Here is a 115,310-nt window from a genome sequence, read left to right as displayed (position 1 = left end):
TCTCTACACACACCCCAACCAGCAAATTTGACCTTGTTTGAAAGTAGTGTTGAAGATCCTGAGAGGCGGCTCGGTGAGTAAAGGCACTTGCCAAGCAGCCTAATGGTCTGGGTTTGATCTCTGGAACTCACAGTTAGAGAGCCAACTTCTCAGAAGTTGCCTTCTGACTTCTACATGTGTGGACAGCATGTGTGCGCACACAGAGACACTAAAACTAAATACAAATAATTTTTAAAGCAGTGTTGGAGGGCTCAGAGAATACCTATAACCCCCAAACTGGGAGGCACAAACAGGGAGATCTCTGGGGCTTGCTGGCTGGCCAAACTGGCAAGCTCCAGGGTCAATGAGAGACTCTCTCCCCAAAAATATAGTACAGAGTAATTGACCTGTGGCCCCCCCATGCATGTGTACATACCCACACATGTGCTAGCACTAATGTACATGTACAGGCACACCCATACACACGTATATACACATCTCACTAGTGGCTAAGAAGTCCTGTTGACCATAAGAGAACTTCGGCCTCCTTGTACTCCAATGACTCCCAGCGAGGTAGGAAGATGCTGAAACACTAGCGGTCGAAGAGGAAAAGTGCTAACATTCAGGAAGTGTGGTGGGCAAGAAGAAGACATCCTTTTCTGAAGCAGTCTGGAAAGATTCCCCCCCCCCTTTAGTGCTGTATGAAAGAGGCCAGATATCAGCACTCCTAGGCAGTCTCACCTGGTCCTGCTTCTCTCTACGTACAGCTGGCACTTGAACAGAAGAAAACAAGTGTAAGGAAGAGGGTAGTCAGAATGTCCCCGAGAGGCCTGAGCCACTATCCCCATCCCTGGATCTGTGCTGTGTGTGGTGAGACCCTTCTGACCTTTGGTTTTCCATCACAGCAGAGTGAACTCTCATCTATGAATCCCAGGGGGCTGCAGCCAGAAGAAGCTTCGTGATCACCTGTAGAGTGTCCTCAGCTTGAAGGAGGCAGAAGGCTCTCTTGGCTGCGTAGTGGCCACTTGGCTCCATAGTAGCCACAATAGCAGGAATCAGGAGGCCGAGCCCTGTGGGGGTCACCACTCCCTCCTAGCAGGGAGCCTCCTGCATCAAACCAGGGCTGGTCCGGCTTGTCCTGTTCACCCAGGACAGATCACAAGCAAAACTGACAGACAGGCAGACAGACAGAGAAATAATTCCTGTGTGTCCTCTAGCAACTTGGTTAAATTTGATCAAGTTTCTAATCCCTCTGTTCTGGCCTTAAGTAGGGAAACGGGGGGGGGGGGGAGCAGAAAACATAGCTAATTTTTAGAGGCTCACTGGGTTTACTCACCATGGACATCATGAAAACCAGCTCCCCTCCTAGAGGAACGGGAGTGCAGTGGCTATTCAAACTCCTTCAGATAGGCTTTCTTAGACAGCCTATAAAGGAAATGGCTTTTGCTGTCCTGTACTGGACAGGGTCTAGTTTCCTTGGTTCTTTGTTTAACAGCATCCTAGATGGAAGGGAAGGGAAAGACAGATGCCCTTGAGTGTCTGTGTTGGTTTCCTCTGCTTATCATAATAACTTAGTGGCTTAAATAGCAAAAATTCACTTTTTTTTTTTTTTTTTGAGACAAGGTTTTTCTGTGTGGCCTTGGCCTTCCTGGAAATCTATCTGTAGACCAGCTGGCCTCGAACTCAGAAAGGTCTGCCTGCCTCTGCTGGGATTAAAGGTGTGGGTCACTACCACCAGGCCAGAAGCTTATATAAGCCGAGAGATCTGAAATGGAGGTAGCCTGCAGGGCTCTCCTCAGCCTCCCAGGGAGGATGTCTCTTTGCCTACAGCAGCTCCTGTAGCTCCGGAAACTTGCAGCAGCATCTCTGTCCCCTCAATTCTGTCTTTCCCACAGGCCATTGCTCTTCTTTTTATCATAAGGGCACTTGCCATTGGATTTAGGATTCTTTCTGTTAATCCAGAGCTATTATGTCTGAACCCCGTCTGTCTGTCTGTCTGTCTGTCTCCATGTACCTCCAGCAGCTCTACAACTGGGTGCATTAGGGTCTTAGCTACCTTGCTAACTACCCTTAATCTGTCCCTGGCTATCTGTATCAGCTCTCTGCTGCTGCATCCAATAAGGCATCTTTGAGCTCTATGGCCTTTAAATACTCTCTTGGAGCAGTTCTGCAACACACATGTGCATGCAATTACACATGTGCACACACATACAAACACACAAGTACACAGGCACACATGCGCACTCGCATGCACACACACACACACACACACACACCACTTCTGCCCACTTCCAGACATCTCTGTGCTATAGAAGAGCAGCCTGCCACTGGCCCAGCCTACGAGTTCAGAAAGTAAATCCCTCCTTACCAGAGAGAACCACCACAGAGGAAAAAAAAATGCAGCAACCTGCAAAGTTTCTGACCTCGTCTCCTGAGGATCCAGAAAGAACCCACCCCCAACATCATGGGTCCGTTAAGTGGCAGGGGGACAAAGATAACTTAAAGAAAAAAAGCTGACAAGTTTTCTAAGGACCTTCAACTTGGTTCTAACAGCACCTGTGGGCCCCTAGCAAAAGCAATGATGATGCCTAGATCTCCAGGCACCAGGGACTGGGCTACTGAGCATCGCCTCGAACTAAGGATAATGAGGACAGTAAGAAAGAAGTCAGAAAGGCGTTGTCTCCTATCACTTCACTCGGCCCAACCTGGAGACCACTAACAGAGTGGAGTGGGGGCGGGGCAGAGCTCTCCAAGCAGGTGTGCTTTCTGGTGTGGGAACAGCAAGTATGTGGCTAGGCTTAGGACAGTCTTCCTGTCCTTGGTGTCTGAGTGCAGACAGCACAGATGTGGGGCACAGAAGCTGTCTTCTTATCAAGTACACTCCACCAGGCCAGAAGAGAAAGCGCCAGACATCCAGGTGATGAGACATCTACCCTTCTCTTCGGTTTCTGCTGGCTGACCTGTAAGTAAAATTCCATCACAACATCTCAGAATCTCATAGGAAAGTGGGCCTTCTATTGAAATGAAAGTTACCAGGAATGCAGAAACTAAATGGATATAAAATAAATATTTAAAGAAGTCTAGAGATATGGCCAACAGGAGGCAAACAGCTGGACAAACTGCAGAGACAAAAATCTAACTTCCTGCTCCTAGTAGCTAGTACTTCCTCACCAGAGAGAATGTGTAACACACACACACACACACACACACACACACACACACACACACACTGACCTGGCAGGCTCAGCTTTCTGACAGCTAGCCCAATTTCCAGTCTCTGTCGACAAGAGCTTCATCTCAGCTGGAGCCTCGATAATCATGATGCCCAGAAATTGTTCCAGGTTGACTTCAGGAAGCCAGGAGACACTTCAGAGTTGAAATTATTCATATCTACATTCAAGAAGCACATACCAGTCGGGTGAGGTAGTGCACACCTGTAAGCCCAGCACTCAGAGAGGCAGAGGCAGGTGGATCTCTATGAGTTTGAGGCCAGCCTGGTCTACAAAGAAAATTCAAGGCTACACAAAAAAAACACTGTCTTGAACAACAACAACAACAAAAACCCAACCAAACAAACAAAAAAAAATGAGCACCTATCTTGTATTATCTCATATAATCTTCTCAATAACCTCCATCAAATAGGCAGCCTTGTGGAAAGCAGGGTTCAGGGTGGCAGAAAGAACACCAGCTTCAAAATCAGCATTTGGATACAATTCCTGGTCCCCTCACTCTACTCGGCTCAGGGAGGTGCACCGGTCACCAGATTCCTGTCTGGTCAATATGTTTATTGCAGAAGCCTCAAATCCCATGGTGAACGAAAGAAAAATTTCATGGAAGAAGGCGACTCGAATGAAAGGATTAGTGGAGATGACTCAGCACGCCCAGGAGAAGTCTCAGCCTGAATAAAGGTGTTTATAATTGTGGGGCACAAGCAGAGCTCAGGGTGCGTTGGGGACAGGGAGGCAGCAGATTGGAAGCAAAGAACGTGCAAGTAAGGCTGGAGGCCTGTCCACCACACTGGAGGCCTGTCCACCACGCTGATCATAGGTTGTGGGTGATGGGGAAACATTCAGAGCAATTGGTGTATTAAGAGATCGGGCATGGAGAAATGGCCCAACAGGTAAAAGTGCTTGCTGCCAGACCTGATGACTTGGATCCCAGGAACTCATAAGACAGAAAGAGGGACACGATTCCCACAAGTTGTCCTCTGACCTCCACATGTTCACCCTTGCATCTGCACACGTACACACAGAGATAAATGACTACAGAAAAAAAATTAATCAAAAAAATACATCAAGAGACTTTCATCCAAGAGAAGATAGGAGGATAGGGTCCAGCCTGGAGATTCCCACACAGCTGGCAGCTCTTTCGACAACTGGAGTGGAAATGGGGAGAGCCCAGACACAACAGAGCAGAATGACACACTAATGGATGGGTGTTGATGGCGTTGGGGTCCTAGAATAAGTGAAAAAGAATAGAGGATGATTAAAGTAGGTGCAGATGTGGGTGCTATTTGCCAACATGACATACACAGGAAAAGAAAATGCATCACTGGGTCCCAGCAGAAAACAGAGAGCCCAGCTGAATTACTCTCCTTAATGCCATGACAAAATGCCTTGGAAACCAACCTAAGGAAGGCTTTATTTTTGGCTCCCATTTTGAGGACACGGTCCATGGAGTGGCAGCTGGAGAGGGAGCTGCTTACATCAAATCTACAGAGAAAAAGCAGAGAAAAAACACGGCTGCCCATGGCTTTCTCCTCCCCTCCCCACCGTTTCTATTCCACCCACAACCCCCATCCATGGGGAGCTGATGCCCACATCCAGGGTAGGCCTTTTCCCTTTTGTCAAATCTCTCCAGAAATGCCCTCACAGACACACACACCCTGTCTCCTAGGAAAATCTAAATCCAGTCAAACTTTGACGATAAAATTAACCATTACATGCATCAAATGAGGGTTGTCCCTGAAGGTGCGGTGTTGCACAGGCTAAATACAAGTCATCATACAGGACCCTGGAGCCAGGGAACAGCAGAGTGGAAGAGCTACTGCCGTCACTCACGGGAAAGCAACCTGGGACAGGAGAGAGACAGTCTTCCATGAAATCCCCCTTGAGCAGACCTGTAACCCTTCCACCAACGACACCCACGTCAGGGATCTCGCAAAGGAGCAAGGCAGCTGTACTCTTGCCACATGTCCCTCCTGTGAGGAATCCAGGGAAAAGGCCACACTGGAACCAAAGCTGCTGAGCTCCAAAGTCAGGTGAGAGCAGAGGTAGAGAGGCAGAAGCAACGTGGCACTGGAGCAAGTCCGTCTCCACCGACGCTGCAGCAGCTGAGCGTTCTTTGGGGCTCTGTTTGGATGACATCATGGATAGGCTAGAAGCAGTAGGTGGCCCAGAACACCAGAGGGCCATGGCCGGATTTCCAAACCCAGAGGCTTGTAGTTCTAGGCCTTGAGAATCAGGCTTGCAACTCTAGACTTCTAAAGGCAGATACAGATCCTTACAGCCCTAGTGCCCTGTACCCAGAAACTAACATTACAACTCCAAGCTTCAAGTGTTGGGGTCCTCAGCTCTTGGACACCAGTGACTCTGCGGAACTCTTTGGCTCTGCAGTCTAGTATTTCCACTTGGCTTTTGCAATCTCTTGCTTTCTGCTGACTCAGCTTGTCACAACCTCTTGCCTGGTGTCATCTCAGGTCTCCACCAAGTTGTATCTATTCTGCACTTTGCCATCTTTTGGAATCTCCGCCCTTAGCAGTTTCTCTGGAACTCTTCGGCTATGTTCCATTGCTAAGGGTGCTAATGGCTTACGTTAAAGCCATGGGAACCCTGGCCATCCCTACAGGAATCTTTTTCCAGTTGCTCCTCTAACTGCTGCTTCTTCTAAGTGTCTAGGGGGGAAAAAACCCAGAAAAATAGGATTTTACCTGCAGTTCTTACAACCAGCTCAGCACAATCAACCCATGATAGAGACAAAAGTCCATTCAAGAGAGGTTTGTATTGGGGCCTAATGTTGCACTCCAACATTAGCTCCAGGAATAACGTCTAGGAAGAAAGCCTTTCCAGCTCATCAAGAGAAACTAAGGAATCAGGCTGCTTCCTTAGAAAAGGGGCATGATACACTTATTCCAGTTTTCCATGTCATCAGCCACAGGCTTCATGTGTATGTAGCCTCCAGTCCATCATTCCTGGGCATTTTGTTGAATCTCAGCCTGGGTGAGGAAGGAAGCAAGTATAGGCAAGATCACTTGGAGGTCACTGAGGTTCCTCATGATCTAAGTGGAATTTCCAGGAGCTGGTGCAAACGACCAGAGCAAGGCCTTCCAAAACAGAAGCTGTGACTCCAGTAGCAGCCTCGATCACAGTGGTCTGATCACATCTGGAGCGGAGTGCTTGGCGGTGTCCAGTAAGTGTCTGAAGCAGCGGGTCTGCGATCATGACAGTCTAGCTGCTGACCAAAGAAAAACTACCCGATTGACAGTCCCAGGGCAGCCAGGCACAAGAGGATGGTCTGACAGTCAACTGAGAATCAAGAAGCTTAGCCTATGAAGGAAAAAAAGAGTGATGGGCGTTTACAAAAGAGACCTACCGTGACACTGACATGCTTGACGGTACTAACAGTGCCGACCTCCTGTTTAAACACTTTTGGGAGGACTGTCTGTCTCCCTCCTAGTTGTGTGACCTTGGTCAACTTCTGTAACCTCTCTGGTCCTCAGAGGGATGTTGAGAACTGAAGACTCACCAGTGGAAGTAGATGTCATGCTCAGGTGTGGATGCAGTTCCCTACAGAGGGTATCACAGAGCAGAGGGAAGCCTTGGGGGAGCCTGAGAAGAGAGAGCTGGTGATGGGGCTGAGACAAAGGCTTCATGAGCAGCTACAGCCTTCTTCCTCTGGCGCTAAAGCATTTCCCCTTCAACTTTCATCTGTTAAGACTCTCTTTCCTCTCTGCTACACCCATCTCTCTGTTGAGAAAGAGAAGGCTCATGTAGCCCAGGTTAGCCTCAAACTCACTATGTAATGGAGGCTGGCTTTGAATCACTGACCCTCCTGCCTCATCTCCTGAGTATTGGGGTTATGCGTGTCCCACCTCACTCAGCATTAAGCATCTTATCGGTCTTGTTTCCCACATTCCTTACATGAAAATGCAAGCACCTTTGTACGCTAGCCTCTGTGGGCTGACGTGTTTCTGCCCCTACTGGTGGAGAGAATGAACCAATGGCATTGGGACTCTGCCTCTGAGAACCAGGACAGCCACTAACAGGTGACAGAAGGCAGAAGACAACCTGCAGGAGGAGGTTCCAGAAGAGATGGAATACAGAGGTGAGAGGCAGCTGGAAGACTCTGAGTCAAGTTGCTGGCATTCAGCAGCGGTCCCCATGTGAGAGGCTGTCCTCTGGACTAGCAGCCAGAGGATGGGCTAAGGCTCAGCCTTCCTACATAAGGACAGTCACCTAACAGAAACGCAGGGTTCCTCCTCAATAGTGCTGCCCGGGAGCCTATGTAAGAACACCCTCTGTAAGTATGACATGCTCAGGCGTGTTGGAAGTTGTCCTGGCAGTTAGCAAAGACTCACTTAGCAGGAAGGGGAGGGAGAGTACACTGGTAAACCCAGTGGTCAAGGCAAACTTTTATCACAGGGAGCAGTGAGACAAAGTTACATGTAAGGAGACAGGAGCTTGAGCAGGTCTGTGTGTCTGAACTTTTGGCTGCTGGGCACAGGTTCCTAAGGAATCATTTGAGAAGAGCATGGTGAAGAAACTCCCGAGGTAAACACTGCGGAGGGCTATTCTATATGTGGCACTTGGATGGTGTCATTATAACAATTGTGACAAAATTTCTTCCAGGGTCCCAAACCACTAAGCAAAGTGCCCAGGTTCCCAAGAGGGCATGAGCCTCTCCTTGACAAGCAAAGCCTCTGAAGGTTAGGTAACCCAGCCCCTTAGCTCCTATACAGCAGCAGACAGCAGCCTTCCTCCGCCTCATAGACCTGTGAACATAAGAAAGCTAAGAGGGACACGGAGGCCTGACACAGCCAGTTCCCGTGCTCAGCAGCAACAAATCCAAACCATCACGTGGGAGTTGCGGGATGACAGCTGCCATGTGGGAGCAAATGGTCACTTGCTAGACCCTGGGAAAGTGCCCCAGAGCTGCAGAACTTCATAATCACCCTGGCCGAGCCACAGGAACACTGAGGGGGAGGGCGTTAAAACCCAAGATGGTCTCAGTGTGATGCGGATGGAGTATCTGGCAGACAGAGCCCGTTCACAGCCCATCAGAACTCACGCTAGGGTCTTACCCTGGAGAGGACATTACCTCCATCCAGTCTGATTGAATGCAGTAATAAACAAAGCTGCCCAGGGACTGCTGAAGTTCAGTGCTTTAGACTGATGATAAATCTGTGCTAGCCAATATCCCACTACAATTAGTCAGCCACACGCCCCTGCAGAGTACCCTGGGGAGAGGGGAGCTGGCCCAGTTCGGGAGCTTGAGCACGTCTCGTTAAAGAATAATCCTTCAATTTCACAGACTGCATAGAGAGTCCATGGGTTATTGTTAAAGATATTGTTATATAATACAACCTTATATGGGCTTTCATGTATTTGAAATGTTTCACCAAAAGAAACAAGAGCAATCAAAAACAATTCCCTTGGCGTCAGATCAGAAACCCTCCTCAGCGCATTTGCTACTTTCCTTGTTTTTCTTCCCCAACACAGTTTTGCAACCGAATGTGTATTTCTTTTTAATGAGCGAGATCGGGGGTGTCGGGGTGTGTTCAAATGCTGATTTCAGTGCCTTGAGGTCTGGTCACCGCCCCGCCATGGGCATCGTTATGAAGGTCGAACTATCTCCTGTACCCACGTAATAAGAAGGAATGTTTCCCAATTATTTCTGATTGGCTGATTAAAAGGCCTACACTTGGGCAGGGAAGAAGGTGGCAGGTTTGGCTAAGGTTCGTGGGCTCTGGGGACAAAAGGATCCTGGAAAGGACAGGTACTGAAAGAAAGAAAGAAAGAAAGAAAGAAAGAAAGAAAGAAAGAAAGAAAGAAAGAAAGGAGGCCACTGCTGCCAGAGGTTAGCATGGCTGATCAGCATGGATGGAGGAAAATGGTCCAAATGAACATTAGCAAGTATTTTGGGATCATGGATGGGATGTAGCCTTGATAGAAATGATTAAAGCAGATAACCTGGGATGGGGATGGGAGTTAAAGGTAGTTTAGAGCGTTAATATCTGTCATGCCCCAGGTGAAATAACGCTATTCTAAACTCTTTTAGGTATCTGTGTCTTTTATTGGTTGTGATAGCGGGTTAGGTATTTCTACCATAATAATTATCGGGCAAACAATAAACATTATGAACCCAATACCATTGATTTTCTGTTACAGGGCAGCCTTACATACAGTCTGCATTCACTGTGTGGCCTGAAGACCTGAGCCACACACATGGAACCAGGGACAGGTCTCTGTCACTTGCTGTCTGTGAAGGAGAGGATGCTCAGGTCCAGTGTTGGGCTGCCCTGTAGAGGAGGAAAGAATCTCATGAAAGGAAGGACTGGGAATGAGGAGAAGGGGAGCATGGCTGTGGCAATCCCTCAGATCGGCACTGTGTCTTAAATCAGAAAAAAAAAAAATCCTCGCCTTTCTTTACCACAGCTTCCTCCTTTCATTCTATGAGAAAACAAGTGCACAACAAACTTAAAGCCTTCTGGGTATTTTATTCAACAAGAACGCAATGTACAGTCTATCCTGCAATTGTAGTTAATTCGGAAATAGCAAAGAGTTTCAGTCCTGAGGGCAGTGCTGGTTGATTCACAACAGCTGCTAGAGAAGTGCCTTGAGACTAAGTCTGAAGCCATCTCTAGGCTCAGTGAGAAGGAGGCCAACGTTAACTGTTGATGTCTGCCTGAGGGAGAGTGGGGAAATGTTGGCATTTGTTAGTATATTTTCTAACCAAGGAACTCTACAAAGAAACTATCCATTTATGCTGGAAAAAAAAAAAAAGCTATAGGTAGGTCCAGAATCAAAGGAATTACAACTCCTAGTGGGACCCCCAAGCTTATATATACTTTTCCTATGATCACAGAAATCAATTCAAGTGAAACAATTAGCCTCCAAGTTCAGGTTTCCCCGTTGAAATCACTCTTCTTCCACAGGGAGCAGCCTGTGGACTGGTGGTGTAAATGATGATTGTCAATGCTCTCCTCTTCATCCTGAACGGTTCAGAATAAACTAACTTCTGCCTGAGTGTGGTGGTACATACTTGTAATCTCTCAACAGTTGGAGCTCTGAGGCAAGTAGAGGGTTTGAATCCAATCTGGGCTACATAGCAGAGCCCTACTATGGGTACCTTTAAATACCAGCACTCAGGAAGCAGGCACGGGCAGATCACTGTGAGTTCCAGGTCAGCCACAGTTACACGGTGAGACCCTGTATCAAACAAACAAGCAAAGTGGAACTCTGTCTCAAAACAAACAGAAACAACAAAATCAACTGCTTGAAAAAAAAAAAGTCTATTGGCAAAGAGGCAAGGTTAGCCCAGGAAAAATGATGCTTAGGGGACATCAAGACGATTCAGAGAGTAAAAATGTTTGCTGTACAATCCTGATAAGGTGATTCTGAGCCAGGAACCCCTTTGTAAACAAAACAAAATAAAACACAGATGCACTGACATGCATCTGTGATCCCAGCACTCTGGTATTGAAATGGGAGAGAGGAACACGAGAACTGACGAAGAGGTAAATGGCCAGCTAGCCTAGCCTGGTATACACAGTGCAGTGAAAGAAACAAGAAAGACTTTGTCTCACAAGGTGGATTTCCAAATTTTCTGACCTCCACACATGTACATGGCACATACATGCCGGCAGTCACACATCATGACAAATGAGAGATGGAGATGGGGAGAATTTTTTTTAAGACTGCCTTTCAGAAGACTAGTTCCTTCTAGAAACATCACCATACTCTAGCCATCTTGGACAGAGGTCATATGACCCAGATGCATGGGCCAACATGACTCCTGTAGGATCGGAGGATTTTCCCCAATGTTGAAATAGTCTTCATTCTTTCCTGAGTCAATGGTTATTCTCTCAATGTGGTTCTTTTCAGCTCTGAGCAAAATATGATGTAGTGGCTTCAGGTCAAGGTCAATGGTTCCCATCAAGCCCACAGAAGTTCACTTTTGAGAATTGTTTCTCATGGGTCACTAACAGATTCCTTTCAGGAACGGAACTCGAGTGGCTGCAAGGAGTCAGCTAGCCTGCACACCTCTCATCTGGTCCTAAGTCAACTGTGGACATGACAGGAGGGGACACCCTGACTGTGGTGTATCCTTCCGGGAAGACCACTCACAGTGGGGATCCATTCTCCTCTTTCTCTCTCTGATAGACCTTGTACAACATAACAAACCCAAGCTAAGTAAACTTGGAAGGATCATGGAAGACAAGAGCCACTGAAAGAATGTCGGCGTCTGTGGGGATACAGTCCAGAAACCAGGTGTGGTTCCATTTCTGCCTGGGTGAGCACACACACCTGCACAGGTCTGAACACAGAGGGGGAGAAAAAGGAAAAGAAAATACTGGTCTTTTATGTTGACGTGGTGAGGTTGCCCATGCTGGGTTGTTTTGATTTTCTCAGTTTTCTGTTGGAGCACATTAAAACTAATTAAGTCTTATTTTTTAAATAATTGTAAAAGGAAGGGAAAATGAGACCTAAAACAGAATGTGAATATTCAAGTCATGTAGAGTAGAGCTCAAATTCTCATCTTTTGTGTCTTGATTAGCTGATGTCCATAGACAAGTTATTTAACTCTTCCAAGCCTTTGCTTTAGTCTTCCCTTTAATCATTTTAAGTAATGTGTGCTTAAAACAAAAGGCCATAGCAGAAGTACTTAGCAGCCAACAAAAGATGGATGGTGCTAAGAGGAGATTCTTGGTCTCCTTTGTGGTGACTGAAGGTCTAGAGAAGAACGAAGCTATTCCCAAGGAACCAGTGACTGAATCGAGGTGGCACTCCCTCACCATCAGGACGGCCGGGTGAGACAGAAGACAAAAGCCAGTGGTCCTGGAGTCCAACAGAGAGACGGCAGCTCCTTCTGTGGCTATAATGTAACCTGACACACAGGAATCTGGAACTTGTCTCCACATGCAGACTGCAGACATGTTCAGAGGCTTCCGAGAGTACTTGTGAGTGGGGGATCCAAGCTGTGCTGGGAGTGATGGGTAGGCCTGCAGACCCATCACCATGGCCAGGTAAAGTAGCTAGACTTCCAAGGCACTGGGATAAAAGGGGATGGGAGATATGCAGCAGTGTGTGGCTCCAAAGGCCTTTAAGGACACTGCACAGCATAGGAAAAGAGGTGGCAACATCAACAGGGCCCCAGAGGCGCCTGCCGGAGGAGTGGTTCCAGCCGGCTCCACTCTGCAGTGTAAATCTCGCTCCAAAGCACTCAAATTAATTTCAGTAAGAGCTCCCTAGAGCTCCCAACTGTGTCACCGAGACTCCTCCTGTCCTGAAGAAAAACAAGAAAAGGAACAGGCAGAATTTGTCAAGAAATTAATTGAAAACAGCAATGAGAGGCTCATGAATTTGTAATAAGACGGTAATTTGCTTTCTCAAGGGCAGACTTGAAGGCTTGCTTCTTCCCATGTGGGGCCTGCTGCACCAGGGCCCCCAGGCTTCTGGGAAGAGCCTTCCTGCCACCAACACAGAACTGTTCCCTGGCTAACAAAGCAGCAGAAATGCACAGCCTCACCCCTACCACACCCCTTCCCCAGCTCAGGAGCCGGGGTACCAGGCTTCAAGTGGTATCCAGGGAGTCTCTTTCAAGAAAAGCTAGAAAAATGCCTCTCGGTGTTGTGTGAGTCTGAAGCATCCATTGGTTATGTTTGGTTTACATGTTTGCATTGAATAATGCCCCTTTTGTGCAGGTGGCTAAACCAAACCAGAATCTAAGCACTGTATATCTGGAAAGAAACACAGAGATTGCGCCCCAGACCCCAGGGCATAGCAGGGCACACAGGACTTAGGTGTAAACTTGTCACTGAGAAAAGTGGGGCACTGGGAGCGCACAGGACTGGTCAAAGTCATGCAAACAATGAGAACACAGGCCTGCTGCTTCTGACTATGCCCTGTTGATCCTCCTTCTATTTAACAGCACGGTTAAGGGACAAAGATGAACATAAGACAAAGTCCCCAGCCCCAAGAGACTAGCAGGGGAAATGGAACATAAATGACCACGATGTTAAAAAATAATACTCATAATCCAAGCCCTAGCAATGAGGCCGCGAGAGAACTGCAAGTGCTGCCAACCTCATTGGAAGGCATTGTTTTACAAGCTTGCCCAAGAACTGCTTAATAACCTTGGGGAATGTGTCTCCCTGTGAGGCTATAAAGCCTCTTCTTTATGAAGCTGGATGTTACCTTGTAGATCTTCTCCAGTAAAAATGTAGTTTATTCTGGACTGGAATTACAGAGCTGATAACACCAAAGACTATACATTTTTTAGTTCTTCATTTTTGCTTCACTTTTTAATTTAACTGTGCTAAAAACGCACACAGCATAAAAGCTCCCATTGTACAGTACTTTTCGGTGTGCAGTTCGGTGGCACGAAGGACACACTGTGCAACCATCATCACCAGTCCTCACGGAGCTTTTTCATCTTGCAGAACCGGGACTCGATCCATTGCATAATAACTCTCCATTCCATTCCTCCCTCCCACAGCCAGCCTTTGGAAACGTCCTTTGGCATTCTGTCTCTAGCAATTTGATTACTGACTATTTCTAGGTACCTCGTATTAAAGGAAGCTAGGCAGTATTTGTTCTGTATTACTGGTTTATTCCTCATAGCTCAAAGTGCTACCATGTTTTAGTATATGAGAGAATTTTCTTCCATTTTATAGACTAATACATTCCACTGTAGGTTATGTGATAATTCTGCTTTTTCTTTCATCCACTGATAGACACATGGGGTGCTTCTTTTACCTGTTCTTCTGATTAGTTTTTTAGTTTGCTTTGTTTTGTTAACTTGACATAATTAGGGTCCTCCTGGAAGAGGAGACCTTGGTTAAGAAAATGGCTCCATAATATTAGCAATAGGCAAATCTAGGTAGCAAAATCTTAAATTCATAATTAATGCAAGAGCACTCATCCTACATGGATTCAATCTGAATCCATGTGATCCCTGGGCAGGTGGTCCTGAATGTATAAGAAAGCAGAATGAGGAAGCCAGTGAGGGTGAGGTGGAGCAAGCTAGCAAGCAGAGTTCCTCCATGACCTCTACTTCAGTTCCTGCCTTCAGGTTCCTGCCTTGAGTTCTTGCCCTGACTTCCTTGAATGATAGACTATCTGTAAATTGAAATAAACCTTCTCCTCCCCATCTGTTCATGATGCTTATCACAGCAAACAGAAGGCAAACCAGGACAGCTATTATGAATACTGGCTTGATGTACATGGGTATACACAAATATTTGTGCAAGACTACTTTCAAATCCCTTGTATATGTGCCCAAAATGGAATTACAGAGTCATTAAGTAATCTGTGTTAGATTTTTTTAAAGAAGCATTACATTATTCTCCATGGTGACTTGTCATTATACATCCTCACCAACAATTTTTCCACCTCTTTGCCAACACTTAATTATTTATGATTGTTTAATAGTACTGTAATGATTCTGATGATTGTGGTCTTGATACAATTCCCTAATGATTTATGATGTTGAACATCTGCCCATAGTTGTTGGCTATCTTATAACTTCTTGGGAGAAATGCCTATTCAAGTTCTCTGTCCATTTTTCAAATTGAGTACTTTATTGTTGAATTGTAGGAGTTTTATATATTCTGGACATTAACCTGTTATTAGATATATGACTTGCAAATAACTTTCCCCTACTATTGGGTTGCCTTTTCACTCTGTTGACAGTGTCTTTGATGCTTTAAAGTTCTTAATTTTGATGTGGTTCAGCTCACTCATTTTTCCTTTTGTTGTTTACACATTGGGTCTCACAAGTTGGATCTGTGAGAAACAATGTTATGAAGTTTTCATCTTATGGTCTTTTTCAAGAGTTTCATAGTTTTAACACATATGCTAATCTTAGATTCATTTTGAGTTTGGTTTTATACATGGTAAATGGGTCCAACTTGATTCTTTGGATATCCAATTTCCTAACCCTATGGAGAAAAGACTGTAGTTTCCACTGAATCATCTTGGCATTCCTGTCAAAAATAATCTAGTATATATGTGAGGGCAACTGGTTTTTTTTATTTAAGCTGGAAATTAGTTTCTAACATTTCCTTTCAAATGCCTATAAAAACCCAGTTTCCTCAAATGCACTTTGAACTATCTTTGCTATCTTACTGGTGCCTTCATCTGTTCCTAAGTCCTTGGCATGTATCCTTTTTATATTTGTAGGAGAATAGTGTTTTAAATTCTCCAATCCTGTGCTTTAGCAGTAATGTACACAGTGTTGTGGGAGTCAGGGTGAAGACCCCTTCTTATTGGCAATTTTCAAAGCTTTCTCTTTTGAGAACAGCCTTGTGAATGCGTATACTCTGGTGAGGAGAAATGGGCTTTGGGCAAATATTTCAGATGCTGGGAATGGTAGGAAACTAATTTTTCATCCTATTCCTTCCATGACTATTCCCAACGGAAGCTAACAGCCAACACAGATCCTGTAAAATGGGCTTGCTAGACATTTCCCAAGCTCCTATGATGCATTCCCCCTCTCTCACAAGCTTAAAAATGGCCCAGGCCTTACCATTACAACTCCCTCTAACTGCAATTCATCTTTAGGTAGGGAATAACATTTCCTGGCTGTTCCTACCCACCACGGGGAGCACCCGTGAAATATTTCCTGACAGACTCTAAATGTTACGAGCATCAATCACAGGACAAGCAGCAAACAAGCATGAGACAGAGCAGCCATCTCTGTCAGATCCAAAGCAGTATTGATTACGAAAACAAGATGAGACCTGCAGTCCTGGAGCGACCTTGGCTTTGGCCCCAGCCAGGCTTTTTCCTCTGGAGGATGTTTCTCCACATAGTTGGTATGAAAAATCTCAGGTATTGCTTGGTTTTTTGGATTCACAATGTTGTAGTCCCCTAAGCTTTTTAATCCCAGAGCCGCAGCACCACCTGAGGTTCTCAGAGGCCATGTGGTCAGATACCCCCCGTAACTGTACATGTTGGAGGCACAGCTCCCCACTGCCCATGGTTTCTTTTCTTCCCCTAGAAACGTATTACATAGGCAACCAGGAAGACATTCAACTCAGTGAGCCCTAAAAGCTGCTGAAATCCTTGGTCTGCGGCGTATCTACCCCTACTAGAGCTTCAGCCTTACCTGTGGCTCAGCCATGACAACTAAGAAAGGGCACCTCCTCCTCGAGCTCAGTGAGGCTGGCTACACCTGGCCAAAGACAAATGAGTGGGGTGGAAGGAAGGCACAAGGCTTTCCACTTTGGGAGATGCATCATTTGCATGTCCTGGGTGTGGGGAGTGGCAGGTTGGCTGTTTGCCATCTATATCTGATTTTACTGTTTACCAGCTGAGTAACCTTGGGCAAGGCAGCCTTTTAAAATCTGTTTCTCATGTCTTAAAATGGTGCAAACAACACAATACACAAGGCTTCTGAAATAAATCCTGTCCCCTGCCACTTGACAGGTGAACTATAAAGTGGTCCCACAATAATGGAGCTGAAGATTTCCTGTTACCTAGTGCCATCATGGCCATCTTAACATCAGCACAGAACATCACTCACAGGCTTGTTGTGATGCTGGTGTGACAGATGGAGTACATATTAGTAGTCCCATGATACTATAACAAGAGCTGAACGTTTCCTGTCTCCTAGTAACATCATAGTCATCTCAGTATTTTAGTACAACATACTACGTCCTTGTGGTAATGCTGGTGAACACAGCCTACTGTATTGCCAATCATAGAAGAACACCTATAGTTTATATAGCATTTTCTATTTGATGAAAGTGATAAAGAAGTATGTTAACTTACCTAATACACGTTCCCTTATTTACTTGACTTGTGAAGTTATGTCATTAGCGGGTGTCTCTCCTTTTCTGCCTGTGCAGCTTCATGCACCTGGTCTTCACCTCACCTTTGGTCAGATCACTTTCTCTCTTGTTGATTTAATCCCACCTTGTTTTGTTCGTCATGCCACTAAGTAAACAAAGAACGCTATGAATGTGGCCAGTAAGAGGTCATACTATGACAAAATTAAAACTGACTTAGGACAACAAAAATGAAAAGGTCAATAGAAATTATTCACTAGGGCACCTTAGCTATGACCCTGAAGAACAAGAGAGTATCACAAGCTGGGAGGAGCCTGTTTCACTGAACAATGACACAAACACAACTTAAAAAGGGCCCATTATCAGTGCTGGCAAGATGGATCAATGGGTAAAGACCTTTGCCACCAAGACTGACAACCTATGAGTCCCTGAGCCCCACATGATGGAAGGAGTAAACTGATTTTTGCAAGCTGTCTTCTGACCTCTACACATGTGCAATGGCATCTTGTGTTTATGTGCATGTGTGTGCGTGTGTGTGCGTGTGTGTGCGTGTGTGTGTGTGTGTGTGTGTGTGTGTGTGTGTGTGTGTGTGTATGAACAGTGCTGGGCAATAACCAACAGTTAAAATTGTTAGCTATTCTTGTAGTGCCACAGAATAGTTTTTCTTCTCTCTCTGTACATACATACATACATACATACATACATACATACATAGCAATGTCAGGAAGGCATAGTGGCTCCTACCTATAATCCCAGCACTCAGAAGGCTGAGACAAAACACACAGAGAGAGAGAGATGCAGAGAGACAGAGACAAAGAGACAGACACATAGAGAGAGACAAAAGGCTAGAAGGAAGGAGGATGGGAGTAAGGGAGGGATTGAAGGAAAGAAAGAAAGAAAAACTAGCATAATGCTCATCTTGAGACAAGCCAGTGGAGAAAGGGCCAGAGAACTTGCTGTTTCATCTGACTGGACTCATAAAAGAGGTCCCACCTTGCTGTTGGAACAGTCAGGCATGTTCATAACAAAGGTGTGCTTGCAGTGTGAGCACACAAACCGAGATAAGCACAACCCTGAAAGGACTTCTGTATTCCATATGCTCTTGTCCAGAGAATGAAAACCTTCCCCCAAAGTGATCTACACTGTTTCAGATCAGCCCTCTCCACCTTGACAGATGGGATTATACTCATCTCATTTCTTCTCTGGCAACTGAAATACCAAGGATCTATCTCCTCGCTTCTGACTTTCTCCTCAAATAAAATGCTAATGGCTCAGAAGTAATATGGCAGTTGATTTACTGTGTGGACTCTAAAGGCACCTGCTTACATCCTCGGGTTCCTGGGAGGGGAAATGAGAAGGCAGCTCTTGACCGCTTTGACTCAGTGGCCTGTGATATCTAAGCTGGCTGAGTAGATAGTTGCAGAGAGGCTGACTCACCTGGGTTCAGCAATCCTACACATAGATGCCCCAGCCTGGGAGTCCCAAGGCCAGGGGCACTTTCACATCCTACACCCTTGAGGAGCCAGTTAACCTTTCCACACCTCAGTTACTTTATCAGTTACAACACGAAGGTGGATCTCTATGGAGATGACTATGCGCTTAAAATGAGATAAGAGGTATGAACAAATATGCTGTGCAAGAGTTGACTTTTCTCTTTAAATACAAGAGTGAACACCAAGTTCACAGATACTAAGACTGAAATCTAATAGAGGAAATCTGAGGCACTAAGTATTTTAGAAAGAGCATCTGCCTTGCTGGCCATGGTGGCATTGGTTTGTAATCCCAACACTTGGGGCACAGAAGTAGGAGGATGGCCAAAAGTCTGAGTTCAGCCAGGTCAGACAGGGTAAGATCCTGCCGTAAAAATAAAATGAAACAAAGGAAAGAACATTTGCTGCCTTCTCCATGGTTGACCCTGCTGGTGGCTGCCCTGTTTCTCCCAGTCCCTGAAAGCTTAGAGATTAGACCAGAAATGTGCTGAGTACAAGAAGTAGGAGTTTGTCTAAGTAGCATGCAGGGCATATTGGCTATTTTTCTCATTGCTGGGACAAAATCTCAGAGAAAGATGACTTTAAAAAGCAAGAAAGGAAAAAAAAAAAACAAGGAAGGAGGGTGAGCATGAGGGAAAGGGGACGTATGGAGAGTGTCTGGGGGAGGGGAAACTGGAATCAGGATGTAATATATGAGATAATTTTTTTTTTTTAAGAATCAAAGAAGGGCTTATTTGGGCTCACAGTTTGAAGATACAGTCTGTGATAGAGAAGGCATAACAGCAGAAGCATGAAGCACCAGCTCACACTACATCTTCAGCAGGGATGGAGAGAGACAAATGTGGGTGCCTGGACCTTCCCCCTTTCTATGCAGTCTGAGACCTTAACTCAGCATTTCTCAACCTGTGAGTCGCAACCTCACTGGGGGGGGGGGGCGCATATCAGATATCCTCCATGTCAGATATTTACACTGTGAATCATAACAAAATTAGTGAAATTACAGTAATGAAGTAGAAATGAGATAATTCTGTGGAACCGTATTATCATGAGGAACTGTAGTAATGGGTCACGGCATTAGGAAGGTTAAAAACCTCCGCCACAGCTCATGGAATGGTGCTACCATGGTCCTCCTGCTAAGCACTTGGGTGACTGAGCCATCTCCCAAACCCATCTCCTACATACTTACTATATAGAACACTGGCTCCTCAGGGAAGAGGGTCTCACCTGCTTTTCTATTACCCAGTAAGATCTTGGCAAGGAAGGGGACAAAAATCCATAAAGTCATTGAATCTGCAGTGAGGCCACAGCATGAAGCTTGCTCAAAATGACTGATTTAGGGCTACAGAGATGGCTCAGAGGTTAAAAGCAATAGCTGCTCTTCCAGAGGTCCTGAGTTTAATTCCAAGCAACCACATGGTAGCTAACAACCATCCATAACGAGATCTGGTGCCCTCTTCTGGCATGCAGATGTACATGCAGACAGACCATTGTATACATAATAAATAAATAAATAAATCTTTATTTTAAAAAAGACCAGGTACATTGAAATTTCTGGCTTTACCCAGCAGAGAGGGAGGCAGTATTCTCCTTTTGGCCAGCTGTGTGATGCTACCCTCAATAAAGTTGCTCGCCAAGTAGTGGACAGGCTATGGACATCCAAACTTAGCTCTCTCCTTATCAACTCAAAAATCCCTCTAGAGGTGACCCTTGAAGATTTCTTGCTGTTTTAGCCACTGTTCTGTTGCTGTGAAAAGACATCATGCCCAACGCAACTCTAATACAGGAAAGCATTTAATTGGGGGCTTGCTTCCAGTTTCAGATGGTGAGTTCATGATCATCATGGTGGGAAGCGGACAGGCATGGTGCTGGAGCAGTGGGTGAGCTTTACATCCTGATCCACAGTCAGCAAGCAGAGAGAGAGAGAGAGACACTGAGCCTGTCATGAGCTTTTGAAACCTCAGAGCCCACTCCTAGTGACACACTACCCCCAACCAGGACACACCTCCCAACCCTTCCCAAATAGCTCCACCCTCTGATGACCATTTAAAAAAATATGAACCTGTGGGGGAGGGGGGCCATTCACATTCAAACCACCACACTTGCTGACCAGGACCATGTAAACAGCCTAGTCTATATCCAGGGCCCTTTTAAGACATTAATGGAAAGGAGGACACCTCCTTCGCCACTTCCTTTGCAGTTAAAGCTCAAGTTTACCTACACAGGACCTCAGCTCAGAGGCTCTGGGAGCATTCTGCTTTGCTGGCAGGGGCAGCAACGGTGGGCATGGGGTGGGTTATGTCCTGGCTGCAGAGGTACTTCCAGTTCTGTGGGTAGATGTAAGCACTGCCAGGCCTGTGGACAGGGTATATGTTCTTCATGTGTGGTTTGTAGTTTTGTGGATAGGAGCTCCAACTGAGCTCTTTAGTGCTTCCAATATTGCCTGGGCTACCAACGTCGTTTTAGTAATCCCACTCTGTAGGTCAGGGCTCTTAACTGCTTGCAACCTAGCCTGATTCAGTTTGCCTCTGCTAGGATTTCTTGAGATCCTAACAACAAAAAACAGCTTTCACCTACTCTCAATTTGTAAATGTCCTAAAACTGTGTTTCCGTATGTATTCTCTCCTGGAATCCAGGGTACCACAAGTTAGCATCATTCCTTCTTTCACTAGAGTAGAAACACATCTGAGCCACCAGGGCTCTGCAGCACTTGCCCAAGGTCTCACGAGAGGATAATGAGATGCTGTGATCATAGATAACCCCTTGACGCGAAAGGTGGGCTGCAGGGTAGACTGTGGCCGCCAGGAAGAAAACCTACTCTGTACCATGGTGGAGTGGGCAGTGAGTGGGTCATCTGTCTCTCCAGCAGTGGCTCCCAACCTGCCTAATGCTGCACCCTTTAATGCAGTTCCTCATGCTGTGGTGACCCCCAACCTTAAATTTATTTTCATTGCTACTTCATAGCTATAGTTTTACTGCTGTTGTGAATCGTAACGTAAATTTTTTGGAGGTAGAAGTTTGCCAAATAGGTTGTGACCCAACAGTTGAAACCATTGTTCTAGCCCATCCTCTCCTGAGGATGCAGGCAGTGAAATAAAGACATGGGGATATTTCCCTGCCCAACAGGGACTCTGACAGGGTAATAGCAGGGCTAGATGGCAATTATATCCATTGCTCCCCACAGATAGGGTCTCTGGAACCCACCTTGGGCTCAGAAGAGGCTAAGTAGAGTGACACACAGCCAATACAAACATAAGCCTGCTTTTGGCTAAAAGCCTCACTGCACAGGCCTGCCCTGAAAATAAATTTAATACTGGTAATTTCTTTTCCATTTATTTTCAAGAACTCATTTCACTTACCCAATTCCAAGCCAATAAATCTTAACATTAAGTCTGATTTGATGTGTGATGCAGACAGTCTAATTAAAGCCAGGGTATTCTATCAACTCCTCTTAGCTGTCTTTTCTCTGGTTTGCAATTTTTTTATGCTGGTGTTGATCATCTTTTTATTCATAAGGGCTTCATTCCAATTTGTCATGGTTGCATTAACTGGGCATCTAATGAAGGCTTGGATATAGAAGTCTGTGTCTCATTTATCCTTGGTTGCAAAATTAATAAAGCAAAGGGAAAAATAGCTTCCTGTTCTGAAACGTTTTTAGCCTACCTTGACTCACGGAAAACGTTTCACTGTCTTCTAGAATCAGGGTCCAGCTCAGCTGTAGGATACAGTGTCAAACCTTGACCTTCAAATGAAGGCACATACTCGATTCCCCTGCCCACTCAATAGCTGGATAAGAGTGACCATCAGCTTATTTTCCCACCTATTTCCTCAATACACATTTATTGAGTACCTTGTATAGCGGAGGCTCATATATAAAATAGGTTCAATGAGATGGAGAAATGGCTCATTGGTGAAGCCTTGAAAGCATGAGGACCTGAGTCCAATCCCCAGATCCAGTGAAAATACTGGGCATGGTGGTACATGGCTGTCTTAAGAGACAAAAACAGGAGGGATCCCTGGAACGGTGGCCAGCCAGTCTAGCCTAGTTGGTGAGTTCCAAGCCAATGAGAAGAGGCCTCAAAGGAGGTAGAGAAGGTTCTGGAGCATGATACCCCCACACACACACATACATAACAAGCACATGGCACACATGTCTATAAAAATATTAAAAAGATTCAAAGTCCAAGTTAATTAGGTCATGAGCCACTGCTGGCCAAAGTCCAATGGAAGAAAACTATCTTAGCCAAAAACAAACAAACAATAACAACAAAACCCATACTGTGAGCAAGCTGGAACACTCCTCTGTCCTCTTTCTGATCCTGCTTTGACTTGTGGGCTTTCTGGATACATGAACATACTCACTCCCCAGGGATGCCATAATAATGAACCACAAGCTGGGTGGTTTACCCATGAGTCTGGAGGACAAAAGCCCCAAATCAAGGTTTGGTTTTTTTTTTTTGTTTTGTTTTTGTTTTTGTTTTTGTTTTTTTTTGGGGGGGGGGTTGTTTGTTTTTTTGCAGAGTAGTTTCCTCTAGGCTTTTCTCCTTAGCTGATAGTCAGGTGTTTACAGCCAGAGCCTGTCTCCTCTAGATATGTCTTTCTTTATGACGAGGCCAATTGTCATACAGGGTGAAGACCCACCCTAGTGTCTTCATTTTAATGTGATTGCCCTCTGTAAAGGCCCTATCCCCAAAGTAGCCCTTTACACATTCCAAGGCACTTGGGGTTAGAATCCTCACATGTAAATTTGGAGGAGGTAAAAATTCAACTCATAACAGTGAATCTCTCTGAAGCAGGTTTAAACTACAGCTCAATAGCATCTGGCAGCATGACAGGCGTGGATAGAGTTCCATGTCAAAAATTGTAAATTAAACACCTCTTCTCTATGAACCTCACACTTGTCTAGAGTAAGAGATGTGGATTGGGCTTCCACCACCTCTGGCCCTGAGTTCTAGGACTGTGTTCCCGGCAGAGTGGGGCAATATAGGAAGGGGGTAAGTTTATCACTCTCAAGGAAGATGATCTGGCCAAAGTTTTGTTTCAGTTTTGACAAGTTTCTCTGTGTGGCCCTGGCTGGCTTGGAATTCTCTATGTAGAACTGAGTAGCCTCAAACGTGTGGCTTCTGCCTTCAGAATCCTGAAACTACAGCTGTATGACACCATACCCAGCTCACATACTGCAGTGTCTTCTGAGCATTGCAATTTTTACTGTAAGGAGAGAGTAATATTAGCTTCAAAAAGAAATTTTAAAAGTGTGGCGATTAAGGGTGAGTTACTTGTCACACAGCTGACAGCTCTTACACACAAACCACGAATGGCATTAATACCACACGCAGGAGCCAAGTTTATATCTAGGCTCAGGTCTCAGTGGTATCCATGGCTAACTGGAAGGACACCCCTGATCCCAGCCCCTGGTCCTCACGAGGGTCCTGTGCTGCGGCTTAGAGATGGTTGAGCTGGCAAGACTTCGGTGATCCTCTCTCATGCCTTCCCCATCACCCTACCTACCTCCTTGTTCTACTTCACTTCTTAGAAGCATTAGAGTTAGGTCTGGAACTTCAGCTGGCTTTTTTTCTCACTGTACTTTATAATTTTATAGAAAATTTATAGCTTTTCTAAAAAAAAAAAAACCCTAATAATAATAAAATCGATGTAACTCCATCATTTGGCCCAGCTTTACAATGAAGTTGTGCAGAGTTAGCAGCTCTCATGGATATGACACTGATAATTTGTGCTGTTTTTTTGTTTTTTTGTTTGTTTGTTTGTTTGTTTTTTCATGTGCATCATCTGGATCACAATCAACCTGAGGAAATAAACAGATTTTCTTACTCAAATGGACTCTGATAATGCACCTGCCTCTCTTACATAAAGTAACCCATGGAATCCTCCCTATACCTTGGTGAGGCAGAGTGCTCCCCATGCCAAACGCCCCCCAGAGACTCAGAGATCCTATGGGTGGTGAGCGCCCTGGCCAGGATTCAAATGTATCCCTTTGACTCAAAGGCTACCCACCACATTTGATACTTGACACTCTCTTTACCACTTTCTACCAACTCTGGAGGCTTATACATCCTCCTTGCACCCCTCATCCTCCAACACACCCCTATACTCTCTCTCTCTCTCTCTCTCTCTCTCTCTCTCTCTCTCTCTCTCCCCCTTTATTGTGCAGTTTTCTGTGGCCTTGGTGCCCCCTAGTGGCTCATTAGGGTTCATTACACAGAAGGCCTGTGACTAAGCATTTGAGTGATCCACTGGACAGTGTGGGTGGCTGTGGGATAACACATCTCTCTGCACCCAGAGGACAGCTGGGCCCACCATTACAGATCTTTCTTTTTAAACAGGGTCTTTCTCTGTATTTCAGGCTGTCTTCAAACTTACTAGGTAGTCCAGGTAGGTTTAAAGTCATAGAAACCCTGTGTGCTGGGATTAGCGGTCCACCAATACTGTACTTGAGTTCCTCAGAAAGGGGAGTCATGGCAGAGGAAACAGCACCAAGACAGCATGTAAGATCTGGGGTTCTGACCCATACCTCCTTCCCATTCCTGGTTGGGTATGTGGACTTTGTCATTCTCTGCTGTGCCTATCAGGGACATTTCTTAGAGCTTATTTGCAGGGAGGGGAGAGAGTAAAAAAAAAAATTGAAGTTACTGACTCGATAGTTTTTATATCTTTATTTTTGCTCCGAAAAGGATGCCATCTAAACTCCTCTAGAGAGGATATGACAGGGGTGGGGGGTGGAGGGAAATAGATTTGAAAGGACAGTTATAGGGAGGGTGAGAGAAATATGCAGCATAAAAGTAGACATTGGAATATTGAGGGTGGAAGGGTACAGAGAGCAGGAGCAGAGACAAAAAGGAGAGAAGTTGGAGAGATCAACCAATACAAAGTATTGTGACAGTGCCACAAGGAAACTTACTGCTCTGTGTGAAAATATAGACATGTTTTTAAAAAGTGTCTCCAGGAAGTGCTTAGCCAGCTTCTGTTTCTCTGTGGGCCTCGTGTACAGAGATGGAGAAGGCATTCTATCCATTCCTGCAAAGTAAACACAAGAAAAACTCTAACCCAATGCGGCCAATGCTCTGATACTCTGATATGGGTGTTTGGGATTTTCCCCCCCATCATTCCAGAAACGGCTTCTAGCATTCAAAACTGGGAATATAGAGTCATCAAGTACCCTGAATGCTAAAGAAAGCAGAAAGCAATGCAAAGTCAGACACCCCCTATGAGCAAAAGCCCAGTTCCTAGCACTACCCTTACTTCCATAGCTTTCCTTCACTCTACCCACCTGTGCAGGGCAAAAGGCGGCAAGATAGAAAAAAGGACAACAACCTAACCAACCCCTGTCACTTCCCACATGCCAAATCTCCTCCTCTTCCTGTTTTCTTTTCTCCTGAATGGCCTGCCTTCCACCTTAAGAATCGGCTTAATCTGTAGCCTTTCTGAAAATCCTTTAATCATTTATCTGGCTTTGAGACCAGCCCCTGGTCTCAAAGATACCCTGAAGACATATTTGCCAATACTGAAGCTACTCAAGTACTGAGTTCACTTGAGTTGAACTTGAGTTCAGTCAAGGCTATTGAATACTTGAAATGTGGTTAGTCTGAACTGCAATTCGCCTTTAAACACTTAAGACTGGACAGAAAATAGTACTTTAAAAAAATCAATTACATGTTGAAATGACGTTTCAGATACACAAAATGGTGCTAAAATTAATGTCTTTTGTTTCCTTTATGTGGCTCCAGGGGCTATTTAAAACTACAAGCATGGCTCACATTGTATCTGTTTGGACAATGATGTGGAGGATTAGAAAGCCAGAACTGGGCAGACAGTAGAGGACAGCCATAGAGCACTTACCTAGCATGAGCAAGGTCCTAGATAAGCTCCTCAGCAGAAGAAAACAGAAAGGCCAAGCTGAGGAGTCTCAGTAAATTAAAAAAAAAAAAAAAATGTTTTAAAGACTTACTTATTTTTATGTATATGAGTGCTCTATCTGCATGTACACCTGATGCCAGAAGAGGGCATCAGATCCCAGTATGGATGGCTGTGAGCCACCATGTGGTTGCCAGGAATTGAACTCAGGGCCTCTGGAAGAGCAAACAGTGCTCTTAACCTCTGAGCCATCTCCACCCCTCAGTAACATTTTTACCACTTGAGACCGCAGGGAGGCAGAACTGATACTCTTTCCTCAGGGATAGCATTGGCAAGGAGCAGGCTTTCCACTGGACAACTGGGGCAAACTTTGCCTTGAATAGTATATACTGTTTTCTTTTCTTTTCTTTTCTAAAACCTTTTTTTTTAATAATTTATTTATTTTTATTTCATGTGCATTAGTGTGTGCATCAGATCCCTTGGAACTGGGGTTACAGACAGTTGTAAGCTGCCATGTGGGTGCTGGGAATTGAACCTGGGTCCTTTGGAAGAACAGACAGTACTCTTAACCACTGAGCCATCTCTCCAGCCAGTATATGCTGGTTTCAAACAGAAGGTCTTAATATGAATCCCAGACTAGCCTGGGACTCAGAACTTTCCAACCTCAGCCTCCCAAGTGCTGGTGTTACTGGCATGCCTTACGGTGTGCAAGGGTGTCTAAGGGTATCTTTCAACTGTTGTTGCCCCACACTGTGCTACCCTACAATTCAGGTAATCTCTCCAAAGCTTGTGCCCCCCAAGCCCGAATTACACCACATATATTGGAATCCTAAGAAGGCTAAAATTCTAGAACCAGGGGCTGGGGAGACGGCTCAGTCAGCACTCTTACCTTGAAAACGTGAAGCCCTGGATTTAGTTTCCAGCGAACATGGATGATGGCATGGGTATGGTGTCACAGCTTGTAATCCCAACACTGGAGAAGCTGAGATGGTTGGAGACAAGAAGATCCCTGGGCCTCGCTGGCCAGCCAGGCTAGCCTAATCAAAGCCCCAGATTAGTGATAGACTCTGTCTCAAAAAACAAGGTTAATGGCACCTGAGGAACAAGATGAGGCTGATCTCTGACCTCCATCTGCACATGCACATACATGCTTGTACACCTGCAAACACACTGAACCCAAGAAAACACATTCATCAGGACACACGTGAACAAACATACAAACAACACAATTCTGGGGGAGGTGCATGCATGCAGAGGGTGGAGGAAGGGAGAGATTGGGACGGGAGGAGGGAGGGAACCACAGGGGGGATTCAAAGTGAATAAAGTGTAATTAATAAAGAATAATAAAAAAAGAAAATGGGGGGAAAACACCCACAATTCTGGAAGCACAGGCAAGCATGGCGGCTCACACCTGCAGCCGCAGCTTTAAGAAGGCCGAGGCAAGAGAAACACACGTTAGCGGGAAACCTGAGTCATAAAGTTATTTTAAAAAAAAAAATTCTGTAAGCTTCACTTTAGAAATATGGTTTTAAACAGACTCTAAATTCAAGGACTGTTTCGACCCCTTCTGTTATGGGCATCAGCTCTGAAAACAGACTGAGTAAATACCAGAGGTCAGATTGCTGGAGGACACTTGGAGCAAGGCATGCTACACAGGAGGAGTACAGATGAATGAAGAACCGTGGATACACCGTCAATTTCATCAAAGCTTCTCTCACTGTAAGTCTGTACTGCTTTTCTGGGGATTTATATTTATATATGTCTATAAATATATTTATATTTCTACAAATAGTATATTTACATTCATAAACATACGAATCCCAGGACCCAGGACGGAGAATTCGAGGCCAGCCTGGGCGAACAAAGAAGGCACCAATGTCATAACGTGTTAAGACTCGGACACTTTCCTAGCACCCAGGTTGGGGGTTCAACCTGTGCCATCTCTTCCTTTAGTCCCGCGTGTACGCCCCATCCAAACGGTCCCGGGTCTTCTTGGTGATTGCTTTACTGCCTAGAGGAGACCCTGCCCGATCTGCCCGGTTACTTTAAAACTAAAACAAGGTCCACCTCTGGCTAGGGCTGAGAGTCGTTTGAACCGAAATCCAAAGGTTAAAAATCACTAAGACCAGCTGCTAGGCCAGAAGCTGAGGCTCCGGGGAACTGCAGACCTCCCCGCGGATGAAGAGTAACCGGAAAGCACGGACCCCGAGCCGAACGCCAGGCAGGACGGGTCCGGTCCAGACAGCTACGCTTTTCGTAAAGAGCGCGGACGCAGCGCAGCGCTGAATTTGGTCCCACTGGAGACGCCGTCCGGGCTCCTGCCTCGCTCAGGTCACGTGACCGAGGCTTTCCGTGAAGGAGGAAGCGTTTTACTGCGGGGTCCTGGGCTGGGGCGGACAGCGGGCGGGATGGAGGCGACTTTGGAGCAGCATTTGGAAGACACGTGAGTGCGTGCGTCCGGCCCTGCGCTCGGGAGAGGAGAGCTGGGGCGGGGCAGGCGGCCCGGACTGCGAGTGTCCGCGAAAGCGTACTCGGGGCGGCGGCGACCGAGTGACTGCTGCCGACGCCCAGGCCGCGGGTGACTCGAAATTAAAGTTTCACCAGACTCTACGCTTCCTTATGGAGAAAGAGTCTTGTGGGCCCAAGCCGGAGAGGCCCAAATCACCTGTCACATAGAAGTCTTCCGTTGGGTCCGATTAGCTCTTCAGAAGTTTGGGAAACGGAGTACAAGTTTGGGGAAGCATGCACCAGATATGCTAAATTGATCCCCCGCAGTGCAAACGCACGCGTGTGTAACTCGTCAGTTACTCCGCGCTTGTGAAGTAAAGACATCCGTTAAGTTTTTCGGCTGTCTGTAAAATTTAAAATTGGGAAATGTCAAGTGTCTTACAGGGAGACACCCTCCCTCTTCAGCTTCTTAATCCCTCCAAGAGCAATTCCTGTTACCTAGATTTTTAACAATTGTCTTAATGAGTTGCTATTCTAGAGTATGCTTTTGTACCAAGGACAAAACCCTAGATAACTACAGTGTTTGTGGCCCTATGAAGCCTAGAGGTACCTGGCTCAGTCTGTTGTAAGAAAACGGTTTCTTTATCTTTATTTATACAACTCACAGTTTTTCTTTTATAAGGGGAAGAATTTTTTTAAAGGTTGACTTGAAGTGCTTAATACTTGGTGCATAGAAAAACCTATTTGTATTAAAATAATTTAAATATTTCTTCACATTGTCTGGTTGTTTTTCTTGTACTCCTAAAACTAGAATGAAGAATCCATCCATTGTTGGAGTCCTGTGCACAGATTCACAAGGACTCAATCTGGGCTGTAAGTGTCTCAAACCCATGTCCCTTTGAGGTTCACTAGGAGTCTTACTTTGCTACTATGTTCTCTAGCTTTTATTCCCTTTAACCTTTTAGCACAGAGATTGTCTCCAAGTAAGACTAAATAATTGGAGCCTTATAATTGTTTTTTAAAAGAAGAAATGTCCCTCCCAGTTCTACAACTGTCCCTACTAAGATGGTTTTGAACAGTTTTCAAGTGGTCTAGGAAAGGGCTTTAGATAAGGACAATCATCATTCCATGTGCAAGGACTGTCGAGCTTAATAACTCTGAAAGGTGGATGAGGTTGATAGTATAGCCACTCTTAACAGTGTTGTGTCAGTAAAATAGGAATTTCACAGTTGGATGGATCTGACTTCAACCCCATTCTCCTAGTCTATTTTAACGTGATCCCAGAACAGAAGGAGCCTCCAGTTTCTTCATTGGATTATTTGATAATGCTATGATATATATAGATAGATATGTAAATAATATAATTAAGAGTTGCATTTGTTGGGCTCTTAAGTATCAGAGACCATTCCCATCCTCATCTTCACCCCCTCCCCTTTTTTTTAAACTTACTTTATGTGGTCCTGGCTGTTCTAGAGCTCACTTTGTTGTAGACCAGGCCAACCCCGTAATTTACAGAGATCTGCCTGCCTATGCCCCCGAATGCTGGGAATAAAGGTATACAGCACCACACCCAGCCAGACACCATTCTTTGTGTTTTTACATTGTGAAACTTAAATATTCCCCCCAAAAGCCCTTTGTGGTAGAGAAATTAAAACCTTGTCTAAAGTCATACAACTAATGAATGGTTGAGATAGGATATTTTAGCTAGTTCCAAAGCTTAAAAAACACTCACTACAGAACCAAGATGTGATGTACAATAAATTGTAGCAATTACATAGAAGGAACTAAATCCAGAAAGGTAAATAGCTATGGTTAATTAATGTCAGAAACTAGTAAACCAAGGAACTCTTATAACTAATGCAGGTCTTCTTAAGAGCTCTGACCTTAAACTGTTATGGTAACAGACAGAGGTAATACAGTTATGTCTTATACAAAAAGCAGTCTTTTGGAACAAAGGTAAAAATTTTAAAGCATTTCCCAAATCACTAATGGAAAATCTTAAATTCATGTGTGAAAATCTAAAACTGAGTAAGTTTAAGCTGTGAAGTTACTATTTGCAGTAAACCTTCAGGCTGCACTTTGGCTTGTGGGTTTTTATGTAGTAACAGTGAATCCAGGATTTCTGCAGGGTGGTGTATTGTCTACTCCCTTAGTTTCAGATGTAAGCAAGCCCTTGCTGCCTTTATTTCAGGGATCTATTGTAAGCTCTGTAGTTGCCTTTGTACCTAGAACCTGATATAGTTAACAATACATGATAAAACAATGGTGAAGAATCCTTGGGACATTTAAAAGTAGCCCAGATAGCTTATGCCAGCAGAAGTCATTGCTAACCATTGTTCACATATGCTGGCAAGGTGAGCTTACAGCTGAACCTCTCCTTGTTCTTTGAGGCTGAGTTTAGGAAAAGAAAATCAGGTTTCCATAAGGAATTAATTAGTTTCAACAAGTCCCTTATCCATATTGAGTGCTTCTTGTCATTCTCACGTTTGAATTTCTTGGTTTCAATAAGGTTCCTATAAAATAAGTTTATGACCATCAGATGACTTGAATTATGGCTTCCTTATATGCTTGAGAAGGTGTTTAGAGATAGTATAATGATGGCAGTAACTTTGAAAATTGCATGTCATTCATGACTTTGTTGATTTAAGAACAATTGCCAGACTTTCTCACTGATTGTAATCCGCTGAGTACCAGATGGGGGATATCATTTCATGTCAGTACCTAACCTAAAGGCAAAAGGCTGTAAGCTGAGTTTCTTTTTCATGAATAATCCAGTAGGAGATACTAAACTATAGGGTTATATTCATTTTTAGACCCTTAGGTAACAATTTCATCACTATTTTGTAGGCCGTGGTACCCTATCAGATGAGCATGCTGGAGTGGTATCTGTTCTAGCCCAGCAGGCAGCTAAGCTAACCTCTGACCCCACTGACATCCCTGTGGTATGTTTAGAATCAGACAATGGGTGAGTACATATCAGCACATCCCTTTCTTGTTCAGAAAAACTTGATTGGGCTTTCCCCTGGTTTCATCAGTAGTTCCTTAGTTGGTGTACCACAGGGCCAGTGGGCATGGCAGGCCTTCATTAATATGAGGGATAAGAACTGTCATCAACTGCCAGTTTGCCCCCTCCCCCTCAAAAAGAAGAAAAAAAATAAAAGCACAAAACAATGACTAGTTGAATAGAATTCTCTAAAATAACATAAATGTTAAAGATATTTCAAGATAAAGGTCTTCAAAATATGCGAAATGAAGAAAGAATACAAAATTATGGGGCTTAGAGAGATAATAGCATTTAAGATGAGTGCTTGAGCCACAGCCCTGAGGACTGGAGTTTAGATCCTAGCACTCCTGCACCCATTTAACAAGTTGGACATCCCACAAACACCTGTAACCTCAGCTCCAAGTCTGGGATAGGGCAGAGACAGAAGGTCTCTGGGCTTGCTGTCTTCCAGTCTACCAGAGAAAAGGAGTCTGGGGTTCAAGGATAAAAACTTGTATCAACGGAAGAGGTGCATGGTAATAGAGGTCACCCAGCACCTTCTTTTGATCTCCAGGCATGTATATAGGTGTGTGTAATCTGCACATACTTGTATATGCACACTGAGACAGACATAAAGTGAACCTTAAAAATATATATATACTATTATCAGTTGGGGGAATGAAGAAAAAGAGGACATTAATTTAAGTATAATCTGTATCCAGATTGAAGGTAGAACCAGGGTCCAGCAAGATGACTCAGCAAATAGAGGTGCAAGCCTGATGACCTGAACTCCATACCTGGAACCCACATGGCCAGAGGAGAACAAACTCCGTCAAGTTGTCCTCTGATGTCAGCATACAATCAGTGGCACACATCCACACACCAAACAATAAGTAACATGTAATAAAAACTAGCGGCTAGGGAGGTGGCTCAGGGGTTAAAAGCACATACCGTTCTTCCAGAGGACCTGCGTCAGTTCTTAGCACCCACATTTGGCAGCTCACAACCACTCTGACCCCAGAAGCTCCAACACTTTCAGGCCTTCTCAGGCACCCATGCACATATGGCAGACACAGACAGAAACACACATAAACTTAAAAAAAAATTTTTTTTAATCTAAAAATTAGGACCAGGAGGCTAGGCTAGTGATAACATTTGCAAGGCCCTGTATTTCTAACACCCAGCAATGCCATCAAAAACCTCCAGAAAAAAAAATAAAAAAATAAAATGACATTGAACAGTAGAGTTCAGTATTAATTTTAACAAAAGTAAAAAATTTTAAAAAAGGATTAATTTCATGTTATGTTGATAATTAGACTTACCCATAATTCTCAACTGTTTCAAATCTGTATATGCTTTTTATCTATTTATTTATTTTTCTTATAGGAAGATCTGTCTCATGGTTTGACAGTATAGTCCCCTTTGTGGATGGGAATGCATGGCAGGGGTTATGGCAGTAGGGGTTTGTGGCTGACTTCTCAACAGGGACTGCAGATACAGATAAATGTATTGCTTTGTGTCTTAAACCAAATCTTTGTTTGTTTCGAGACAGGGTTTCCCTGCGTAGCCTTGGCTGTTCTGAACTCACTTTGTAGACCAGGCTGCCCTTAAACTCACAAGAGATCTGCCTGCCTCTGCCTCCCAGAGTGCTGGGGTTACAGGCATGCACCAGTGTGCCCAGCATTAAACCAAATCTCTTTAATCTTACACTTAAGTCATATATATTTAGAGTCCTATATATTTGCTGAATGTTTTCTCTTTTGATTTTCAGGAACATCATGATCCAGAAACACGATGGCATCACAGTGGCAGTGCACAAAATGGCCTCTTGACATCTCCTATCAGCTCTCCAGCAGCCTGGCACAGGGATTCTGTCCTACCTGTGTCAGTTAACTTGTAAAACTATTAAAGTTCCAGAAGTTAGGCTGTTCACTTAATGTGCAGTGTGGACTTTATTTATATGACAAGATACCAGTTAGAAAGGACTGTAATTGTTGTTGTTGTTGTTTTGGGGGGGGGTTCTTTTGTCATTTTGCTCTTTGGTGACAGTCACTGCAATCTAATATTGCATCTCATCATTGCCTAGAACTGTGTATCCCAGGCTGACCTCCTGCTTCAAATGCCTGTGTCCTGGGATTATAGGCATTTGTCACTGAGATCCAAGTCACTTTGTATATAGAACTTTGTTGTGGTCAATAAATCTGTTTAGAGGAAAGTTGGTTCCTTTCTGGTTCTTTAATCTGTTACTTAATGCCCATTTTCTTCTTTGGTTTTCAAATTGTGTTTTTTTTTTTTTTTTTTTAAGAATACCTTTATTCCAAACACCTTGCTTCTCTTTTAGAAGTTCCTTAAAATGTCTGTGTTCTTAAGTACCAGCAAACATTTCCCTCAACCTAAGTGAAAATAGGTAATATCCTTAAGTCCTTACTGAGACAAGAAACTATTTCTCGCTATTTAATACAGTACATTCTTGATAACATTGTCCTACATGTAAGTCACTCTGTGTTGTTTGTCACTAAAACAGAGGAATTCGCATAGTGACCATCTGAACTCTGAGGGCCTACATTTTTAACATCGCCCAGACTGTCAAAGAAATAATAAAATATTGGATCAAAAATGTTTTGTTTTGTTACCATTTGAGAGTAAAGGTAATCTTTAACCTTCAGTGATTCTCAACAGAGTACTGCACAGGCAGGCAAAAAGATTAGTTTTCTGTGTATGTGTGTGTTTGTGTGTATATGTGTGTGTATTATGTTACTTCGTGTATGATATATGTGAATTCAGATTTTTGTATGTGTGTTGAGGTCAGAGGAGAACTTTGGGGAATTTATTCTCTCCTACCATGGGTTCTGGGGATCAAACTTAGGTTGCAGTACTTTTACCCACTGAGCCATCTTGCCAGCCCCCAGTTTGTTTGTTTAGATAGTTCCTACTGTTCTTTGGCAATTTAATAGTTCCCAATACAAAAAAATCTAGAATATTAGTGTAAGATGCTATTTACAGAATAAGGATTTTGAGTAGGACACTTGCAAGGATATGAATATAATATCCTACTTTAGGCATACAATATAAATGTTTATATGCACCACTGACAACCCTGTTGTGAGAGCACCTTTGTCTTTCCTTCCAGGCACTGAGAACCGTTGTTGGTACACAGAAGGCACTAAATACACACTTGCTGAATACAGTAGTATAAGGGTCTGTGCTACAAACTGGGAATGAATGCAAAGAGTAAGAATTTCTAATAAGAAAGCAATGTCAGAGCAAACCAGGAATACTTTTTAACACAAATGCTTTAGTCTGTTAGGCCAGGAGGTGAAATAGCTGGAAGGCAGCTAACTCAAATGCCTTTAAGAATCCTAGACCCAGCTGGGTAGTGGTGCATGCCTTTACTCTAGCACTCACCAGCAGAGGCAGGTGAATCTCTGGGTTTGAGGCCAGCCTGTTTTACAAACTGAGTTCCAGGACAGCCATGGCTAGCCCCCAAGATAAAATGCTAGACCTAGCCAGACATGGTGGTCCTTGCCTAATTTAATCCCAGCTCATGAGAGGCTAAAACGAGATTGCTGTGAGTTGAAGGCTAGTCTGAGCTACACATTTCTAAACCAGCCTGTCTTGGAAAGAAAGCTTGGGGGCCAAGTTCATTTCTTTTTCCAATGAGAAAAACTTTTGTTCATCATTCTCCAGTTTTCTAGCCCAAATGTACTGAGACGTTAAAACACACATCAGGGTCTTGTACCCCAGGCTGGCCTTACACACTATTCAGTCAAAAATGTCCTTGAATATCTGATCCTCCTGCCTCATAGGTGTGTGCCACTATGCTGTTTTTTTTTTTATTATTATTACTATTATTTGGGAATCACACATCATGTACCCCAATCCCATCTTCCTCATCTTCCAATCTTCCCATGTGATTCCTTCCCGTGACTCTTCCCTCCCCCCAAAAAAAGTAAAAAAGCAAGTCCATTGTGTGGTGTTCATGGTTGAATTTCTAGTGGCAGTTGGCTCTAGAGGGGTCTTTCTCCACCTGCATCCATGTCACAGGCCATCCACTGAGCAGAGCCAAGCAGTGGCAGTAAGGGGTGGGGCCAGCTCCCCTCCCCCAAGCCGCCATGCCAGGCTTTTACAAGTCAGTCTTCAGTGAGGTTTTTGTATACTAGGCTTACACTGAGAAACTTACATGCATTTAGTTCACTTAATCTTCTGTATCACCCTAGTTTAGGAAAGAATGGGTTCCATAAAATAATCATCTTGATACTAAGTACAAAAAAAAAAAAAAAAAGGCAACAGAGCAAAGAAGAATAGGAACAAGGGTGGAATTTTCTAGCCTATGTCCTAGAACAGAAGAAAGGTGATGAATTTCAGTTTCAGCTACATTGAATCTGACAGGGCATCCTGGTGATGATGATGCTCAGTAACAAAATATAAGTGCTCACTGCACACCAAGTACTGTTGGGCCCCCGAAGTGGGGAGACCCTCCGTCTCTCGGGACAGCCGTCAGACCCAATGACCAACCAATAGGAGAGCTTGATGCAACAGCAATCGGTGGTTGCTGTAGCCAGGTGTAGTGAGTGCAAAACAAACAGGAGGGGGTCTAGGGATTGCCTAGGGATTACCATGACTTCAGAACACAAACAGGCGGGGGTCTTTCAGAAACGGTTTGTATCAGATCCTGGTTTGGTAAGAACTAAAGTTTACAAGTTCAGGTTCCCAGAGTATGGGGCCAAGTAAAAATTTTCCATCCTCACAGTACCTCTCATCTGTTGCATTTTGAACAAAATCAAAGTTCCTGCCATCATCTGCAAGACCCAGCTCCTGCCCACTGCTTGTGCCACATGTCATGCTATATCTGCTTATCTCTTAACCCCTCTCTTTAGCAGTGTCTGCGAAGCAAACATTTTCTCATTTATTCACAATAACCATTTGAGGTAGAAAAAAGTATATCCAATTTATTAATAAATTAGACTCTTGCTGGGAAGTCCTGATGGCTAGATGCCTTGTTACTTTTCTATCGCTGTGATAAAACACCATGGCCATGACAACTTAGAAAAGAAAGCCTTTAATTGGATTTACAGTTTCTGAGTGTTAGTTAGACTCTATTATGGTGTAGCAAAGACATGGTGGTAGGAACAGAGAGATCTCGATAAGAGATCACATCTTGTTCCAAAAGCAGGAGGCAGAGAAAGGTACACTAGGAATGCCAAGACTCTTTTGAAACCTCAAACCCTGCACCCAGTGCAAGTCTCTTCAAGCAATGTTACACCTCCTCATCCTTTGCAATCAGCTCTGACTGGGGGCCAAGTATTCAAATGGCCGTTCTTGTTCAAACCACCACTCTGGAGATAAGTATTTTTCTAGTCTACACAGAACTAAAACTGAAATATGGTTGCATGGCGTTTTCCAAGCTTGTCCCTATGATGGTTAATTTTGTGTATTAACTTGACTGCACCATGAGATGCCAAGATAATTGAAGTTAAGCCATTTCTCACTCTATCTGGACAAGACCATTTGAATCAGTATGTCTGTGACCCTCCTGTAACCCAATGAATCCTTGAGTAGACTTCCATTATTTCTCCCTATTTGTTTCTTTGGCCAGGGACACTGAAACTTACACCTCAGTTTTGCTGACCTCATTTGGAACATTGACTTCCAGGTCTGCAGTTTGCTGATTGCAGAGGTTGGCCTTCTTAGTGTCCATAATTATGTGAACCAATTACTTATCCTCACTGTCCCCACTTCCACTGCCAACTGTTTCTTGCTCTGGAGAACATTTTTTCTTGAGAAAAGCCAGGCAAATTCTTCAGTATGCTGGACAGTTTTGTGTCAATTTGATACAAGCTGAAGTCATTGATCGGAAGGAACCTTAATTAAGAAAACATTTCCAGCCAGGCGTGGTGGCACATGCCTTTAATCCCTCAGGAGGCAGAGGCAGGCAGATCCCTATGAGTTTGAGGCCAGCCTGGTCTACAAAGGGAGTCCAGGATAGTCAGGGCTACATACATACATACACACACACATATACACATACACATACACACACACACACACACACACACACACACACACACAAATAAATAAAAGCCCGGATGTGGTGGTGCATGCCTGTAATCCCAACACTTGGGAAGCAAAGGCAGACAGATCTCTGAGTTCAGGGCCATTCTGTTCTACAAAGTGAGTCCAAGACAGTCAAGGCTACACAGAGAAACCCTGCCTCAAAAAACTAAAACCTACTGAAAGTTTATATGTGACACTTTGGGGCTGGAGAGACAACTCAAGAAGTTAAGAGCACTGGCTGAGTTCAATTCCCTGTAATCACAGGGTGCCTCACAGCCATCTATAATGTAATATGATGTCCCCTTTTGGCATGCAGACAGAGCACTCAGATACATAAAATAAATAAATCTTTATAAAAGTAATGTCTCCATAAGACTGGGCCATAGGCAGGCCTTTAGGCCATTTTCTTGATTACTGATTGATGGGGGAGGGCCCAGCTTATAGTAGGACTCTGAGGTGTTCCTGGATCCTATAAGAAAGCAAGCTGAGCAAGTCAATAAGCAGCATCCCTCCATGGCTTCTGCATCAGCTCCTGCCTCCATATTCCTTCCCTGCTTGAATTCCTGTCCTGACTTCATTTAATGATAAACAGTGTAAGTCAAATAGACCCCTTCTCCCCAACCTGCTTTTTTTTCTGGTCGTAGTGTTTCATTGGAGCAAAAGAAACCTTAACTAAGACACTTAGGTCTGATGATTCACTAGGATTCAACATTTCCTTGTAATCATACAGTAAAAGGAGAATTAACAAAAGAAAATGGTGCTTGGGACAAAACAAGAAAGAAACAAGCACAAAGTTCCAAGAATTCTCCTTCAGTCAAGTCACATAGAATATACTCCAGCACTGAGCTGTGAAAACATCTATGAAATATCTTCAGGTAGAATAGTTCACTACACCCTCAGTGCCCAGACTAGGATGATCACATGAGCATTATCTACTAACAAATGCCAAACTTCCAGGTTCCCAGAACAGATTGTTTTCTCCCTATAGAACAATGGTGGTAGGAATTCTCCTGAAGGCTAAGTTTCCAAATACCAGCTAGAGGCCAACCCTGTAAGCCAACTTTATTTTTAATTTTTTATTCTATTTATTTTGGCTTTTGTTTGTTTGTTTGAGACAGGGTTTCTCTGTGTAGCCCTGGCTAACCTGGAACTCACTATGTAAACCAGGCTAGCCTCAAACTCATATATCTGCATGCCTCTGCCTCCTGAGTGCTGGGATTAAAGGCATGCACTACCACCACACAGCAGTGAGCCAACATTTTAAAGGTAAGGACTGAACAAGGACAAGGAAAGGTTCAGCTGGATAACTTTCCTAGCCTAGACTCTGAGTCCCAAGGGCTAAAAAATTATTCAGTAGTCATTAGACAGTAGAACAACAGTAATAAGTAACAATGGTAAATTCTTAGCTGAGAAATTAATCATATATTTAAGGACCCTGAAACTTCATTAAGTCAGTGGGTATGGATGCCAAAATATTAACTAATATCCAAGATAGCTTCACAGTTATTCCTTCTGATTAACAAGAATGATTCATGGGTTGTTGTTTTATTGGGGGGGGGGAGGTAGAGGTAGAAGAAGGATCTGACTTAACCCAGATTTGCACAAACTCACAGCAATCCTCCTTGCTTCAGCATCTGGTGCGCTGAGATTCTAAGTGTGAGCTTCCACATGAAGCAGTAATCTTAATCTTAATCCTAAACAGTCTTGCAGAAAAGCACTAGCCATATTTTATGGCTTTGGAGACAAATTTAAAGAGGTTAACTTGCTCAGAATTTTAAGACTGAAAATGCAAAGTTGAGATTCTAACCAAAGCAGAATTACTCACTACTCCACTATCCCTTGAGGTTTCTATATAAAGGTGTGTCTGCAGGGGCTCATCTTTTAGGACGTCAAAATCCTCTTAGCCGGTAGATGACCCTGTTCCACTCTGCCTCAAAGCTGGTCTCAGGGCTCCAGGCAGAGCTATCAATGTCAAGCTCAACTGCATCTCCTGTGACTAAATTGCAGGTTTGCTTTAAAAGAGGAGCAAACACACCACCAAAGACCTTGAAAACAGCTCTGTGAATGGCCACTAAAAACATGCTCTGGTGTACATAATTATTACAAAGCTCTCTGAAAAGTATGCCTCTCCCTCTGGGTTTTACCTTGATCTTTTCCACCAACACCACATAACTGCATCATCTTTTCATGGTTGCATTCACTGAGCGTCCTCCTGCAAGCATTCTGATTGAAACATATTAGTGCTGGGCTTTAAGAGGATGAGAAGCCCCTGTTTAAAAACAACTACAGAGAAAAAAAAAAAAAGTGCAGATCCCCAAATCAAAGAAATCATACTTTGGCTTAAAATAAACTCTGGTTTAAAATCTGGAATGTTGGTGTAGGGAGATCAAAGGCATTTTCTTGGTAACTTTTTCTTTTTTTAAATGTGGAAGGTGGGGCAAAGGAAGGAAATTGGACTGGAATGTTGAATTATTTAAGTAATTTACTAGGACTCAGCCTTAATCACTTCCAAAATTCAGTTAAAAAAAAGTTTCATTAAAATTACTGTAAGTATATGTCTTTCATGGGAACCATTTGAATTTAAAGTAATCGGGTTCAAAAAAGCAATTACAATGGAACCTGAAACCCCAAATTAGTAATTGTACTATTTAGTCAGTAGCACAAAAGAGCACAGAGCAGGCTGAATTTACTGTGGACTGCTGTGCGTTTGTTACTCAGGACTAGACCCAGGTACCCAAGTTAAGCACGCACTCCATCACGGAGCAACATCTCCAGGTGCAGCACCGTCATTTGTGGTCCAATAAAAAGGTCTTCAGCTCTGGAACAGTTTTATGTTTCTTATAACCAGTCTCAAGACTCCCTGAGGAACTTTGAACAAAGTTTCAAAACTCTGGAATTCCATCCTCCCCTCCCCCTAGGCTTAAGGTATCACTGGGAGGATTTTCTCCTTGGTTTACTCCAAAAGCTTTTGGCTGGTGGTGAAAAAAAAGCTTACCTTGTGCGCCTGTCAGAAGGCTGGCCCCAGTTGCTCTCAAGTTACAGCTTTTCCTCCACCCTCAGGAAATAAAGTCCACTGGCAGGAGTGCCTCAACCACTGAGCCCTGCTGACTACAATGCCTGGTTGTTTTCACCAAGCAGAGGAATAAAATGCCTTCAAAAAAAGTTACATTTTAGAAAAAGTAACTAATTTTTCCTCCAAAATTTCCTTGTCTGTAGAGGATTCGTTTGCTGAACACATCCTTAAAGGTAAGGTGAAAATGGAATCGGGCTTTGGGTTGGTCTTTTCAAGGGGCCTGAAAAAACTGCCATCTTTCCATCCAGCCTAATCATCTAACAGTCATTACACACACACACACACACACACACACACACACACACACACACACACACACACACACTCACTCACAACTGCTTTAAAAATGGGAAAGGAGGATAACATCCATTCCTCAGAACACACACACATTTTCTTCTCACTCGCTCTCAATCTATCGTATTTATTTAACTCTCTGCTTGAAGGTAGCATACTATGGCATTCCAGTCTCCTGCAGAATCCACCACCACACCCAAAATATTTAACCTCTATCCAGTACCCTTTATTTCAGTTCTCTATTTCACAAGCAAGCTTCCCAATTTCTTCTCCTGATCTAGTATCCAGTTGAGATAATACCCTTTGTTGGCATATCTAGTTCCTTCAAATACCCAAATGTCATAAAAGGGGCTGTCTAAACCCAAGATCCCCCCACCCATTTTCTTTTTTTCTTTAAAGTCAAGGGCTGGTTCACAGGACTGGAAGTAACACATGGCTTCCTCTAGAATTGGCTTATAGCTGGTGGTGATCCTGAACACAAGTGGCCATTACTGTCAGGGAAATGAGGTTGAGACCTTATTTACACCAAGCAGACTTCTCCTGTAACTAAGGGGGAACAGAAAGATAAAACCATAGAATAATTGGTTTTACACCGTGGAGAAAAACAAAATTTAAAAGTTTAGCAATGCATATCTATAATCCCAGCTTTCAGGAGGTGAAGGCAGGACTGCTATGATTTCTAGGGCAGCCAGAGCTACATAGCAAGACCAGGTCTTAAAACCAACCAAAGAAACAAACACAAAACCCACAAAAGTTTAGGTCACTCTCTTGACTGCTGAATCAACTATGTTTTGGATCTGTCACAGTGATCTTTGTAGGTAACATAAAGGAAGCATCACGATGAAGAGGGAAGAAAAGGCCCTCCCTTACACTAAACCCCTGGATGGAGGATGGGGATGGATGATTGTGTTTCATTTTTTCCTGGTAAGTGTTTCTTTCCCCTTTCCAACTACTGAACTGTTTGAAGAAAAGCTTAAAGCAGCCTAATAAGATCACTTAAGAAATCATGAGATTCGAGTAGACAGGGAACCAGGAACTTCCCCCAAACTGCTAAGATCAGAGAGTAGTTTGGGTGAACCCAGAAAATGAGCTACCCCCTTGGGAGAAAATAGAAGCATTGTCATCCAGTCAGTCCTCTCCTCTGCCTCTCTGATCTCTTAATCAGAGAATGTTCCAGGCATGACTGGCAGTTGTACCTTGGGCAGCCTGGAAGTTGGGAGTTGGGAACATTATACTTTTGACTTTGCTGGAACTAGCACTGGTCATTCCTAGAAAGTACGAAGCCCTGACAGGTGTGAGACTGTATTTGTAATTTCAGTACTTAGGAGGCTGAGGCAAGATGATTGCTAAGAGTTGAAGGCCGGCCAGCCATGCATGGCAAGACCCCATCTCAAACCCATGTGCCCATTCAGCCTAACATGTACACAATACTTCATAGTCTCTGTGCTAGCTTTTGTCTACTTGACACAAGCCTAGACGCATCAGAGGAAACATCAATGAGGAATTGCTTTTATCAGACTGGCCTGTAGGTTAAGTCTGCAAGGACATTTTCTTGATTAATGATCAATGTGGGAGAGCCCAGCTGACCATCACCCCTGGTCAGGTGGTCCTATGTTCTTTAGGAAAGCAAACTGAGCAAGCTGAGGAAACAAGCCAGTAAGCACTATTCCTCTATAGCTTCTGCTTCAGTTCCTGCCATGACTTTAAGACGGTCTATATACTGTAAGATGAAATGAACCCTTTCCTCCCCAAGCATTTTATCATAGCAATAGAAAGCTAACTCAAACAGTCCCGTTTACTGATAGGAATTGGGAACATTTCAGCTTACTGCCCACACTTCCCACAGAATTTAAACTAGAATTAAACTCTGTATATCTGACATGTGCAGTAAAAACTTCTTGCCCTCACCTCCAAGACACTGTTGAGGATGCTATGTAAAAAAGTGGTGATATGAGGAGCAGAGAACAGAAGGAGGGTGAGATTGGGAGGGGAGGCGTAAGGGGACTACAGCTGGGATACAAAGTGAATAAACTGTAATTAATATAAAAAAAAAGTGGTGATATGCATTACCAACATGTCCATTCTAGAACATTATGACAGATAGACCCTTTCATAGCTGTGCCTCAAATGACCCTGTGTATAATGGCACCAGCCCTATAATTGTTAAGCACCCCTAGATCAATCTATTAACTTTTAGACACACTCACAAGAACACCTTTCTTCTTGACGTTCCTCCCCTGCTTAGATTTACAATAAGCAGCCCACACAATAGGACAAATCTTGGTAACAGATATCAGTATGAAATTGAAGGTGGGAAAACATAATGCATTACTCCTCCCTAACGATAAAAAAAAGTGGGAAGAGAGGGCAGAGGTTCTCAGGTAAGATTTGTGTACTATAAACTTAACAAAACACAATTTGTTAAACTCTGGCTTCAATATCAAAGAATGTCTTCTCCCTGCCCATAGAAACTTTAATAACAGGGAAACTAAAACCACCTTAAGCCTGAGAGCCTGGTTGGGTCTCCTCTCAAATGGTGCATGGTGTTGGTATTGTTGAAGTCTGGTTCTCCCACTCTTCTCCACATTATTATAAATGGAAGGTAAGTTGATTAATTACTGCTAACTAAAAGTACCTAATAATCAGGTTAATAATGTCATTTCGGTAATATGATGCTTACTGAAGCACAAAAATATACCAAAATGTTTGCAATGAACTCAGGCTAGCCCACAGTTCACAGTAATAATGAGATACCTTACAGGTCACCCTTACAGGGCAATGCACTTATTTATTGAGACAGGTTTTCTGTGTGTGCAGCCCTGGTTTGTTTGCTTGTTTGGTGAGACAGGGTTTCTCTGTGTGTAGCCCTGGCTGTCTTGGAACTCACTCTGTAGACCAGGCTAGCCTTGAATACCACCATGGTCCAGTAGGGCAATGCATTTATTTCCATGTGAATTATAAGAGTGCTTTTGTATAAGAACTCCTGAAAAAAGGAAAAAAAAAATCTCACTATGCTTTGTGAACTCCCTCCACAAAGGCAGAAAGAGGTTACAGTATAACTTATCATACTTTATACATAACTATTTCTGTGTTTAGTATGTCTTCCCAAACTAACCATTCAGTAAGGGAAGGAAACCACATTTACACTGCTCATCAGTGTATGCTCACTATTGTATGCCTACTCTGAATATAGTCTGAAACACAATAGCCATTCATTAAATGGCTGGTGAGGATGACTAAACCGATACATTTATAAATAGCCAAGAGGACAGACAAGTCAGAGAGAGGCTACTGAAATTTTGTTGAGGCAAGTGTGGTGATATACAACTGTAATCACAGCACTTTAGGAGGCTAGTGGCAGGAATGAGTTCAAAGCCAGCCTGGGCTACACAGTGAAATAATCTCAGAAAAATAACAGACAGACAAAGAATATTGGTTGTTCTGCAGTTTTAATGAGGCAAATTAATCAGGGAAGTATTTCAGAAATGCATTTGTGGATGCTGGGTCAATAATGGCTTAGCGAGGATGGTATCTAGACACAGGGTATTCATTGGTCAAGCTGCAACATATACATACATACACACACACAAAAAGGCTCTAAACTTAAGGCAGTAATGAGGAATCACTGAAAATAGAGCTGAGCATATCAGAGGACAGACCTCTAAGATGTGGAGAGGAATCTGATAGGGAATATGAGAGTCCAGAGTTGTTAGTTTGAGCACTTTGGTAGGTGATAAATGCCTTTCACTAGAGCTAGAAGGAAAAAGGAAGAAAATCTCTGAATAGTTGGAATGGCTAAATCTTGGTCAGTTTCCAAGGGATTTATAACCAAGAACATGCTTGATATAATCTATGTGCAGCTGTGTCTCCAATATACACTGTATGAACTTTAAGGAAAAGTGGGTAAAATCACCAGAGAAAAGAGGAATAGGACAAAATCTTGGGAGATCAATACAGGGATGAATGATATCATCCACAAAGGAAACAAAAGCAGAAAAATAGATGTCTAGAAATTATCAGGAAAAAATGACGTGTGGACACTGGTGAGGTCACAGAATAGAAATGGCAGCAATCTCCTGGCTTAGCCACAAGAAAGTCTTTGTTAACCTTGGTCAGAGCTCTTAGAAGATGGGCACCAAGCTGGTGAACCTCTATTTTCAGTGGAATGCTGAAATAAGAGGAAGTAGACACAGTAGATTTTGAAGAAATGTATATTAATGAAGGCAGGATAAACTATGATAATATTACAGGAAAGATCTGGGATAGAAAGAAGCTGTTATTAAAACTAACCATATCAACTGGCACTCTGATTTTAAAATGAGGCTGACCTAGATCACACACACACACACACACACACACACACACACACACACAAGCACCCCACACATGGGAAAGGGGGTCCAATACAACTAACTGCTTTTGCCATGGTTGTGGTACATGCCTTTAATCCCAGCACTTGTAAGGCAGAGGCAGAGGCCTGTAGATCTCCCTCTGAGTTCAAAGATGGCCTGCTCTTTGATCACCTCTTCCCTGAGGGGAGTGCAGCCTTACCAGGCTACAGAGAAAGACAATGCAGCCAGTTCTGAGACCTGATAGACTAGGATCAGATGGAAGGGGAGGAGGACCTCCCCTATCAGTGGACTGGGAGAGGGGCATGGGTGGAGAAAACGGAAGTTGGGTGAGATTGGGAGGGGATAAGGGAGGAAGCTACAGGGGGGATGAAAAGTGAACAAACTGTAATTAATAAAAAAGTAAATTAATTAATTTTTTAAAAAGATGGCCAGGGCTACACAGGGAAACTATATCAAAAACAAACAAACTAAACAAAACAAAGCAACAAAAATCTAACTGCTTCTAAGTTGGAAATTAAGGATTGGACTATTCCATTTTTTTGCTTCATTTGGAGGCGAGGCAATTACAATGTCTGATGAAGACTCTGAAGCAGGAACTGAATCATACCAAGTTTGATCCAAAGCATGGTGTCAAGACTTACATAGTAGTCTGCTTGGGTACTTAAGAGAAAATACGGACATTGGGAGAGGTCTTTAGTATCTTTTTAAAGTCTAAAAAAAAAAAAAAATAACTAGGAAGTTAAAAATTAAAGAGAACTAGCTAGGTAGATTTGAAAGCTCTGCCCTTGTTTTCCTGCTACTCTGTGAATACACAACTCAGCCTGTTATTGAGCAAGTCAGACCCATTTCACAGCGGTCATAAGCCAGACATCAAGAAAATAAAAGTTCTGACTGGAGACCAATGGCTAGCCAGATTCAAAGGATTAAGAGCACAGAGAAGAAAGCCAGGAGTGATGGTGCTCGCTTTTAATCCCAGTACTTGGGAAGCACAGACAGGGAGATCTCTGTGAGTTAAGAGCCAGCCTGGTCAACACAGTGAGTTCCAAAGTAGCCAAGATTACAGACTCAAACAGCAACAAGCAAAACCAAACCAAACCAAACAAAAACCCAGTATCAAAACTAAAAACCCCAGAGATACGCAGTCTATGGCCATCACCGCATAGTTCACACACACAGGTTAAAGACTTACAGGATGACCTTTCAGATTAGTGATCCTTGCTCATAACAAGGTACACTGTATTTTGAACTGAAACAAGTCGAATGCATTTGATATTTATGTAATTTGATCGTTTGACTTTTTAGAGGAAAATTATAACAGATTGACAGATTATGGGTGCTGGAAACTGAAACTGTTTTCTAGAAGTGCAAAAATTGTTTTAACTGCTAAGCCATCTTCTAAGCCCCAAACTTAGTTGTGTACTTTCCTTTAAGTCAGAATGACAAAAATGTTTGGGATCCTCTCTTGAACTTTGGAAGCCTCCAATAGTTGCCAATTCTTGGTCTGTTGCCTAGATAAGAAATACCACTATTTTGAAGTAAGACTGGAAATGTTGATTAAAGGAGGGTAGGTGGTTGCCACCATTCTTTACAAGTAGGAGTTGAGGAATGGTGGCATCAAACCGAAATAGCCTTACTTCCCACCTAACAAGGACTCTGGTATGCTTTGGTTTAGGTAAATGTGTTTGTGATGGGAATGACCAAAACATTTGCAATTTTCTTTGTGGTCTTTCAAGAAGAGTTTGATAGCACTTCAGAGCAAATTGGTTGGATTGGATCCATCATGTCATCACTCCGTTTTTCTGCAGGTATAAAACTGGCAGTAAATTTGCTGTCTATGGAGATTGACACTGTCACTCCTTTAAGGCTGAAGTCGTTACATTAAAGTTCATTTATTAATATGCATTAATATTAATATAAAATATTCAAAGAGACATCAGAGTATTTCAGCTCTACTCAACTTGGCAATTAAGTTGGGGAAAATTAGGGTTAAAATGAAACTAAGGCCAGGTGTTGGTGATGCATATCTTTATTCCCAGCACTTTGGAGGCAGAAGGCAGCAGGCCTCTGAGTTCAAGGCCAGGCTGGTCTATAGAGCAAGTTCCAGGACAGGGAAGGCTATACAGAGAAACCCTGTCTCAAAAAAGACAGAAATGTAAAAAAAAAAAAAAAAGGAATTAAGAATCTAACTATGATTGGACTTTTTCATGCTTTTCTTTCTAGTCTGGTAAGGCTTTATATCCAGTGAACCAAGACTTTAACCTCAAAGTGAAACCATTCAGTCCTAATTATGTGATCACATTCAAAGCAAACAAAACCCAATCTCTCTAGTAGTTCTAGTTGGTGCTGTGATATGAAGATTTGTGATTCAACTCTTTACAAAAGAGGCCACCTATACAATCTTATTTTGAAAATACAGTATCTTAAAGCAGTTTTCTTGTTCTCCTCTAGTCATTTATTCAAATCACACATAGGGACTAAGGGATGCCAGAGCACACTAACCTTGCACTCCCCCTTTCTTCTCTTAAGGTCCCCTGGCTGCTATTATTTGTGACATACTTGGAGAAAAAACTACCTCCATTCTTGGGACTTTCCTTGTTTCTGGTGGCTATCTGGTCAGCAGTTGGGCCACAAGCGTTCCCTTTCTTTGTGTGACAATGGGACTGTTACCTGGTAGGTCCACTATAAATAGACTATAAAAGATAAAACAGGAAACCTTTACTGCCTATGGATCCTAAATATATTCTAATCTATAACATCTGATCAAATAACTAATGACCTAACATGACCTAATTTCAAACTTGTTTTTCTTTTAGGATTGGGGTCTGCTTTCTTGTACCAAGTAGCTGCTGTGGTAATTACCAAATATTTCAAAAAAAGACTGGGTCTTTCTACAGCAATTGCCCGTTCTGGAATGGGACTGACATTTCTGTTGGCACCCTTTACAAAATTCCTGATAGATATTTATGACTGGACAGGTGAGTCAGTCTAAGTTTCTAAACTATCAACACTAAAAATTGAATGTTTAGCCCTCCCTTTGAAGCTTTAAGACAAATTCCTTTTCCTCACTCTAAGGTCACTATAAGAACTTGGCAGGTCCTGAACTTGCTAGGTAGACCAGATTGTCCTCAAACTTGTGGCAATGCTGGGATTACAAGCATGAGGCACCACATAACAACTGCAGAAGTTACTGCTTTAATATGTACAAGATTCTGGATTTAATCCCCAGCACTGAAGATAGTTCTGGAGGGGAAATAAGCAGGATACCTAATGAAAGCACATCCTCTTCCTTAGGGAATATGAGAGATCTTTCATGACCTACAGGCTTTGCCTATCTACTCAGAATTCTCTTTGGAATTCAATGCATGAGATGAAACACTGTGCAGAAAAACCCTTAGAAAAACAATGCTCTTCTGTTTTCTCCAATCCTACATTCTTATTTTCCTCCGAAGAAAAACAAAACAAAAACCCCCATACTTAAAAAAAAAAACTAAAATAAACAGAACATTTGTAAAAAGATTGTTCCAACAGTATAATCTTTTATATAAATTACCAACTAGAAATGTTCACCAAACCGTTTAATTTCCTATCTGAAGTATTTTAGTAAAATGTGTGTCTATTTCTGTCTGACAACTTTTTCCAATGTAGAGCACTATTCAGTAGTCCTATGGTGAATGGGAACCTCCAGCTGACAAACCTCTAAGAAAGCCTGCACTACTTGTTCTCTCCAGAAACACAAGCCATGTTCAGGTTCTGAAACCAATCAAGTACTATCAAAGGCAAGACTAGCATGTAGTTTCAAGGGAATTAAAAAATATATATATCACAGGATGGAAGTCTCTCCCCTTGTTATTTCCCCACAAGTCTGTTTCCTACACCAAAATCCAGTCACTGCAATATACTTAAAATATCTACTTAAAATGTATTGTAAATTTGTGCCATTCAAATTATCAACCTGCCTTCCAAACCATTCCCACCTTTTAACAAAAATAACCTTCTGTATGATTTCTTGGTCCAACTTCATTTTTTATCTCCAAAGCATTACATTTTTATAGCATGTATACTGTCAAGTGAGTTAAATGCTTCCAGTTAAATTTGGGAGGCAGGGAAGACGAGATGGCTCAGCAGGTAAAGGCATTTTGGTGTTACTCTAGATGACTGGAATTCCATTCCCAGCACCTACAGCAGACATCTCACAACTGCCTGGAATTCCGGCTCCAGGGGAGCTGATTCTCTCCTCTTGCTTCAGTGGGTCACATGCATGCACATAAATAAAACATGTTTTTAAGTAAACATGGGAGGCAAAGTATTTTCAAGAATTACTGGACTATGTAGGTTGACCTCTTCTGAGTAGACAGTACCACAAACTGATTGGTTATTCTTACCTTCTCAATTTCTCTCTTCTATTTAGGTGCTCTTATATTGTTTGGAGCTATTATATTGAATTTGGTGCCTTCCAGCATGCTCTTAAGACCCACCCATACCCAAACAGAGAACAAAGATATCAGTTTGTCTGAAACTGGACCAGGGATATTGTATACGACAGAAACACCACACTGCAATGAGACACAAGAGTCTTCCATCGATGGCAGTACTATGAAGAAATCTGGACAACCTACTAAAAATTTAACTGTATTAGAAAATCAAAGTGAAGAATTCAGCAATGGGCCTCACAGGAACACGCTGTTACTTACAAACAATGACAAAAGTTACAAGATAAAGCTTGTTCCGTGGAACTGCAAAGAAAAACTTTTAGATATTTTTCTCTTTAGGAATCCCTTCTTCTACATATTTACCTGGTCTTTTCTTCTCAGTCAATTAGCATATTTCATTCCTACTTTTCACCTAGTAGCCAGAGCCAAAACACTTGGAATTGACATAATGGATGCCTCCTACCTTGTGTCTGTAGCTGGTAAGAAAACCTACTTCAAACCTCTTACCTAGAAAATGAACTTAGCTTGGTAAAAGTTTATTAAATTTTATTTTAAAAGGAAAGCAAGGAGAAAGGAGGGAAGAAGCAAGAGAGCGAACATGAGTGGACCATGGAAAGTCTATAAAAAGCAAGTTTTCTAAGGCTAAACAGAGTACTGTGTATCTCCTCATGCAGCTGTGTCAACTGCTACCTTGGAGATTCTAGTGGACTCTAACTCACCTTATTCATTTTCAGGTGTCTAACACAATGGATATAAATTACTCATTTTATAGAAACCTAATTTTAAAAAGCTGGTGCTAAGTGTCAACAGCTACTCTGGACAGAAAGAAATCCCAGCTAGAAAACAGTGTAGTAACTGGAAGGACTGATTCTGAAGCTTTATTTCCCAGGTCTGGATTTTGCTGTGATTTTCTTTGCTATGGGGGAGATTCTCCTCCATGCCATGATGTCCCTTTCCTATCTATAGGATAGTTGTAACACAGTGCTTTCCCTCACAGCTGTCAGTAACCTGGCAATTCTTAGCAGTTCAACTTTTCTTCTTTACTGGGGAAACAGCAACCTAACAAGCCCTTGCAAAGCTGAAGACACCTAGTTTCAAATGTTCTCACTGTGGAGTTGCTTCAGTCAAAAAATGCTGTCACACAAGAGCTTTGGTTAACCATTTTCTCTCACTGTCTGATAGAATCCATTTATATCAGACTAAGGCTATACAAATTAGGCCAAAAATCATACTATAGTTTCAATGTGCATCCTAGGAGACTGCTATAAAAAATACAAAGTAGTATCACTTTTTATTCTTTTAATGGAATTTATGTTTGAACCCTTTAAACTCAAAACAAGTGTAGGCTATGCTATTTTTTAAACACGAGGCCTTGTACAAGTTAAGGGAGTACTGGACCACTAAGCACTCTACCTCAAGCCTTGCTCATGCTAAGTTCTTGTTTGAGACAGGGTTGAACCACTGAGCTCTGGCTCTCTTAGAACTCACTCCGTAGACTAGGCTGGCCTGGAATTGAACAGAGAACTGACTACCTCTGCCTTCCTAGTGCTGGGATTAAAGGCATGTACCACCATGTCCGGATTCCTGATATTCTTGATGAAAACTTTTATTTTTTAACTGCTATGTCTTGAAACAGGTTAAACAGTAAGAATGCTAAGTGAAAAACTGTGGCTCTTAAATTTTACTCATTACACCATACCACCTATGTCCCAATTGACATATTTAGGCTTCGTATGCATTTTCAAATTAACTATAACTTTTGGAGGTCTTAAATTCCAAAGCTTCATAAACAAATAAAAAGAGTCCCATTGTCTATATCTTTTAATGTGAGATTTTATTTAGCTTTTTCTCTTGTTTCACCATGACTCCTCAGGACACTTAAGTTTTATATCCTCACTTGCAGGACCTTTGAAGAGACTCTTTTAAGACCTCTTCAGCCCATGGTCTTGTCAACAGAGATTCCACACACAATTAGAAAACAACACACATGACAACTTGATGGTTTCATGTTCAGCTGGAAGTAGCATTCTGGTATTAGCTATGTTTAGAAGAGAAAAGTAAGTTACATATCCTATTTCAGAATGAATCCATTTTTTTTCCTCATGTATCTTGGCTTCAAAATGGTATCCTACTTCTTGGGCAAAGATGCACTTATATACTGACATTCTTACCAAAGGACTAGGAAACAGACTACCTGACTTTGTATTTACTGTTGCAGGTATCACTGAGACAGTCAGTCAGCTCATTTCTGGATGGATTGCTGATCAAAACTGGATCAAGAAGTATCAATACCACAAGTTTTACCTCATTCTGTGTGGTATAACTAACCTGCTTGCTCCTTTAGCCACCACATTCCCACTCCTTATGGCCTATACTATCTTTTTTGCCATTTTTGCTGGTGGCTACCTGGCACTAATACTCCCAGTATTGGTGAGTAGATTCTATTACTAATGCTAAATCACTCAGAAAAAGTATAAATAACAGCCTTCTAGAAAATTAAAATTTTATATTTTATCATTAAAAAATTAAGACCTCAGAAATCCTGTAGCCAGCTATATCCGCTCATTATTCATTCACCTTACTGTGTGAGAAAAAGAAGCTAAGAAGACTAGCCACATAGAACAGGAAAAGGAACACAGAGACCAGCAAGATTCCAATTACCTTCTGTTCACTCCTCTTGTCCAGGCTCTAGGGGTTTTGTTTTCTGGCTCTTGCTAGAACACAAGCATACAGGTCTGCTAACAAGGACGGCTTCTGTGTACTGCCTTGGGTCCTGTGTACTTCAAGGACATTGTTTTAATAAGTTCTCCATTTTTATTTCAAACTGACTTAAACCATGAATTGAAGTGGGATTTTTTATTTTATTTTAAGTTTTGGAAAATAGTGTATGATGCTTAGTCAAAATTCCAGGTTCCCAAGGCTGAAATCAGTTTCTGTGTTAACAGATTTCTTATAAACCTATGGTTAGTAGTCAGCCACAGGTGGCTGCAGACTGCAAAATACTATTTCCTAACGGAGACAATCATTAAAGTTTGGGAGGTAAAAACACTCCTGAGCCACATTAAAGGTTAACCTACCAAAGCCAAACACCAGTGTTTCCCCACTAACAAACTGAAAACACCACCTTCCTTAGCCAAACTACTGTTGCCTAGTTGACTTCTATTCCCTTTCCTAAGACCAGGGCAAACAACCAAATGAATCACCCCAGGAGTCAAACCATTCAGTTTGAGATTTAAAAAAAAAAAATGGTATTTGTCATTCCTTTGTCAACATAAACCACAGGAGAAGTTCTTCCTTAAAATGGCTAACACTGAATTCTCATTTCCCACAGGTCGATCTATGTAAGAATTCTAGAGTACACAAGTTTTTGGGATATGCCAGTTTCTTTGCTGGGATGGCTGTCCTTTCTGGACCACCAATAGCAGGTAATAACTGAGCCACACTGAGCAAATTTCAATTAAGAAAATAGAAATCTAGGACCAATGCTACAGTATCAGGTTTAATGCTCTATTTGACTTTCCTGTCTTTGTTTTACCTGATCAACAATACAGTAAAATCTGTACACATTATTAGATGCAGATATTAATTACAGAGTTTAAGTTCTATAAATGTTTTCTTTTACTTTTACTGGCAACAACCAGTTTTACCTAAATGATATTTTCTGCTTGCTGATTAATTAAAAACTTGACTACTTAACACAGAAAAAATTATTCCTAGGGAACAGGCTTGAATGTTAGATTCTCACAGATCAAAGATCCAATCTATTGATTGATCTGATTGCTACAATATTGTTCACAAAAAAGAACTCACCTTAAAATTAACTTTGCAAGTTTTAAGTGACTTGTTTTGTTTTTGAGACAAGGTCTCATTTGTCCAAGCAAGCTTCAAACTCCTTTTTCACCCAAGGAACCTTAAGACCTTTCTGATCACTCTGTTCCTGCCTGGATTACAAGTGTGAAGTCAATGATCTTGGTTATGCTGCAGTGGTGGGGAGTCAGAGCAAACCCATGGTATCCATGCTAGACAATTAATCTGCCAACTAAGTCAGCCCTCACTTTTGTTACTTCAGACAGTAACTGAAAACAGTGATTCTGCCCGATCATTTAAAAATACAAAACTAAAAAACTATAGTGATGTTAAGTTTATATTTATTACTTTTTAATATCTATTTTTTGAGGAAGGGTCTCATGTAGCCTAGGCTGCCTTTAAACTTACTACCTAGAGAAGGCTGGCTTTGAACTCTTGATCCTTCTGCCTCAATCTCCCACGTGCTGGAACTAAAGACATGTGCCATCATTCTGGGCTTCTATTTCCTTTCCTTTTTATTTCTTTTTTTAATGAAAAAAAAAAAAAGACTGCAACAGAGCAAATTAGAAAATAATCATTTTATTGTCAAACTTTTATTTCATGCACACACCTAACGCATTATAAAATATATTTGTTTCTAATCAACCAGAAGAAAAATGTTTATAGCCTTTTCTTACCCAAAGTCTACAATACTTAGAACTATATGTAAGGATAAATATGAAGCTCCTGATAAATACTTGTATCCACTAATCCTAAGCATTTTACTTGGGCAGTCATAAATTTTCTAAGTTCTAATAAGTCAAAGGTAGTGATTAGGCTACTGCTAAAAGCCCACATAGATTTTAAGTCTAGGAGTTAGTTGCTTACAATGTCTCAAGATTATGGTAAGGCACAACTAAGGACATTTCACTGAGAGTGGTGTTATGTGGTTAAGCATCTTGTTAAAGGGAGAGGCTTCAGGGAAGCCCTTGTTTCTGTAACTCGTTCCTCTTTATAAAACGATAAAGAGAACTTTATAAAGACCAATGGATCTCTTCCCAAGTTCTAACTACCAAAGAAGCACTACATGTTGGCTTTCAGAGTAACTCAGTTCTTTGGAATGGAGATACAGCTCAGTGGTGGACCACCTGCCTTACACATGTGAGGCCCTAACGTCAATTCCTAGTGCTTGAAAATCAAAATAAAAAACATTACTTGATTATTAAGGATATGGGAAATTATGTGACTGTGTTCACCTTTAAATCTAGATGTTTATAGGTAATCTTCAGAGCTGTAAGAGATTCTCAATTTTACTTACCCATCTCTATTACCAAACGAAAAGCTGAAATTCCTATAAAAGAATATAGATATGTTTAAGTAGGAATCTGGCAAAGAGTAAATCCTCAGTCAAATGTTTGTTTAAAATGGTAACAGTGAATACATAAACAATATATTTCTCCTTCCTGTATGGGAACAAAAAAGAAAAGAAAAGTTAGTTCTATGGAACACTTTAATAATTCTAGGAAAGAAAAGAACATAGGAAACCTATAGAAAGCATGTAACTTATAAAATAATTTAAAAAATCTATAAAAATAGACCACATGGGCAATAAAATTATTTATAAATTTTTATCATCATGAATACAACAAGAAATATAGCAGCAACAAAATTCCTTAACATAAGACAAGAATTCAAAAGACAAAAACCCACCTTTTTCCACATCTGCTCCTCCATGGAACACTACCTTTGCCCACTCCAACCAGATCCTTTCTATCTTCTTCCAACAATTAGTAACAAATCCAACTTTATTTAATAATATAGCTCCAATCAGACACAGTTCCCTAGCTGAGGGTGGTTAGCAGACTTAAGTCTAGGTTAAATGTCACAGCACACACAAACCTGCTAGTTTTTTGCTCGTAGATAGCAGCTAGTATTCCACCTTAGCACCAAGATTGTAGCTTTGAAAGGTTGTGGGGAAATTGTAAGAATTAATATTTGAAATCTTGTTATATTTCTAGTAGACTCTGATTAATAAATAAATATGAATACACAGAAAGTATTACAGAGAACAACTTGGGTAGAAAAGTATAATCATGGGGCTGGAGAGATCACTCAGTAGTTAAAGGGAGGACTGCTCTTCCAGAGGGGCCGGGTTCAAATTCTAGTACACACATGGCAGTTCACAACTATCTGTAACTCCAAGATCTGATATTCTCACATAGACATACATGCAGGCAAAACACCAATGCACATAAAATAAAGGTAAATTAAAAAAAAAAAGAAAGAAACATAATCTGCAACATACAATTCCAACACAAAAAAATTTCATAAAATTCCCAATCTTGACTACAAAACATTTAACATGAGCTCAAAATAAAAAGCCTATTTCATTTCAAGCTAGAAGGCCCACATTAGTGACCTATAAATATGTTTGCATACAGTTCTCCCTTCTCCCACTACTCCCATGCCCAATAAACAAATGCATTATGCACATACGTAGTTAAAGCAAGCCCAAATATCTTGAAAACTCCCCTAACTTTTCAAATTCCAATTTCATTTTATCTCTATAATCAAACCTAAAGTTGCAGTAGCCACCAAGCAACTTTAGCTTATTGCAACTCAGTACATAAGAACCTTCCCTCTCTCAAGGCCTCCTACAACTCTTCAGCACTTACTCTGCCATGTACTCTAGCAGGGCTTCATACTTAGGACAAGCCTAAAACTTCTAAAACTGGCAGTTCCTGGAATCTGCATCCTTTTCCTTCCAGTACTGGACATCTGATGAAGCAGGCATAACCTAAGGCATCTACTTCCTTAACTTGAAATGGGTGTGGGATAGTGCAAATGTTGAACTCAGTCAGAGTTATTTCATAAAACTGACCATTTTGGACAAACTCTAAGAAAACTTTTAAAATTTGGGGGGTTTTGTTTATTTGTTATTGTTTTCTAAGACAAGGTGTCTCACTTTATAGTGCAGGCTACCTAGAACTTGCTATGAAGTAGAGAGTGAAGGAAACTCAAAATTCTCTAACTTTTCAAGTGCTGAGGTTGCAGGTATGTGTCACCATGTCCTGCTTTACAAAAATTTCTAATCCCTGAACTGATATGTTGGCTGTGTTCCAGAAGCGGTTAAAGTCCCTAAAGAAAATCTCCATATAAATTTGAATACTTATATATTTTTATGTATATCATTTTCTTCCCTTCCCCCAGACCTCTCTCAGATATTTCAACCATCTAAGTCAGAGGACAGGGAAACTGGCTACATTTTACTAGCTCAGTATTTTACAGAAAAAGACAATGGATAAAATGTAAAGTCATCTCTCCAAGGAGGTCTCTGTCCCTTTAACACATAAGCTATGTCATGAACTGACAGGTCATTCCCTATATCCAGTCTATCTTTAGTCAAATACAAGACTGAGCAAAAACTTCAATCTGATCTTTGTACCACCATTTACCAAATTAACCTCTAAAGTTTTAGCAGTTATGTTGGCTTATTAGGGAAGAATTTCTCTATGACCTAAAAATTTATTAGAAGAAAAAAAAAATAGCTCAATCTTTTGGTCTGTTATAGACTATTGTGGAGACTGGAACAAGTGAAAGACAGGTGAGGACACAGAGGAAAGTTCTTTCTGTATAAATAAAAAGGAATATATTAACACTGAAAAAATATGTAAGCTGTTCACTTCCAGGTAGTTCATTTCCCTCAAAACCACCCCACCTACCCAGCTTCCCCCTGACTTGGCATTCCAAAGATTGATGAGTATCTATCAAACATAAAAATGCATTCCAAATAGCTCTACAGTGGTTTAAAGGAGGAAATTATCATTCTGTTTTTGCAAAAGCCAAGATTGAGTGTCCAAATGCTAATCCTCTAATAAAACAGAGCACAGAACCAATGCCTAAGTGCTCTTAGTAAATATTAACTGCAAATTTCTATCCTGGGGCCTTTAGTAAGTTCCAATCCTAAAAGGCCCCAAGATTTTAATTTACTAAACTATGTTTCCCATATCTTATTCCGAATATGTCAAATACAAAATACTTGAGCTACTAGGTGTCTTGGTTAAGATTAATCCTTGTTAGCTATAATAATCAAGTGTAAGATGGCTTCTAGGTTAAGTTAAAAATTCAAGCTTGATTGGTATTAAAACATCTATGTGGAGTAGTGAACCTTTGTCTATCATTATAAATTCAAGATTATATATTTGGCTCTGGATCTCAACTAGAATTTTAAAGATGTTGGTATCTCAATTAGCAAGTATAAATAGGCAGAACATTCAAAACAAATTATTTCATCCAACTTGAAATATGCCAAATGATTTCCTTCTCTGAAAAAAAAATTAAATATATTTTAATCCTCAATGTTTCAGATATAATACTCTTCACAAAGTGTGTAGGTAAAAGAAAAAGCTTATAAACAATTCTCTTGAACCCATTTTCACCTGTGCCCTCCTTTCACTAGCAATATCTACATCACTATCAAGAACGCTTAATCTTTTCCTATGATGCTAACATTTGATAATCATCACAAATTCACAGGACATAGACACATACATGTAGGAGGAGATGCTGCTGCTCCATCTTCCCTCCTTTTTACAAAAACTCCATAGCTAAGATTATTCACCTATTTCTTAGGGAGTTATAAGTCAGTCACACCCATTGAATATAAGATTCATCAACCTCACTCTACTCCTTCAACTTAACTCCAAGAAACATTTAATTGAGACGTCACTAATCAAATAAGGAATCAATAAACAAATTCCTTAAAGTTAGCTCATTTTAAAAGGCTATAAAACACTCCATTTCATGCATTACATTAAAAATAGAAAACACAAAATTACCAAAATAAAAAGGGCTGGAGTGTAGCTCAGTAATAGAATACAGGCTTAGCATGTCTGCACATAATGTCCTGGATTCAAAACCCAGAACCAACTAACAAAAACTACAAATCCTGGAACTCAGAGGTAAATAAGAGAACAAAGAAAAAGCAATAAACAATTACACTAAATGGTAGTTGGGGTTGGGAAGAAAACAAAAACAACAAAACATAAGCACGAAGTATTTTTACCTCTCTTTTCACTAGTGTATCACCCCCAAACCCAGAACCATTCAAGCATACTTCATCTTACATGTTACACAAAGTTACATCTTTGTAACACTAAGATGTTTCCAGAGTACAGACTTCTATATGGCATTTATATGTTGATTTCTTGCTATCATACAGTGAAACAAATATTTCTAAGATGTTTTACTTAAGTTCTAGTATGTGCCACTGACCTAAAGATGTCAAGGCTTCTCCCATTCTTATTTTAAAGAACATTAAGTTAGGAATGTAGCTCAGTTGCAGAGTTCCAGGAGGAACTCCTTGACACATTTATCAAGCAGCTCCTTCTCATGGGATCACAATTCCCACTCCCCCCGCTTTCCCTTCATAGAATTTACTAAATTTATAATTTAAATTGTTAATATCTATTGTTCCACTAAAGTGTAAAATTTATGAGGGCAAAGAAAATGCTTATCTGGCTCAGTATTATCCTTGACACATAGCATATTTTCAGGACATGGTAAATACTCAAATGTTAACTCAGTAAAGAAAAGATAGTCTTTTTTCTTTGGGGAAAAAAAGAAGTTATTCATGATTATTTTCCTTCCAAAAAGTAACAGCAGTTGTTTGGTTTCAGACATTCCTCAGTCCCTAACTGCTGCAGGGTGAGGCTGGCATACCCCAGCCCCTCCTTCACTATATAGCCCAGACATTTTGGTCCATGTCTCCATCCGACCCCCCATCTCCATCCTCCTCTCTCTCTCTCTCTCCTTCCCTCCCTCCCCTGCATGGTAGCCAAGAGCTGCTTCTACATTTATATGCTGTATGACATAGATATTATATATGTGCAATGTATATTATAGATTTCTATACTATACATAGCATAGAAATATATATTATCACACCATAGTACTACTATATACCATATATTATACTATATATAGTACACTATATAATATATTAATTAATTATATATTACTATATATAGTATATTACTATATATTATAATACTATATATTACTATATAATATATAATACATAGTATAATATATACTATAACTTCATCTTGCAATTAGCTCATTCTGGCATTTTAATCAGTGGTCTTTTTTTTAAGAGTCACCATAAAATGTGCTGACCCTAATTTTCCCCAGTCTCTACCCTAACACGTGTTTTTAAGTCCATAATGACTTTTAATGATGTGTAAATTTCTACTCAGATGAAAATAATCCAGTTTCAAGTAAGACAGGTGAGAAGCTCATTTAATTCCAGTGGCTCATAATACAGAGTGTGATGAGGAGGCCCCTTCTTTCAAAGTCGAAGACTTGCTTGAGAATTACAAAGGGAAAGGTTCTTCATTAACAGAAATCACTCCTTCCTTCCAGGCTGGATATATGATTATACACAGACATACACAGGCTCTTTCTACTTTTCTGGCGCCTGTTATCTCCTGTCTTCAGTTTCCCTTTTCTTTGTACCACTTGCTGAACGATGGCAAAGCAAACAGTCTGACCCTCTAAGGACTACAATCAAGTAAGAGCTTACTTAACAGAAGAATCTAAACAAGAATCTGGAAACAAAAGCTTAGGAGAAAAATCTTTGTAAAAATGAGAAAGTAAGCCATATAATTTTTAAGATTCTTTCTTACCTTATTAGTGCTGCCGGGAATGTCCAATTGATGGGAGGAATAATAAATAACAACTTAAATTGTTAGCACTTAATCAAACAGGCTGATTCAATCAAAACTGAATGTATTAATAAAGCAGCTACTCTACCTATTAAATGAGTATCAGAATGTACTATAATAAATAAATCCAAACTTTCATTTGTACTACGGTAATTCTGTCACCAAAATATGTGATAATTGTATACTATTTTTTTTTCTTTAATATAGTAATTGTTTGAGCAGGGCTCAGGAATCTTAATAAAGTCTTACTTAGTGACAAAAATGGTATATCCCCTCCAAAACAAGTTTATTGTTGTTTATTCATTATAAGTAATCTTTGTTTTCCTATAACTTTGTCTCTTAAGTTTATATAGTGTAGTGCTATCTCATAGAAATAAAACTTGCTAAAATAACCTTTATTTGAAGATGATTTGAATAGTATTACTGTCCATCTAAATAGAATTATCTTTTCACTATATTTAATTACCAAAAATATTTATATTAAGCATCTAGATGACTCTTCAGAGATACTAAGTTTCATATGGAAGTTGAAAAGATGATTTTAGCAGGAAATATGTTTAAATCAAAATGTGTGTACCATTTATGGCTAATTAATAATGGTACTCACACTGAGCATTTATCTGTGAATATTGAAATCATGGCTGGTTGAGTAAAAAAGGATTTTCTGAGCAGAGCATGGTGGCATATACCAGGAGTCAGAAGACTGAAGCAGGATCATCGAGTTTGGAGTCCAGTGTGGGCTACACAGTATGAACTGTGTCCAAAATAAAAACTATTTTCTACAACATAACCTCCCTTAGTATCTTTCAGAATATTCCAATTATTGTTATTATTCTACCCTTACTCTTCTCTGTTTAAAACATCTGTTGATTCCCTAATAAAAAAAAAGCCTAAACTGAAAGCTTGAATTTGGTTCCAAAAAGCACACCTTGATACTTTCCAAATAAGGCAATAAGATGGCAAATTTTGCCATCTACTACAACTCCTGCAGCTGGCCTTCTCTGACCAGGCCCACTCCTACTTCCCATTTACAATCATCCTCATTCAATGCCCCAATGACCATTCCCAACATGTAAAATCACATCTAACTTCCTTTACGGTGTTGGAGACAGAACCATTAGCATCACAGGCAAGAATACTACCACTAAGCAACATCCCCAGCTCCCAGTCTAACTTTAAAATGAGCACTTTAAGCTCACACTTCAATTTTCTCTACTAGTATGAAGGATCAACAAGGTAGTTTTAACATTTTTAAAATTTGTATTTAGCTATTTTTAAACAGTTATCCCTGGCTGGCCTCAAATCCAAAATCCTGCTTCAACCTCCCAGAATTACAGGTGTACATTATCACAACCAGCTACAGGTTTTGACATTAAATATATGTCTAATATTCATTAATTTTTTTTTACATTTAACACATAAAACAACATAAATAAAAATAATATGGGGCTAGAGAGATGGCTCAGAAGTTAAGAGCACTTGCTAATCTTCCAGAGAGACCCAGGTTCCATTACTGGCACCTACCCACAAGCTTACACACACAGTGTGTAGCTACAAATGTAGGGATCCTATGCCCTCTTCTGGCCTCCATGGGCACTAAACACACACAAGGTACACAGATACATACAGGCAAAACCCCCATGCACATAAAATAAAATAAAAAGCCTAAAACATTAACCCCCCCCCATACAAGAAGTGACCAGTAATAAATCTCAGCTCTACTACTTGCTACCATTGGATTTCCTAAGTTGTTCAACATCTCTGAGCCCCAATTTTCTCCTCTGTAAAATGAGGATACTACCACCTACCTCCCTCATAGATTATAGTGTGAAGACTAGATGAAAATATACCTTCCAAGCAAAATATCCTTCATGAACAGTAATCACTACTTTTTTCTGTCTTCTATGTCAAAAGAATAAAACCAATATTTCTCCTTCTGTTTTGAGCAGCAATTATTTTCATAAGATTTCAACAACTTATTCTTTCCAAACTCAGCACACTGTATATTAAGTAGGACCATCTGAGACTTTCAAATTGACTTAACTCAGACAGGCTTTATCAATCTCAAACACCCAAGCTTTTCATCACTTTGTAAGTGATAACAAGGCACTCAAAACCTAGATAATAAGAATTGAGAAAGGCTGAATCTCATGCAAGTAAACTACACACACCTGTATTTTCAGAACCCAAAAAAGTGGAGGCAAGTAGTAAGAGAGTCACAAGTTAAAAGGCCAGGCTGTTTTATGAGAACCTATTTCAAAGCATATTTAAAAGAGAGAGAGAGAAAGAGAGGACAGATTCCCAGATTTATGAAGCTAAAGACTTCTACAACTAATATGTAGACTGTACAAACACTACACTTCTGATATTTCTATTCATTAACTGTATTGTTGTTTTCATTGACAATTTGATGTTATATAACTACTTTCCAGGAATCCATAACATAGGAACATCACCCCAAATACACGTGAAGTTTAAGAAAAGCACAATATTTCACTAATTATTTCCCTTTTCCCCCAAGGGCTCCCTAGTAGACAAAAGGGAAACAAGCATTAGGCAGCATAAATGAGTACAGTTGAAAATCAGAATGTCAACATCTAATAACTGTCACTACAGTGAGTACTTAAGTTTAAAAAAATTATTTTTCAGACAGGTTCTCATGAAATTGTCCACTCCAGTCTCAAATGCTCCATGCAGCCCTCAATTTTGCCTTAGCCTCTTGAGTAATTAGAATTTATAGGCATGCAAAACAGTTTTCAGCTAGCTGTCCACTTTTTGTGGACACTATCTTATTTTTGTCCACTATCTTATTTCATCTACTTATTTATTTATATGGCCTTTAGTGACAGGATCTCATGTAACTCAGGCTGGTCTCAAACTCTCTAATAGTTGAGGATGACCCTGAAATTCTGAACCTACCTCTATCTCCCTAGTCTGTGACTACAAACATGTGCCACCATGCCTAGCCTATTTTTTGGTGGTGGTGGGGGAGTTGTTCTCAATATAGCCATAGCTGTCTTGAACTTATTCTATACACCTGGCTGCCCTTGAATTGAGAGATTCACCTGCCTCTGCCTCGAGTGCTGGAATTTAAGGTATGCACCAACATTGACCAGCTGCCTCGCCTAATCTTAATCTTCATACAATTTAGTACCCTTTTTCCAAATGAATACTGAAAATCAAAGAAACTTAATATTTAGTTAAGTATAAGTCACAGCCCAAACAATCAATGTAAAACCTCATCATTTTTCCTTTATATCACCTTAACATCTTGGAAGTACAAAAAACTATAAAAATTAACTTAAGTGAAACAGCTCTAAGGGGCTCAGAGGTTAAGGGCACTGGTCTCTTTCAGGGGTCCTGAGTTCAACTCCCAGCAATCACACGGTGGTTCACAACCATCAATAATGAGATCTGGTGCCCTCTTCCGGCATATGGGCAGAACACTGTTACATAATAAATAAATAAATCTTTTTTTTTTAAATAAACAAATCTTTAAAAAAAAGAAACACCTGTAAATTTGTTTTAGCTCAAAGATGGCCTAAAATTATACTAAGAAAGAACCCACTCCTCAAAATAAAAACCACAACTATTATCTGAGATTATCTGCTACAGTGCATCAACAATGCAGCTTCCAGAAAATGACAAATGAATAAATGAACCCCTTTAATAATTTTCTAGTCTCCCAGTGGCAAATATCCTTAAGCCATAGGCTAAATCCATTTTGCCACAAATATTCAGACTCACATTTGGCACTTGTGTTCTTAATATACACACAAAAAAAAACATCAACAAAATAACCAAGTTATGTGGAATCAACTTTCAGAACAGTTTAAAGCCAATGTTTTATTACTGGTTAGTGTTGGTAGGGGTGGGGGGCTAGTACTGACTAGAATTGTGATGGAATACAAGACAAGTAATTAAAAAAAAAAAAAAAAAAAAAAAAAAAAAAGATGAACCTCTCGGGGCTGGAGCATTAAGAACATTGGCTGCTCTTCCGGAGGACTAAAGTTCAATTCCCAGAACCCACAAGGAAGTTTACAACCATCTGTAACTCCAGTCCCAGGAGGTCTGATACCTCTTCTGGCTTTCTTAGGCACATGTGTGATACACAGAAATACATGAAGAAAAAAACAAACAAGCAAACAAATACTCATACACAGAAAGAAAATTTAAAACAAAACAAAACAGAAAGACAAACCTATGGTGTTGCTTGATCCTCTCCAGCAGAGGCTATACTATAAAATCTTTCAGTCTAAACAACGAGCAGTGACATCTCAGTAGTGGTGGTGACACATTGCCTATAACCTCAGCATTCAGAAGGGTGAGGCAGGCCTGCTAACAACTTGAGATTAGCCTAGATTTTATAGCAAGATCGTGTCTAGAAAACAAAACCAAGCCCAAAGACTACACTACAAAACCCTAAACTTCAGTGAGGCCTTTTCAGGAATGCAAAGAATAAAGTAGGATCAAGGTGACTGGGCTGGTCAGAATGGAGGGGTTCTGGAGATTTTATTTATTTTTATGCCTGAGTGTTCTGCCTACAAGTTTGTTCACCACATGGATGCAGTGCTCCTGGAGGCCAGAAGGGCATCAGATCCCTTAAGACTAGAGTTATAAATAGTGAGCTGCCATGTGAGTTCTGGGAATAGAACCTAGATCCTCTAGAAGAAGAGCAAATGCTAGTAACCAGTTTGGTGAGATTTTTTTTTTTTAATTTTTTTTTTTGTGTGTGTGTGAAATACTTTTGTTTTCTTTAATTCTTTATTAATTACACTTTATTCACTTTGTATCTCCCCTGTGGTTCCCTCCCTCCTCCCGTCCCAATCCCTCCCTTCCTCCACCCTCTGCATGCATGCCCCTCCCCAAGTCCACTGATAGGGGAGGTCTTCTTTTCCTTCCTTCTGATCCTAGTGAATTAGGTCTCATCAGGAGTGGCTGAACTCCACAAGGAGAGCAACAGAACCAAAAACTCTGTGCACAGGGGTCTTTCCTGAGACTGATACTGCAATCAAAGACAATGCATGGAGATAACCTAACACCCCTGCACAGATGTAGCCCATGGCAGTTCAGTATCCAAGTGGGTTCCATTGTAATAGGAACACGGACTGTCTCTGACATGAACTGATTGGCCTGCTCTTTAATTACCTCCCCCTGAGGGGGAAGCAACATTACCAGGCCACAGAAGAAGATGATTTTTTCAAATTTTAAAACCAAGACAAATTGACTATTCTTAAGTATATATGTGTCTGGATGCCTGACAGCAAGCAGTACACCAAACTTTCTAGCTGTCTTTCTGCTTCTGTTTGACCCTAAAAATGAAACTCAGTTGTTTCTACCCTATACAAGCCCCAGCTAGCATAACAAAAAGAAATGAAAATCATATACAATTTTAATAATACCCACTTTCAGGCATGTAAAATCTTTTAAAATGAGTTTACTTTCCAACTGACAAACTTCCAACATCATTTTTCCACACAGGATCACACTATATAGTCCAGGCTGGCCCCAACCTTATCCTCTAATTGTTGGGATTATAGTCATGTGTACTGTACTTGACCAACTTTTACAGCATACACTATTTTCAGAAGTGATAAATCTAAATGGAAATAAAGCCAAGGTGGCCTCCTCTTTGGTCTGCATAACTTACATTCTTTTAGTGGAGAAAAGATCACTTTATTCCTTTAATAGTATGTAATAATATATACTCCTAATATCTTTTAAAAGTGAGAGTTCAGAATGTCTTTCTTTGCATCTCAAAGCTAGTGAGATTTTAATGTTATTTAGACGGACCAACCTGTAAATCATGGAGTTTGTACTATCAAGTAAACCAACTTCATGTCTAAATTCTACAGCTGTTTAGCAAAGCTTGCTGGAGTCACAGGATGATGACTCAAGAATTGGCAGGTATCTTAAAATATATAAATAATAGGTCTGTGCCTAGATGAGAACAAATCCTACTTAGCTAAGAGAGAAAAAAAAGCTAAGAACTTGTAAGAAGAACAGAATTTGTTTTGCAATGGGAAAAAAAAGTAGATCTCTACAAAGAGACATAATCCATGTAGATTTTTACAATGCCCCCTACACATATTCTATATGACACTTTTCACTTACTAGAAAGGTATAATAGAATAGGGTACAAAAAAGAAAAGAAAAAAGGAATATTGTGAGTCCCTTGAGTAAAAAAATAAACTGAAAGTGGTAATTCTATTTAGTTTATTCCCTTAAGAAACGTTAAATCAGGGTCACTAGAAAAATAAATCCATATTTAAACCCTCATTATGTTTAATGACTTGATGTCAGTTTCCTTTCAAGTAAAAAATAGTAGTTTCTATTTAAGAACACTTTACCACTCACTTTTATGTGGAAACTGATACCAGGCCATCACTGGTAAGATACGGGTTTATAATATGGAACTGAAAGAAACTTACCCTTTCCCTCTGTGCAGCTCTGACTTCCAACCCAGTTTCTACAGAAACAGGAGGACAATGTCAGTGCCAGAAGTCTGGCAATTAGAACTCCTCTTTTACTTGTTGAGTAATAAAGCCATATCCAAAAGTCAGATATAGGTTTTGCCAGTAGTTCCTAAAAAGAAACCCAGGAAGAAAAAAGATGTTTAACTATTTACTGTACTTAGACAGCTACCTTTAAGCCTGGCAATTTAAAAAGTAAACAGAGATAGTCAATGTTCTATATTTAAATATATATGCATAAATATACATTAATGCTTCAGTTCAATCATCCCCAAAGGAAAGCAAACAAAGTATCTCAAAAAACAAAACAAACAGAATAAACCTACAATAAAATCCCTGATCTATTTGATTCTCCACTAAAAACAAATCTCTCGTTTCTGAGGATAAATCATAATATTGTAAATGAATCTTTGAAAAGTTTCCCAGAGAAACAGACATTACTGAGGTTAATGAAAATTCCCCTTAAATTATATACTACAAATTTATAAATAAAAAACTATAGAATATGAAAATAAACTAGCTGCAATTTGTCAATGGATATCAACATGGCTGGCTGCTTGGCAACTATATTTCAGAACACTTTATTGTTAAAAACCTACACATTAAAAATACCATTCCTTTACCTAAACTGGTATAATGCAGATTAAAATTATTTTCTGAATATTATACTTGACCATATCCTTAAATAGACATGAATATTTGTTTTCTCAATGTGCTTTGTTGCTTTGGTATTATAGACTGAGTCTTGTTTCTGTGTGAAGAAAATTAGTCTGGGAAGTATAATTTAAAAACAATTTAATTAGGAACCATTCCTCAATCATGCCCACCCCAAACTTCTAGGTTAGAGCAAAGCTCAGTGATAGAATACTTGCCTCTGATGCAGGCCGTGGGTTCTACCCATAGCAAAAAACTAAATAAGTAAATAAAGTGGAACCCAAAACCCTAAATCATGGGGCATCTAGCAACACAGTACCTTAAATATGCTCACACCTGTATGAGTGTGTGTGTTTGTGAGTGTGTGTCAGGGAGTATTCTATCCCATGGCGTGCATGAGTCAGAACAGGAAAGAAAAAAATTATAAATAAACCTAACAAATTATTCAGGAATCAACCAGGTAGGATAGGCAAAAACAGTACTCCTCTCATCTTTCTGTTAACTAAGGCTGGTGGTTTTCTGCCCATCTGAAGCTGACCTCAGTACTCTTAGTCCTACTTCCCTTGTAAGTAAGCAAATATCTATTTTATACGTGTGTGTTGGTTTTCTCCTGGGGTTTTTGTTGTTGTTTTCCTGAAACAAAGCAAAATAATAAATGCTTCCCAGTAATTTTCACCAATGCAACTTTGGGGCTTATGCACAAGGAATACGATTATAATTATTTTTTTATCACAGAGAATACTGTATCTAGATCAAAAAGTTTCTTAAACTTTTTTGTGTGTCCAGGCTCAAACCCAGTGCCTCCCACACACTAGGCAAGCATCTGTCTAATTTTAATGTATATACAAATTACCTGCAAATTTCCACCCCATCCACCAGGTCTAAGGCTCATTCTACATTCCTAACCACCTCCCCAGTGATACTAATGTCATACTATCAGACTTGGACCACCCTTTTGGCAGCTGGGATCTTATAAGTTAAGCAATATATGTACTGTACTAAACCAAAAAATTGTATTGTTGTTTTTTTTTGGGGGGGAGGGGTTGTTTTCTAACAATTCTTAAAAGGTTGTGTATTTCTGAGTTTTTATGAAGTTTGTCTCCAGAGCAGTGGTCTTAAATGCTGGCAGCACAGTAGAATTACTTAAGCACTTACAACAAAGGAAAAACAAATTCCTGAAGGTTTTTTGTTTTTTCGAGACAGGATTTCTCTGTGTTAACAACCCTGGCTGTTCTGGACTCACTTTGTAGACCTGACTAGCCTCGAACTCACAGAGATCCACCTACCTCTGCCTCCTGAGTGCTTACCCCACCACGCCTAGCTCCAATTCCTGAGGCTTTACAGAGTCATTCTATCTACCCCAATTCAAATCAATCTGAGGAAGAACTTCAGCTTTTAGAATTAAAATTCCCTAAGTCTCTCGAGGGGTTCTTATGTATAGTCAGTGTTAAGACTTCTGCAATAGAATGTAGAAAAACCCCAATTAAGGAGAAGTTTACTGATGCGTTTCTATAAACAAAGATATAATGGCATATCCCAGCACTTGAGAAGTAAAGACATGAAGACAGAAGTTCCAGGTCACCCTTGGCTACATGGAGAGTTCTAGGCCAGTCTGGGCTACAAGACACTGTGTCCAAAAACAAAACAAAAAAGTACACTAAATTATAAGACCCTCATCTTGGGAGTCAAGTGGAACTATTAATATACAATTTCTATACACTAAAATATAATTATATGGGATGATTTTTAATACGCATTAAAATACGTAATAAAACCACATAGACCTCTGTTAAATTTTATGATAGTTCTATTGTTGCACAGGTGCACTAACAGGCTCATCCATTAACAATAAATTAAGTCCTTTTCCTGGGTAAAAAGGAAATCCACAACCCCAGCGCTCAGGGAAGCAAAAGTAGGCGGATCACTGTAAGTTCGAGACCAGCTTTCTGATAGAAAGCAAGTCCAATTTATACAAGTAAAAAAAAAAAATCTGTTTTGCATAGATAATAACCATGGAGAGACTCTTTAAGGTTTTCTCTCTCTCTCTCTTTTTAAAGACAGCCTCTTTTCCAAGCCTCTATGTAGCTTGGAACTTGCTACCTAGACAAGGCTGCCCTCAAACTCAAGAGATCCATACGCCTCTGCCTCTAGTGCAGGGACTATAAGGTAAGTGCAACTGTATACAATTAGACCCTTTAAATTTTAGAATGAAAATTTAGTTTGATACCACTAAAAATTCTAAGTGATGAAATACAGAAAGTATACTTCAGAAACCATGTATGAATACAATGGAAACCGTAGTAACAACTTAAGAAAACAGAAAGACTATCAAGCAGCAGATGATAATGCACTAGAGGAAGACCATTCTGACAGCTCACGGTGATCCAGTTAGAAGCCTTAAGAAGCAAAACCTGAATAACTATAAAAAACACGAAGTGAAACTTCAACGGTATAGCACATACTTAAGCATGCTGGAAGCATTGGTCCAATATCCACAAAATAAAATTTTAAAACACACTAAAGAGAACCATCATGAGATGGTTAAGTAGGCTTTCACAGAAAGCCTGAGTTCAGTCTTAAGACAAACAAGGAAAAACAACTCCACAAAGTCATCCTCTTAGCTTCATATGTGTGCCTACACACATATCACATATACACATTTTTCTGTATATGGATGTTCTGTGTGTACGTCTGTACATCACATGCCTGCCTGGTGCCTGAGGCCAGAAGAGGGCATCAGAGTCCCTGGAACTGGAGTTATAGATAACTGGGCCACCAACCATGTGTGCTGGGAATCAAAGCTGTGTTCTTTGGAAGAACAACCAGTGCTCCTAATCTCTGAGTCTTCTCTTTAGATCCAATTTAAAAAATAAAAACAGTACACAGTCACAATCTTTATAGAAATGCCATTTCCTTTTGTTCATTAATGCATGCATGGGTGCACATACAGAAATGCTTTCAATTTTAAGATAGACTTTAGTCATATTAATTTCATATTAACATCTGGTAGTTCAAGGATACCCCAATAAGTTCCCGGTTATATTTTACTTAGTCAAGATATATAACCTTCTAGTGTCACATTAGCATTTCTCTGCTGCCACCCAACCCCTGTGTACGTGTGTTGGGTTTAGTGCCAACACACTAAATTGTATTGTTGCTCTGGAGACAAACTTCATAAAAACTCAGAAATACACAACCTTTTAAGAATTGTTAGAAAACAACAATACAATTAGGGTTTAGACAGTTATAGAGCCTAGGATCAAACCCAGGGCCTTATGCACCGTATGGCAAGTGCTCAGCCACTGGGCTACATCTCCAATCCTTCAAGTGGCATTTGTTTGTTGGTGAGGCAAAATTAAATACTAAGCAAGAAGAGTGCCTTGAAGAAATAACAGATTACTAAACTGCTCCTTAAATGACATATTTTTTTTCTGTTGTTTCATTTTAAGACAGGATCCTGCCATGTAATAGGGCAGACTGGCCTTGAACTCTGTCCTGCCTCCCAAGTGCTTGAGATTACAGGCATGTGCCACAGCACTCAGCACTTTTAGGTAGCAACTTTAATTGACAGTATTTACAGTTTTGTTCTGTTTACGCCAACAATTTTGAGCTTATCTTCTGGGAGCTCCTCTTTTCAGCTCTGAAACACAACATTCTTTGATCTCCTACTTACACTTCTTTCCAAGCACCATTTTTGTTCATTCCTCAAACATGATATGACCCTTCCTTATACCTCTGCACTCTATGCTCTCAGGTCAGTGTTATTCAACTCATAGCCCAACAACCACAAAACAGCAGAATTTACAAGCTACTCTGAGCTTGTAAAGGAACAAACTCACAGCTCATGGTGGTCCTAACAAATCTCAAAGTAGCTATACAATGGAAAAGCAAAGAGCCTATTTCACAAATATTAATACAGTATCACTTGCAATTAACTGCCCACACATTTTCTCAAGTTTACAGCTTTAATCCTATCTATGGTCTCCAGAGAAGGGGAAGAAGAAAAAAAAAAAGTAGTGAGGCAAAACTAAGGAACATGAAAGCCCTAGGCTAGAATCCTGGATCCATAGTATCATATTAGAATGTAGAACACTTAAATCAGACAATGCACATAAAGCAGTCTGCAGAATGCTTGACATTAGGTACTCAGTAAGTGGTTGCTGTCAATATGCTGCAATTGATGATCCATCTCTACCATCTCCTAGTTGCTTGTCCTTTGGAGTTTATTTTGGTTGACCCAATCACCATACTACTTTTCCAAAATTTAGTCTGTATATCTTTTCCATTCACCAAGTTACAATAATCTTATTCATATGTGTCTCTGACCTGCCCATCACAAACTCCCTCCACCATTCCATATCTTCTAACAAAATCTTTTAGGCTTTTCTTAACCATCCCAACTTGAGACACCTAATATATTGTCATATCCATTATTAGCTACAAGAAAACCAAAAACAAAACAGAAAACATTAGCAACTGATCTGTTGCTAATACTTTCTACTATCTTAAACTGTTAAACTTTTCCCTAGTGGTTGAACTATTTACCTCTTTATACCTAGTTCCTTAATTACTGTATAAACTGTTAATTAGTGTATATCACTTAATTAGTGTAACACTGTTAACAGTGGTAGAAACTACCTGACACTTTCTTCTATTTCCTAGTCTCAGAATCTTGGTTCATAATATATAGTCAATATTCAAACTATTAAAAACTTAGGCTGGGCCGGGCACACGTCTTTGATCCCAGCACTAAGGAGACAGAGGCAGACTGATTCCTCTGAGTTTGAGGCCAGTCTGGTCTACAGAGTGAGTTCTAGGACAGCCAAGGCCACACAGAGAGAAACACTGTCTTAAAAAACAAAACAAAACAAAAAACACTATAAAGCCAGATGTGGTGTCACATGCCTGTAATCTTCACACTTAGGAGAAGCATAAGCAGGAAGATCTTGAGTTTGAAACCAGCCTGAACTTCAAAAGCAAGACTGTCTTAAAAACCGAAGTAAACAAAAAGCTTGTAACCAATTGACTTACGCTATGGTAATAGCAATTTACAAAATCTAAGTTTACTTAAGGCAATCCTTATTTTCAATTTTAACCATCATTACTAAGCTTTTAAAAATGAACTCAAATTAATTCAGGTCTCCTAGAACAATGCTACATCCAGATTATAATAAAAACACTGGGAAACCATAAAAACGAATTCAAAGAGCAGTTTCCACATTTTAAAATCAGAACACTCCATCTGTTAACTTTCCTTCAATGCAGCTAAGCATACTTAAATTTTATGAATACCAATATCAAAACAGCACTACACTGCATACCTTCCCATTTTGAATATACTATATAATGCTTTAAAAAAAAGCTCTGCTTTTACACACCCCTCTCTCATTTTTGAGATGAAACCTGATACCTCAGAAAGCTAAACACATAAGCAATATAACATAATCGTCCTAAATCTCCAGTTAAAATATTTGACTACTAATTCATTAACTTTAAAAGACTAGCAAGAGAAAATACAATGAGAGCTGGCATTTCTAATAGGTATAAACTGCTTAGATACGCAAGGAAAGCTCAATTGGCAAAGCCTTACATGAACGACCTCATAAGCAAAGTTGGCTTAAAAATACTTGTAAATAACACATCAAGAACCTGAAAAGGCCTGGTTTTCTCATTCTGTCCCTCTCACTTATCAGTGTGATATATATGCTGAAGAGCTAAACCATCCAAGGGGCCCAAACAAACTTAAGGGGGAAAGTAGCCAGTACAGACTAGCTACTAAAATTTCGAGACTCCCTAAATCTTATGGAAGTTATGAACTGTTCTATTCAAAATTTTTTTGATCCCATTGAAAACAAATTGAGGAAGTTGTATGATATACAAAGAGCGCTGTGCTTGCTCATTTATTAGTGTGCAGACAATGCGCAGGCTACTAGGATAACTGGACAACGAAAATGGTAAGACAAAAATCTATTCACTTCCCTCAGGTTGCAATTGCCTAAATCTGAGGGACAAGAAAATAAATATAAGACCATTCTGAATAAAGCATCTATCATTTAAAAAAAAAATTAAAAATATCCTTGAATGTTGATATCTGTAAGTTCTCTTGCACCATTAAATCACAATGAAAGGTAAACACCAGGGCTACTGGCAGATGTCAAAAATTTAAAAGACAACAATGCTCAAGTCTATAACCAAAATGCTAACACTTTGGCTCCCACATTAAAATATTTTTTCAGTCGATAAAATATACTCAAAAATAAAACACACAAAAAATTATCAAGAAGTTGCAGAATTTTGTAAATATTAAGTGAGGGGAGGGCGCTTGTTAACAGCAGCAGTGTCTAAAGACTTCCAAGCAGAGAAACATTAACAGAAGCATCAAACACCCTCTCCATAGTAATTATATATTTTTGACCTCTAAGAAACCCTCTTACCTGTTTACAAGTTTATACAGCTGTTTACCACTGGAACACCACCTTGCAGAGTATAACCGTGGCATCCTTGGTTGATAATCACCTGTTGCCTAGCAATCATCATCCCGCATGGAGATAAGACAGCACTAGGGCTCTTCCATCCGAGGTTAAAATTCAAAACAAGCCCAACAAGACTGCATGTCAAGGTGGTCTTCGTCTGCAACTATTAAGTTTAAAACTGGCAAACAACCATGGTGTCTGAAGCCAAAGGTGCAGAACTGCTGGCTTCCTCTTGAACTCCAGCGTTGTCACTGTGCACTGAAGTATCCTGCTGCAAACAGGAAAGTTTTTCTCCTGTACTGGGAACAGGCTTCCAAAGCTCAAGAGCCCCTGTACAGGATAATGCAGGAACTAAAGGCAAACAAAATCCTCTTTAAGGATGCCTCCTCCATTTTTTTTCCTCACAATCTGTACTACCAACCGAAGTGACTGGGCCTGAGTGTGCGTTCGAACCTATGAAACCGTCACGGTGCATGCACATCCAAGGCATGTGGAACCACAGGTCAAATAAGGCACAGAAACCAAGTAACGGTTCTAATTACAAACGCTAGCTCTCAGGAACTCTTCATCCATTCAGAACTAAACCCATCACTGCATAACTCTGGTAAGAAGCCCCTGGAGACGGAGGAGCTCCTCAAATGTGTCAGGAAAGGCTTTATTAACATCATCATTAACATTTAAAAAGCAACCGGAGCATTTCTCCTTCTTTTGGCAATTTGGTGCAAATGTTAAGTGCAAGATAATGCAATTTCAAACTTTTCTTCAAATTAAAAAATGAAACTAAAGCCAAACGTGATGGGTGAACAAAATAAATCAAAACTTATATTTCAGGAACTCCGGCTCTTCAAACCAGCAAAGCCCCCGACTCGTGCACCGTGGTGAGGCTTAGAGTGCTTGCCCGGCTTCTTGCACGCCAGCAAACAGCACCCTCATCCTGTTGAGGACCAGAAGCAAACAATCCCCTTCACTGCAAACAAAGGGGGTCACTGTAACACTATGATCCTTCAGAATTGACACACCGTGATAGTCAAAACGAAATTGATGGTCTCCCTGCTTCTTGCTCAGGACATACAAGATCTGAGCAGCAGCAAGTACCCCCTCCGCTGCAAACAAAGGGGTCAAGGTTTGCCGTCAATTCACTTCCAGGCAGAAAAACATTTTCCTCAAAAGAAACAATTTATTTAGAATAAAACAAAAGCCGCTCAACTGTGAGCCCATGTTTGAGTGACAGCTACTTTTAAGCTGTGTGAGCCATAAAAAGGGTTTTTCTTTACTTTTCCAGAAATCTTGTGTACACAGCACAAAGCAAAGAGGTCATTTTTTTTCCACTTAAAACACCGGCATTGGCATCACAATAGCAGATACACAATGTTAAGCTGCCATTTTAGTAAAATGCACAAAATACTAAACAGATTAGCTTTCTTCCATCAGAGGCCCATGTAAACTCCACATAAGCCACAACTTCTCTTCAAAAAGGTCCATTAGAGCTTTGAATTCGGTATCTTCATCCGCTGTTCACCAGTTTTGCTTGCGGGAGGGGGAAAAAAAGGTTATTCAGTACAAACGTTTACAGTATTAAAAATATATATATTTCCCCTATGCCATTATAGATGAACATAGTATTAACAAGACCTTCCTTGGATAGTCCACTTTAACTTCAAAAAGCACCAATAATATCCACTGGCACAAACCTTGAAATAAATTTACTATATGAATACACAAATAACAAATAGAACAATAGGGTCTGATTTTTTTTTTAAGACTGTCATAAGGATTATAGGATTGAAAATATCCTCTATCCTCAAATAACCGACTAACACATGGCCAAATGTTCAGAAAAAAGCAAATTTATAATTAACCAATATTTTCTAAATATAACTAAAAAGTGGAACAGAAAGATGGAGTTTAGACAGACTTTTAACCCTTCTACACTTATTTTGTTATTTATATGGAGTAATAAAGACTACTCCATTACTGTAGAGAGTGGTCAAAGCCATTTACAAACCACCTTTACCTATGTTTCAAAAACAGCAGATGTTACTTTCTGTTAAGAAAACACACATACAATTTGCTAAACAGTCAAAAAACACTTCAGGATTCATACTTTTCAATTCTGTTCAAGTTATACACATACGAACTCGTCATCAAGCCTAACATTTTACTGTAGTTACCTGAAATAATTTCCCATTAAGGATATCACTTTAACCAGAAAGTTAACAAGGGTAACTCTGGTATTTGTTCTCATACTTTACTCCTATTTCAAAACCAGGAAGGAAAAAGCTCAAAAATTGTCTCCATTTTTTTTTTCACTTAAGTCATTGAGACCCTCATCAATAGAAAATCTCAAAATTCTGTTACTACAGAAGTTTTGATAAATGGTTCTGATATGGATACAAACTGTAATTCAAGCTGTGCCTGCAAAATGAGCAATTTCACCAGCTTTAAAAAAAAAAATTCTTTTGGTCAGTGAACATCTGCCCATAACATAGTTTTTAAATAAACCTGGAAATATATGACTCTGAAAAACACCTTTTACTGCTACGTATCAAATGATCTGAGTCAGTCACAAAGTTAATCACCTTCAAAATATAACAAAAGCTTATATGAGCCAGAGGATGTACATTTTAAGAGGTTAATTCTAAAAGAAAAACCACCTTCAGTTTGATAGTGTACAAGTACACATTAAAGATTTAGGTTTCTGTATGAAAAATTTTTTACAGAGGAATCCCTATTACAACCAGCAAATATTATTCCACAATTTAGAACCATTTGCTAGAAGCTGAGTGACTGCTTAACTTTCCATAAACTTTGAAGCTATGATCAGAAAGTCTTAATCTTATTTTTACCAGTATATTTAACATATAAATAGCACATTTAAGAAATTCTCTCTCCATTCATTTTAGCTGAGTTTCTGGAAAACAAAAATCAGTTACACTAAAGTACTAAGGTTATTAAAGAAAAAAAAAAATAGAAAAAGAACAGGCTTGTCTTTTTTTCAAGGAGGCCAGAGGAGGATGTTGAATCCCTTGGGATTAGGTGCTGGGAACCAAACCTGGGTCCCCTGGAAAAGCAGCCAGCACATGGTACACAGACATACATGCAGGCAAAACACCCATATGCATAAAATAATTTTTAGAAGAATATCCAATATGGGATTCTGGTATGGCCAATGCGATTAGAAACAGATTTAGACTTCTGCTTTCAATCAAATTCTGAAGGTTTAAGTGGCTAATTTGACAGTTATTATGAACCTGCACAAGAGTAGGCAACACAAAAAGATGGCACTTTGTAGGTAAGCACCAAACTAATTTACATAGTACATACATTTGGAAATGGCATTAAGCCACTGTTTCAAAAACACCAAAGCACTAATTGATCAGATCTAACAAATGTAGCAGTGTTAGATAAGGGTTCAAGCAAACTCAGAACAAAAATCAATACTCAGTAAGCTGTTAACCATTAAAGCTTTAAAAAAAAAAACCACATTTGATTAATAGAAAGATTAGATGTCACAGACTTCGCTCTCTAACAGCAAAATCATTTGCCCAACTAACCTATCAAAATATACTAAAAAGTTAATAGCTAGTGAAATTATTTAAACTGGAAAAATCTACCTAGCTAACTAAAAACTGTACTTAAAGTTCATGTACACAGACTAGACTTGCATCAATTTCTGAAGAGATGTCTATTTCATGCCAACTGCTGCTTTTTCTGCAGGCAAAATACACCCAAGTCTTAGATGTAAGATTCCAGGTATTTTTCCTATAGGCACACCAGGACCTTTGTGCTTGTTAAGTCTGGTACATTCTTTTTCTCAAAATCCTCCAAATAAAATAAATCATAAATACATAGTGAGAAACAAAAGTATGATATAGTAATGACAAGGCTTTCATACTGACATGCAGTATACACCTGTTATAATGAAAAACTAAAGTTATGTGACTTTTTTCTGGGCTATTATTGATGCTACTTCAAATCAATGAGCTTTGAAAACAGAAAACCGTTGGACTCTGCAAGGCTTTGAGTAAGTCATGTTCACACAATAGAAAAATGACCATGATCCCATAACTCAAGTTCTTAATCATAACTAAATACTGGGCCCTAGTTGAAGTCCTCAGTACTTAAGGAAGAAAACCATATTTAATAATGGCCTTAGAAATCACAAGTGGTGGCAGAAGGGCACATAAAACAAACAAACATTATTATAAAGTAACAGAAGCCCTTATTAAGAAGCAGATGTCATATCCTCAGCTCTTTATTTTGGGGGAGAAGTGTGGGAGGGGGTGTCTGTGTAGGTAAGCTAAATTCTTTTAATTACAGGTACCTAGGAAATCAAAAGGGGGAGGGTTCTAACACTGACATTTCAAACCTCTGCAGACAGACAGCAGCCAAAATATTAAACATTAAATTTCAAAGACATTCAAAACACTGTCAACAATGTAATGCCACTCACTACTCCTGTTTAAACATGAAATGTTAAAAAAAAAAAAAAGACATTTTCTTTAAATATATCAAGGGCATTTTAAGATAAGCTTTAAAAAATTCTGTAATTTAGATGTTTTAGATATTTGATTAATGTCTACTGGGCGAGGGGGGAAGGAACGGGAGGATTACTTTATAAGCCTGCAGACAACTCTATTCCTGAAACCAGAAATTTCTTAAATGTATACAAAAAAACCTTCATTTTTGGTTTTGAAGTATGGGCAATAAGAACTGTATTAGCCTCACCTTTCAGTCAATAAAAACACCACTGTTTTTACTAACTAAACAAAAAAATTCTCATTTTAAAAGCACTTACTCATTTCTTGCATACCAGCTGAAGAGGTAAATGGTTCATAACACAAGCCTCAATTTTTATCAATTACTGCTACAAACATGGGATACAAAACTCAAAAACTAATGATATAAATGTTAAAGCAAACTGTATGGGAATAAACTGTCTATTTAAAGAAATACTCAAATACCTGATTAAAATAATTGGACATCGCAATACCTGATCAAATTTTAGTCACACGTTTCTAGTATAGAAATTTTCTATGCATCAATCAAACCATTTTTTTCAGTACAGATTATATATTATCAGAAGGCTCTTCTCTCCAAATTATGATTTTAAAAACTGTGGGTTTTATCATTTTGAGGATTTTTTTAAAACTCAAGATTGAAAAAGAAAAACCTGAAGAAAAAGAAAAGTTACGAGGGTAAAAACTCCTAATTAAAGCAAATCTATCTTCCTGCTACCTTCAGGGCATCCCTTTCACTTAAAATAATAGCTCAACTGCCCCAATATCTATTTTAAGGAGGTTTACAAAAATATATATATATAAAACCAACTAAACTAATTGAAAGAAATTTTCATCTGATGCTGTATCCCATTACACATCACAAAACAAGGAACCATGTCAAAGTAGTAAATACAAGTTATTACACATGGACTTTAGGACGCACCACGGACAATGATCATGACCAGGTAATCTTCTTCAGATTTGGCCAGTGCCTTGGCAGAAGAATCCAGGAACTGCTGAGAGAACTCACAAGGTGGGAAGGCATGAAGAACCCCGGTGTTTTCCTTGTCTTTGTTGCCTCCCACAGGGAGGCTGATCACCCCAGCTGCCTGCTTTTGCTTTAAATAGGACACAAGGTTCCTAAGTGGCCTCTGAGTAGAGGTGGCAGTGTCTGATGTGGCTGAGGAAGAGGAGGATCGGCTGTCAGAACTTCCAGGTACAGCCAGAAGAATGGCATAACCATTAGGCCCTGCCACTTTGATGCGTCGAGTTACTTCATCCAATTTGGGCTGGTCCAAACGGAGCCGCTGAGTGATCTTGAGCTGGGCTACTTTGCCTCCAGTTGAACCCTCCACAAGTAGACTGCTAGCAACTTGGAGGTCACCCTGCAATAGATGCATGTTGGAAGCGAAGTTGCTGTTCTTCAGGAGAAGCATGCCCTGCCAAGCCAAACAGAGTTTGGGAGAGGATGCTGCCACAGGAGCTGTCCCTCCATCCTGTTTCTGGGAAGGTGGCTTTTGCTTTGATGAAGAAGTGCTGGCACTGGGTGCATTGCCATCAGATCGGTCTTCCTTTTTCAGAGTGTTTTTTCCCTCTGTGGGAGCAGCTGTCCGGTGCTTCCTGTCCCGTTCAGCTGATGCAGAGTTTTTACGGTCTCGTTTGTCACTCTGGCTCTTCTCCAAACTTCCCCGTCTATCTCTGACTGGAGAGGACCGTTCCAAGAGAAGAAGACGAGATGATCGATCATTGTCACTGTTGTAGCGATCTCTGTTACTGCTCAGTTCTGGACTTCGGTCAGGAGAAGGAGTGCAGTGACGTTTTCGAGGCCGGTCACTCTCAGGTGATCTATCCAGATGCCGTCCTCCACTTTCCTCAGGCAGCCTTCGCTTCCTTGGCTGGTCCCTGCTGCTGGGCAAATCTCGATCACCTCTGTCCCTGTCCAACGACCAGCCATCCCTCCTTCGATCCAAGCTATCCAGTGGCTCATAAGCAGTCACAGCACTAGCTGCAGCACGAGTACTGCGTTCTCGAACTGGTGGTGGGGGTGGCACCCAATCAGAATCAGGATAAAGGTCTCTATCACGATCTCTGTATAGTAAGGGTGGTGTCCTATCGCGAGCACTCCTCAAAGGGTCAGGTGCTCGATGTCCAAAAGTATCTGTCACTAGTTCATAATGAGTCAAAGGCAGAGGCTGAAGATATTGCTGCTGGTAACGATGTTCTGTGTCTGCAAAGTCCACTCTAAGGCGACGATCTGGGCCGCCAAGTGGGAATCCACGCATATGAGTCCAGGCAGCATGAGCTGCATCCAAGCTTTCATACTGTATATATGCCCAACTGTCACCTTTTCGGTAGTCTATGGTTCGAATGGTGCCAAATCGGTCAAATTCTCGTGCCAGGGCAGCAAGAGGCACCCAAGGTCCCAGGCCACCCACCCATAGTCGGGTAGTGGGTGTGGCTTTACCATAACCAATCTTGATTGGATTCCGAATTATAATTTTGCCAGACATTGCTAGTTTGGCCCTGTGAGACATGTCCAGATTCTCGAATTTGAGAAAACCATAGGTACTGGTCTGGCCACGAGAAGGCCTCTTAATGTCCACTTCTGTGATGACTCCAAAACGATCAAAAGCCCTTCTGAGATCATTTTCTGTCACAGTGATATCTAAGTTGCCCAAGAAAAGTGTCCGGTTGGCACGCTGATCATCCTCAGGTGATATCTCATCCACTTCTCGGAAAGGAGCAGCACCTGCTCCCGCTCCCACCCTCGGCTCAAGGCTGTAAGCTGGGCGCACTCTGTCATAGAACGGATAGTCTCGTTCCCGTTCCAGCTCTCGGGGCAATGGTGGCGGGGGTGGAGGAGGCAGGCGGCCAAGAGCCAACTGCTGCAACCGGTAGTCTCTGTATCCCAAAGCAGCACCGCCAGGAGAAAGCGATCTCTGACCTCCACCTCCAGGGGCGTGCCTGTGGCTGCCCACAGAGGTCCCGACCACGCTGGACGACGGAGGGTAAGTATCTTTGTCTAACGGGGAGCGGCTGCGGCGCCGGCTCACATACACGGCTTCTATCTTCAGAGGCCGGTCATAGAGCACCAGGCGGCCTCTGGCATGCTTGGCCGCCCTCGCGTCCTCTGGCCTCCGGAAGTTCACAAAGGCTACCCGCTCATCCCCGCTGCCAGAACCCGAGAGATGACTGATCTTGACACTTACATCACCGAAGCGTTTGAACTCGTGGAACAGCCCGTCCTCCACCGCCTCGTCGCTCAGCTGGGACCCCAGTTCGCTGATCTTCAGGGTCTTGTACTCCACGCCGTCCCCGCCGCCAGGCGCTGAGGAGGCGGCCCCAGAGGAACGTGACTCCCCGCCTCCACCCCGGGAGCTGCTGCGCGACTCGCCCCCGCCTGAGGAATTTTTGGTGCTTGGGGAGCTGTAACTATGCAAGCGGCTACTGGAGCTGCCCCCGCCAGTGTCATACTCGCGGCTGCCCCCTCGGCTGCTGGACTTGTCCAGATGAAGGCTCCGCCGCGACCCGCCGCTGTCCGTCTTCCCGCTGCTGCTCCCATTGCTGCCGCCTGAGCCCCCCAACTTCTTGCTCCGTTCCCCACGAGAACCGGAGTCCTCACCACCTCGGGAGCGTTTGGGCTTGACTGGCGAGCGCTCCTTTCCTTTCATTGTCGAGGGTCGCCGGAGGTCGTCTCTGCGGAGCTGACTAACCCGCCACCCCGCGCTCGTTTCACACAGCGGACTCGCACGCCGCCATCTTGGACTCCGCCGCGGCAGAGGCTCCCGCCCCGCAGACCTCATTGGTCAATTAACTCACTCTTCAGCTTTCTCATTGGAAAAACTATTTGTCCGTCTTCACATCTCCCCGCGCTACGGGAAGGCGCCCGCCCCGACGCTGTTATTGGGTTCCCAACGCCCTAATCGAAGTACTTCATTGGTTCTATTCGTTGTCTATCTTAACGGTTCCTCGCGCCAGGCCGTGGCTCCGCCCCTCGCACTTCATGGTCACCTGACCCAGAGCCTCGAGGCGTTGATTGGACAAAAAGCCTGCTCTGTAACGGTACTTCTAGCGAGGAGAGGGCGGCGACCCCACCTTCTCTTCCCTCTCATTGGTCCACGGCCACGTCCTTTAAATCACTCCTTAGGAAGTCTGGACATCGGTTCTGGCGTGGTTTTTTTCTTTTCTCCCCCCCCCCGAGAACTTGGCTCTGCCCGATCTCGCGAGAGACCAAGAGCTTGCTCACTCACTCGCTCGCTCTCCCGCTCGCTCGCTCTCGACCCTGGTCTTCCAACTCGTCCGGCGGCTGAGGGAAGTTTGAATCTGATTGGACGTTGACGAGGGACGTGATAGGGTGGAAGCGCCGCCCGTCACGCAGTTAAAGGAGCAGGGCCCGTCCAGGGAGCCGCGCGGAGGTGGGAGCCCGAAGCACGCGCGAGCCGGGCGGCGTCACCGAGCTGTCGCGGGACGGTGACGGCGCGTCGGGCCCGCCTCCCCGCGCTTTCGGCGCCCTCTCAAACACTCGCCGGGTCCTGCGGCGTGCGGGGCTGCGCTGCGGCCCGTCGAGCCTGGAACGTGCGGGCTCCGCAGGGGCCGGGCGGGGCGGGGCGGCGGGCTCGGCGGTCCTTCCGGCTGTTGGGCTCCCGATCCCCTCAGGCGGCCGTCCCGGCGAGTCCGGCCGACACCATCTTAGGCAGCGGTCTGCAGTAGCCCCACCCCCGGGCGCGAGAAAGTGCCTGCCCGCCGTGGGCGGCCGGCTGGGGCGGTGAGTTCAGGGTTCGCGGAGCCTCGGGTCACGCTGACGCCCTGGGGCGGGCCCGGCTCACTGCCCGCCCGCGGACCTGGCCGCTCTCCGCGGCCGCCTCAGGGCCCGCGGTGACCTGCGCTCCCGGCCAACAGGCCCGCTGCAGACCTTCCTCGCTGCCTGCTTTATGCTGTGAATCCCTGTAGGGTTTGCGTTTGTAAATGAGCTGTGGAACATAACGTGGCTGTGCTCGGCTCTAATACGTAACGCTTCCCACCGTGCTTACGGTACCTTTTCCCTCGTTTCTTGGATCTCTGCCCTCCCTTTAAAATCCGTCTTAGGACCCAGTAACACGGCCAACTTGCGCCCCCTCTCCCCCCCAGATCCACCTCCTTTGACTCCTTTAATCATGATCCACGTCTAAATGCAACTCACCGACCCCCATGCACCTTTACCGTGTCGAGTAAGCCTGTGTAATACTGGTGACCATGAGTTTAGACTGGCTAGAGAAGGGAAATAGGCCTTCTGCAGTCTCCCCAAGAAAGATCTTAGTATTCACATAAGACTCTGAGTAGAGAATGTGTTTTAAAAGCAGGACATTTTACAAGGTAATAATAATGTAACCCCCCACCTTCCACCCCCCCCAAAAAAAAACCCTGAAATTTTCAAACTGCTTGAAGAGAGGCTGGAAATGGCTCAGCACTTAAGAGCACTGGCTGCTTTGCCAGAGGGCCCAGTTCAATTCCCAGCACCCACATGGCAGCTCGCAACTGTCTCTAACTCAAGTTCCAGGGGATCCGACACCCTCACAGAGATAAATATACAATCAGACAACAATACATATACAGTAAAAATAAACTACTTGAAGATTAGGTACAATAACCAGGTTAGGCCTATTTCAACTGTTTTGTTTTGTTGGTATATAATCCTGAATTGGTGAACATTCGGGCCAAAATCTCTTGATCACATTAAAGGGATTTGAAAGAAGCACAATATGTTAACTGTAAACCCCCAAACACTATAATGCATAGACACACTTGTATTAAAAGTTGTGGAGCTTTGTAATCCCAGCTGCTCCTGAAGCTAAAGGATCACACATTCTTCATTAACCTTGAGCAACTTAGTGAGATTCTATCTCAAAACCACCCCCCCACCCCCACCCCCAACTCTACCACCCCGCTCAAAAGAAGTCTGGAGACTCAGCTCAGGACGCTTGGACACCTATGTGAAACTTTAGGTTCAATCTCCAACACTGGAAAAAAAAAATTTACTTTGAAAAATATTTTTGCAGGGCATGGTGGTATGCCCCTTTAATCCTGCCACTTGAAAGGCCGAAGCAGGCAGATTTCTGTGAGCTCAAGGCCAGCCTTGTTGTCTGCATAGTTCCAGGCCAGCCAGTGCTATATAATGAGACCCTGTCTTTAAAAATATTTCTATGAATGTCTGCATGTATGCTAGTGTTTTAGCGCCCCGAGAGGACGACAGGTCCACAGAAGCTGGAATTACAGGATTGTGAGACACCAACCTGGGCCCTGGAAAACAGGTCCTCTGTAAGAACAGCAAATACTCTTAACCCCTAAGCCATCTCTCCAGGCTGGCAAAGATAATTTTTTAAAACACTATTATAAAGTGCCATCAGTCAGAGAAAAATGTGTATAATAAACTACCAACTGTGGTTTTAAAAATTGTGTTTTGCATACACATGCTTACATTTTTATTGAAATTGTTACAGAGATTGCTGTCAGGCACAGAACTGAAGATCTGGAATTAGCAAGAGACTTTTTGGTATGATAAATAAATATTTTCCTTGTAGGATTTTAGTTTAAAAATACACAATTCTAGAACATTTTTTGAAGCCCATCCCATGTTCTCACCATACAGTCTCAACAATTTAAAGGTCTTTTTTAAGTCCACAATCCCATTCTCCCTTGCTCCATTATTTTGTTCCAGGCATACCTGACACATTTTTACTTCAGATGTGGAATCCACCATTTCTACAAGAAGTTCTGGTTCTCTTTAGTGGAAAGGATTTTGAAAGTTAAAAATTTGGATACTGGGAGATGAAGTATTTATACACATAATTTTTGTAAAGCATAAAATAAGAGCTTTTCATAGGTGTGGTAATCTATCTAAAGATTATATGAATACTACAGAAAGGGAATTGAAGTTAAGCCTTAACCTGATTACTTGACGTACTAGCAAATCCAGAAAAACTTCAAAGTGACTATTTTTAGCTAAATTATCATAAGTGACCTGATCCAAAGTCAAGATAAGGGCCAGTCATGTAGTTTCCCCAGACCTAATGGCAGGCTTGAGGGAGCACTATAACCGAGAAAAAGAACTGAAGGAGATGAAAAGGGACAATATATGTGGCAGCGATGCCAAATATATGTGACAATGTATGTGACAGCATGCCAAATCTTAGTAGTCTGTGCTCTGGGAGCATCAGGGAGCTTGATAGAAGCTACTCTCCCACATCTGACAGTGTTAAGAAGGCTTCCTCAGGGAATTAGTTGCCTGCCTGGAGCCAGGAGGACTGGTAGGTTTAAAGCTAACAGTAAAAGGCGATGTCACCTTTTGACAAAAGTCAAAATAGAGCCTGTTACATATGTTTGCCCATGACAGAACAGAATAACGACTTAAGAAGCACACACATGCTTCTTAAAAGTATAATCTTCCTGTTCTGCTTCTATTTGACTTTAAACATGTTCACTGAAATAGAAAGCAATCATTTAGAAGACATGCTATGATCACGTGATTTATTTCGTTTTCATTTCCTTTGTAGTCTTTGAAGCATGAAGCTGTTTAAGTGAGGTATGAGCAACCTGTATTTACACTTGCTTTGCAGAGGGCGGAGAAAGGATAAAAGTGACCCATGGTTTAAAGAGCAAGGACTTGGAACTCTTCTTTGGCTTTCCTCTTGTCTCCAAGCGATCAGTGTGCAGATCCATGGGGGGAACTGCCCTGGATGAGGAGACTCTTGCAATGCTTATGACTAGAGTTAAACTAGCAACAAGCTCCCTTAGCACTGTAGCAGTGTATCAGCCAATCTGTCCTTTTAGTGCTCTGCCAAAACCCAAGAAAGAGTGTTGAGGAAAAGCTTTCATAGCCCATTTTTTTTTGCCTCAGTGTTGGCCCATTGGAATTATACTACTCAAAGCCATAAAGACATGTTACTGCTGGCTTTCTCTATAAAGTGTTTTCTCCATCTCCTTTAAAATCATTTGTAAACATGAAAGGAAAAGAAAAAGCAAACATTTATGCACAACTTAAAAAATATATCAGTATAATTTCAATGTTCTTTCCATCTTTGTTCTTCCTAGGTTTTATTGTTTGTGTAGCCTCAGTGCACACACAATTATGATTGCAAAATGAATTTATTGTAGAAGTTGAGGGCTGTTTAATTTCCTGGTATATACAAACAGGACTAAAGCTGGAGACTGCCTTCCATAATAGTAGATTAAATTTTTCTGTCTCATCTCCTAAAGTAAAATGAGTGGTCTCTTGACAGTGAGGTTTGTTTTATTAGATACCACGAAGAGTACACATTTTTACCTATGCGCAGTCAATCATGTTGAGAGCTAGTGTGCATTACAGAGTGATAAACTTACTTGTGGTTTGTGGGAGGTTTTAAAAACAGATTTTTATATGGGAGACTAGGGCAGAAGGACTGTTACAAGTTTGAGACTAGTCTAGCTTATATAATGAGTTCCCAGTCAGGCTGAGCTACAGAGAAATACTTTCTCTCTCTCTCTCTCTCTCTCTCTATATATATATATAGAGAGAGAGATTATAAATTATACATATTATATATATATATATATAATATGTATAATTTATAGCATAAGGTTCACCCATTTAAAATTGTAATTCAGTGACTCTTAGTATGCTTTGCATGTACATCCTCTTACTATTGTAAAAAAAAAAAAAAAAAAAAAAAACATGTTGTAACTTCTTCATGACTAAGCCCTTTAGGGGGCTAGAGAGATATCTCAGAGGTTAAGAGCACTGGCTGCTCTTCCAGAGGTCCTGAGTTCAATTCCCTGTGACCACATGGTGGCTTACAACCATCTATAATGAGATCCCGTGCCCTCTGCTGGCATGCAGTTGTACATGCAGGCAGAACACTATATACATAATAAAATAAATACATCTTTTTTTAAATAAAAAAAAGTATAGCCTTTATTTATATTCCTTATAAAGTAGTGATGAAAAGCACAAATCAGCCAGTTTGGATTAATACCAGCCGTGGTATTGGAAGGGAGTTACTATTAACCCCTCTGGACTTTGGTTTTATTATTTATCAAATAGGAAATATCAAAGAATCTAAATAGTAATTATCAAAGAATCTTCTCATTGAGATAAAATGGGTTAGAACATATAAAGATCTTAGAAACCGTGTTTGCCACATGGTAGGTGGTGTATGAATGTGTTGTGGACACTGGGTATTATAACTTAAAATATTATTTAAATTTATGTATATGGATTTTTATCTGCCTGGTCTACAGAGTGAGTTCTAGGATAACCAGGACTATGCAAAGAAACCCTGTCCCATAAAAACCAAAACAACAACTACAAAAAATTATTCCTTTCTGTAGTTATAGTGTTTTATTTCTCTGACAACTACTAGATATTCTATTTATTGTCATATAACTCTGTTAAGTTTACATCTGTATATAGTTCATATAATGTATAGTCCATAAAATAAGTATTTTTAAAAAGAAGTATTTCATATATTTTGCTCATCTTTTAAATTATATCTTACGTGTATTAAAGTTTTGACATATTCTTGATTCTTATTCTTTGCAGATATGTGTAGAGCATATATATTTTTATATTTATATATTTATGGCTTCTCTTTTTATTTACTTATTTTTATTTTGGGGGAGATTTGATTTTTTGAGACAGGGTTTTTCCGTGTAGCTCTGGCTGTCCTGGAACTCGCTATGTAGACCAGGCTGGCCTTGAATTCAGAGATGTCCCTGCCTCTGCCTCCTGAGTGCTGGGATTAAAAGCAGGCACCACTCCCATTCCGGGATATTATGCTTATATTGAATAAATTCATAATAAAGTTTATCAACCTCTTATAATAAGCACATTTTATATCTTATTTTTAAAGTCCTCATCACTTCACCAGGGGTGTCACTGTTATTTGCCTAAGTTCTGTTCTTTTTTTTATAAATTTTATAATCAATTCATGAAACCTATGAGCAGCCATCTGTAGTTGGGGTTTCATTAAATCTATGAATTTTTTTAAATGTGGCAACCATTTTTTAAAATTGTCTTCATTTCAGCAAACAGGACTATCTTTTCATTTAATAAAGTTTTATTTCATTTTCTTCATCAAAATTTTATTTTAAGAATATTCTTGAGTATCTTTTTTATCATTTTTGTAATTAAATTTTTTTTTAATATTCATTGGTGTTTTGTCTGTATGTGTGTCTATGTAAGAGTGTCAGATCTTGGAGTTACAGACAGTTGTGAGCTGCCATGTGGATTCTAGGAATTGAATCCAGGTCCTCTGGAAGTGCATTCAGCACTCTTAAGCACTGAGCTATCTCTCCAGCTCCACTCTTGTTAGTAGTAAAGTTAAAATTCATTAAAATCCTGGAAAAGGAACACAAAACTATGAAAAGCTTAGCTTACATCCAGGAGAGCCTTGTATATGTAATGTTGCTTATAATTTATCATAGGAGTAACTTCCCCAAAATGATAGCCACCCTAAGCTTAGAGTATCTGGGAAGTGTAGCAAGTGGTTTAGATACGTATACAACGTTAATAGTTTACTGGAGACCCAAAGGAATTTACTTGCCTTTGTGTAACAAATGGCAAAATTATTGGTGTTGAAGTCTATTGGTCCTGACACCAGAACAAGGAAGAGGAGAACCTCCGGAGATACAGAATGGCTTTAGTCTGTTTTCACAAATAGACAAATTGTTGGGGAGGACTGTTGTTGCTTTTGCAGGAACAGACTTGAGCTGTGATGGTGGTTACTGTTGTCTGTGACTCATCCCCTTGCATGTGTTCTATTACTGCTCACTATATGATTAATGATATTAGGTCTTTAAAGCAAGGTCGTCTGTTGTCAGTGACTTGAAATTCAACCTCTAGCTAAACTTTTTTTTATTGTTTGTGTTACTTAGTGAGTAGATTAGGGTTTTTTTAAATATAGAAAATGTTACATATAACCTATATATAACATTTCTTCTTTTCTAGGCAAGCACTCTATCACTGAGTCACATGTTTCTGAATTATTGTGCCTGTAATCTCTGACACAGTGCATGGGAGAGACGGCTCGTGAGAAAAGTGTTTGCCTTGCAAGTTTAACCACTTGCGTTCAGAACCCACATAAAAGCTGGTATACCAGAGCATCTGTGACCCCAGTGCTCATATGCGTGCACATCAGTGAACCAGTAAGCAACAAGACAAACCCTGCCTCAAATAGCATAGGTGAGGATTGATACCTGAAGTTATCCTCTGACCTCCATATGGGTTCCCACTCATATACAAACACTCACATACACACACAAAAATATTTGTAAATGATAATGATTACTCCTGTCTTAGTTCTGATTTTAAAGGACTGCATCTAATATTCCTCCATTTAGGATGACATTTACTATGTTTACTGGTTGCTTCTTGCTATCCATACATTTAAGGAAATTCAACCTGTTCCAAATTTGATGAGAAGATTTTAATAAGTACTATAAAAAAGTTATTCCAAAGAAAAAGCAACAAGGTTGGCAGTAAAATCAATGCATGTCACCTTGCACACTAATGGAGTAGATGCTATAGACTACAGTTCACAGCTAAGGTAGCTAATAAGATTTGAATACATAATAGTGAGCCTGAGTGGACAAGTAATGTTTCCTGATTTTTGTTGTTGAGACAGGTTCTCTCTCTGTTTCCTTGGCTATCTGGGACTCCAGGCTTGTCCTGGTGTGTGTGTGTGTGTGTGTGTGTGTGTGTGTGTGTGTGTGCATGTGTATACACACATGATTGCAAGTGGCCATAGAGGACCAAAGAGGTCCTCTATGGCCACTTGCCTCTGGAGCTGGCATTGCAGGCCACTGTAAGCTACCTGATATGGATGCTGGGAACTGAACCTGGGTCCTCTGCAAGAACAAGAACGGTAGATTCTCTCGTCTGCTAAGCTCTCTCTCCAGACCTTGTTCTTGGTTTTTTGTTTGTTTGGTTGTTTGGTTGGTTGGTTGGTTGGTTGGTTGGTTGGTTGGTTGATTTTGAGACAGAATTTCACTCTAGCCCAAGCTGGCCTGGGACTTCTTTTGTTTTTAAAGGAGAAGGTAGTATAGCCTGAGGAAAAATGGCAGTAGCAACATCCTTGTTCTCTAGATTCTCTCATGGAATCCTGTGATTCCATGTTCTATTACATTTCCAACCTGATACAGAAATCTGCACAGCATTGGGGCAGAGGCAACACGGGTTCATCAGCTGTCACAATGAGCTACTTGCCTCTGGACCCTATATAATCCAGGCTCTTTGAAATGCCATGGTTCTTCCATAGCAACCCATCCTTCCCACAGATATGTGAACAGATAAGTCTTGTAAACATAATCCATTTATCAACAGATGATAAAATAAAGCCAATGCTTTGTTTTCCTGAGCATCTATTACAGATCAGGCACTCTGCTAAAGCTTTATTCACATTTGCTTACTTTACCCCAGGAGACAGGTGGCCTTTCATTTTCAGTAGAGACTGAGGCTTAGAGATACTATATATTTTACAAATATTTAAGAATAAATGTACCTTGGAGGCTGCACCACACCTTATTCTGTTCAAGCAAATTTGTTTTAAGTCATCTTTACATATCATGGATGGCCCTGATGGTTGCTGAATCAATTGCTCTCCTTTCCATTGATATAAATAGGCATACTTTTAAAATTGTGTTTCTATGCACGCCTGTAATCCGGTGAAGCAGAGGCAGGTGAGAACTCTCTATGAGTTCAAGTCCAGAACAGCCAAGGCTGTCACAGAGAAACCCTGTCTTGAAACACCCCCTTCCAAAAAATGTGTTTCTGATTAGCTTACAAGGCAGCAGGTTTCCTTATGGCATTTTCTCTCTTTTGAGAATTTTTTTTAATGTGCTTGAGCATTTGCCTGAATGTATGCCTGTGTACCATGTGTGGTATGCATTACCCTCAGAGGCCACAAGCAGACTTCGAATTCACTGAGACTGGAGTCATAGATGATTGTGAGACACCATGGAGTGCAGGGAATTGAACCCTGGTCGTCTAGAAGAGCAGACAATGCTTTTAACCATGGCTCCATCTCTCCAGCCCTCCTCCTTATGACATCTTCACACATTCTTTGTTTTGGTTAACACCCTCCTTTATTTCTTTCTCCCATTTCCCTGCTCCTCATCCTCCCACTTAAACCCATCTACCACAGTATTTCCACTACCACTTTCATATCACATGTGATTTATTACCCTAGTCAGCCCTGTCCCTTAAAGTCTCGTATTTTCTCTTCTCAAGAGTCCTTTTCTAGTTTCCCGACCTCCATACACATTCACTTCCATATATATACATCTATATATATATATAATATATAGTATTTTTGTATATAGTATATATCAAATATATTAATTTAAACATATTATGGTATATATATATACATATATATATATATTAGAAGCTAGGATTAGAATATAAGAAGGAATTACCTCACTTAATGTTTCCAGTTCTATACATTTTCTATATACATAATGGAATTTTATGTAGCTGTCAAGAAAAATGAAATTATGAAATTTTCAGGAAAATGTATAGAACTGGAAAACATTAAGTGAGGTAACCTTGGGCCAGAAAGACAAGTACCACAATTCCTTCTCATATTTTAATCCTAGCTTCTAATATATTATAGTTGGTGGACTTCTAGGCTGATAACATTTACTTGCTGTTGTGACTAGAACAGCAATAAACATGGATGTACAGGTGTCTCTGTGGTAGAATACAGTCGTCCGGGGAACAGGCATAATATTTTGAGAATGGTATTTTAAGCTCAATTAGAGAGTTGCTTGTGGCCGGGCAACACTGTGATACTCTCATTTGAAATTAAATTCTAACAACAATAGCATCAACTTTGTGTGATTATAGGCATCTTATAAATGTAAATTCGATGCCTGGCAAGTGGAGATTCCAGAAAGCTCAAATTGCTAGATAAAGTCCTACAGTCACAATCAGTGAAGACTTGCTGTGCTGCTTCCTGTTAGGTGTCAGTCAACATTCTCTTGCTGTTCCCTGTGTCTTTCCGGAAATCCAGTTAAAGAGTTCCTGACAGTGTAATGTATTTAGTTTTGTTATCACTCACATCTCAAATCCCACCCACCTGTAAATGTTGGTGTGGTTATAAAGTTGATAAAATATAGTGTGGTGGCAGAGGCAGACGGATCTCAGTTCAAGGCCAGCTGGGTCTACAGGACCAGGATAGTCAGGGGGAAAAAAAGCAAACAAAAAAGTCTTAAAAGCAAGCTTTCTAAATAGACTTTTTTTAATGAATTTAGTTTTTGCTCACTTTATATCCTGGTTGTAGCCCCATCCCACCTCACCTCCCAATCTCACCCTCCCACCCCACCTCTAAATAGATCTTGAAGCACTGCCTGAATAGGCAGCATACTGGGCCACTCACTAAATACTTGCTCGGTGAATGAACAGAGGGAGAAGGTAGCAAAGATGACCACCCCTCGAGTCTTCTTATAAGAAAACCGTGCAGTAAAATCTCATAATTAGCTGCGAATGAGAGCTGTTTAAGCCCTTTAAGCTTTAGTAGTTGGTGTGTGTGCATTTCAGCTAGGCAGTAAAGATTGTAGCATCACACACACAGAGTAGCTAGATTTTATTACATTTCTAAACCGTGTGTGCTGGGGAGTGAGTGTAGGCGAGGGGACAACTTTCAAGATTCAGCTCTCTTCTACCATGTGGGACCTGGAGATCACACTCAGCTGTTCAGGCATAGCAGCAACTAAGCTATCCTCCCATCCTCCCACAGTGTCTAGATTTTAAGAGTTATGAGGCTGGAGAGATCACTCAGTGGTTAAGAGCCCTTGATGTCCCTGAAGAGGACCCAGTTCCTGACACCTACGACTGCTGGTAGCTCCATTTCCAGGGCTCTAATGCCTGTTTCTGACCTCTGTAGGCACTAAGTATGCACAGGATGCACTTATGTTCATGTAGGCACATAAAATAAAAAAAAAAAAAAGAACTTTAGGGTTGTCATGAACACTTCAAGAGTAAATAAATGCTGACCTTGGTTTTGTGATAGACATTGTCAATGTCAATGGTTATTTATTCTAGGTTTTAATATTAATTTCCTTTTTAAAAAAAAATATTTGTTTGCTGGGTGGTGGTGGCACACACCTTAATCCCAGCTCTCAGGAGGCAGATGCAGTTGGATCTCTGTGAGTTTGAGGCCAGCTTTATCTATGGAGTGAGTTCCAGGACAGCCCAGGCTATGCAGAAAAGCTCTGTCTGGAAAACACAAACAAACAGATTCATTTACTTTATCAGAAGAGGGCAGCGGGGCCCTTGGAACTGGAGTTGTGGATGGTCATGAGCACCATGTGGACCCTAAGAAACAAATCCAGGACCTCTGCAAAAGCAACAAGTGCTCTTAATGACTAAGCTGTCTCTCCAGGCCCCATTAACTTCCTTTTTTTTTTTTAATTAAATCCAATGTTTTTCTCCCCCCCCCCCCGCCAAGTGCTCACTTTCTTTGATCTTTAGTATTTTTTTTACAGTGTTCAGCAACTCCTCCTCCTCGCTTCTGTCTATCCTTGTTTCTTGACCTGCACTTTGAATTTAATTTCATTTCAACCAATATTTATTGGCCATCTCTGACACGCCAGACACAAGGCTATCATCATTCGTGTATTAACTCATTCATCAACATTAATTGAGTTCCTACTGGCTTTTGGGCAGTGTGCCAGAGACAGGATACAGAGATGAGCAAGCTGTCGTCTCTGGCCTAAGAAGCTGCCCCTCCTGGTGAGGGAGACTGCTGACTGTATCATGGAGTGGTGAGGTGAGGAGAGGGTGGAACTCAGAGCCTGGGGCCCTCTGAAAGGGAAGCAATTACTTGTCTACAGGGAACACTTTCTAAGCACTATGCTTGGCATGTGCCAAACTTTCAATAAATACTTATTACAGAAACAGAAATCTTTCTAGGCAAAGAGAATAGCACAAATGGGGTGTCAGTTAGACTTTGCTGCATAAGTAGCCACTTCCACCTCAAGGGGCAGAGTATTAGAAATGGAAGGGGGTGGTGATGAAGATAATGTTTATCAGAAAATGGCATTATTCTGTTGTTGCCACTTGTAAGTTCTGTGCAAATACATATTTAAAGCTATGTTGTATACAATGTTAATTTATAAATCCAATGTAATACATTTATAAAGTAACGTCAGTAAAATTATTATTTTCACAATACAAGATACAGAAACTAAAACAGGAAGGTTGACTTATAAGTATATACACTGCAGTCTTCAGCAAAGCCATTGTCCTCTTAGAGCTGCTGGTGAGATTTTTATATTTAACAAAACTGGGAATGGGGCTGGAGAGACAGCTGAGTGGTTAAGAGCACTGGCTGTCCTTCCAAATAACCTGGGTTCAAATCCCAAAACCCACATGGCAGTTCACAACTGTCTGTAACTCCAATTCCAGGGAATCTGACACCCTCACACAGACATACATGGAAGCAGAACACCAATGTAAATTTAAAAAAATAATAAAAAAATTTTAAAAACCTGGGAATCAATTGGTGGGTTGTAAAGAATTGAAGTTTTTAGGCTAAAGTTAGTCAGCTATGCTAGAATCAAAATCACTCAGGATATTGCTTTTAAAAAGAAAATTGGCAGGGAGGGGGTGGAATTTGGAGGGAATGAGGAGGGGGCTACGGCTCGGATACAAAGTAAATAACCTGTGATTAATATAAAAAAATAAAAATTAATATAAAAAATTTAAAAAAAGAAATCTGTCTAGTAAGGTAGTTAGATGGGACAAAAATGGCCTAAAATATGAAATGCAACATAGGCGCCATATTGTAAATTATGCAAAGATTATGCAAAATGTAGTTATTGATCAAAGTTTAATTGCTTCATTATTATTATTTTAAAGGAAATACTGAGTGTCAGAAAATCTGTAATATGGTTTATTTGAGAGATGTAAATAATGTGTATAGTCTTATCTGTGGTGGAATGGGAGGTATTTAAATTCTAGGGTTTTTTTGTTTTGTTTTGTTTTAGAAGAAAATGTTTATAAGAAAAAAAAACCCTAATAAATAGTTATATTTGGCCATAAGAAAAAAAAAAAAAAGAAAGAAAGAAAGAAAGAAAGAAAGAAAGAAAGAAAGAAAGAAAGAAATTTGGCCCTGAAATTCCAGGCCTTCTGCAGGCCATTTGGAACCACAGATTTTCACGAAGGGAGTGATGCAATCGCACTAGCTGGCAACTGCTTAAAAATAACCCCAGGTGCCCAGGTAGCTAAGTGGGAGGTAGTAGGGTAGTGGGAGGGTAGAGCAAGATGAGAGAATAGGAGGTCACCGTGCAGAGCAGTGATGAGGTCCTACTCTTTCTTGCTGTTGGCCCTGTTCCCCTTACTAGTGCTACGTAGCAAGCTTCCCTATCTGCAGACAGGAGTTTGGGAAGGACACCACTACTAGGCATTTCGCACTTGAGTTCTTCCACGTCACTGAGGACAGATGTTGGCTGGGGCTTTAGTTATCTCCCCTGGGCAGAATATCCAAGATGATTCATTCATGGTTGTCAGTTGGTACCAGCTGCCATCTCATGTACAGAACCTCTTGCGCACAGTCATTTGAGGATACTGAGGCCTTCTTACATGACACCTGGCTTCGTTCCAAGGGCAGTAGGCAGAAGCTGCCCAGATTTTCTGGCCTACACTCAGAAATCCCACAATGTCTCTTATATGAACTCTCTCAGAGGAAGCGGTCATAGTCCTGTGCAGATCTAGAAGGGTAGGGACGAGAGTCCGCTTCTTGCTGGCACACAGGCAATTCACAGTATAGAGAAGAATCTGAGATGGTAGACATTTGTGCCTATTATAAGGCATTAGTGATTAACTCTGAGATACCAATAATGATTCAGTGTTGCATCAAGGAAAGAAAGAAAAGCCTTTGCCCTTGGCTAGTTTAACCAAGAGTGAGTCCAGACTTGAATTCTCTACTTCATGTTCCCTATATCTTCCATTCTCTGTCTGCCTGTTGTATGAGTCTGAATCTGTGCCTGCCTGAAGGCTGTGTCTGTCCATGTGTGTGTGTGTGTGCGCGTGTGTTTGTCTGTCTGTCTGTTCCTAACAAAGGATTGTGTTAGTTAGTTTGTTTGTTTTTGAGATAGTGTTTCTCTGTATAGCATTGGCTGTCCTGGACTGGCTTTGTAGACCAGGCTGGCCTATAACTCACAGTGATCTGCCTGCCTCTCTGCCTCCCTGCCTCCCTGAGTGCTGGGATTACAGGTGTGTGCCACTATGCCTGGCTCTAACAAAGGATTTACTGAACAGCATAGAAAGCATCACCTGGGGGAAGGAATGTGATACTTTACAGAAATCCTTAACAGGGTTTTATAAGGGATTAAGTCACTGGCTCCAGTGATACCAACTAACCAGATAACAAACACTGCTTTCAACGTTTATGGTAGGTTTTAAAAATTTCTTTCAGCCTGGCAGTGATGGTGCACACCTTTAATTGCAGCACTTGGCAAGCAGAGGCAGGCAGAGCTCTAGAGTTCGAGCCCAGCCTACTCTACAGAGTGAGTTCCAGGAGAGCCACAGCTATACAGAGAAACCTTGTCTCAAAAAACAAAGAAAAATAAAATAAAAAAGAGAGAAAAGAGAAAATTTCTTTCAACTTCTGTATTTGCTGCTTTCAGCAAATGATACACATACATTATCTGGGTCAGGAACATGGGAAAGTACATAGCTTTAAGGTTATAGCTATGCATTAGCTCAGGTTGTAAAAGTTGTGTATATGGGAAATCCAAGACAAATAAGGTTGATTGTTACATTTTTCTCTTAAAGGCAGGTTAAACAGTTTGGGTACACAGTAGGCTAGCAGTCTTAAGTGTTTCCAGGACCTCAAAATGTATTATTAAATCTAGTTGTGTGGACCAGCAAAAGTTTCAGTCTGTTAAAATATAAGAGATATTTTTGGAATATTGCATCACCACAGCCATTTTGGCCCATCTTTGGGAAACACTATCTGACACAGCTCCCAGTTGACCTCTTCCCATCTGACCTCTTAACCCTTTTCTGATACACACACACACACACACACACACACACCTTCCTACAAGTTATTTCCTCTTGGATGTCTTCTCAACTCAAATTCAATTCTAAAATATAATTCATCATAACAACATTCATTTCCTGTACTCTTATTATTTTGGTAATGTGATAAATTGACAAAGTAGATAAAAACCTTCTATCTTTGAGTTTCCCTTTCTGAAAATGTGTGACCTTTTCATTTCTTATTCTCTGATATTTCCTCATTGCTTTACTTCATCTGCTGCCATCACTCAGGTGCAGCTGTTTTTCACCTCTTAGCCTTTCTGGCGATCTCCTTGCATGCTCCTTTCCCTTGCTCCCATTCATTTTACACACCCCTATCTATTCAGTCATTCCCTAATCCTGCATCTCACTTTCCTACCTCTGGACCGGAACCTAATGGAAGCCTATTCTTCTAACTTTCCACTATTGGGTCCCTTGGAAAGTGAGCTCTGGAACAGAGTTTAGTATTCAGGGTGTTTCTTAGGGAGTGACTCTGAGATGGACACCTACAGAAAGAAAAGAACTACAATCAAGAAGAAAAGGTGAAGCTGCAATATAAATCCAGTCACAAATTCAGCTGGCCCCTTGGGCGCTCTCAGATTAGAATACCCACCTGAAATGGAAATTTCTGGTTTCTCTGAAGACTGAATTTTGTTCTGTGATGTTTTGCTGCAAGCTGGGCAGCAAAACATCATGATGTTGTTTTGTTCAGGTTGGCTTGTGAGAGGGCACATGATGTTTTGCTGTGACCCCTCGAGGACATGCAGGAGGCATGACTTTGGCCAGCCGAGAACATCCGTGGGTGGACTTTGAGAGGACATATAAAAAAGGCCCACGCACAGGAGACACCACTGCACTGATCTTTGTGCTTCAACACTTAGCTTTGCAGAGAGAAACATTCCAGAGAGCTTCTCCAAGAAACCCAACTGAGTTTTTCTACTTTTGCTGCTTGGTGTTGGCCTTTGGACTGGATTGCTGGTATCCTGACAACTGAGTCTGGTAATCCACTAATGACCCATTGACCCTGATTAGCAGGAAGTAGAGAAAAAGGCCCCTTTCCCTGCTAATCTCCTACCTAAGGCTGGAGGGGGTTGGAAGGGAGGTAAAAATACTTAAGAACCCTAAATAAAGTTGATTTGGTGAAACATCTGAGCCTACACCCACCCCTTCTGAGGTGAGAAGACCAAGATGGCTGAAGCCTTCTGTTTTGTTCAGCCTTGAGCTGGACCACTGTGGAAAAGAACATGAGCTTGTTGAGTACCATACCTCTGTGCAGCTGAGGAAGTCTTACTTGAAGGATGATGGCTAACTGTCCACTCTCAGCACTCCCAGGAGCCAGTCACAAATCTTCCCTTCATTCAGTCTAGCTGCTTTGACCTTCTCTCTGATTTTATCATTATTATTACCACTAGTGTAGCAATAGTGTGTATGTGTGTGTTTGCGAATGATGTATGTGAGCACAGGTGCCACACAGTTCACATGCATGGAGGTCAGAAGACAACTTTCATGAGTCAGTTCTCTCCTTCCACAATGGGTTCCTGGGGTCAAGTCAAGTTGTCTTGTGCAGCAAACACTCTTACCTGCTGGGTCATCTCATAGGCCCAGCCTGACCCTACCCTCTGATTTTTTTTTTTTAATGAACATTATCTTGTTTTCCTCCCATCTCTACCTAGATTATAAGCTATTTCCACATAATGGTCAGCCCAGGAGGGAGAACACATATATTTATAGTCAGGGCTTGGGAGCTGTGCAGGGCCAAGACAAGAGTGGGGCTTGGAAGAAATGGCCATTATATTTGAACCGTGCCTGAAGTCTGACTCCACCTTTCTTTCCTCAGCACCCAGCCAGGATCCTTTTTGGTCTAACAGGTTGATATGTGTGTTTAACTAATTAGTGGCTATTAAGTGTTGCCTAAATGCCAAGTATAATTATGGTGAGTAATTATTTTTGCCCAGAGGGGAAACATTTCAGCCACTATGGAGTGAGAGAATGTTAAAAGGTAGTTTGTTTTCATGTGCCTGTGGAAGCAGTACCTCTTCTCCTGCCCTCTTAGGGTCAGGCTCTGAATGTGGATCTCATCTGTATTCCTATGCAGTCTCTGACACATACTTATCTTTCTCTTTGTAGGCAATAGACTGCCATTCATGGGGGCCTGTCTTCCTCTGGGTCTAAGGGGGTATTTTTGCCACTCCACAGTGTCTGAAATTTAACAATAGCCTCCGCCATCATAATAACACATTAGAAATAAAGCATTCTGGAGCTCCCTACATGGAAAATTTTACGTGGTTTTTATATTTAGAGTTCTGTTTCTCCCTCTGGGCAAATTTTATAAATAACCATTGGGAATGCTGAACAGAATTCAATTTCCATATTGATTCCATTTCTCTTTCCATGTAAGAAACACCAAGAAATTTTATATCTGTGACCTTTCTCCCTGAAGGCTTATAGAATTATATAATGTAAATAGACAGGGAAAGTATGTAAATGTAAATATATAGGAAAGGAAGCAAGTAAGGAAAGAAAGGTGCAAGATCATGTAAACAATGGTTTGATTAGAGAAATTAAACACACACACACACACACACACACACATTTCAGTACAAGATGCTGAATCCAGTTTGAACACATCCCAGACAAGCTCTGAGCTCCACAGCCACCCTCCCTTCTTCCATGTAATATCTGGAAATAAATCCAGATTCCTCTCAATATAATTACCTATCATAATAAAAGTGGAGGCTGTACTGTTCATCATCAGCTGAATACTTAACTATGTGCCCAGAATTATTCTAAGCTTGTATAAGTTACCTCAATTACATCTCACTTTGTCCCTGGAAGTAGCTACCACTGTTAACCCATTTTGTAAAGAAGAAACTGAGACCACACGATTAAATAATTTACCCCCAAGTATCGATCTGGTTCCAGAGCCAGGGCTCCCAATAGCTCTTAGCCATAAGCTGAAGCACACCATAGCATGTAGGGCATCTTACTTCTACAAAGAAGAGCCAGGCAGGTTAAGGTCTTGGGGTCAATGAGGACACCCTTCATGTCAGTTATCTGGAAACTGGGAGAACATTTTTTACCCTCTTTAGTGGGTACTCAGAAGTTTCTTGAAGAAATTTTTTTTCTAAAAAATTATTTATTTATTTATACATATGATTACTCTATTTGTAGGTATGCCTGCATGACAGAAGAAAGCATAAGATTCTATTATAGATGGTTGTTAGCTACCATGTGGTTGCTGGGAATTAAACTCAGAACCTCTAGAAGAGCAGCCAGTGCTCTTAACCGCTGAACTATCTCTCCAGCCCTGTTTCTTTCTTTTTTAAGATCTAATATTGAAAACTGAACTGAGAGCCTCATGATGCTAGGTGGTGTCTTACTGCAGAGTTCCAGACCCTTGGTAGAGCCTTTCTATACCTACCTCTGAGTCCAAGTCCATTGTTTTACTTGCTCAGGGAGGACTTTTAACAAAAGTGTTCTCTCAGGAAAGGGAGATGTACTTCTCTTCTGATTCACACCTGACTTCCCAGTAGTCTATAGGAAGTCTAGCACCTATCATGTACTCCTAGAGTTTCTTCCATAGCCCAGCTGCATTTGTCCAGTATCTCTGAGGCCTCACCATGTTGTAAAGCTCCAACCAGGGCAACATTTGAGTCCTTGTCACCCTGTGTAGCATCCTAGGACATCAGGCAATGTGTAGCATAAATCAAGCCCCAAATAGCTGCAGGGGAAGTACAGAATACTATAAATGGGACTCTTTGGTCATGTTGGCAAAATATTGCCACAAGCTACAAAAGAAAGCTGCTTTTCTGAAACTTTATCTAGCCAGTTAAATTTTCAGATAAGTTTTTTTTTCAATATGCAATTTCAATAATTTCTGAGAATAATGAGCAGCTTTTCATCATGGTTATGAATGCCAGGCATGGGGGCTGGAGAGATTACTCAGAGCTTAAGAGCACTGGCTGCTCTTCCAGAGGTCCTGAGTTCAATTCCCAGCAACCACATGGTGGTTCACAACCATCTATAATGAAATCTGATGTCCCCTTCTGGCATGCAGGTGTACATGCAGACAGAATACGGTATAAATAATAAATAAATAAATCTTAAAAAACAAAGAAAGAAAGAAAGAAAGAAAGAAAGAAAGGAAGAAAGAAAGAAGAAAAAAAGAATGCCAGGCATGGAGTTGCTTGGGCTGGTTCTTAACATCCAATTTATATCACTTGCTTTATAGTGGTGGTCAAGTATTGGGACCTTGGTGTGTTCATTTTCCCCTGGACAAAGGGGCCTAACATCACAGTCAAAACAATGGTAAAAGATAAAATGAGTCAGCCTGAGTCTTCAGAACTAGATCTGGTATGCGGGAACTCCCCATATGTCTTGGCTTACTTTTGGGGTTCTATCATCTTGGGGCTCTTTGAGGTCTGCAACAGATTTATGTTCCTGAGAATAGGACAGGAAGCCAAATATAGGCCAAGTATGATGGCATCTGAGTTCTATATTTCTGTTGTACACTTTCCTCAAGAGGCCACTAAGAGCCTTCCCCATCCCCAAGTGTCATTCATTTAATTCAACATGACCCTGCCCTCGGGAAACAGAGAATTCCTGGTTGTCTGAGGCCTCTGGTGAAATGCCTCTTTGATCAGCTGCCTGTGACTTTACACAAAGGCCAAGTTCCACAGCAAGTCATTCAGGCCCTGAATCACTTAGTTCCTCCACCTCATTCTAATTCCTTTCTTCACCTGGATATTAGGATTCTTCCCCTATGCCTCCACAAGATGGCCACCACCGTACCTAACTCTCCAAAGCTTGTCACTGTTATCTCAAAGAGCCAAAGATTGCATAATATTTACTTCCCTGGGTGTAGCAATGTTAATTCAAGTCACAGTAAAAAGCCAGACACCATGGTAGGTACATGCTTATGATCTTTAGGACATGGGACATGAGGATCAGGAGCTCATGTCCACCCTGGGCTGTAATCAATAGCAACAAAGAATGAAGTGAAGTGAGTACCTTCCTTTTATAGATTATGAAGCTTGGTAAGAAGAGAGGTTGAGTACTGTGGTGTCCAGAGTCACTCAGCAGAGCCAAGATTTGAAGCAGTTTCTGGACTACCCCTTGATAATCACACTAGACTGATTCTGAAGGACCTTCTCCCACTCCTGTTCCCTGAGAAAATTCTCCTTTAGCACCCCACAGTACCAACATGAAAGGCAAATGGAGAGATTCACAAAGATGTGTACACAAATTCAGGCAAGCATGGTATATCTCAAATCAGTTCTGCAGTTGAGGTGCATAGGGTTATATGCTGGAAGGAATTTCTGTGAGTGCGATTCATGTGTGTGTATGTTATATAATATACACGCCCTTGTGGGTATGGGCAGTTGTGTGTATATGTGGAGGCCAGAGGTCAATATTAGTTGTTCAGCTTAGTTTTTGAGACAGGATCTCTGTCCCAGGTAGTTTTCATTGTTAACTTAATGTTAGTCCCAGGGCTATCTCAGAATGAAAGCCTTGACTGAGGAATTGCCTAGATCGGTTGCCCTGATGTAGGAGGACCCAATCCACTGTGGACAGCACCATTTCCTGGGAAAGTGGTCTTAGGCTCTGTAAGAAATCTAAGCATGAACATGTGAGCAAGCAAACTAGAAAACATCCTCCTCCAATGGTTCCTGCTCTACTTCCTTGGCTGTGAGTGAGTTCTCTGGTCATCTCTGGTCAGATGTAATGCCACACAAAAAAGTAACATGCAGTCGTGCTTTCAGGTTTCTGCCTCGACTTCCCTTGATAGTGGGCTGTGACTAGGAAGGGTAAGCCAAATAAACTCTTCTCTCCCTAAATTTCTTATCATAGCAAAAGGCAGAAAACAGAACCCAGAGCTCCTGTTTCTGCTAGACTGGCTAATGATCTCCACCCATCTCTACCCACCCCACAGACCCACACTACCTGGATTCTGGGGCTCCCAGGGCAGGCTCTCATGTTTGCACCAGAAGCACTTTACTGAGTAAGCCATCTCTCCAGACCCTAAATAGAGTTTTGTTGTACTAACAATGGAAGTCAAATGTGAAGAATGGCCCATGCCTTATGTGCTTGTTTTGAACTCTGAGTTGAACATGGTGCATAAATGCTTGACCTATTCTCTGCTTTATTTTGTTTTTGTATCTGTTATTTGGAAGGTTGGGTGTGAAGACCACTGTCTTTCCCCTCCTGTATAATCACAAGGGCAGTATTTTCTTCTTTGTGGCCTCTCCTCATCCTTAAAGTTACTCAAAGAGCAAACAAACAACAAAACCTTTTACTCCCTGAGATAGAGTCTATGAAAGAGCTCTGGACATTCTAAATAAAAAGCACAGTATACATAGAAATAAAAGCCCTCTTTAATTCTGTTACCAGGGCTGCTCAGAGGGCTGCCTTGGAAGGGCTTTAGACCTACAGAATCATCACCACTAGTAGAATCCATTTGTGAGTCTTCTAGACCTTTTGGTTTTCAAGATCTCTTTATCAAGACAAATCTCTCAAAAATAGAGGGTTCAGAGTGGGCGTTCCACATGTGTTTGGAGAAATGGAAGTCTCAGAATGTCACTGCTGAAGTAAGGATCTGAAAGGCTATCCCGTGGGTAGGCAAGTCAAACTTCTGAGTGATGGCCTGGGCAAGAACCCGGACTTCCGGTAGATGTGTCATGGGCAGATTCAGTATCAAGTAAAGAGAGAGAGTATTCGTTTGAAGATAGCATCCGAAAACTGAAGCAACTACCCTGATAGGAAATGAGGCAACCAAGGAGGGACTTCAGATCACTTTAAGGGACTGGTCAGAGGAATAGATAATGCAACAGGTGGTGGAGCAACTTGCTGACTTGGCTTGGCCTACTCAGTCTTGTTCTCCCTAGCAAGGAAACACGCCTTGAGGGAGGGAAGAGGAGGAGCCTGTGGGGAGGTAAAAAGAAGGAAAGCAAAGCAGGAGGTGGGCTGGGCATTGGTGCTTGCTTTGGCTGAATGTAAGCAGTTAGTAGAGCTGCAGTCTTGTCTCTGACTGCTCTAGGCCCTAGAGCCTAGAACGGTACACAATCCACTTACTCAGTTAATTCAGCAAACATTTACAGGCCTGAGAGTCAATTCCCCGCAGTGGACCCACGTGGGATTGCCAGCCCTGGCGAGCCTCCGGCCTATCGACCAGCAGAGGGCACAAGAGACACGCAGATGCCAAGCCCTGCATAGCCCACTGCCTAGCTTCCCTGAGTGGGGAATCTAGGTCAAGCGGCAACATTGCCAGGGGTGGACACACTGGGGCTCACCATAGGAACTGTGAGGCCTCCTACACCACCTTGCTGCGGCTACTGGAGCACTCCTGCCTCTGGGCTTGCAGAAATCACCCGCTGCTTATAGAAGGAAGGATGAGATAGTTAGCAGGAGGGTTTGGTTTATTTTGCTTGAAGCAGCTTGCTGTAGTACTTGTTTGGTTTTTAAGATAATTCTCACTACAGACTCCAGACTGGCCTGGAACTCATGGTCCTCCTGCCATGAAATGCTGGGATTACAGGGGTGCACCACTACATGTCGGGATGGCTCAGGGTCTGGGCAAAAAAGCCAGAGAGTGTTTTTCCAGCAAACAATTAAGTAGTGGCTTGCCTCAGGCTGGGTTTTAGAGTAAAGGGGGCGCCAGACCCTGCAAAGCACCAATGGGTGGGGCAGATTCCCTCAAGAGAGTTTATAGAATCATCCAGGGCCCTCTTTAGGCTGGGAGGAAACTTCCACTTGGTTGGGTGTGGGGTGGGCTAAGTGGATGGATGTGAATAGGTGAGTGCCAGATCATATTTCTTAATGGTTAGGAGACAGACTTGGAGTCAGATTTTTTTTTTTTTTTCTCTTAGCCTTGCCAACTAGATGTCATGGAACCTTGAGTCAGTCATTTTCTGACCTCATTTTTCTCTTCTGTAAGCTGGTAGGGTGGCTATAAACATGAATGGGAGAAACCTCCAGTGTGTCAAAGTGTGGGGACTCCTCCCCTTCTGGACACTGAATGGAAACCACATACTAGAATCACACCTGTGACATGTACCTGCTATGCAGGGCAGGAAGGAAGGATGCCCACTGGGCTATTAGTCTTTCCAGTAAACCCATCCTTCAGGAATACTGTTAGGGTAGAGCCGGTAGGTTGCTCTCCATCCATGCACACGGCACCCTGCTACAAAAAGATGTGGGGGGGGCTCTTGCCCCTCAAGTCATAAGGTCTTTGAGGGCTGAGAAATTAGTAAGTTGGAGTGAGAGGGGACTTGGAGATGGAATGATACTCTAGGTCTACTCATGGACTCTTAGAAGGGCTTAGAAGGGCCTTCTGCATGTGTAGTCAAGGATTGTTTGATGTGAGCGAGCCTCAAAGACATTACGTTAAGTGAAACATGTCAGGCACAGGAAGAAAAATACTGCATACTCTCATATGAGGAAGCTAAAAAGTTGACCTCACTGAAAATGAGAGTAGAATTGTGATTACTGGAGGTTGGGGAGAGTAGGGAAAAAGGATAGGTTAATGGATAGTATTATGCAAGCGGAATACATTTTCATGTTCTATAATCACAGTAGGGAGATATAATTTATGATAATTTATTATATATTTCAAAAGAGCTGAAAGAAAGGATTTTGAATGAATCTATTTTAAAGAAGCAATATATGACTGAGGTGACAGATATGCTAAATATCTTAATCCAATCATTAATCCAAACATTGTATATAGTATTACAACTATCACCTTAAACCTCATAAAATTTGTTATAATTATTTTGAGATTAGAAAAAAAAAAAAGGTCGGGCATGGTGGCCCATCCCTGTGAAATCAGTACTGTGGGAGGCAGAGCAGGTGGATCTCTGTGAGTTCGAGGCCAGCCTGGTCTACAAAGTGAGTCCAGGACAGCCAAGGCTACACAGAGAAATCCTGTCTCAAAAAATCAAAAAAGAGAAAAAGGTGGGGGGAGGGAACACCTTGTGAGTGTTTTTTCCATTTAGGCCCTGCAGCAAGACCTGTGCTGCCCTTTCCATGCCAACAGAGGGAAGTCAGGCATGGGTGCTTCTATATAAAAACGGCTCAGCACAGCACTCCATATTTATTATTTGGCAGTAAAGCAAGAACCTTGAAGAACTAATTTGAGTTCTTAGTTTTACTGATAAAAAATAAATAAATAAATGAAAATGAGTCTCAGAGAACCACAGAAACAGGGAAAGGAATATTTCCCATTCTGTCTCATTGCTGTTAGGATATTTCTCTGTGAGCATTTGGACGTTTGGCTGGATCTCTACATAGGGGTCTCTGCCTTCAGGGGTGCTCTTCAAACAGTCCTCTCATTCGATTCTGGTCAGGGCTTATGTTACCCAACCTCAGAAGTAAGGCATCCTGAGCTGTTCCAGTCAGAGCAGCTCTGAGTACGGCAAGTACCCTAAGGCAGATATGTCCTGCATTTAGGTGTGTGATGTTGGGCATATGATTTGATAAATAGTCACCTGATTCAGAATCCTGGCAGCACTGTGTAGGGTGTGAGACCTGACACAGGATGTTCAAGCTTCCCGTGTCAGTCTCTTCCTCTGTGTGGAGACAATAGTAGTATTTACCTTAAGAGTGCTATGTGTTGTATTTTTGGCTTTTGTTTGTCTGTTTCAGTTTCTTTTAATCCAGTGGTTCTCAACCTCCCTAGTGCTGTGACCCTTTAATACAGTTCCTCATGCTGCAGTGACCCCTCAATCATAAAATCGTTTTCATTGCTACTTCATAACTGCAATTTTGCTATTGTTATGAATTGTAATGTAAATATCTGTATGTGACCCATGTGAAAGGGTCATTTGACCCCTCCCCCAAAGAGGTCACAACCCACCAGTTAAGAACCACTGTCTTAACCTGAAATTAGAAGCAAATATATACCATTTAGTTTTCTTTTGTTCTTAGAAAAGTGAAACAGCAAGATCCAAAATGTAAGAGGTAGAAGATGGTCTCTGTAATCTTCTAGGCCAGGCCCTGGGAACTGATGATTAGAACAAATAACTCAGGGCTGGGAAGCAAGGCCAGGGCCTGTCAGGTCTGTGCCCCCTGAATGCTATGTGACCATATCATAGCCACTGAGTGCCTTCGAATCCTCTCTGGACAAGCAGAGCATGCTGACCTTGAAGGTCCTACAGCCCTGTACCTGCTGCGACTCAGTCATTGGGCCGGCCTTTTACTTTCTGGGATGCTGCCCAGGCCCCACACTGCCACAGCAGCTGAGGAGGAAGTGCTTTCATGGTGCATTGGCCTGCTTCCCAGAGGCGGTCACCAGGCCCCAGGGAAGACCCTGGTTTACTGATTTGGATGCTGCAAAGGGCCAGGCAACAGAAACTTTGGCCTTCTGGCATGTGTTTTCAACCAAAGCTTTCAAGATGAGGACAAACAGCAAGGCTGGCAAAGCAATGAAAAATAATCCAGAGCTCACAGTCTGTGGCCTTGCTCTGAGATCTCCAACCTCAGCCACCTGGGAAATTATAGATCCCTGAAAAGAAACAATGGTCTGGGAACTTTCCCATTTGAAATGGCCTGGATAAGGAATGAATTTCACTCGGGTGTAGGGATAGAATACTTCTGGCAGAGCAAAGATAGATAGGAGCAGGTACCCCACCCCTGACTCAGTCAGTCAATAAGTAGTGACTCAGTGTCTGGTCTGATGGTGTGTGGCCTTGGGTGACAGCTGTGGAGGTGTCATCAGAGAGTTCAGGCAAAGCTTGATAGGATTCTTTCTGCTCCATGAAGCATGATGTGGTTTGAAATCTATATATGAAATAGGTAAGAGTTGGGGAAGGAAAGTGTAGGGCTCTAGCAGGCCCCAGCATGGCAAACCCAGTCTCCAAGCATGACAAACATGCTCTGGCAGGCCTTGTTCTTCCCCCATGCCCTCTGCCTTACTAAAAACCATTAGAGTACGTTCCTAAAGCTAGCCAACAAGGTCCATTCCCTTATTTGGTCACTTCCTGCTTCTGAGGCTCACTACGAAGGTCCAGCTATCAAAGTATTGAAGTCCAGCAATCAAAAGCCCCCTTTTGACTACCCTAACTAACATGATCAATCAAAATTAACAAACTCGTCCTAACATGGGTTTCCCTCCTCTTTATAAACTGACATCTGCCTATGGGCCACATCTGTCCTCCCTCTATCCAGAGGCAGTCCTTTGTCACTCCAGGGCAAATATCCCTTTTCCCCTTCTCCCTTGCTTCTTCCCCTTCTCCCTCATCCTCTGTCTCCTGTCTTTGTCTCTTATTTCCTGCTCTTTGTCCCTCTGGGGCAAATAAATCTCCTCTGTGCTATGAACTCAGTCTTGTGCTGTCCTTTCTTTCAGAAAGACTCAATCTCAGAGGGCTGCAAGGGCCCCCAGGAGGTGTCTTGGAGCTGGGTGCTGTTAGCCAGGGGAGGAGTGGTTTTCCTCCATTACATAGGCCACTCCCCCAAACACCTGACTCTGACCGGGTAAAGTGCACTTCTGCGTGCATACGTGTTATTGACTTACTGTCTCTAATGACTTCTCTGCTCCCAGCAGAGGGTGGTGTGATTGTAACCTTCCTCGCTTGAGGGCGCAGGGCTGAGAATTAATCATCAGTGTACGCTGGAGTCACCCAGATGCTGAAGCTTATTGCTGAGGCCCGTTGCCATCTGTCTTTAAGTCCTGCACCCATTCCGACAGAACGCTAACCTATGTCCTCCAATAGCCTCATAGCAAGGATGGACAACACCCCAACTCCACCCACTCAAAATGAACAGATTTTGGCGGAAATGTAACCACTTTTAGGGAAAACCTGATGTTCTGGTTGTTCATAGGCTTGCTGGATGAGAGGCCAGTGGCCGTCCCCTAATGTCATCCACAGACTCCTCCTGTGCATTTCAGATTGGCAGTTGATGTCTCCATTTCCGCTGGGCCATCCACTCCAGGACTTCTTGGTGACTCATGTAGGGCAAGACCCTAGCTGGCACAGGCGGGCAGAGGCACTGCAATCCTAGTAAAGGTCTTTCCTCCTCTCCTAAATCAAATGACCTTGAGGTAATTGTCAAACCTTTCGGGTTCGAACTTGCACATTTCTTAAACAATGACAATCACCAACATCAAATAAAGCATACAGCTTTGCTCTGGGAACTGAGTGAGTTAACCCATATAAAGTCACATATCTGTAAGAGGGTATTCAATAAGTGCTAATTTTTATGGCGTAAAATTTTTATGGAATTTCATTGCAAGAAAAAAAATTATGAGACTAATCCCTGAGCACTTACAATATGCTGCTTGTTCTCAGTTTCTCATTTCTATATATGGTTTCAGCTAAACTAAATACTCCTATGAGGCAGGAGATATATATATAAATTTTGTAGATAAAGAAACTCAGGCTCTGAAAGGTTAGGCTGTCATTCATGGTCAAGGTACTCAAAGCTCAAGTGCCTGGTCTATGCACAGCACCGAGGACTTGTACTTGACTAGAGTGTCAAGGGAATGAAGAAGACAGACACACAGAAAAACAGGGGATTGGTGGTCTGGGCTCTCTACTGGAGAAGCTACAGCACTCCATAAGCTCAGTGTGTTTATTTTATAGACTTGAACTTCGAAGCGGGAGTTGCTGCATACAGCTGAACAAGGAGGCAGTATTATTATACACAGATAAGCAAGGGATCAGGGTTTATGGTATATATCTGGATGAAGGAGACAGGTTTAGCTTATCTTGGTAGGAGCAGTTGCTGTAGGGGAGCAGTCTCAGGTCATAAACATGGGAGAAGGGTATGCAGAAATCCATGGGGGACATTTTCTGCACACACTATCAGCATCCACACACACACCAGAGGAGGGCTTTACCATTTCCATCTGACCTCATCCCAGGGGAGGCGTTCCCATTCCTTGAGGGTCTGAGGCTCTTGGGTCCTTGACATGGCCACGCCCATGAAAACAGCAGACATTCATTGATGATTTCACTCACTCAAGGCTTCTCTTACCCCCTACACTCATGATCTGAACATCTAAAATGCCATAGTTTTTGCTTTCCTGTTATAACTGCAGCAGCTTTTCTAGAAATGAACTTCCAGGCCATCTTCAGTTTGTTTGTTTGTTTGTTTTATGAGACAGGATATTTCCTAAGCTGACCTCATACTCACCATACTTCTGCCTTGACTTTGAAGTTCTGGGGGTGACAAGCATGGCTTGATTCTGTGAAGAATAAATAGAGCCTTCTGCAGGGAGTTTTGCATTCCTTGTGTTACTGGTTACCCCATCTCCCAAGAACACTGTAGTTATGTTTCTCACTTTCATGTTTCATGTGTTACCTCTATATGTCTATTTCCTACACCAGGCAGATGCTCTTTAGGGGCATGCACAGAATCTTATTCCAGTTCTTTTTATTTTGTTTCCATGGAAGTATTCCCCCAGGGCTTTGCATGCAGTGGCATCTCTGATCAATGCCTGTTGACTTGAAGTGTGTGTTAGCTAGAGTGAGCCGAATATAAAGACCAGGTTGAAGCTGCCATTTCCACTGACTCAGGGCTCTAGGCAGTGACTTAATCCTGTCCTTCAGCATACTCACTGTGAAACGGGATGACAATATGTACTGTCATGGGATTGTTGTAAGGAAATAAACAAAATGGAAAAATCCAGGCACAGCATTTGCACAGTACCTGGCACACATCTTCTATTCAGTCAACTGTGGGTGTTCTAGGACCTGTTTGTATACTTGATAAGGCAGATGGCCACAGTGAGAAAAACAAGTTGTACCCTGGGAGACTTGGAAAATCAGAGACATTACTAAAGACCAGGGTTGTAAGGGGATAGTGGGATAAAGGTGCACAAAAAATGAAGGAGGTGTTTTAAGAAAAGTTCAGGGACATGGAGCAGAGCCAGTAAAATGAGCATAAGCCTTCTTGGACAAAGAAGAAGAGGACTGAGCAAGGAGAGGAGCCTGGAGCAGCACCCTAGATTCTCAGGGTGAAAAAGTGGCTCATGGAGGAGACTCATCATTCGAAGCCAAAAAAAGGACTAGGTGTGGGGAGGAAGAGGTCAGAGTTCCCTTAGATTACAATATAAAGTGACTGTGGAAGGAGCAGTATCTGCCTGGATCCAAAAGGAGAATCCGAAAGCCAAAAAATATGAATAATCTAGGCATCAGGCTCAAGGCAAGAGGCAGCTGTTCTTTTACAGCTTGATGAGCACTTGACTAAGCCTCTCAGCCAGTTTAAGAAAGTACTTCTAATGCAGTTAGATTAAGATGCCTCTTGATGGGGCATGGGAATTGCTGACAACCCTTACCAGGAGGAAGGAGCAGTAGAAGTCTAAGGGCGTGGGAACCCTGGACACAGCCAGGGGAGAGCAAGCCCCGCTTCTTCTCAGGGAGGGCAGCACCACCGCATGGAGAAAGCCTCTTTCTGTAGTGCCCTGGGCTTCTTTAGCAAGTCAAGAAGGGTCTTTTGTGAGAACCAGTCATAATTTATACACCCTGAATCAAAACTTTACTGGCAGAGATATGTCTATTTCCAAGCCAGTGGGATGGAAAGGCTACAAAAGTAGCTGGCTGGTCTCTTCTGACATTCTGGTTCCTTTCTCCATAGTCACCAGGAAAAGGCTTGTAGAACCATTAGCCAGCCCCCAGGGACAGAGTGGTCTTTTCTGGCCTTAGGACCAGAGCAGTTTGAAGATTACCTAAGATATTATATATACAGACATGGAAGTATCTAGAAAAAATATTTTTTTTGCACCCAGAGTATTGAAGCAGACAGACTCTACTTGGGGATCCAAGTGGCCATGTTTAGCCATCTGCAATCAAGGCTGCCATGCAGTTCAATATTTTTCAGGTTGAGGAAACTGTGAGGGCAACTTCAGGTGTTTTCATGGGAAGGACTGGAATCAGAACACATCACTTTGTGCCACTCGTCAGAACTCTTTCTAGAGAACACAATCAAATTGGAAAAGAGGTTGGGAAAATAAGTCTATCTGTGTATTTGGAGGGAAGATGGAAATGGACAGTGACCAGTTAGCAATCTTTGCCACAGGTCTAATGCATGCATTACATTTTAGTGGTAGGTGACTGCAAAGAGGTAACAAGGAACTAGAATGATTGACAAGTCAAGAAAGGCTTGGGATACCTGTTAGCCCTAGTGGTGCCCACATTCTTGTCCCAGGATGAGGTATTCTGAAAGGAAGACAGGGTAGGAACAAACAGGAACAAACAATGGAAAGCTCCCAGAACTGGGAGGCTTTTGGCCTGGGTGCTCTGGAGGCCTAGAGTATGTACCAAAGAGAGGATGAGAGCCTGATCACTCAGGGAAAGCTTTGGACTCAGGAAGGAAAGCCTCAGAGAAGCTTAGCCCCAAGTCAAGTCACCAGGTAGGAAAGAAAGCAGGGCCCAAGAACTCATAATCCACACTTCAGTATCCATGGGTGATTCTCCTGTCACTCACCCATGTAGGAGGGACCATAGGGTTAGGGCCTAGGAGGAGGGGTCCAAAAAAAAAGGAGAGCTTTATGGGAGCAAAGAGAAGAGAAACAGCCAGCAGCAAAGCCCACTCTATACAAGGTATAAGAGACAGATGGATTTTAGTGTGTTTGTTTATTCAGGGCGTTGTAAACCTATTCAACAGCACTGTCTGCTGTGATAGGGATGCCTTCCATTTATGCTGCCCAATATGGAAACCATTAAAGCTAGCCACATGTGGCTACGAAGTACCTCAGGTGTGGCAAGAGTGACTTGGGAACTGAATTATGTCATATTCTTTTTAATTAAGGTAAGCCCAGATTAACCACCTATAGCCAGTGATTGTTGGACTGGGAAGAGCAGGCATACTCACAGCCCCATGGAAGGAGGGTAGGCTGTGAGCCACAGATCCTTATCCTCTTCCTGTCATTGTTCTTGGCCCTCAGCTTCCACAGCTGGGCCCTATAGGAAAGTCCTGGTAGATGGAAGTCTGGCTTTACCTTCAGGATTAGGCATGCTTTGGCCTTGGTCTATGAGATTCACATGTCTTCTCAGACAGATTAGCATAGAGAAGTGAGATTGGGATGGAGAGGTGGGCAGTTAGAAAAGGTTACTGAGTCTACATGGGATACATTCTTAAGCCCTAAAGAGGGCTTGGACCCCACACTCTGTGCCTTTGTCTTTAAAGCACTGGGCTTTGGTCATAGTTTTTGTTTTGTTTTATTCTGTTTTTTTTTTTTTTTTTTTTCTGGAAGGTCTGAGCCATTGAGGCACGGCTGATGTGCTAGGGTTCTGAAGGATATTCACCTTCCTCTGAAGGTATCACAGCTTGAGATGAGAAATGTCATTGCTGCCAGAGCTCCAGAGCCAATACTCCAAATCCCTGGAATTTGTTCTTTTCTCCAGACTTCCCCATTACCCACTGGGAGCAGAGCCTCACTGAAACCTTGCTTTCCATCCCCTCTTACTCTGTTACCTTCCACTTTGGGAAAAGCTGGCTTTCATTCTCTCTGTGGGAAACAGTTGGCTGCTGAAAGGGCATTGCAGGATTAATAGTGTGTGGTGTGGTGTGGAGCCTCCTGTGTGCAGGGCTGGTCTCTCCTGAAATTCAGACTTTGTTCGTCGTTCAAAGTCTGTCCTGCTCTCTCTTTCTATGTCTAAACTGAAGCTTTCCTCAAGCCCACATCCAGGCTATACTCACAGTCCCTGTCTCTCAGTAGGACTCCCCGGCTTCTCAACACAAGCACCAGAGAGCCTTTTCTGAACCACACTGCTAATGGTCTCCCATCTGCGTGATATGCTCCAATAGGTCCCCCGTGCCCCCCAATAGGCCAGCTGCCTTGGCATGACTGTAAGTAGGACAGAATGACCACTTTCCCTTTCTCCTCCGGGAGACCTGATAGTCATTTGGAAGCCTAGTTCTCCAGGAACAGCCAAGGTCATTCACAGTGCCTATGAATATGTCCCAAGTCTGCCCATTAAGCAAGTCCCTTACGTTGCATTCCCTCTCGTATATGCTCAGGTACCACTCCTGGACAACATCCCCTTCTACTATGAGCTATAGTAGCCCCACCACCACCTGAACCTGGAGATAGAACCTTGGGCTTTGTGTATGCTAAACAAGTGCTCTCCCATCTCAACTACACCCCCAGCTTCTAGTGCCAGGGAAAAGAGTTTTAAAAGCTCTTCAGTCCTACTGAAGCACCCATGTAAGGTTGTTTGATGTTACTTTCCTTACCTGTGCATCCATTATCCTACAGGGCACATTGAGACTAGCTGCTTAGATGGATAGAAGTCCACCCTGGCCACTGTCCTGGGAGGTTTGCTTCCATCTTAGAAAGATGAGAGAACGATTTCAGGACTCGCAATGGGTAGGCTATGGAATACTTCTGATGAACTGTCTGCTGCAGAAGGCAGCTGTTTTCCCATAGGTAGTTTCAGAAGAAGAGCAAAGACCCAGGTACAGCCATTTGAATCTCTTTCAAGGAGCTGGTGGCACATACCTAGTGACTAGATGATACATTTTCAGCACCCAGCTCACAGCATGAAGCTGGGCTCACACTTTGTTTTCTTTGCTACTGTTGTTTCATTCTTTGTTGGTTTCTAGCTTGCAGAGAGTCCCAGGCAATTCTTGGAAGCTGCTTTTCCATGTTCACTGTGCCCTTTCTGAATCTAGAATCAGAGATTTCAAAACTGGGGCCAGGGTGCTCTCTCCCATCTTTGGACTGCTCTCTTTAGACC

General features: G+C 41.7%; 3 protein-coding genes across 9 annotated transcripts; 2 read left to right on the top strand and 1 right to left on the bottom strand.

The window, feature by feature from the left end:
* The first annotated feature begins 27,274 nt into the window (after nt 1–27,274).
* On the top strand, nt 27,275–33,992 carry Lamtor5 (late endosomal/lysosomal adaptor, MAPK and MTOR activator 5). Its single transcript, XM_021631645.2, has 5 exons — nt 27,275–27,290; nt 28,534–28,789; nt 29,606–29,667; nt 31,642–31,759; nt 33,549–33,992. The coding sequence occupies exons 1-5, from the start codon at nt 27,275–27,277 to the stop codon at nt 33,607–33,609; spliced, it is 513 nt and encodes a 170-aa protein (XP_021487320.1). The 3' UTR covers nt 33,610–33,992.
* A 6,896-nt stretch (nt 33,993–40,888) lies between these two features.
* Slc16a4 (solute carrier family 16 member 4) lies at nt 40,889–60,412 on the top strand. 6 transcript variants are annotated; one of them, XM_021631653.2, is made up of 9 exons: nt 40,889–41,077; nt 42,017–42,122; nt 47,223–47,355; nt 48,077–48,220; nt 48,364–48,525; nt 49,959–50,459; nt 52,199–52,410; nt 53,312–53,405; nt 60,190–60,412. In XM_021631653.2, the coding sequence occupies exons 2-9, from the start codon at nt 42,039–42,041 to the stop codon at nt 60,339–60,341; spliced, it is 1,482 nt and encodes a 493-aa protein (XP_021487328.1). In that variant the 5' UTR covers nt 40,889–41,077; nt 42,017–42,038; the 3' UTR covers nt 60,342–60,412. The 6 variants fall into 6 exon arrangements, with proteins under 6 accessions (XP_021487328.1, XP_021487327.1, XP_060248895.1 ...); XM_021631652.2 differs by having other exon boundaries at nt 42,005–42,122; XM_021631654.2 differs by lacking the exon at nt 40,889–41,077 and adding an exon at nt 43,667–43,800 and having other exon boundaries at nt 42,007–42,122.
* Rbm15 (RNA binding motif protein 15) lies at nt 54,351–83,296 on the bottom strand. Of its 2 annotated transcripts, XR_009594763.1 has the most exons (4): nt 79,537–83,275; nt 74,053–75,618; nt 66,923–67,076; nt 54,351–55,117 (listed from the first exon to the last, which is right to left on the bottom strand). XR_009594763.1 is itself a non-coding variant. In XM_021631657.2 (2 exons), the coding sequence occupies exons 1-2, from the start codon at nt 82,394–82,396 to the stop codon at nt 75,596–75,598; spliced, it is 2,883 nt and encodes a 960-aa protein (XP_021487332.1). In that variant the 5' UTR covers nt 82,397–83,296; the 3' UTR covers nt 75,249–75,595. The 2 variants fall into 2 exon arrangements, 1 of the variants encoding a protein (XP_021487332.1); XM_021631657.2 differs by lacking the exons at nt 54,351–55,117; nt 66,923–67,076 and having other exon boundaries at nt 75,249–75,618; nt 79,537–83,296.
* Nucleotides 83,297–115,310: the final 32,014 nt, after the last annotated feature.

This window comes from Meriones unguiculatus, chromosome 10, assembly GCF_030254825.1.
Source record: "Meriones unguiculatus strain TT.TT164.6M chromosome 10, Bangor_MerUng_6.1, whole genome shotgun sequence".
Lineage (NCBI taxonomy): Eukaryota > Metazoa > Chordata > Mammalia > Rodentia > Muridae > Meriones > Meriones unguiculatus.
This window is presented reverse-complemented; position numbering and strand designations above follow the sequence as displayed.

Excerpts from the sequence above, each read along its gene's own strand:
- Lamtor5 (XM_021631645.2), top strand. Across the intron at positions 28,790-29,605 it reads GAGCAGCATTTGGAAGACAC|AATGAAGAATCCATCCATTG; the intron begins GTGAGTGCGTGC and ends TCCTAAAACTAG. Across the intron at positions 29,668-31,641 it reads ACAAGGACTCAATCTGGGCT|GCCGTGGTACCCTATCAGAT; the intron begins GTAAGTGTCTCA and ends ACTATTTTGTAG.
- Slc16a4 (XM_021631653.2), top strand. The coding sequence starts at position 42,039 with ATGAAGAGGGAAGAAAAGGCCCTCCCTTACACTAAACCCCTGGATGGA. Across the intron at positions 50,460-52,198 it reads CTACCTTGTGTCTGTAGCTG|GTATCACTGAGACAGTCAGT; the intron begins GTAAGAAAACCT and ends TTACTGTTGCAG. Across the intron at positions 52,411-53,311 it reads CACTAATACTCCCAGTATTG|GTCGATCTATGTAAGAATTC; the intron begins GTGAGTAGATTC and ends CATTTCCCACAG.
- Rbm15 (XM_021631657.2), bottom strand. The coding sequence starts at position 82,396 with ATGAGGTCTGCGGGGCGGGAGCCTCTGCCGCGGCGGAGTCCAAGATGG. Across the intron at positions 75,619-79,536 it reads GGTCATGATCATTGTCCGTG|CAAAACTGGTGAACAGCGGA; the intron begins GTGCGTCCTAAA and ends CCCTCCCGCAAG.